Raw genomic sequence first — 144,179 nt, 5'->3', positions numbered from 1 at the left:
AGACTGACAACTGAAAACTAACTCTCTTGGCAAATAGAATAACTTATATTTATTTGTTGCTTAAGACTCTGGGAGCTTTTCAATGTGTCTCTACTGTACTTTTGATCAATCTAGCTCAATATTTCTTTCTATTAATAAGAGTACGTTTACTAACAGTGCTGCAGCACTGATTTCACTTGAATACATTTAGAATAAATGCAAAACAGAAAACTAAAGTTCAACATTACCTAATTGGTCTGAATCGGAATGAGTAGTACAGTTGTAAGAGTGTAGCATAGTCAAGTACCTACTAAGTACATAAAAAATATCGGGTTTTGTTTTTGTTTTTACACTTTGGTGTTTGCTCGCAAGCATTCAGGTGACAATAAGAAATTGACCAGGGACTTTAGATTGACATCAGAATGTCATTTGGACTAGCTAAAACGATGGCCCCCAAGGACAACCTGCTTAGTGAATGCTTCGGGCAACAGAGGCGCAGTAAGGAGAAGGAGCCAGATGGACTGTCATGTACCACTATCAAATTGAAGAAGAGGCTGACATTGAAAAAACATACTAGTGGCTGGAAAAGGCTAGACTGGAAGACAATAATCAATCCCATCACAAGAACAGGCTCTCAACACGAAATCAATAGAGGCTGGGGTCTACCACATTAGGCAGGACCCCAGGTGTAGGATGGGCACAGAAGCCCCAGAATCATATCACAGCAGGGTAAAAGGGAGAAAGGGAATTACCATCATTAGAGGAGCATAGTAATGTCAAATCATTTTGATGATAAAGATAATCAATGAGAAAATTGCACAATGTTCAATGTTCCTATAAGAATCTAATTGCATGGCTTTTTCCGCATTTGCTGTTCACACTGGTGTGTTTGTGCATGGTTCTGTCAGCTTTACCCCACAAAGAGACAGCACCTCCTTCTTTTTCCTATGCTTTTTCTTTTCTAAGAGAGGAGAGAGAGGGGCTGGAGCCAAGAGTCTGGAACAAGCATGACAGAATTTGAATTATAGAAGTAGCACAGCAAAGAGGAAAAGAGGGAAGGCGCAGGGGGAGGGGCGTGTCTTTCTGTGCGTGTGTGTTTGTGAGCGTGTGTGCGTGTGCGTGCGTGTACTATGCGTGCGTGTATGTGTGCGTGTGTCGGAGAAACAGAGGGAAGGAATTGAATTATCCAACAGAGGAGGCTGTTGTTTTGTAGGCGTCGTTGAAAGTGTTGCATATCTTATTTTTAATTGAAACGGGTGTTCTGACGAGTAATATGGAAGAATTATTGTCTTTTGTGGCACGAAGGTTCAATAATGAAGACAAGATCCAACCAATCAAAATTACTATCAAACCATATTGAGCACCATTTTCATTCAGTTTCAATCCAAATCTTATGACAAGTGATCCCTCCAAATGTTCCAAGCACTGCTGCCCCCATGACCTGATTCGATGTAAATGGTAGAAAATGGAGGGATAAATGAATAGTTGCAAAAATCGTTTAAAAGGTTTAACAGTTTGATCATTAAATAATTTTATGTTTTCAAGCTTTAATAAAATTCTTAAAGCAATATATGACTTTTCTATAACTCAATATGGTTCTTGGTTTTCCACTAAGACTTCCAATTTCATCACTTTAAAATTAATTTTGAACTTGAGGTGAAATTACAAGTGAGATAAGTGTGGTGGTGTTTGATTGTGTGTATTAAAAATTATGCGTACCAGTATTTATTTGGAATTTGCAAGTTTAATTTTGTAGTTTGATGGAGTCAGATAAACAAATTAATGGGCCAAATAAAAATAAAAATGGAAGAGCAGCCTGACATCAGAACTGTTTTAAACAAAGTCGAGAGCATGTATTAGAGTTATAAATAAATAAATAAATAAATAAATAAATAAATAAATAAATAAATAAATAAATAAATAAATAAAATGGGGAATCCTTGAACATTTTACTGTATGTCTGTGCTGAAATTATAGCATGTTAGGTTGATACTGAACAGCAACAGTTCAAAATCCTGTTCAGAAAAAGGTAAAACTAAATGTCGCCTGACTAATAACATAAATGTTGTGTTGACCATACATATGAAAATCGTACCTTATGTTCTGATGAGAAGAGCACACATATAACGTTTAGGTGGTCTTTTCAATGAACATTTTCAGCCCAATCCTTTCGTGTTCTTCTTCATCCACGGGTAGGCCCTGGGAACTGTACTGATTCTCACAACATCTTTTCCTTTTCCGAGGTGCATCTTCAAAACATCTTGCAGTCACAGACTGACTGTCTTCTGGTTTTAAATACAACCACCAACGGGTCCCAAGCTGTGCAAGACGTTTTTAAATGCTACAGGGGCTTGTGATTGTTTCGAAAAGGGAACGAAATACGGTAATAAATAAATAAATAAATAAATAAATAAATAATTTTGCAAAACGAAATATAAATCCTACAAATGTCTCACTGCTACTTCTGGTGTCTTACAGGAAGTCACACGTTTAATTGTGTACGTCACAGCCTTCAGAAATAAGGTGTCACATGCCCATTCCACTAGCTACCCAAATTTCCCTCACCTGCTCCCTCTTGTTAACTTTTGTATTTAAACCCTGCCCGCGCGTTTCTCCTTGTCGATGTCTACTGCTGGATTTTGTCCACAATTTAGGGAGCGCATTATCTGCGCCTCACGGCAAAAGCCATTGCCAATCACCTGTTATCCAATTTACTCACTGCGTGCTCGTTTGATTTCTTCAGATTTAGGAAAATGCTAAGACACTGAAGCACAAATTAGACTTACACTGGTTGGTTGAGTTCAATCACAATTCTTGTTCAGACAGCTCTGTTTTCAGGAAAGTACAATACAGCGCTGGGCCCTTCAAGAGCGAAAAGTCTCCATTCAGAAAAGGCAATGTTCAAGGTTTTTTGATCAGCTTATATTAAGTTGCGCATTGTGGGCCGAGATTGATGGGTGACGAGTCTTTGGGGTGGGGCAAGTTCGCCATGGGAGTGGGTGCTGGTTATGGGCGATTCGGTGTGTGTGGGGGCTGTTGTCTTCCATCCCGTCTTTCGGTCTTGGCGATCATCTTTGGCCGAGTCCTTGGCTGGCTCCCTCTGGCACCTGCTGGTTTTATCTCCACGTGACCTTCCTGTGAACATTCTTCTCCAATCTTGGACATACACTGTCGTACCTCATTCTTTCAATTTTGTCATTTTGTACGAAATTATGTTAGCTTTTGGCTGTGACATCATTAATCTATTGCAGTTCTTTTGATACTTCATGTCTTTGCTTATTCTTAGTTTAATCATGTTTCCAACCGTATCTTTTCTTTGTTAGGCAAAAAATTTCCCTCTGTGCAGAGAGCGTTCAGTAGTAATCAAAAACTGGCGTCTAGCATTAGTCAAAACATAAGATACAATCAAGTACTGAACGGTCAAGACGACTCTGGCCGTGTCCATGATTTAGAGAAAAAACATCAGGCATGCATTACACAGTTCCTTAAGGGTCATTAAGCTTTTTAGGCAATATATCAAAAGTCATTTGTTATTTCAAAGTGCTCAGAAATATATATCAGATCATAAAGTTATAAAAACCTTTCTCATCACCACTTATCAAAAATGTCTAGTTATGTCTTCTTTATTGATTTGGTGTGTAGGTATAATTATATGCTTAAAATCCATCCATCCATCCATTTTCTGAACCGCTTAGTCCCCACGGGGGTCGCGGGCGTGCTGGAGCCTATCCCAGCCGTCATCGGGCAGTAGGCGGGGGACACCCTGAACCGGTTGCCAGCCAATCGCAAGGCACACAGAGACAAACAACCATTCACACTCGCACTCACACCTAGGGACAATTTGGAGTGATCAATCGGCCTACCAAGCATGTTTTTGGGATGTGGGAGGAAACCGGAGTGCCCGGAGAAAACCCACGCGGGCTCGGGGAGAACATACAAACTCCGCACAGGGAGGGCCGGAGGTGGAATCGAACCCGCACCCTCCTAACTGTGAGGCGGACGTGCTACCCACTGCTCCACCGAGCCGCCTATGCTTAAAATGTTTCTTTTATTTATTTAATATGTGAATATACTTGTCTGCTTATGTACTTTATTCAATGAGGTTTGAGCATATCTGTTTTTGTAGCTAGGCAGGACTTTTTGTATTTCGACCTCATTCCTTCACTACTGTTAATGTCTTTTTCTGCTCCTGCTGTTCCTGTCCCATCATGCATTCCCCCCGCCGGTCTTGTATGTAGGTTCACGGTCAGTGCCCGCTTTCTGTATGTGTTCCTTGTCCAGTTGGACTTCTAACCCTAACCCTAACCCTGCCCGCCGTCCGTTAGCCTCTGCCTTGTCTGTGTTGCTGTTCTCCCCAACCCCTTTTCCTTCAACAAACTGGTCCAAGCTGCACTTGGTCACCCTGCTCAATTCCACAATGAAAAAGTTAATATTTAATTCAGTAGATTCACATACTGAAATTTACATTTCATTTGTTGATGAAACATTTGAAGAATACATTCTAGTTCAACTAAAGTGTTTTTGGGAACTATAAAGCAATCATCAATCTAATACAACACAATTTTCACACACCTAATTGACCCTTTATGACGAAGAAAAACCAAAAGTTGAGTTGACGAACAGCATACCGCACATATCACGGTATACAGTATCCGCTGACAAACCTGAGTTAGGTGTTTGTTGTAGTACCAAGGTTGACCTGTCGATGGGGTTGCAAAGCCATGCTAGGGTTACACGAATGATCAGGGGTGATCTCCGAGGGCCTAATATACAGCGCAGATGCACGCTCCGCCATTAGGACTCTTGTGCACGACTAGCGGGAATGAGAGAAGTCGCTTTGATTGGCTATAATATAGTAGTCAGCTGTGGCCACTCCCTTTGTGCTAATCGGTGAAACCAGGTCGAGCCTCACCTCCACATAGACTTATTCCATTCAGGATTTGCACCAATCACATCTTCAAGGAGTTGATCTAAATTGCTCTAAAGCTCTAGTTTTATCTTATCTGTTCAAAAGACACCCTCTCTGGAGCTTTGTGGCATGTCAATACGCATTTTAGCAAATTTCAGTGTCATCAGTCAGTTTCAAATGACTTCAGTCACCCTTGTAGGGTTTTATCTTTCATCCTTTTTTGTTGGAATGTTTAAGTTTTTTGAGTATTTCTGTTCTATATTTACTTTGCATCTCCAATGGTACTGAATGAAGAATAAAAGTCTAATTCTTCTTACTTTGAGAGAATCAGCCCAAAATATTTCCAAGTCTTTTCCACTCACATTAGTGATTTGCTTTAAGTTTGTAGATGGATATCATCCATCCATCCGTCCATCCATCCATCCATCCATCCATCCATCCATCCATCCATCCATCCATCCATCCATCCATCCATCCATCCATCCATCCATCCATCCATCCATCCATCCATCCATCCATCCATCCATTATTTGTACCGCTTGTCCCCACGTGGGTCATGAGCATGCTGGAGCCTATCCCAGCTATCATCAGGCAGTAGGCGGGGGACACCCTGAACCGGTGTCCAGATAATCGCAGGGCACACAGAGATGAACAACCATTCGCACTCGCATTCACACCTATGGGCAATTCAGAGTGCACAATCGGCCTACCAACCAAGTTTTTGGGATGTGGGATGAAACTGGAGGACCCGGAAAAAACCCATGCAAGCCCATGCAAACTCAACAAAGAGAGGGCCGAAGGTGGAATTGAACCCGAATCCTCCGAACTGTGAGGCAGACGTGCTAATCAATTCCGCTGATAGATATCAATTGTTTTATTTGTTTATGGACACATTTAAGCAGTCCTAATAGCCTGGCAGGTCAATGTACGTTGTTTGGTAGTCCTGCCCCATCACTCACACACATATGCACAGTCACATACTGTATGAACCCACCAACCTGCTGAAGCTCCCCCATCCCAAGCATATTGCCTGTCAGAGGACTTTTACACAGGCAAGCCAATGTAAGGGTGTGTGTGTGTGTGTGTGTGTGTGTGTGTGTGTGTGTGTGTGTGTGTGTGTGTGTGTGTGTGTGTGTGTGTGTGTGTGTGTGTGTGTGTGTGTGTGTGTGTGTTTTAAAGCGGAGGGGGACATTCCAAAGAGGGCAGACAAAAAGAGAAACAGAGAGGAACAGACATCATTGTAATGGCATGCAACTCGATACTCTTGCATACTGAATATTCCCCCAGGAGGCTTTTTTCCATCAACCCAGAACGGTGAAGTTATTTGGCTGATCCAGCCCAGTTTTCCCTCTCTTTCTGCTTTCGCTCCCTCCCTCTTTTTTTGCCTTTTTTCCACACACACACACATTGTGCAAATGTAACCTTTTGCAAGCCCCCGCCCACTCCCCATCCCTAGGAAGTTGGCTAGCCACTTTACTGCCAAGAAATATGAAAAACTGGCAGGCTGCCCGTTTCATCTGCAAACACACAGCAAAGGGGAGGGAGGATGGAAGCAGTATGAGATGGAGGGAGGCGGGGGAGGGTGGAGGTGACATAGAGGAGAAGGAAACGCTGCTGCTGTGCTTTGCCACGAGGAAGAAAAATAATCAAAGGAGCACAGTGAAGCAAATAGAAAATGAGCTCCAGCAAGATAAGGATGGAATTTATTCCCATGGAAAGAAGCTACATTACTGACTCAAGATAACCCATATGTGAACATTCTCCTAATAGCAGCACACCAACACACGCAACCAAGTAAAACGCTTGTTTACACATCAGAATGAAACAACAAGGTACACTTCAAGTAGACAAACACACCTGCTCCATAGTTCAGGAGGAAACAAACATAACAGAAAGATCATTTGATTTATTTTATTGTTCTTAACTGCACACAAAAATGTTGACTGACTGACTCAATTTTTCCTTGGTGTTTGTCTTTAGAATATATTTTAATGATGAAATATTGTTTCAAAGCAACACAATACAAATCAACTTCATTTATATCGTGCATTATACAACAACTTGTAGCTGTAACAAAGGACTTCATTGTATTGAAAAACAAATTAATATACAGTCGTAGAACCGTAACAGTTGAAAGTCAGTCGAAAGCCGAAAAACAAACAAGGGGCATCGAACAAACATGGACAAAAAGGGGACTTGCTTAACATTTAAGGGGAGGTCATTCCAAAGGGAAGGACAAGCAATAAAAAAGACTCGCTCCCCTTTGAGGCTTCGCTTAGTCTTTGACACTTTGAGTAGCGCCCAGTCAGCAGATCTGAGGCACTGAGCAGGTGCGTACGGGTGGAGTAGCTCAAAGTGGCAAGCTAATGTTTAATGGTTTGAAAACAAATAGAAGTATCTTAAAGCTTACATACCACGTTTATAAATTCTTCCGTTTTACGTTTTACTCATTCAGTTGTGGTCTATATAAAGTGGAACAGCGATGCTTTTGTCTGAATTCATCATTTTGGTAGCATCACAGGTCCCTCTTTTTACTTGTTCTGAGGTGCGGCTCAGAGCAAGCCGTTTTGGTGTGGTCTCTTTAAATGCAAATGAGATACTTCACACCCCACGCCCTCCAGGCCGCAAGTTGTGCACCTCCCTTTCTGGTCAGACATACTTGTCGTTTTTTAGCCAAGGTAGAGTTTACTTGTGCCGCAAACTTTTTGATTGATTAAAATACACTGCTCAAAAAAATTAAAGGAACACTTTGAAAACACATCAGATTTCAATGGTGAAAACAAAAATGTTGGATATCTATACTGATATGGACAGTTTAATGTCTCAGGAACAAAAGGATGCCACATCGTTTCATGGAAATAAAAGTTTTCAGCCTACAGAGGGCTCAGTATATAGACACCCCAAAAATCAAAGTGAAAAAATGATGTGGCAGGCTCGTTCATTTTGCCTAAATTCAATTTCTGCAACTCAAAATTCTTTTCAATATCTTGTGTGGCCCCCATGAGCTTGTATGCATGCTTGACGTCACGGCATGCTCCTAATGAGACGACGGATGGTGTCTTATGGGATGTCCTCCCAGATCTAAGGGCATCAGCAAGCTCCTGTAAAGTCTGAAGAGCAACCTGGCGGCGTCTGATGGACCGAAACATTATGTCCCAGAGGTGTTCTATCGGGTTTAGATCAGGTGATCGTGAGGGCCATTCAATTGTGTCAATTCCTTCATCCTCCAGATACTGTCTGCGTACTCTTGCCACATGAGGCCGGGCATTGTTGTGGATCAGGAGGAACCCAGGACCTACTGCACCAGCATATGGTCTGACCATGGGTGAAAGGATTTCATCTCGATACCTAATGGCAGTCAGACTGCCGTTCTCTAGCCTGTAGAGGTCTGTTCGTCCCTCCTTGGAAATGCCTCCCCAGACCATCACTGACCCACCACCGAACCGGTCATGCTGAATGATGTTGCAGGCAGCATAGCGCTCTCCTTGACTTCTCCAGACCCTTTCACGTCTATCACAGGTGCTCAGGGTAAACCTGCTCTCATCTGTGAAAAGCACAGGGCGCCAGTGGCGGACTTGCCAATTGTGCTGTTCTAGGGCAAATGCCAATCGAGCTCCACGGTGCTGAGCAATGAGCACAGGGGACACTACAGGACGTCGTGCCCTGAGGCCACCCTTGTCTGTTTCTGACTGTTTGGGCAGAGAGCTTCACACCAGTAGCCTGCTGGAGGTCATTCTGTAGGGATCGGGCAGTGCTCAACCTGTTCCTCCTTGCACAAAGTAGCAGATATTGGTCCTGCTGATGGAATGAGGACCATCTACGGCCCTGTCCAGTCTCAAACTCCAGTCCTCGAGTTTCCCTCGTTAAACACACCTGATTCAAATGATCAGTTCATCCTCACGTTCTGCAGGAGGCTGATAATTGAATCAGGTGTGTTTTAACGAGGGAAACTTGGAAAACATGTAGGAATGCGGCCCTCGAGAACTGGAGTTTGAGACCCCTGTCCTAGAGTAACTGCCTGTCTCCTGGAATCTCCTCCATGCTCTGGAGATTGTACTGGGAGACACATCAAATCTTCTTGCAACAGCACGCATGGATGTGCCATCCTGGAGGAGTTGGACAATCTGCGCAACTTCAGGAGCGTTAAAAAATCGCCTCATGCTCCCAGTCATGATAATGACTCTAGCTAAAGTGGAAAACCAGTTAAAAAAGGCCAAGAGGGAGGAACTTGAAATGGCCTCCATCTGCAAAACCAGTCCTGTTTTGGGGACCATCTCGTTGTTACCCCTCTCGTGCACCTGTTGTTAATTCCATCAACACCAATGCAGCTGAAACTGCCACGTACCTGACCAAAACCTTATCAGAAAAGTCTAATTGAATTCATGCTATACCCTGATAAAAAAACTGTTCCTTTAATTTTTTTGAGCAGTGTATGTCAACGGCAGAAGACTTGTCCATACAACCATACACAACACGTAACAAAATAAATCCCCTCACAATATTTATGAACACGTTTTGTAAACAAGCACTGCAGTCAAGTTAACCAGTCAGCTAATGCTAGCATTAGCGAGAAGCTAAAGAATGCATTTAACACATTATTGTGTTACCCAAGAATACTACAGCACATTCCATGCAATTCATCTGATACAACTACTCAAAATACACCCACAAGAAAACATAGCGCGCACAGCTCTAAAATCAGCAGAAAGACTGATGCTAATGCTCTGAAAACGAGGGCATAATGTGAAAGTGAAATACAGTTTATTATTTTTGTGTCATCTCAAGCTTACTGCTTTACTGTGTCCGTCGTTTCCACAGATTGAAGGAACTGAACCATCAATGAAACTAAGTCTTTCGCCGAATCCTTCTCTATACTCACAAAAAATTCTGAAACACTCGTCCTTGAACAAGCAGGACTTTGACCACAGATGTGGGCACACTGCTTGAAAAATGAAATTTGACCAGGCACTTCTTTCAGGTTCTGATGCTGGGGGACGGTGCAATGAGTTTTGTGGATTGATGCATCCAACAGCGCAACATTTTGATCCCTCCATTTCGGCATCCTTGAGTTGTTTGGACTACAAAAGTTTCTGCGAGTAATAAAGATGGCGGATTTGCGAAACCGTTTTGGCCGCATCCATTACCTTGTTTGGTAGTCCCACCCCAAATGATGTGATGTAATAGATAAACATACGTAAGAGAAAATGGAGAAAACTGAACCTAGTAAAAAATAGCCCCCAAATAGATCATAAAATTACATCTGCAACACCAGGAGGGATAGATTACACGTTTCTACAGTCTTGGGGACTCCAGGTGCACAATAAAATGAATATAAAAGCAAAAAAGTGGATTTTCCATGATATGTCTCCTAAAATGTATTGGGAGCCAGTGAGTCCAACCCCTCTCAAGAGGACTGGTACCAGAGCCCAAGCTGTCTATTCAGAACTTCTCTGCCTCACACACCGAGTCAGGCTCCTTCTCTCCCAGAGAGGTGACATTCCATTTCCCTTGAGCTAGCCTCTATAGATTCAAAATTCATGATTCAAAGCGTTTATTGTCATGTGTACAAAAGGAAAGCACTTTTTCTTTGTACAATGAAATTCTTTCGCTGTCCGTTAAAAGTGCCAGACAAGGTAAGGAAGCTTAAAAGAAGATTAAAAAAGTAAAAACCACAAAATATAAAAAACACAATATATACACAGTATATACAGCTACTATGGTGAGGGATGTGCAATATAGGCAAGTGCAAAAATGGCATTGCGCAACTATAGCCGCCAAGGTCCTCGCCTTTGCCCGCCACCCATCACGTGCTACTCACCAATCCCTATTTCCAGGTCTGGCTTCAGAGGAGGCTCCGGGGCAAGAGAAAACCTGACCCATTTATTTTACTCTTCATAGGGGTCTTTTGAGCCGTGTTTTGTCTGGTCCATCACCTAGGACCTGTTTACCATGAGAGAGGTGTAAAGCCCCAGACAACTCATGGAGGAGCATCTTTGCAATCTGAAAGTAAACCCTTGCGTAGAAGCAAACTGGGGCAGCGTTTACTTTCTGGATGGGTGTTTGACAACTCTGCCAGATAGCAGGATTTGCATTTTGGCCTTTGATAAGGTAAGCCAAAGAGTTGCTGATACGACCAGCACACACACAGGCATTAAGGGGCTGTGTAAGAAGATCATCACCCATCAACTGAGGTCACCTGTAGAGGGGCCGTTTGTTTAATTTAGCTTTAAACTCAGTTTTAAATAACTAGAAACACACAGTCATTAAAACCTCAGCAGCCCTCGACAGTGGAAAAATGTATTTCAAAAGGTCATCACGTCACGTCTGCTCTTCGCTGATTGGTTCATTTGTTTGCTCAGGTTTGCCCTGCCTCAGAAATGCGCATGAATGCGACACAGCATGTCGGCGCTTCCAATTTTGATATCTCCGTGGAAAAATTAGCCTTGGACAGCATGTGTGTCAATTCCTTCCTACAGGTTAACTTTACAGTAATTCAGAGCTCAGGAGAGAGCCACCACCATGGCTACAAAAGGTACTGGCATCCCTCCACTAAATAGGACTGACAGCAAATCCCAAGAAATTTAAGACTTGGGTCTTGTAAAACACATTCATTAATTTCTAACTTTACAATTGTAGCTGCTTCTGTCAGAGAATTGAAGACGAAGAGAAACCTTGGATATTGAAATGAAAGCTAATGGATGGCTGGAGTTCAATTTGGAAAACTGAAGAGCGCCCTGTGTTCCACACTTGGTCTGACTGCCCCAAACTTAAGGAAGGAACAAGTAGTCCAAGCAGTTTGCTCTTTGCCTCTGGGTAATGTATTGGCCCAGGTCAATGGAGGTGAGTAACATCCTTTTTTTTTATTTGAGTTGGTAATTCCTTCCCAGGGAGAAAACTTTGCCATTTTAGAAAAGATATGACCAGCTATAAAATGGGACTTGGAAACTCTGAAATTCTACCTAACGCTAGACTAATATTACTTTGACTCCTTTGTAGACGGGGCTTAAGCCTCTATCCTGTTCACTTTTCATAAGTTCACAAATCAGAAAGTGGACTACGATTCTAGTACGAGTATGTAGAACTGACAAAGTTTCAGCGGTGTTGATGTTTATGCGATGTTAGACGCTGTAGTTGTCTCATATCTGAAATGAAATGACAATTGAGCAAGAAAAAAAACGCATTCACTGCTCATTGTGATACGGCCATGAATGCTCTCAGCAGTCTGTATAAAGGCATTTTCATTCCGCTAGCATGCTAAAGCTCCAATATGTTACTGTTACGGAAGAAAATAAGGCTACATTAGGCATTAATGAAATTCCACGGAATGGAACATCTTTTGTTCAGAACATCATACTTTTCACTTTCATCCATTGTTGGCATTTTTTCTATGCTAAATTTTGCTGTTGACTTCACTTTCACCCACAAAATAGAACTTTTCAAGCGTTTGGTAACTAATAATTGAAAACAACACAGTGCATTTCTTTCTAAATGACAATATCACTTCTTACCTTCTTACTTCTTAGTAGAAGGCTATTTGTCCGTACATCACTTCTCTCCACTGCTAAAATGTGATGTTTACCAAGTGCTTGCCTGGCGTCGAGCACAAGCAAGTATCAATCTTCTTTTGTTCGTCACTTGTCATGGTTTCCCTTTTTTTAGCCTTCTTTGAAGAAACTGTGTGTGTGTCTGGGATATATAGATAGCAGTCTCTTCTGAGAAGCGATATGGCAAAATATTGGCTTCTGGTCACTATGACAACAAGCTTACGCGACAACGCGCTTGATGTCACAGAAAGAGCGCCGGAAGTTCGTACCCTTTCCAGTTTTACTTTCCAGAGTGTTAACCTGATATGTATTAGATGTGTGAATCATAAATGTTTAAATGAAAAGGCTATTATAAAGATATTTTGGGGCAAAACCCATTGGAATGCCCCTTTAATATAATTAAGAATGGCATTTTTGAGCTTAGGCGGCTCGGTGGAGCACTGGGTAGCACGTCCGCCTCACAGTTAGGAGGGTGCGGGTTCGATTCCACCTCCAGCCCTCCCTGTGTGGAGTTTGCATGTTCTCCCCGGGCCCGCGTGGGTTTTCTCCGGACACTCCGGTTTCCTCCCACATCCCAAAAACATGCTTGGTAGGCCAATTGATCACTCCAAATTCTCCCTAGGTGTGAGTGCGAGTGCGAATGGTTGTTTGTCTCTGTGTGCCCTGCGATTGGCTGGCAACCGGTTCAGGGTGTCCCCCCCCTACTGCCCGATGACGGCTGGGATAGGCTCCAGCACCCCCGCGACCCCCGTGGGGACTAAGCGGTACGGAAAATGGATGGATTTTTGATCTTTGATTATTATGATGTAATACAATACGCACAAAACAATAATATTCAACAATATAATATACCGTATTTTCCGAACTCTAAGTCACTCCGGAGTATAAGTCGCACCAGCCATAAAATACACGATAAAGAAGAAAAACAAACATATATAAGTCGCACCGGAGTATAAGTCGCATTTGTGGGGGAAATTTATTTGACAAAATCCAACACCAAGAACAGACTTGAATAGGCAACAACAGGCTGAACAGTACGGTATGCTCACATTCCATAAACACATAAACGAAGAACTGAGAACATGCCTGACGTAATATTTTAAGAGTTATTCAAATAACTACAACATAAATAACAAGTTTATCGAACCATCCGTGTCACTCCAAATCAGTAAATCCAACGAAATCTTCGTCATCTGTGTCATTTATAAACAACTCTGCTGACTCTGGAAGTACGTGCTGGGCTTCCTCTTCTTCGTGGCTTATGTCAGACTCATCGTCAGTTGTAGTTTCAATTATTCCACAGGCCTAGAGCACCCTCATGCTGCTTAGTGTGAAAATATGTGAAGTGTTATAATAATGTGTTAATAATTTCACATATAAGTCATTCCTGAGTATAAGTTGCACTCCCGGCCAAACTATGAAGAAAACTGCGATTATAGTCCAGAAAATACGGTACGTAACAAATGTAATAATACAATAGTATATATATATATATACAATATAGTATATATCATATATATTATATACATAATACAATATAATAATCATTATCCTCATCATCATAATCATTACCTACCCCACTACATTTGACCAGATGGTAGATTTGTCACTGCACTCTCTGTCACGCTGTTCAAATTCTGAGGGGGTGAAAAGGTTTAGAAAATTGGAAAGCACAACAAATACATCATTATACAATACAATCATTGTAATAATAAATCACTATAGCAAATTGCAAAGCACAAACACAACAGAAAAACTGTAATCATTGAATAGTCGCTACAAGTTTTGTGGAACCAATAAAACATTTCGATGCAGTTAATAGATAATGAGGGGATGAAAAAGAAATGGTTTCTGCATCTTCAGAAGGACCTAGAAGCTTTGATGGAACATCTGGGAGATGAGTCTTTTTGCAAGCCCTTCCTGTGGTTTTCTTGCCTGCTAGAGATGCCCTTCCTGACTGTTGCCTGGCAACAGAGAAGGAGAAATAGATGAGGTGATGAGTGAAGGTGAGCACAGGGAGATCGGAGGAGAGAAAAAAGAAATGAGGGGGTGATCAGCCTAGTTGGTGTTTTCGTTTTGTCAAGCTGGCACACAATGTTCAATATCTAAGCAAAGACCTCGTTAATCAAAAATTTTGAGCTACAGTATATTGAGGCTGATATGAGCTTCATGTAACAACAGTTAACACAACAAAAGGTAACTTTTTTCTTTTCAGATTTTGTAACCTATGTATCTCTATAATTGACATCCATCCATCCATCCATCCATCCATCCATCTTCTTCCGCTTATCCGGGGTCGGGTCGCGGGGGCAGCAGCTTTAGGAGGGACTCCCAGACTTCCCTCTCCCCAGCCACTTCATCCAGCTCATCCCGGGGGATCCCAAGGCGTTCCCAGGCCAGCTGAGAGACATAGTCTCTCCAGCGCGTCCTGGGTCGTCCCCGGGGTCTCCTACCGGTGGGACATGCCTGGAACACCTCCCCAGGGAGGCGTCCAGGAGGCATCCTGATAAGATGCCCGAGCCACCTCATCTGGCTCCTCTCAACGTGGAGGAGTAGCGACTCTACTCCGAGTCTCTCCCGGATGACCGAGCTTCTCACCCTATCTCTAAGGGAGAGCCCGGACATCCTGCGGAGAAAACTCATTTCGGCCGCTTGTATCCGAGATCTCGTTCTTTCGGTCACGACCCATAGCTCGTGACCATAGGTGAGGGTAGGAGCGTAAATCGACCGGTAAATTGAGAGCTTTGCCTTTTGGCTCAGCTCTCTCTTCACCACAACGGACCGGTACAGGGTCCGCATTACTGCCGACGCTGCACCGATCCGCCTGTCGATCTCACGCTCCATCCTCCCCTCACTCGTGAACAAGACTCCAAGATACTTGAACTCCTCCACTTGGGGCAGGATCTCATCCCCGATCCGGAGAGGGCATTCCACCCTTTTCCGATCGAGGACCATGGACTCGGATTTGGAGGTGCTGACCCTCATCCCGACCGCTTCACACTCGGCTGCGAACCGTTCCAGCGAGAGCTGGAGATCACGGCCTGAAGAAGCCAACAGCACCACGTCATCTGCAAAAAGCAGAGACGCGATGCTGAGGTCCCCAAACCGGACCCCCTCAATGCCTCGGCTGCGCCTAGAAATTCTGTCCATAAAAATTATGAACAGAATCGGTGACAAAGGGCAGCCTTGGCGGAGTCCAACCCTCACTGGGAACGAATCCGACTTACTGCCGGAAATGCGGACCAGACTCTGGCATCGGTGATACAGGGACCGAACCGCCCTTATCAGTTGGCTCGGCACCCCGTACTCCCGAAGCACCCTCCACAGAACCTCCCGAGGGACACGGTCGAACGCCTTCTCCAAGTCCACAAAACACATGTGGACTGGTTGGGCGAACTCCCATGCACCCTCGAGGATCCTGCCGAGGGTGTAGAGCTGGTCCACTGTTCCACGGCCAGGACGAAAGCCACACTGCTCCTCCTGAATCCGAGGTTCGACCTCCCGACGGACCCTCCTCTCCAGCACCCCTGAATAGACCTTACCAGGGAGGCTGAGGAGTGTGATTCCCCTGTAATTGGAACACACCCTCCGGTCCCCCTTCTTAAAGAGGGGAACCACCACCCCAGTCTGCCAATCCAGAGGCACTGTCCCCGATGTCCACGCAACGTTGTAGAGGCGTGTCAGCCATGACAGCCCCACAACATCCAGAGCCTTTAAGAACTCTGGGCGGATCTCATCCACCCCCGGGGCCTTGCCACCGAGGAGTTTTTTAACTACCTCAGTGACTTCGACCCCAGAGATTGGAGAATCCGCCTCAGAGTCTCCAGGCCCTGCTTCCTCAATGGAAGGCGTGTAGGTGGAATTGAGGAGGTCTTCGAAGTATTCTCCCCACGGACTCACGACGTCCCGAGTCGAGGTCAGCAGCACGCCATCCCCACTGTAAACACTGTTGACGTTGCACTGCTTCCCCCTCCTGAGACGCCGGATGGTGGACCAGAATTTCCTCGAAGCCGTCCGAAAGTCATTCTCCATGGCCTCACCGAACTCCTCCCACGCCCGGGTTTTTGCCTCAGCAACCGCCGAAGCCGCGTTCCGCTTGGCCATCCGGTACCTGTCAGCTGCCTCCGGAGTCCCGCAGGGCAAAACGGCCCGATAGGACTCCTTCTTCAGCTTGACGGCATCCCTTACCGCCGGTGTCCACCAGCGGGTTCGGGGGTTGCCGCCACGACAGGCACCAACGACCTTACGGCCACAGCTCCGGTCGGCCGCCTCAACAATGGAGGCACGGAACATGGTCCACTCAGACTCAATGTCCCCCGCCTCCCCTGGGACGTGGGAAAAGCTCTGCCGGAGGTGGGAGTTGAAGCTCTTCCTGACAGGAGATAATTGACATATGAAAGTTTAATATTGTCACTATGAATTTAACTAGATTGTTGATACAGTGTTGGATCTAAAATCTAACAACACTCAAAACTCACCTTTTAAATTCTGCATTATAGTAATCAAATAAAAATGTGACAAAGTAATGTTTCTTTTGATAACTTAAAAACAGGTATTAAACTTGTGTTCCTAACATTTTGGACATACTCTAGATGGGTTGCTGTACTGAAGACTTTTAAGGAAGCAGAATCATAAGCATGATAGTTTAACGGTCAATAACGTTCAGTAGTCTTCACTTTATCGAATGAGTCAGCATTAGTTTGTATGATTATTGTATTGTTTCGTAATATTTGACCAAATTTAATGTTTAATGAGTCACTTCACAATTTGCAATCGTAGTATCCTAAAGAATATTCTTTAATGATCAACCTGATGAAAGCATTTGTAAGTTCTTAGGTTTGGTCCCTGCTTTAATATTACCTGATCATCGGGTAATATTAACCGTTCAATTATTGTAACCGTTACAGCACACTGGATTATATGTACAAATCGGTTTTAGTTAATTTATGGGCTTAACGATCGAAACAACGAAAAGGAAGCTGTTGCTCTGAAAATTTTAATTTAAATTTGCCGCGCAGACGAGCTTGACTGCACCGAGCCGCCAGCCGGAAGTGACGTCTCATGACGTCCAAAGTTGTACGCGTTTAGCTTCAGTGAATGTAAACAAAAAGAGAAGAGGGGCCAGCGCGGAGACGTTGGGCCGGGCTTGCGCCCAACCCAGCTCGCCCAGCCGTGCCTTCCATTCTCCTGGCGTACGTTCGTTCGCGGGACGACAAGATGGGTTGCGTTCGCCTGATAGGATCCACGAACCGGACAGTGCGTGCCTGCTGTGTGCTCGTGTTCACAGTGGCCTGGTTGACTGTCATCTTTCCGGACTCTGCTGTGCATCGGGAGCGGCTAGCGTGCTATCACTCTTATTGTTCATCTTCTTGTTTTATTTATTTGTTTTGTTTTATTTTTCCTGTGTATATTCAAGATGGCGGCGCGTGCACACGCAGCGGCCACTCTCTGTCCCGTCAGTACGGTGATTTGTTCGTCTAATGAGTGTTCGTCCGACAGTCTTGTGTGTTCGTCTTGTCCGTGCTACAAGTTCCGTTCTCCCCCCCACCATTGACCCTTTCCAGTTTGCGTACCGTGCCAAGCGGTCCTCTGAGGATGCCATCTGCTCTGCCCTCCACTCGGCCCTCACCCACCTGGAGAGAAAGGACTCATATGTGAGGTTGCTGTTTGTGGACTTCAGCTCTGCCTTCAACACCATTGTGCCGCAGCGACTCATCTGCAAACTCGACGAGCTGGGCCTCAGTACCTCCCTCTGCAACTGGATACTGGACTTCCTCTGTCAGAGGCCTCAGGTGGTGCGTGTTGGCGACAAAATCTCCGCCAGCATCACGCTGAGCACGGGTCCCCCCAGGGCTGCGTGCTCAGTCCATTGCTCTTCACCCTGCTGACGCATGACTGCACTGCGACCTACAGCGACAACCGCATAGTGAAGTTTGCTGACGACACGACTCTGGTGGGTCTCATCACGAAGGGCGACGAGACTCGGTACAGGTCGGAAGTTGACCTTCTGACCACGTGGTGCAGGGACAACAACCTCCTGCTGAACGTCAATAAGACCAAGGAAATCATTGTTGACTTCCGGAAGGGTCACACAACACACCTGCCGCTGATCATCGACGGTGCTGTGGTGGAAAGGGTGAGCTGCACCAAGTTCCTGGGGGTGCACATCAGTGAGGACCTCTCCTGGTCCGCAAACACCTCGTCATTGGCAAAGAAAGCTCAGCGCCGCCTGTACTTCCTGCGGAAGCTCAGGCGTGCATGTGCTCCTCAGGCAGTCCTGTCTACATTCTACCATGGCACCATTGAGAGCGTCCTCACCAGTTGCATCGCTGTCTGGGGTGGTAACTGCACTGAACAGAACTTGAAGGCCCTGCAGCGCATAGTGAATACGGCTGGTAAGATTATTGGTGCTTCGCTCCCCTCCCTGAAGGACATTTACACCTCCCACCTCGCCCGCAAGGCAACCTCGATTGCCAGAGATGTGAGTCACCCGGCTCACTCTTTGTTTGACCTTCTGCCCTCTGGGAAGAGGTACAGGAGCCTGCGCTCCCGCACCACCAGACTCGCCAACAGCTTCTTTCTCCAGGCTGTTAGGGCCCTGAACTCGCTACCCGCTTCTGCGTAGCGTGCGGCACTGTTGCGCTATTTTCGGGAATGTCTGCTGTACGCGCACTTGCTCCTTTTTTTTTTCTGCTCCTCTTATTTATTTATTTATTGTTCTGTTATTTATTCATTATTTATTCAGCACGCTTTTGTTATACTTGTTTACTTGTTTGTCTGTTGTGAGCCATGTCTTGTCACCGTGGGATAGGGGGGAACGAAATTTCGGTTTCTTTGTGTGTCTTTGGCATGTGGAGAAATTGACAATAAAGCTGACTTTGACTTTGACTTTGACTTTGACTTTGTTTACTTGTATGTGCGTTGTGAACTCTGTCTTATCTTTCCGGACTCTGCTGTGCATCGGGAGCGGCTAGCGTGCTATCACTCTTATTGTTCATCTTCTTGTTTTATTTTTCCTGTGTTGTTTACTTGTATGTGCGTTGTGAACGCTGTCTTGTCACCCTGGGATAGTGAGAAACGTAATTTCGATCTCTTTGTGTGTCTTGACATGCGGAGGAATTGACAATAAAGGAGACTTTGAGACTTTGACTTTGAAAAGTATGTCGAAGCGTGACGGGAGAGACACAATTCAGAAAACGTCCTCAGCTCGTCGAGAAAATGCGATTTAAGCAATAAAATTAAAAATGCTTATAAAACCTAAACCAAACGTTGCAGGTGGTCATTTCTTCATGTGCCGAGATCAACTCGGCACTCTAAAGCCCCCAAGAGCACTTTTTACTATGCCAACCTAACTGTCATGCTGTCATGTGTCGTCCGGATCATTTCCTGTTTTATTGTGTGATTTTCCTCTCGTTCCAGTCAGTGTGTCCTTCCCCTGTGCGTCCGGTCACGTGATCCCCTGATTCCAAGTGTGTGCACCTGCGTCAATGACCAACTGTCTTCACCTGTGTTCCCCTCCTGTGTCCATATAACCCGCGTCTTTCCTAGTATCCAGTGCCAGTGCGTCTTGCCTTGCTGAGAACACTAGCGATCACGAAACCCTTGAGTCCACGTAGAAGCCTTGTTTGAACGTCTTTGATCACCGATGTTAACTTGGTTACATCGCTACCTTGTTTTTGTATTTCCCTCGGTTCGAGGCGCTTTGATTTCTCCTTTTTCTCCCTCGGTTCGAGGCGCCTTAGTTTCCCCTTTTTTCCCTCCTCGTGAGGCGTTTTTTGTTCGACCATCAGTGGAGACAATAAACACTTTGTTGAACTTTGGAATCTCTGCATTCGAGTCCTCTCCCTGCTCTGCGCCTGACATTACGCACTGGCCAGACATGGACTCGGCAGAGACAGCGCAGCTGGTCGCCCAAGTACGCTCCCAGGCGTCGCAGCTGGGCCAACAGCAGAAGCAGGTCGACGCTCTGAGTGTTGGAGTTCAGGAACTGGTGAAGAACCAGGAAGGCTTCCGAGAGGCGGTGGCCGCCCAGGTGGATGCGTTGAGTCGTCAAATGCAAGACGTCCTCACTCTGCTGACCACGGGGCGAGCTGCGACACCCTGTTTCACAGCGGCGCCCCCTGTGGACCACCCGGCACCCGCGCCTATTGCGAGGGGGATCAGACTGGCTTCCCCGGAACGATATGCAGGTGAACCCGGGCTGAGTCGAGCCTTTATAACGACTTGTGAGATGCAGTTCGAGCGAGCTCCCGGCGACTTCCCAACGGAACGCTCCCGGGTGGCGTACACGATATCCTATTTGACGGGAAGAGCCCGGGCGTGGGCGACCGCAGAATGGGCCAGGAACTCCGCTACCTGTCACTCGTTTTTCGGATTCATCGAGGCCCTGCGCATGGTGTTCGATCCAGTTCCCACGGACCGAGAGAAGGCACGAGAGCTGTCCCATATCACCCAGGGTCGAGAGACGGTCAGCGACTACGCGATCCGCTTCCGCACTCTGGCCGCGGAAAGCGGATGGAACTCGACGGCTCTGTACGATGCTTTTCTCCGGGGTCTTTCCGGGACCATCCAGGACCAACTCATTCCCCTTGATCTTCCTGTGGAACTCGACGCTCTCATCGCGTTGGCCGTCCGAACTGACAACCGACTACAGGAGTGGAGGAAGCAGCGCGCAAGCCGGGGTGCGATCGTTACTCCTTCCGCATCATTGGGCGGGCGGTCATCCCACGAGACGCACCAAAAAGATCGATCCCGGCAGGGCCACTCGCGGGGACGGAACCCATGCAGCTCGGCAGGGCCAAATTGAGCGAAGAGGAAAGACAGCGTGGACGCCAGGAGGGCAGATGCTACTACTGCGGGGCGCTTGGTCATCTCCTCCTCTCCTGCCCGGAGCGGAGTGCGCTGAGGGTAAGCACCTTCTCCGTGGTCCGGCAGAAGAATAGGGTTCTACCCGTCGGGACGCTAACCTGCCAAGGCAAGGAAATCGAGCTCGGGGTGTTGATTGACTCAGGGGCCGACGAGAATCTGATTGACTGGGCTTTTGCTCGCAGCATAGGTGTAAAGACCGAACCCTTGAACACGACCATAAAGGCTAAGGCACTTAACGGACAAGCCCTTTTTAACGTATCCTATATAACCGAACCCCTCTCACTGTCGTTTGGTACTCATCATGAACTAGTAAGACTGCATGTAGTCACCTCCCCCCTGAATCCGCTTATCCTCGGTTATCCGTGGCTAAAACACCACAACCCTGCAATAAACTGGGAGTCAGGGGAGATAAAGGGGTGGGCATCCCAGTGCCAAGTATCGTGTGTCAAACCGAACCCTTCGATCGAGTCCACATGCACTTCTCCCTCGGACCTTGCGTCTCCTGAACCAGAGTTCAGAGCTCCGGATCTAAACCAAGTACCCAAATGCTACCATCAACTTGCGGAGGTATTTAGCAAAGCCAAGGCGAGCTCCTTACCACCCCACCGTCCCTACGACTGCGCCATAGACCTATTGCCCGGTGCTTCGATCCCCAAGGGGAGACTTTATTCCCTTTCGGGCCTCGAAAAGAAGGCCTTAAATGACTATATTGACGCGTCACTTAAAGCGGGTCTGATCAGGCCGTCATCATCGCCTGCAGGGGCCGGGTTTTTCTTTGTGGGGAAGAAGGACGGAACCCTGCGCCCCTGCATAGATTACAGTCCCCTCAACCAGATCACTATAAAGAATCGGTACCCCCTCCCACTCATGTCGGCCGTGTTTGATCAGTTGCAGCAGGCTCGGGTATTCACCAAGCTAGATTTGCGTAACGCGTATCACCTCGTGCGCATTCGGGAAGGTGATGAGTGGAAGACGGGCTTCAACACCCCCAGGGGACACTTTGAATACCGGGTAATGCCGTTCGGCCTCACCAATGCCCCCGCGGTCTTCCAGGCCATGATCAATGACGTTTTGAGTGATTTCTTAGACCACTTTGTTTTCGTTTACTTGGATGACATCTTAATTTATTCACCAGATTTGAGGACCCATGAGAGTCATGTTAAGTCGGTCCTCGACTTTATGTAAAGGCCGAAAAGAGCGAGTTCCATGCAGAAACAATATCGTTCCTTGGCTTCATCATAGCCCCAGGGAAGGTCCAGATGGACCCAGCCAAAGTGAGCGCGGTGACCGAATGGCCGGTACCGGATAGCCGCAAAAGAGTACAGCAATTTCTGGGATTTGCTAACTTTTATAGACCATTCATACGAGGCTTCAGCGCCACCGCGGCTCCCCTGCACGCTCTCACCTCCCCGACGGTTCCGTTTCGCTGGACGGCGGAGGCTGAAGCCGCCTTTCAGGAGCTGAAGAGGCGGTTCACCACCGCCCCAATCCTTACCTTGCCTGACCCATCTCGTCAGTTCGTGGTGGAGGTTGATGCCTCCAGTCAGGGAATCGGCGCCGTCCTGTCTCAGAGATCCCAGGCCGACAACAAGCTCCATCCATGCGCCTTTTTGTCCCGACGGCTGACCCCCGCGGAGCAGAACTACGACGTCGGAGATTGGGAATTGTTGGCGGTCAAAAAAGCCCTTGAAGAATGGAGACACTGGCTGGAGGGAGCCCGACACCCCTTTCTGGTTTGGACCGATCACAAGAACCTGCAATATATCAAGGATGCCAAGCGATTGAACTCCCGCCAGGCTCGTTGGTCCCTCTTCTTTAACCGTTTCCATTTCACGTTGTCTTACAGACCGGGGGCCAAGAACACCAAACCTGATGCGCTGTCACGCGTCTACAGCCCAGACCCGGTGTACACAGAGCCAGAGCCCATTCTCCCCCCTCACTGCGTGGTGGGAGCCGTAACCTGGCCCATAGAGGACTTGGTGAAGCAGGCAAACCACGATGATCCACCCCCTAGAGGAAGTCCCGAGAATAGACTGTTCGTTCCGCCCCAACTACGATCCCAAGTGATCCACTGGGCGCACACCTCCCGGCTTACGTGTCACCCGGGCGTGCGAAGAACCCTGCACGTCATCCAACAAAGATTCTGGTGGCCCTCCATGGGGGCTGACGTCCGGGAGTATGTTGCAGCCTGTTCCATCTGTGCGCGAAGTAAGAACACTCCGGGCAGCCGTGTGGGGTTGGTGCAACCTCTCTCCATCCCCTCTCGACCATGGGCCAACATCTCGGTGGATTTTGTCACGGGACTGCCGGTGTCTAGCGGTAAGACGACGATACTCACCGTCGTGGATAGGTTCTCCAAGATGGCCCACTTCATTGCCCTGCCCAAATTACCTTCGGCAAAACGTACGGCAGTGGTTCTCATGGACCACGTCTTCAGAATTCATGGATTTCCTCGGGACGTCGTGTCAGATAGGGGCCCCCAGTTCGTGTCCCGCTTTTGGAAAGCCTTCTGCAAGCTTATAGGGGCCACCGTGAGCCTCACTTCGGGCTACCACCCGGAAGCGAACGGCCAAGCAGAACGCATTAACCAGCAGCTGGAAACGGGCCTCCGCTGTTTGGTAACCCAGAACCCCTCGTCGTGGAGTCAAAACTTGACCTGGGTAGAGTACGCCCATAACTACCTTCCCACCACGGCTACCGGGATGTCCCCCTTCAAATGCGTTTTCGGATACCAGCCCCCACTCTTCCCCGACAGCGAGTCGGAGGTGTCAGTTACCTTGGCGCGCGCCGTGGTGAGACGCTGTCGGCGCATCTGGGCGGCGGCAAGGGCCATACTGGTCCGCCAGGGCTACCGGGTGAAGAGGATGGCCGACCGGAGACGTCGTCTGGCGCCCGTCTACCGGCCCGGCCAGCGGGTCTGGCTGTCCGCCCGGGACCTTCCCCTCCAGGTGGGCTCCAGGAAGCTGGCCCCCCGTTTTGTGGGGCCGTTCCCAATTTCCAAGGTCGTCGGTCCAGCGGCTGTGCGACTCCGTCTGCCTCGGTCCCTTGCGGTGCATCCCACCTTCCACATCGGGAAGGTCAAGCCGGTTAGGGAGAGTGGGATGGTGCCGGCTCCCGCGGCAGCTCCGCCTCCGCGGACGGTGGGGGGTGGGCCTGCCTACACAGTTAAGAAGTTGCTGGACGTGCGCCGGAAGGGCCGAGGCTGGCAGTTCCTGGTGGACTGGGAGGGTTACGGGCCAGAGGAGCGGCAATGGGTGCCGCGTAGCTATATCCTGGATCCCGGGCTACTAGATGACTTTTACGCAGCTCACCCCGATGCTCCGGGTCCGTCTGGGATCCGGCCCTAGAGGGGGGGGTTATGTCATGCTGTCATGTGTCGTCCGGATCATTTCCTGTTTTATTGTGTGATTTTCCTCTCGTTCCAGTCAGTGTGTCCTTCCCCTGTGCGTCCGGTCACGTGATCCCCTGATTCCAAGTGTGTGCACCTGCGTCAATGACCAACTGTCTTCACCTGTGTTCCCCTCCTGTGTCCATATAACCCGCGTCTTTCCTAGTATCCAGTGCCAGTGCGTCTTGCCTTGCTGAGAACACTAGCGATCACGAAACCCTTGAGTCCACGTAGAAGCCTTGTTTGAACGTCTTTGATCACCGATGTTAACTTGGTTACACCGCTACCTTGTTTTTGTATTTCCCTCGGTTCGAGGCGCTTTGATTTCTCCTTTTTCTCCCTCGGTTCGAGGCGCCTTAGTTTCCCCTTTTTTCCCTCCTCGTGAGGCGTTTTTTGTTCGACCATCAGTGGAGACAATAAACACTTTGTTGAACTTTGGAATCTCTGCATTCGAGTCCTCTCCCTGCTCTGCGCCTGACACTAACCAGAGTGACGAGAGGGGCACAATTCAGAAAATGTGCTCAGCTCAGCCCAAGTGAACTGCTAGATTCATCATATTCTGCGTCAAAAGAGGTTTCTGAATCGGATAAAATTATGCTAATATTGCCGCAAGAAACGGAGCTGTCGCTATCATCTGCCATATTGTTTGGGTTTGTTGACATCCAGATGTACAACTTGTGACGTCACAGTAATGGCGCCGCCAGTGTGGCTTCGTGCGGGACCCGATCGATAAACTGGCATTTCATTTTAGCTTTATTCTTAGTAATCGGTGTCCATTTTTAATTTCCAATGCGGCAAATGTGTTCACTTTATATATTCTATCAAATTCCGCTCTAATTGAAAAAAAAAAAAAGGGATGTCTCTGGGCCTTTAAAGGGCTAGAGACACCGGTATATGTATAAATCGGTTTTAGTTAGCTTATGGGCTTATAAATATAAATTGACGCTCGAAACAACGAAAAGGAAGCTGTTGCTCTGAAAAATATCATTTAAATTTGCCGCACAGACGAGTTTGACTGCACCGAGCCGCCAGCCGGAAGTGACGTCTCATGACGTCTGAAGTTGTACGCGTTTAGCTTGAGTGAATGTAAACAAAAAGAGAAGAGGGGCCAGCGCGGATACGTCGGGCCAGGTTTGCGGCCAACCCAGCTCGCCTAGCCGTGCCTTCCATTATCCTGGCGTATGTTCGTTCGCGGGACGACAAGATGGGTTGAGTTCGCCTGATAGGATCCACGAACCGGACAGTGCGTGCCTGCTGTGTGCTCGTGTTCACAGTGGCCTGGTTGACTGTCATCTTTCCGGACTCTGCTGTGCATCGGGAGCGGCTAGCGTGCTATCACTCTTATTGTTCATCTTCTTGTTTTAATTTTCCTGTGTTGTTTACTTGTATGTGCGTTGTGAACTCTGTCTTGTCACCCTGGGATAGTGAGAAACATAATTTCGATCTCTTTGTGTGTCTTGACATGCGGAGGAATTGACAATAAAGGAGACATTGAGACTTTGACTTTGAAAAGTATGTCGAAGCGTGACGGGAGGGGCACAATTCAGAAAACGTGCTCAGCTCGTCGAAAAAATGCGATTTAAGAAATAAAATTAAAAATGCGCCTAAAACCTAAACCAAACGCTGCAAATGTTCATTTCTCCATGCGCAGTGGTCAACTCGGCACTCTATTCTTTTTACTATGCCAACCTAACCACAGTGACGGGAGAGGCACAATTCAGAAAATGTGCTCAGCTCGTCGAGAAAATGCGATTTAAGCAATAAAATTAAAAATGCTTATAAAACCTAAACCAAACGTTGCAGGTGGTCATTTCTTCATGTGCCGAGATCAACTCGGCACTCTAAAGCCCCCAAGAGCACTTTTTACTATGCCAACCTAACCAGAGTGACGGGAGGGGCACAATTCAGAAAATGTGCTCAGCTCAGCCCAAGTGAACTGCTAGATTCATCATATTCTGCGTCAAAAGAGGTTTCTGAATCGGATAAAATTATGCTAATATTGCCGCAAGAAACGGAGCTGTCGCTATCATCTGCCATATTGTTTGGGTTTGTTGACATCCAGATGTATAACTTGTGACGTCACAGTAATGGCGCCGCCAGTGTGGCTTCGTGCGGGACCCGATCGATAAACTGGCATTTCATTTCAGCTTTATTCTTAGTAATCGGTGTCCATTTTTAATTTCCAATGCGGCAAATGTGTTCACTTTATACATTCTACCAAATTCCGTTCTAATTGAAAAAAAAAAAAAAAGGGATGTCCTTAGCCCTTTAAGACATCCTGAGATACAAGCAGGTGATGGTGTCATGCTGTCATGTGTCGTCCGGTGCATTTCCTGTTTTATTTTGTGATTTCCTCTCGTTCCAGTCAGTGTGTCCTTCCCCTGTGCGTCCGGTCACGTGATCCCCTGATTCCAAGTGTGTGCACCTGCGTCAATGACCAACTGTCTTCACCTGTGTTCCCCTCCTGTGTCCATATAACCCGCGTCTTTTCCCGTATCCAGTGCCAGTGCGTCTTGCCTTGTCAGAACACTAGCGATCACGAAACCCTCGAGTTCCACGTAGAAGCCTTGTTAGAGCCACCTTGATCACCGATGTTAACTTGGTTACATCGCTACCTTGTTTTTGTATTTCCCTCGGTTCGAGGCGCTTTGATTTCCCCTTTTTCTCCCTCGGTTCGAGGCGCCTTTGTTTTCCCTTTTTTCCCTCCTAGTGAGGCGTTTTTTGTTCGACTGTCAGTGGCGACAATAAAAGCCTTTTTGGACATTGAACTCTCTGCATTCGAGTCCTCTCCCTGCTCTGCGCCTGACAGATGGTTGCCAATTCGATTTATCTCTACACAGTAAACTAAATTAAGAATTCAGTAATCACCAAATGTTCACCTTATAATGGAATCTTAAGATTTTTTGACTTGACTTGACCAGGTAAGGCTCATATCCAATAAGGCTTTCTTAAACATTGTGTGATTACAGAGGATAAACATAGAGGATAAAATAACTTGTTTAGGGGCCAGTCTGCATCGACTGGAATATTTTACACACATTTGCCTTTCAGTTGAGAGATTTTCAGGCCCTCTTCTATGCAGTACGGACTCTTCTGCACATTCTTGTGAATGTTTTTTTTATCGGGTTTTGGAATGTGGGGTGAAGCAACCAGAGTACTCGTTTCCTTCCACATCCCAAAAACATGGTCAATTTCTTATATGAGTGTGAAACAATCTTGTCCAAAGTAAACTGAGATAAGCTTCAGAAAACCTGAACAGAAAAAGAGGTACACATTGAATGAATGTCACATAAAGACATAATGCAAACAGTCTAACCATCACTACAACAGACACGTGTAAAGGTCAAAGAGCACAAGAATAATCATAGAGTTCAACCAAAGCTGCCCCCCACGCACAGATTACCATCATCAAGCATTTTATCAATTTTCACTTCATCTTCTTTCTTTGTATAATCAGTAAACAGGTCAATAAAAGACATGTACAGAATTGGTCCACTAAAGAGAAGCTGCAAATTCAGTCTTCTTACAAAAGACCACTCAATAATCAGTAGCATTAGTGCATGATTGTGAAAATTCTTGAAGGACACCTAAACTTTTTAAACCTGTACAACCTTGTACTCTTTACTCTTGAACACAAAAGCTAGTTCCACACAGGCAGTATAGAAGACTCATAGAACTCAATTAAGATCACTATAGTGTATAATTTAGAATACTTATTGACTGAGATCACAGAAAAGTTGCCAACAAAAGTACAAGGAAAAATTGTGGATGTTTACAGGCAACAATCAGACGGAGAATATTCAAGCACACTTGGAATGGATCAAATGAGCTATTTGTATTATGCAGCAGTTTGGTGAGATTTTTTTGTTTTGTCTACTTACGTTGTTAGGTAAGTAGAAAGAAAAGTTGCTGTACTAAGTTTAAACCAAGCTGTATTCCAAATTACCTGAGTTGTCAAGTAACAAGTGAGTCCGCACCACCAGACTCACCAACAGCTTCATACTCCAGGCTGTTAGGATCCTGAACTCTCTCCCCCTTCTCCCCCCTCCACCCTCGGCTACATGACGTCCTGGCCTTTTGGGCCACGATGGCTGCCTTGCACTACTCCACTTGCACTCCTCCTCCTGTACTTTTGCACTATTATACTGACTGTCTGCTGTATGCACAATTGCACCATTTCCACCAAGTTGCTCTTATTTATTCATTGCTCTTATTTATTCATTGTATGTGCCTTCTTGAATGTGTGATAGTAGAAAACGCAATTTCGATCTCTTTGTATGTCTTGACATGGGAAGAAATTGACAATAAAGCAGACTTTGACTTTGAACCCATGTGACCGCATCACAAGAAACTACTGCATTTAGCAAAACAGGTGAAATCATTTCCTTGGCACGGGTAAATGTAGTGGGGGACTGTGACAAATTTGGGTCCCAGGTTCACAACAGTTGCGATTCTGTTCATCTAGGGGCATTCCATCCTGGTACTCGGGTACAGATGTTTTATGTCTCCCTGCTGCAACCAGCTTGATTCAAATGATCAGATAGCAAGCCTGATCGGTTCAATCAAGTGTTGCAACAGGGAGAAGTAGCAAACATGTAGGAATCCAGGCCCCTAAGAGCAAGATTGAAAACCTCTGATTGAAAACCCACTTATCTTGTTTACGGTTGTCACATAAACTGTCCTAGCTGTCTTTGGGCCAAAGGTCAAATCAAGGAAATTGTGAATGGGACACTGGGAATCCAGTCCTATAATTTTCGTTGTATGCACTGCTATACTAACAATATTGGTCTGAATGTGTCAAGACTTTAAATAATCTCTGACTGAATTTTTCAGATACAAATCAAGATTTCCCTAGAGTGACAAGAAGGACTAAATGAAATAGAGGGAATCTCCACAGAAGGGGTGATGGGGATGTAGTCTCCAAACTAGCCAGTGTGGGTGGAGAACGAGATAGAAGGATCAATATCTAATTTCAGTGCTGGACTCACTGCGGACGTTTTTCCAATAAGACTCAGACAGAACAGCAAAGTTTGAATAGCAGTGTATAGCTTTTTCCGTCCCTTTGTCTTCTCCTTTTCTCACTATCTTCCTTTCTGGAGCCATCTGCATTCGCACATGTCCATCGTCTGAATTCTGGGTGAACGGGATGCAAGAAATGCCAACATTAGGAACATGATCATACTTCATTTGAATCTTTCTTTTAAAAAAGTCTTTACACTGCTTCTTAATTCAGGGAAGGAATTCAGAGAGGGCTCCCAGGACTGAATCTTGCCGATAGTTCCGCAAGAGAGAAGCCTGATAGCTGAAGTCTCTGTTTCTGAGCCACTCTGGGAACTTTGTGTAATGTTACTGTGTGGTGATAAGGCATTGTCAGAGACAGTGGTGCTTGGCTATTTAGAGCCAGTAACAGATGAGTGATGTCAAAAGTCAGGAAGAGATAAGTCTGGTGACATCCCTGCCATTATCAGAAGATTTCTCCAAAATTTATATTTTTGCTATTTCATTCATACTTTCTGGTATGACCACTCAAATTGGGGGTTAGTTTTTAGCTCAGAATTTATTTTACAAAAAACGATCATAATAACGGTAGAGCTTGGACTGACACGCATTTACTCCATTTACGAATCAATGGGTGCATTTGTAAATATGCTCAGCTTTCGGAAACTCAAAGATTTGGTTTTTCAGAGTGCCCCAAAAGAGAAGTGCCGTAACCCAGATGCGTCAGGTGCGTCGGGAGAAAATGTTCAGCTGTATAACATAGGTTGCATTTTGAAATTAGTGGCACACTCTGCCTCTCCGAAGACGCACACATTAAGAGTGGTGTTAGTGAATCTCCAAAAGCACTCAGTGTTGACGGCAACGGACAACAGCGTTCCACTTTGACATAACTTCCCCTCCAGCTACATATTTTTATTTGGTTTAAAATGGTTTATCGCAATTAAAATCCTATGTCACATTGTGATCAAAGTTCGAATCCTGTTCTGTTATTGCTGTACATCCTTGTTCTCGTGCATGCTAAACTAGCAACATGTCACAAACTGTGTCCGAACGTCCGCCCTTGTTCTCTAATATAGTGATCACAAGTTTGGTCCTCGAGAGCCTCTATCCAGCCTGTTTTAGCGGTATCCCCTGCCCAAAACATCAGATTCAAATCATCTAGGTTGTTTTTGCAAAGCTTGCTGAACAGCTGATCATCTACTTTCTTTAGGTGGATGGCAAATATCTTTGGTGCATTAGTACCATCTTCTGGCCACTGGTAGTAATGCACAGACAAAGAACTTGAACATGATAGGGAGTGGCGATTTTGCGTATAGAAATCTCACTTAAGTATAAGTCTCACGACCAGTCAAAGTATGAAAAAAGTGTCTTCTAATCTGGAAATTTAAAATTAAAAAATGTCATGGCCAAGATTCCGCTTTTCATTTTGAGTTTTAATAATTTCATTTATTATTTAGTTTCCTGGCTTTTGATAGGCGATGATAAATTAAGTTTGTTAGTTTGGAGAATAATAATAAAAGTTAAAAAAGTAAATTTACACTCAGAGATCGGGACACTGTTACGCTGTTTATACAATATTTTTTGTCTTTCTGTCATGTTAAATGTATTTGAATGGGTTTGTATTATTTTAAAATGTGTTTAAAATAAAAAAAATAATGCTATAAAAATATGCCAAGGTTTTATATATTTGGGATATTGATATATTGCAAATTTCACCCATGGAAATGGTCTGGATTGTAATTTCCATGGTGAAGTGGGGGGCTGAGGGTTAGTTTATTAAATTCTGGAATTAGCAGCTCGGAAACATTGAATTATCATGCTGAGCTGAGTATACTGCAAACACTGCTCTGGAGCTCCCCTCACTGGTGAGAGATAGCTGACATTAAGCTTATAACTCAACTGTATGCAGTATGCCATTGCGCTCTACCGAAAACCACACTCCATGCATTTAAATATAGGTCTGCTTTTTTATGCCAATTGCCAGTCAATAAATAATGACTTAGCTCATGTGATACACAACTACAAGACAGTCCGCTACTACCCGAATAACAAGCCTTGGGTAACACGGGAGGTCAAAGCCGTCCTGAACAGGAAGAAAGCCGCCTTCAGGAGCAGAGACAGGGAGGCCATGAAGGCAGCACAGCAGGAGGTAAAACACTGTGTGAGGGTAGCCAAAGACGCCTACAGGACAAAGGTGGAGCAGAAGCTGAAGGAAAACAACATGAGGGCCGTCTGGGAAGGTGTGAGGACTATCACGGGCCACAACATCAAGACCAGGGTCGTTGAAGGGACAACGGAGAGGGCGAACGAGCTGAACAACTTCTTCAATAGGTTTGATCGGCCCTCGACCCCCCCACCTCTACTGCAGACATCTCTCCTTCCTTCCACAACACACCACCCCCGAAACGACACAGCACCCCCACCCTCCTCCTCCTGCCCCCCCACCCCAGATACCACAGCACCACCACTCTCCACCTCCAGCCCCCCCACGCCAACACAAGCTCTGCCTTACTTCACAGCAGACCAGGTCAGAGGACAACTGAGGAAGCTTCGACCCAGGAAAGCACCAGGCCCGGACAAGGTGTGTCCCAGACTACTGAAAACCTGCGCTGCTGAACTGGGGGAACCACTTCAACGGATCTTCAACCTCAGCCTGCAGCTGGGGACAGTGCCTACACTATGGAAGACATCCTGCATCACGCCGGTTCCTAAAAAGACCCGGCCCAGTGAACTGAATGACTTTCGGCCGGTGGCACTCACTTCACACCTGATGAAGACATTGGAGCGGCTCTTCCTCGGTCTCCTCAGACCTCAAGTGCGACATGCTCAGGACTGCCTGCAGTTTGCATACCAGTCAGGTGTTGGAGTGGAGGACGCCATCCTCCACCTACTGCACCGAGTTCACTCCCACATGGATAAGGGAAGCGCCACAGCGAGGATTCTGTTCCTAGACTTCTCCAGTGCGTTCAACACCATCCAGCCCGCCCTGCTCAGAGACAAACTGGACAGGATGGGAGTGGACCCATACATGGTGACCTGGATCTCCAGCTACCTCACAGACAGGCCACAGTACGTCAGACTAAAAGACGCCATCTCTGACACTGTGGTCAGTAGCACTGGAGCCCCACAGGGCACAGTGCTGGCCCCTGTACTCTTCACCTTGTACACCTCAGACTTCTGTTACAACTCTGAGCTGTGTCACATACAGAAGTACGCGGATGACACAGCCATTGTCGGGTGTATCAGGGACAATAGAGAGGAGGAGTATAGGAGCCTGGTGGGGGATTTCGCCACCTGGTGCCGTGCCAACCAACTGGAGCTCAACATCTCCAAGACCAAGGAGTTGGTCATAGACTTTGGGAGGAACAGGCCTAAGCCTAGGCCCGTACTGTTGGAGGGGGCTGAGGTGGAGGCTGTGGACTCCTACAAGTACCTTGGGGTGTGGCTGGATAAAAAACTGGACTGGTCAACTCACACCAACCACCTTCACAGGAAGACACAGAGCAGGATGTACTTCCTGAGGAGACTACGTTCTTTTAACATCTGCAACAAACTCTTGGAGATGTTCTACCAGTCCGTGGTTGCCAGTGTCCTGTTTTACACCGTGGTGTGCTGGGGCAGCAGCACATCCAAGAAGGACACCTCCAGACTGGACAAACTGGTCAGGCGAGCCGGCTCTCTGATCGGCAAGAAGCTGGACTCTTTGGAGACGGTGGCAGAGGCAAGGACACTGAAAAAACTGTTGGACATTATAGGCAATGTCAGTCACCCTCTGCACCCTGTCATCACTAATCGGAGGAGCCGGATCAGTGGGAGACTGCTCCTCCCCAATTGTAGGACAAGCAGACTGAAGAACTCCTTTGTCCCCCAAGCCATCAAGCTATTCAACTCCTCACTGGGGAGGAGGTGACATGGACATGAACAGGGACATAACTGTACACATTCTCTTTTACATTTCATTGCTATCTCTTGCACTGTGTGTATTTCGGCATCTTCTGTATATCTTGATCTCTTGTGTTTTTCTTGTGTATCTTGTATTTTACTGCTACTGGACACAGAATTTCCCTGAAGGAGTAATCCCAAGGGATTAATAAAGTTGAGTCTAAGTCTAAGTCTAAGTCTAAGTCTAACTTACATCAGCACAATTCATTACTGTTTGATATGTTTTCATCTAACATTGTGCTTGTAGTTCGTCTGTCATCAAATGACAGATTCTGTAAGTTCATTACATCAGTGGACTGATTAGTACTCAAAGCAAGAGGGTTCAGGGTTTGAATTTCTGCCTAGGATATTGTGGATGGAGTTCACATGATCTACCTGTGCTTCCACCTATAACACGTAGGTTCATTGAAGTCATTCAAAGGTGAACATGTAAGCGTGAATGGTTGCCGGGCTCTATGTGTCAGTCTCGGTGGCAGTGTTCCCTCCAATTTCTCAAGTGTCTGGGCAAACACACAAGCTCCCTGTGCACAATGTGTGCGACACCAGATAGATGGATGGATGGATGGATGGATGGATGGATGGATGGATGGATGGATGGATGGATGGATGGATGGATGGATGGATGGATGGATGGATGGATGGATGGATGGATGGATGGATGGATGGATGGATGGATGGATGGATGGATGGATGGATGGATGGATGGATGGATGGATGGATGGATGGATGGACGGACGAAATTCTAGCAATTTAAAAATTCATAAAAGTGTTAAATTTGAGCTTAATAAAATTTTGCTCGAGTATTTACTCAAGAAAATAGTTTTACGTTCAGAAACGTGTCAAAATCTTTGTAGCGGTGTTTCGTTGCAATGATTATATAGTAGGTGTGTGAATACCCACTAAAAATATTATTATCAGAAAGAGAGCCAAAAAATTTAAATTTGTTCAGAGCACCCACGAAGGCATTGGATGCTCTGCTGAAAATTAAAAAAAAGTTACACTACCCAAATTATAATTACAAGGAATGAAATATGACATTATAATAAATGTCCTATTAAACATACAATAAATATTGCAAGACGCTGTCATTCAAGCGTGACGTTGTTCGAAATGCATCATTCTAAAGCTCACAAATAACGGGGAAAGGACAGTGAAGGTGAGTAGAGACTATATACGACCAGCAGGAGGCGCCCGTGATGCCCCTTTCGAGTAGGACCCAAATAAGGAAATGACGTCGAGCATCAAGAGCGATGGTCGCAAATAGAAAACTCAAGACCTGACACCGGTATCGGTGGATGTGGTTTCGAGAGGGAGTAATTGGGACGTGGAGCTGACAAAGCAGGAGGTGAATCCAGATACCGTTAATGTGTTTTATCTGTTTCAGAATTTGTATTTCACCTCGGAAACAATTTGTTATCGGCTAACGAGCTAGATGCTAAAATCAATTCAGTGTATTCATATATATGTAATAAAAATAAAAATGCATTGCAACTTACGAGTACTACTCCAGTCACTAGTTAATGTGCTTTGAGACACTGTATTTAACTCAACAAAACGTAAGATTGTTTAAAGTTAATGTGGGACTGACCATAGGTAGTTGTGTCGTTATTACCACGTGTGTGGGAAATGGAAATACTAGAAACATTCCGTCCCCACTTGAATGTCCCTCGATTTTGCTTTTAATTTAGTTGTGTGCATTGGGTGTCATCCATGCTGAGTCTACAACTTGTAAAATTTAGTATTTGTTTGAAGTATCGGTGAGTTTTGTTGGTCTGGTAACTGATTCCAAAATTGGAGATGACACTCCTGGTGGAGTGTGCCCGTATTTGCATTGTCTTTCTCATGATTTCATGGTTCATTTGCCTTATTTTACCATGAGACCAATTTATTTAATTTATTGCTTGTGTTTAAGAAAGAATGTGAAACATATTAAATAACAATTACAATATAGAAAAAAAAAAACACACGCAATTAGATTATTTTTCAACTAATGTCTTGAATGCATTGCGCTTCCAGCAGAATGGGTGACAAATCAGGAGAGACAAACTTCTATTCCAATGCTGAATGCTACTGGAAAGAGGTTCCGCCCACAGTGGACGGCATGCTGGGAGGCTATGGGAGGATCTCCACCATCGATATAAATGGATCCAAGGCTTTTCTTCGCAAATTCCTTGGCGTAAATTCTTTTGAAGCAATTCTTGTTGCACTGAACACACATGACATCCTGGGTTTGTGTGACCGGTTATTTTTTAAGGAGAAAATATACAGTTTTGTAAAATAATCTATGCATAACATTATACGATATATTAGGATTAATTCAAAAACACTTTTAACAACTATGAACACAATATTATAACTTGTGACAATATATTCACCAAAAGTACCAAAAGAAAACTATTTTCTCCCGGGAGAAAGAAAAGTTTGTTTCTAATTTTTACCCTTCTTTAGTAATCAGTAGTGAAGCATGATTTGGTTTCTTCAAAAACACTGCTCTCGCACCAAAGTTGTTATAGTTAACAAAAACTAGCAAAATCTATAATCGGGAAAAAAAAAACATTTTTTCGTTAACAAAATAAAAACAACAGTGATAACTGAAACTACATTTTATGTTCATAAAATTAACTATACATCAAATTAAGTGTAATTAATTTTAATCTTTTTTTACATCTCAATTCATTTCGATTTCATATGTATTTCTTTTTTATTACTGCGTGGCTGGGAAGAAGGAAGGTTTAACAGAATTGTAGTTTACCTCATTATGCAATACTCACTTTTTTTAATGTGGAACTCCACTGAAACTGTATATTCAAATATAAAACAAAAGAAATCCATCTAAAATATTTACAAAAATAAATAAAAACAGACACACTTTAAAATATGTATTAAATAAATGATTTTTTTTTTTTAAAGTCCAAATCAATTAAATACTAACTACAATGAAAAATCCTAAATCATCGTGACCCCTGTTTCCTACAAAATAACGAGTGGTAAAAATAAGCTTGTGTCAGAACTGTGATTTTGACAATTGTTTTTGTGTTAATAGAAATAAAAACTGAGAAAGGACTGCTGGTAGTAAAAGTATTTTTTTACAGCTTTACAACCAAGAAATGCGCTGTGAGCCCCACTGATTCATCGCATGTCAGCGACTGTTTTTCACATGCCAGTCTAATAATAGCCACACGCTGGATAGATATTGAATCTTGCAACATACCCTCATTGCATTGTTGACACCTGTGGGTGTTTGTCGTTGGCGCAGGAAGCGGAGGGCAAGACAAGCGCCGGCTGCGCTCTGGATTGCGGCGCAGGTATTGGGAGGATCTCCAAGCGTCTGCTGCTGCCTCTCTTCAAGACGGTTGACCTCGTCGATGTGACGCAGGAGTTCTTGGACAAAGCTAAGATGTACCTGGGAGAGGATGGCAAAAAAGTAGGCAACTACTTCTGTAGCGGACTGCAGGACTTTGTTCCAGAGAGTGGACGCTATGATGTCATCTGGATCCAGTGGGTCATTGGTGAGTCTGGTCATCGTGTTCTGATAGACACTAACAAGACACTTCAATAGGTACTGCATAATCAAGTAGCTAGAGGTAGTAAAGTACAATGGTAATTGATATTTTGGAGTCACACTGAAATGGAACGCCCAACTCCAGGCCACCTGACTGACAACCACCTGGTGGAATTCCTGCGGCGCTGCCACAAAGCCTTGCGGCCCAACGGCCTCATCGTCATCAAGGACAATGTTTCATACGAAGGGGTGGTGCCGGATGAGGTGGACAGCAGCGTGTGTCGAGACCTGAAAATAGTCCACAGTCTGGTGAGCAGAGCAGGCCTTCGTGTCATCCACGAGGAGCAACAAGTAAACTTCCCAAAGGAGATCTTCCAAGTCCACAGTTTGGCTCTCCGATAAGAAGTGCTTAATAACAAGTGCAATTATATTTAATAAGATGTTGCTAGTCCACAGTCCTGAAATGATGTGATGGTGTTCACTGTACAGTATGTTTTCATCATTGAGGTCTGCTTCATCTCATCTGACTGTACCTTTGCTGCAGGTCCTATTTATTTTTCAACATATTTGTTCGTTCCAGGCTAAATAATAGTCAGATTATTTTAACTCAGAGCTGATGGAGGTACATTGTGATCCTTTTCCAGTGGGGCTGCGAGTCAGAAACTTACCGATAATTTCTGCATCTTATATGTAAAAGATAAGAACATTTGCTGTAAGTGCAGGCCTTCCTTTTAACAGTCTTTAATTCTATAATGCATTTCAGACGACTGAATGTTTTACACAAGCCATCAGCTAAATTAGAAAGCAGGCTGTTTCTCAGTACACTTTGATTCTATGTTGCAGCTGACTTTGCAACTAAACTACACAACTTTTACACAACTTAAAAATGGCGTCAATGAACTCACATTCTTGTTGACATTGCATCTGAAACACTACAACCGATAGTTGGAAGGAGCCAATAGAACATGACAGGAAATTTGCAACATTGCACTCACCACAACACTGGCATCAAAACAGGAGAACATTCTGTTTTGAGGTTTTTTTTAACAGTAAAAATGTATCAATTGACTGTTAACTTTTCCTATAGGCAATTAAGGACAGTTGAGCTGAATTTACACATAATGGTTCAAGTGCCATGCATCATGGCGGTGTAGAGGTAAAAATTGCATGGAATCATATCTTCAGATAATTTGTTTTCAGAACACTTCAAATACCATTAAATATGGTAAATTAGAAGAGTTGGAAAAGAAAATAATTCTAGATGGTGCAGGGTGGAGGCTACCTTATTTTACAATTTGGGTTGGAAGCATGGGTGCAATTGTTTAATATTTATTTTTGTTGCTCATGTTTGACACTTGTTTTACATAGAATTCAGAGGTCTCTGTATGTGGGGTGTCAAATGTGTTCAGTGAAGTGATTTTGTAAATGTTTGCACATCCGCCTCATAGTTCAGAGGATACAGGTTCGATTCCACCCATGCTGCACTGAAGTGAGGCGGACGTGCTAAGTTGTACAGGTTAAATTCCACCTCCGACCCTCCCTGTGTGGAGTTTGTATGTTCTCCCCATGGCTGCATGGGTTTTCTCCAGGGACTCCGGTTTCCTCCCACATCCCAAAACATGCTTGGTAGGCTGATTGAGCACTCCAAATTGCCCATAGGTATGAGTACGCGTGTGAATGGTTGTTCGTTTCTGTGTGCTCTGTGATTGGCTGGCAACCAGTTCATGGTGTCCCCCGCCTAGTGCCTGATGACTGCTGGGATAGTCTCCAGCACGCCCATGTTACCCGTGGGGACAAGCAGTATGTATGTATAACTATGTGTATAGCCTCAAGCACCTTGATGCTGCGACTCAAAGACTATAGAAAAAAGTAGTTGGATGAATAACAATAACAACAGGTTTTGGTACTTATTTATTGTTGCAGTGACAGATGCCAAATGATATTGCATCCTTTTAAACCTTGTATTTTTTAATTCAATGCATAGACATGGCCTATGCTCCTCACAAGGATGTTGCATGGCTTCCGTACTGGCACAATACAGCACATGCAGCGATGGCTGCTGCAGTGGAATGTGAATGTCGAAGGTCTGACAGCATCTGATCAGGACCAGGTCTCACTCTGGAATTTGCCAGACTTCTCCATGGCCGCCAACATCATCTCGGCATCCTCAGCGGAGAGTCCTCCCTCTTGTTGGAACACCGCTTTCAATGCTTCGCACACACCATTTGGCATATCTTTAGCATTTCTGCACAATTAGGAACACACTGTTAGGAAGCATTCATGTACATCACAAGTGTGACCAACTTAAGTTCTAAGACCTCACCCAGCGATGTAGAAGTAGGCCCCTTTATTTGCTATTAGGTCCCAAATGAGCTCCGGATTTTCTCGTAAACAGTGCTGCACATAAACCTTTTCCTCCTGGAATGACAAACAAATATGCTTTACATGAATCGTAGGCAGGCAAAGTAAAAAGGACGGTAGAGATGGTGTGACCTGATCACGAGAGAAGGCGGTGAAGAGGGTTAACTGTCCAGCTTGGATCATTTCCTTCCACTCTGACCTGAAGTAGAAGTCTTTGGACTCGGATCGACAGCCGAAGAACAGGACATTGGCTGTAAAGTGAAAACTTTATTACCAAGTCAAAGTCACCTGTCAAGGTAAGAAGTTCGCAGAGGTGAAGTCGTCACCATTTTTGCCCTCAGCATTCCTCTCCTGTAAAGCTGACCTGAAGGGTGCCACTCCTGTACCTGGTCCAACCATTATCACTGGGGTGTTTTTGTCCATGGGAAACCTAAGAGTTCCCTTTTTTACCCAGAGAGGCACGTAAACGTCTCCTGTGAGAGAACAGTGGGGGGAAAACGAGGTCTGTGTGAACGGTGGTTGGGGCTTAGCTGTCACAGCAATACTTGTATTTTTTTTTAACAACAAAAAAAGAGCTATTGTGTTGAATTATGATTTAACTGAAGAATTCTGCGAAAGCAACCCAAGAGGTTATTGAAACAAATAGGTAAAATGTTACACGATGTCAATCACCGAATCTGATTGAGTATGCATTTTACTGCAGGGAAATTGGCCCAAGAATAAGTAAGACCTAAGACAGTTAAACAAGAGGCCTGGTCGAACATCACCACAAATGAAATGCAGAGTCTGATAATGTCTACATTCATGCTATAATTGAATACAAAGGATTTTCAAGCAAGTATTAAAAATAAAGGTTTGATTTATGATTGGTTATTCATTCCATTGATTTTGCTCCCTTGAGAAATGGGAAGCATATATATACATGCCAATCTATTGTCGTGGTGTTTGAGAATTGTGTCCATATTCCATTACACATAAAATGTTTAGTATAGCAATGAGATACAAAACACTTTAAGACCTTATATTCACTATTACTGAGGTGCGCAAAAAGGTTTTTTAAAAAAAAAAAAAAGCAAATGACCTTTTGTGGGATCAAGTGAGGCCAGCCAGGTGGAGCAGTGACCTCTTCGTGGTTTATACATCTTGGTTTTGTATTTGACAACGGCAACCAGGATTTGAAGCCTGTGTGGGTGAACCTGTGTGTTTGACGCAATATCGCAATCACTTAACAGAATTAGTTATTTGAGATTTTGTACTGAATTCGGGAAAATACTCCTTGATGGTTGAATAGGAGAGAAAATGCTTGGTATTGTGTGTACCCGGAGAGAGGATGCGATGGAAAATGAACGAGGCTGAATCTCAGGGAAAAGATCCAGCAGGTAGTCAACTTTAAGTTGTGCTGTTGTATGGGGGAAGTCTGCCAAAACCTGAAGCGCAAGAGTAAACTCAGTTAGTGGATATGGAAGCAAAGCACTACATCCTTTATGGATCATAATCAGTATAAGACACTAAAAAGACGAGACAGTAGGCATACAACATCTTATTTATTGACCCCTTGGCATCACCTCCAGTCCGGTGCGTCGTGGTCGGTTGCAGTAAGCGTGCAGTTCTTCCTGGCCTTCAGCTGAGCTGAACTCAGCCAACTTTTCACGTTCCAACTCGTCATTGGAGAAGGTGGTGAGTAGTTCAAAGAAGGAGCGACGAGGCACTGCTGCAATGTCCAGGTAGCTCTCCACCAGGTAATGCAATGTGCACGGCTGACGAAGCCTCGCAGGAACTAAGCACACAGTGGGCATTGGTTAATTATTATCATTAATCACAGTGATTACTTAATTGTGAAACAAAAGGGCTCATGCCATCAAATTATTATTATTATTTTTAAGCGATTTGACCATCACCCAAGAATCAACATTGTATGGTGGATTAGTCTAATAAATGGAATGATGGATGTTCAAGAACTTGTAAATATGCCATATTTTAGTAAGAAAACTGAAAAAATTAGTGAAAAATTAAATGTTTGAGTGAACTGTCATTGGTAAAAAAAAAAAGAAATCTATAAAAATGTCTGTTTGGGAAAAAAACTGTCCAAAAAGCTCATTTTTATTACTAACTATTACTGATTTGGCACATTATTTGTTCTACAAATTGTCATACTTAATTGCTGTAGCTAGTTTATAATCATCAATCAAGCACAGATTTCATTGGCTTAGTATACACTTTCATGTACTGTACAGTGGCTATAAAAAGTCTACACAACACCGTTCAAAGCTAGGTATTATAAGTTTCAAACTTTTTTTTCCAACCTTTGATATGACCTATATCCTACTAGTGTAAACCAACCTGAAATCTTTGAAGGGGACATTTTTTATGCATACTTGAACAAATACTGGCACTTCGTTGCAGCATCTTAAATAGTTGAGATCATTTGTTTACTGGCAGAACTACTGTTCAAATTCAGGTCCTGTCTTCAAATGTACCCTATGATGAAGTTGAAAACAGTAAAGGCCACTCTAGACAAATGTAATGAGTGTCTGAAACTATAATTTATGCATGCTTACATTCCAAGATACTATTAATTTATATTAATAACTTAGTTGTCTGTTGCATATTGAGTAAAATGCACAAATACAATGAGTACACATACCTACCTGCTTTGCCATCTGTTGCTGTAAGAGAGAATCGGGTCTTTGGATCTAATCTCAATAGTTGACAAAATTCCTGAACATCTTCAGCTGCATTGCAAGAACGCATCACAACAACATCACCTGCAGTAAAACTAAACAGAGCATCCACCAACAAAGGGTGAGTGATCTGAATTAATATGTAAACCAAATTCAAACAAGGTCAGACTTACTCTATGTTGGACCCCATGATGTCAAACTCAATGAGCCTCACATCTTGAAAATGATTCGGGTCAGTTACTCTCTCATTGGACAGCAGTTTAGCAGGAAAGGGATACGATTGGGATAGGCCAGTTTGTTGCGTGGGAATTATCTGACAATCATCTGTCTTCTCGTAGATATCATCCAGGAAATTAAAAGTGTACGCTGGAGGAAGCCTGGTGAGAAATCAGACCAAATTCATATATTTGGGGGGGTGGGGTGGCTGTGGTCTTTGAGGTTTGACCAATAAATCTCACGTAAAAATAAATTCATTCAATTAGTAGTATATTGAAATAAGAGAGTACTCACGGCTCATCGTCCGTCAGTGGGGTCATATTTGCAATACTTGGGTACCGTGCAAACGCTATTTCCCAAAATGATTTTAGCCACACATCAATCACTGCATCAGGCCTGTTTGATAAAGACATTAGACATTTTGATATGACTGGAACATACAATATATGCACATACAGATTTGAACAAATATGTTCTACCACCACTTAATGTAAGCATTAAACCACAGAAGTTTAAATATTGAGCGGTCACCCAAATTTAAAGAGTTCCCTACCCTAGTTCATTTTGGTCATCAGCTAGTCCAACTGGCAGCAGCAGAATGGCACCCAACTGCGCAAGACGCTTGTAGAGCTTCTTGGCCACGAAATTGAACCTAAAAATAAAAGGAGGAGATCCTTTCTAAAGAGGAATTCCAAATGAGCCCACTAAAGAGAACAGTCAGAAAAAATTACTTCGGGTAAGAAGAGTCTCCCAGACCAAGTACGGCACAGTCCAGCTGACACAAACAACCAACTGGTAAAGATTTTTTGAAGAGAAACCTCCAGAAGCTCTTTGGAAAGAAATATAAATGAGCAAACTGGGCTTTACTGTATAAGTCCATTTGTCCTAATTAGAGATCCAAACGGTAAAGATTTTCTGAAGAGAAACCCCCAGAAGCTCTTTGGAAAGAAACATAAATTAGCTTTATCGTGTAAGTCCATTTGTTCTGATTAGCAGCCCTAAAATTTGTACATCAGTCAGTTAAACAAGGACGTCTAAATTATGTAATCATCATTTGCAAACTGATGCAATTACCTTCATGTTGTCAGGAGGGTCTCCTTGGCCAGTGGTTGAGCAGACAAAAACAACCAGTGACTCAGAGATTAAGTTAGTCTGTTATATGAGAAGAAACACAATAGAGTACAACCTTTAGCATTAATCAATTACTGAAAATTATTTATCAATGTGTTGCTTCTGTTCTTCAAAAATGTATATTATACTTGACATAATTCATACAGTACTTGAAAAATGATTTTTTGTAGTGTAGGAGATTAGAAGTCTGAAAGTATGCCTTTAAATTCAAGATCCTAAGTGGACGTTCAACACACTAATGGAACTTCACGTTCATTTTTAAATCTCAGGTGATACAGAGATCCTGAAAAAAAAAGTAAACTGTATCATTGGTCCAATTTCTAAACCAAATATCAACAAAACTTACAACGTTGTAGTCATCAAGTGACGACAAATGCACTCGCAGGCGCTTTCTGATGGCCTGCCTGGCAATCCTCTGGGCTGTGTCCTGGGCCGTCCCAGTCTGACTCCCATAGAGGATGAGCAAAGCAGGGACTGACATTGTGACTGAGAGAGTAGTAAGGTGAATAACACTTGAATTGAGATAGTTAAGGTAAAACACAAGCGTCAGTGCATAGCACAATGTCCCAAATTCAACATGTCACTCCAAACTAAATTAGAAAAATAAGACTGTCTCATACAAAATAGTGTAAATCAATAAAGCCATAGTGCATTGGATATTAATGCACATTAATAATAATTCATTTTACGATTATGCCAATGTTGTCATTATGGAGTATTATGATCGTACTTGTAATTGATTGCATAGCACCACGATCAAGTCTTTTAAGTAAACTCATCACCGGTGTTTTTCTTTTAACCAGCACAAAGATGGATAGCACTAAGTAACTACATTTACTCTCATTACACTAACATGAGTACCTTACTTATCACTTTTACATAAGTACTTTTACTTCTTTATCATGAGCTGCAATGTGTATCCAGTGTACTGTCTATATATATATATATATATATATATATATATATATATATATATATATATATATATATATATATATATATATATATATATATATATATATATATATATATATACACACACACACACACACACACACACACACACACACACACACACACACACACACACACACACACACACACACACACACACACACAGGACTGTCTCAGAAAAGTCCAATAAAGCAAAGCAATAAATATTGTGATAAAGTTCTTTATTTTTTGTAATGCAATTAAAAAAACAAAAATGTCATACATTCATTACAAATCAACTGAAATATTACAAGCCTTTTATTATTTTAATATTGCTGATTATGGCATACAGCTTAAGAAAACTCAAATATCCTATCTCAAAATATTAGAATATCATGAAAAAGTATACTAGTAGGGTATTCAACTAATCACTTGAATCGTCTAATTAACTCGAAACACCTGCAAGGGTTTCCTGAGCCTTGAAAAACACTCAGCTTGGTTCGGTAAACTAAATCACAAGCATAGAAGACTGCTGATCTGACTGCTGTCCAGAGGACCATCATTGACACCCTCCATGAGGAGTGTAAGACACAAAAAGACATTTCTCAAAGAGCAAGCTGTTCACAGAGTGCAGTTTCAAAGCACATCCACAAAAAGTCTGTTGAAAGGGGGAAATGTGGAAGGAAACGCTTCTCAACCAAGAGAGATGACCGCACCCTTAACAACATTGTTGAACTCAAGACAACGGAAGAAGCGTCTGACTTAGGCTATGGAAAAGAAGCACTGGACAGTTCCAGAGTGGTCCAAAGTCCTCTTTTCAGGACGAAAGTAAGTTTTGTATTTCATTTGGAAGTCAAGGCACCAGTGTCTGGAGAAAGGCTGGAGAGGAGCAAAATCCAAGTTGCTTGAAATCCAGTGTGAAGTTCCCACAGTATGCGATGGTTTGGGGAGCTACGTCAGCTGCTGGTGTTGGTCCACTGTGTTTCATCAAATCCAGAGTAAATGCAGATTTTAGAGCACTACATGCTTCCGTCTGCTGAAGAGCTCTATGGAGATGATGATTTTCATTTTCCAGCATGATCTGGCATCTGCCCACAGTGCCAAAACCACCAGTAAATGGTGTACTGATCATGGCATTACTGTCCTCGATTGGCCTGCCAATTCTCCCGACCTGAACCCCATAGAGAATTTGTGGGGTATTGTGAAGAAGAAGCTGAAAGACACCAGACCCAACGATGCAAATGAGCTAAAGGCCGCTATTAAAGCATCCTGGGCATCCATAACACCTTAGCAATGCCACAGGCTGATTGCCTTCATGCCGCGCCATAATGATGCAGTAATCCGTGCAAAAGGATTCCCAACCAAGTACTGAGTGCATTAATGGAAATTTTCAAATGTTTGATTTTGTTTTGCTGATATAAATCTTTTTTTTTCTACTTGGTCTGAGGAAATATTCTAATATTTTGATAGGATTTTTTAGTTTTCTTAAGCTGTAAGCCATAATCAGCAATATTAAAATAATAAAAGGTTTGCAATATTTCAGTTGACGTAATGAATCCAGAATGTATGACATTTTTGTTTTTTTAATTGCATTACAGAAAATAAAGAACTTTATCACAATATTCTGATTTTCTGAGACAGTCCTGTAAGTGCACACTATGTTTAAATACTATATAGCTGTATATACAGACAATATTTGAATTTGCTTGTTGCTATTTTATAATTGTGACTATTTGAAGTTTTTTTTTTACGGAATACTTACTCAAGTAATTATTAGTAGGTCTCCCTTTTATGGTTACTTGAGTGATGATCTTATCAGTTAACAGTACAGTCCTAAGCTCCAAAACATACATCAAGTCCTGCATGACCTCGATCGTTTTCAAAACTGAACTAAAGATATTCACCTTCAAATTATTTGCGCAATGATTACAATACCCTATTGGGGCCTATTACGTGACAAATTGTACGTAGCAATCTTACACGACATAGCTTCATACTAAATATTGCTAGCAAATAGCAGGATAAGATGATATATAATCCACTTGTATATCTGTTTTTCTTCTCAGTTAATGTATCTATACCAAAGTATCCAAAAATACCAGGCACTTACAGTTCTTGGTACCATCAATGATGATGAGAATCGCTTAAAAAAGCGTCCTACTACGTCCCCATTTGAAGTTCAGTGTTTGTCATTCCGGACAAGAACGTCACACTTTACGGTAAAAAAGCCACACTGTGGTTGGACAATGAATGACGGTGTGTTCAATGGTCAGAAAAAGGATCGGAATTTTGGATTTTCACAGCGTTTTGCCAGATTCTCGCTGCATTTTTACAATAAAATAAATGATTAATTAATAATTGTTTTCAAGGTGGTATAGGATATAAAAATTGCTGGTTATTTGTACACCCAAATAGACCGGGTTTATAAGAAAACAAGAAGCCAAAAACCCATTAGCATTTTATTGATGATGCTCATCAATTAATTTCCAATATTATAACAGAAACATAGATATATATATATTCATCGATTACACGTGAAGTAAAAGAAAGTGGTTTATATTTTTATAACATATTTTGACATGTTACATGAACAGTACAGTATGTAAGAGCACTTCAGAGATTATAACAGTTAGTGATGGCTGCAAACAAGATTTGTTAGTCCAAATATATCGCTGGCGTTGGCCCAAAACCTCATAAGTCACATTTTGGTGAATTTCATATTCTTTCAAAAATTTATACTTTTTGGGCAATTCTGATTCCTGACACGGACATGTTACCTTTACAAATTATTGACCATTCTAAAGTGTTTTCAATATACAATGCTAATAGTTCAACTAACCCGTGAATTTTGGGGTCTCCTGAAAAGTGATTATTTTGGATATACGAAGATTCCGCCTGACGCCAGCAATGTGCATCACATAAAATATAGAAAATAAAAGTGTCAATTGTCCAAAACATGAATAAGGCTGGAGGGCCTTACTGGCAGAACTACTGCAAGTCCTTCCCAATACAGGGGACTGCAGGGTGCACAATATCAGTGTTAATTCCTGGTTGGTTGGTTTACAGTTAACAGAATGTTTGTGTGTTTTACAAGAATGAATACACTAATCACTAAAGCACTACATACCAGCAAGCATATCTTTTTTAAGGTGCTTTTTCTCTGCTCCAAATTTGTTGAAAATAGAAGAAATGCTAGGAATAACCAGCTGTAACCTCTGACAGTCATGGTCAGTATAAATAGAAGTAGTATCAGTATAAGTACAGGACAACGATCTCAATAAAATCGTCCAGGTGGAAAAAGAATGACGAACAAATATTAAAATAACTATTACTGTATAATTTATGAATCAAGTGATATCTAATGTCTGTTTTGCACACTTTATCATGTGTAAAAAAGTAAACATAAAAAAATACCTCCCAAAGTTTGTATATTCAATCAATTTATGAGAGTAATCCATTATCCCGTATTCTGGAAATTCACAGTGACAACACAACAATGACTGAAGGGCTTAAATTCTTCCTTACAGGGGAACTGGCGGTTAAACCATCAAGGTCAAAAACTGCTACATGGCCAATTTAACCCCTCAAAATTTCCCCCCCCAAAAAAGGACAATAGTTAAAATAATCCTGTTTAATATTTAGCAATCCATATAGTCTTGCATACGGTATAAAACTGGGGCAAGTGGATGTCATAATCTACAGCATTTAGTAAATTACCCATAGGAGCACAACATTATGACTACTAGCACAATATGCTATTCAAAACAAAAGATCTACCAAATATTGTGCAACTACAGTTACAATATATAATGCTTAGGATGGACACTGTCAAAGACATTCAATTAAGTGAGTTTATTATTCTGGTTATAGTTTGCAGTTGTGTAAAAATGTTTTTTTATCAAAATGAGAGCTCTGTCTGATATTTTGGTTAACCCAAACAGTAATGTGTCATGAATATTAGGTACAGTACAGCTCTCAGTACATTTTTACGCAACAGCAAACAATGACAACAATAATGATCTCTGTTAAACTAGAATATTAGACAAATTTCTTGTATTGTACTATTACATTGCACAAGCGCTCATAATGTTATGGTTCGTCAGTGTTAGTTGGATCTACATAGGTGGGTATGTTATTTTGGTTTACGGAAATAAAAGGTACCATAAAGAAGCAAATTATCTATTTTCAGAAAAAGGCACAATGTGTACAGAAGTAAAAACAAATCAATTTAAACAACTATTAAAGGAATTAGGCATGAAATAATAATAAAAAACTCTTTCGCCCAGTAATGCAGCAAAAACCTTTTGGTTAATACAACAAAGTGGCTCAGCATTTCGAAAACCTCCTCAAAGCGCGTCTACACATGAACTCGCAGCAGCATTGTCATCATGCATATTTAAGGGGAAAAAAGTCACTAAGCCACATTTGCTTCTAACTATGATAAAGGCGTATGCGCTGTGATATTGTGCCTCGACACAGTGGGCAGTTTAGGAGGGCATCACTACAGACCTGACAACAGCAAGCATGGCCGCATGGCAGAAATATGACTTGAGCCTGGAGAGAAGAACAGAAAACAATCATTCATTAGATAACATGTGCAAAAGGTCATCCAGGTTTGCATTCATTTATCTATTCATCCATTCATTCATTTTACCCCTGTCTCCATGCAGACCACACATTCGGAGCCTCCTGGTCCCTCCACTGGGCTCGGGGCTGATGGTGTGACGGGGGTACCCGGAGTGAGTGGCGGGCTTGGGATCATGGTGCTGGAGGTGTTGGGAACTGATGGAAAGAAGGAAGAAGACAACTCTGGGGCGGGAACTTCTTCGCTCTGCTCCAACACCTTACATGCACCTAAGAATGGAGGTGATGTGCAAATATCAGTAAAACATAAAACAAAACATAGTAGATCTACTGACAGTGTGTCGCCTTAGAAGTTGGATATTAAACGTTGAACCACAACGGTAGTCAAACTTACACCTCACAAGCATCATCCGTGACTCGCTCATCGTGGGGCTAAAAACGAATTGTTCGATTCGGTTTTGCACATCAAATATGAATTGCTCTCAAATGTACCACCAAAATGAGATGAAGTTTGACAAAGTCAGGAACTATAGAGACAAAGTGCATCTGTGAAGTCTCTGATATTTCTGTTGTGACCCTGAAAACACCTGGAATAATCTGTTCACATCCAACTGTTTGAAATGTATATTATATATATTAGGCATGTATAGATTCAAAAATGAATTTAATAATAATAATAAATAATGTATCCGATTTATATATCACTTTTATATTAGTATATGATGAAATTCTTAAGTATGGGCATGTTTTAAACACAGTAGGAACATGGAAAAAAATTGAACATATTAATTCCCCTAGTATTCCTTTATTATCACTATAATCGGTGTATAACATATGTGTGCATGCATGTTTTACCTTCAGGCTTGTGTTCTTGAGCCCAGTTCAGAAGAGCTTTTTGGATGCCACCTTCAGTAATGCCGAGCTACAAAAAACAAGGTGGAGGATTATGAGCCAAGAAATCATAACAGTTTTTAATTGTCAAATGTAATATACGTTTATGAATATATTTTCCCCTTGAAAAAATTGATAGAAAAAAGGAATGATGTTTGTTGCAAGCTTTCAGTATACAGAGTCAACAAGACTAGAATGGTGTACAGTATACAGAGCTTGACAAATTTATCACCACCAAATTGTATTGTTAATACCATAGGGACAGCCAACTTAAATGCTGGAGGAGGCAAGATTTTTCTTCAGTTTTACAGAGGGGCCACTCAGGACCACACACCATAACGAAATGTATGACAAATATATAATTTCGAATATCGACAAGAGGGCTGTGGTTGAGGGCCGGGCGAATGCAGTTGCCCATCCCTGCCCTAAATTAACAGCACTCAAAATTACTCAACCCTAAATATATCAAATGCACACATGCGCTGACAAACACAAGTAATGTGTCCATGCTAAAATTAAAAATTCAATTATTGTTATCTTTGCAACTATCCAGCATTAGCACATATAAAGTCAGTATTTTAGGACCACATATCAAGGAGAAATCCATTTCTAAATAGTAGTACAGACCTTCTTGAGGTCAGATGGGTTCATGTGGCGAAGGGCCTCGGTAGTCACACGATGGTGAGCCATGATGGGCAAGTAATGCTGTGCCGACAGTTTACACAGTAGATTTACTAACTCTTTTTCCACACCAGCTTCCTGTCATAAAACACATCAGAAAAAAAATGTTTCTCGATGCTCCAGCATATCAGATATGTTCTGTGTGGCACAGTACCTGCATTTGCAGTGATAATGGCTTGGCATCTAGCAATCTCTGGTACTGAATCATCCAGTAGTTTTGCTGGGTGGACTCTGCCTTCAGCTCCATTTCCGCCTAGAAAACCAAAACTAATTAGTGCTGTCATTAGAAGGAAATGCTACTGATGCACATCAGATGATATCACAATTCTTCTACAATGAAATGAAATGAAGTCACACAATTTTTCCTCGTACTAACATTTGAATATTTGTAGCTTTAGACAAGCGCTACAATTATCTATAAGAATGTAATATTGTGATAAATTCAATTGTGAAATGCAAAAGCAAAACTCATATTAAACTAATTGAAATATTTCATGATTTTTACTTTATCATAATTTTGATGATTATAGCCTATAGCCAACAAAAGTTCCCGAATCACCATTTCAAGAAATAGGAATATTACATAAATCAATTAACGGTGGATGCCCCAAGGACCATAAGTAGCCTGTGAGTCAGTTCTACAAATAGCTGAGTTAATCATAATAGGATATTGTGATTTCATTGTGATGTTGCAGAAGTGATCACTTAAAAATGTAAATGCTTTCAGGATCTAAAAAATAGTGTTTTTAAAAATGGATATTCAGCTCATCCTACCTTGTTAAATAATTGTCATATTTTTGGGGTGAAATAATAACATGTCATAACAACATATAATTAAAGGTAATTTGAACAAATTAGTTGTTTCAATAGTACTGGTGGTAGCCCTTCGCATGAAGCAGTGGCCAGGTGTCAAACCACTGATAGCGTCTAGAAAACAATGCACCTCACAGTTCGGTTTACTCACCAGAACTTGCAGGAGTTCTTGCTCTCTCTGGTGCTTCTGTTTCAGCAGTTGTTGCAACAAATCACCAAGACTTGTCCGCTGGTCCACAAGCACTTCCTGCATAAACAGACACATGCACAACAAGATTGACAAGGTAATTGACAAATTGATTGACAGTAATTTTGATTCAGCCATAATTAATTCAAACATTTTATTAACTAAAGAGTGGGTTTTAGACTGGTTTTGTCCAAGGGACCACCATTACAACCAAAAAACAACTCTGGGACCACAGCTTTGGCGGAATATTATTTTATTTTGCACCGAAGGAGGATAGACCTGCACAGGATATTTGTCTGTATGTCTATTTTGGGAATCTCAGCTACATTTGACATAATTTGGATAGTAAATGATTTACAAAATCAGCTGGAAAATAAATCAAGTCTAAATAATAAATCAATTTTATTTTTAAAAATGTTACCATTATTTTCCATTTCCAATTTCATGGACGACCTGCAATACCGCCATGGATCACTAAAGGGCCGCAAACCACCGGTTGACAGTCATGATACAAAAGCCTTAAAAATCAAAACAAAGGACGTCTTCCGCAATTATAGAGGGTCTGAATTAAAAATTGTGAGCACTTTAAATGGTTGCCCAGTCCAAGGTGTTATATTCACTGGGATTTTGTTTGGTTCATACTATACATATGTCATGTATTTCAAGTTTGAGTTTGAAATATAAGGGATGAAGTAGTTGCCCTTAAGATAAAGTCATCCTTGTCCGAGGAATAAAATAAGCTACCTCAGTACCACCTTAAACAGTATGTCACTTAGTTGTACTAAGTTAATTTTGTCTTCACTTATAAATTAGTTCACTGGTTCTTTTATCACAGACAAATGATTTAGGTTGTTTTATTTACCTGACATGTTTCGACATGTACTTTTGCCTTCATCAGAGACACTCTGTCTGTGACAAAAGAACCAGTCAACTAAAGCATGTCACTTAACTACCCACGGTGGCCGATAAGGATTATTTGGTAATATTTAATATTTGTGGACACACTCGTATAAGTCGCACATACAGTAAGGTAATGTTACTTTTCAGAATTGTGTGCACTGTTTGGACAAACTGTACAGCAAAAGTAATGCTGTCCATTTAATCATTTGGAAGACAATGTAGTGCTAATAATATTATCTCACTTAATTCGGGATATGTAGTATTGTAACCAAGGTAGCAAATCATGCAATAAAACAGCCCCATTCAGTAGTCGAAAATAAAGTAAATGAGTGCGAGCAAATTAAAATGAGGGGTGACACCTACCTGCAGAGTCTCAGCATCCAGATTGCGTCTTTTAACTTCAAGTTTTGTCAGCTGCAATAATTCACCCTCAATAAGCTTGATCTGGAACAGTGAAAAGGCAACATGAACTGAGCAGGGAGAAGCAGCATGCTGTGGACAGCAAAGGTTAGGATGAACAACCATGATGATTTAATGGAATGTGTTTTTAGCTACAGGGGTTAATATATTAAATTGGCCTCCTTAGTAGGTTTGACAAAGTACGAACTCTGCAATTCATCCAAAGTTGATGCTTCAAAACAAACTAGCCAATTAATTTCGAACAGTCCTTGAGAATTCATGCTTTTTGTTATCGACATCATCATCATCCCAATAAATTTGACTTTGATGTTTTTAAATAATGCCACCGAATAAGATTTTTTTTTGGGGGGGGTGGCTATTTGGGACCCCAAAATTACTAACATCTTCTCAAGAATCCACATGCTTGCAAGAATTGAGTTTTTAGGTATGTCGAGGCCCCCGACAAAGGTGATTAATTTATCAGACAAACAACAATTTAAAAAAATAATAATACATCTAATTAAAGCAGTGTTTAAAAAGCCATGTTGGGATGTAAGCAAGTGATGACATTTAACTGACCAAGCAGCACAAAAGAAAGTCTGCAGGATGAAATGGACCAAGGACTGGACAGTTCTGTAATAAGCGCTAATAAAGACTCAACCCAGATTCTTGGGAAGGGGCTATACTCATTTTTAAAATTGAAATATTTAAAAGGAAAGAGAGCCTTAAGCATTTGAGATACACCTGTCCGCAAACTATGTATCAAAACAGATAAGAACCGAGGGCAAGTTTGACCCCGACTCCACCCATCTGCATCTCTCCATACATTACAGACCTGGTTGCGGATATAACCATGGACAGAATCTTTCTGCAGTTGAAGTGCTTGAAACGCTGCTTTCTGCATCTCCTCCTGCAAAGTCATGAGTGTTCACTGCATTTAAAAGATTTATGTTCTGTTTAATTATTTAATTAAATGATGGATTACATCAGTCATTTAGAATATAAACAACTGTTATATGGTCACTGAAGACTTATACCTCCTGTAGGATCTGGGCAATGGCTTTAGATTTATCCAGAACTTGGATGGATAGCATCTTATCAAACTTCTTCTCCAGGTTCTCCATACTAATAGGAAAGACATTTGGTCAATTACAACACATTGCAATATTTGTGCGTCTGTGTGCATTTTAAACCTCCTGTAGGCCTCAGACATCAAACTCTTTCGACGATAGTCGCTGGCTTCTTGAAGGAGGCTCACAGCACAGCTGTCTGTCAGCATTTTCTGCATGGCCGCTAAAAAGTGATATAGAGGAAAGGAAAGAAAGAAGAATGACTTTTAAAACAAAATGTTAGAGCCATAAGTAGGAAATGTTTAAGTTAATTGTATTGTGGTTTGTTTTTTATTTTGTAAAATTGAGTTAAGACGATTGACATTTGTTTAGGCATTTTTATTGTGAAATTTTGTTTTATTTTGAAAGGTTTACTTCCTGTCAGGTTGTATTGCATTATAAGAAACCTTTTAGGGATCGTTTAGACAGTTGGATTACGTAGACACGGAGAAAAACAGTTTTTGACCGTGTAGATCGTGTACATAGTATATACTGTGTATTTTTTGGAAAGAAAGAAAAAGGAATTGTAAAACTGATTTATCATAATTTTTGTATTTGTATTTTTTATAGATAAAGACCTTTTTGTTAAATTCACGGTTCGCACGCGTCCTTTACTACAAGTGTCTAGGGAATGACACATATATTGGATCTGTTGCCATAATATTAGTCAAAAACTGTCTCCAGGAGGATAAAAGGACATTCAAGAAAGAAGGAGACGAATGAGAGGAAGCTTTTGGAAGACGAGAGGATGAGAGCCATAGTATCACCGTGAGTAGCTGACCTGCTAACATGCTAACGGCAAAGCTAACTATGCTAACGGAGGGAGCGCCTATTCACACTTAATGAGTCGTTTTGCAAGTTAAGAAGACATTAAAGTAGAAGAATACTGTTACGTTCATGGACTATAAAAGCCCTTTTTGATCGTTTGTTGAAAAAACTTGTTGGATATTGCTGAGATTAAAACATGGAGGAGAAACGATTGTTTGTTGCCGCATCGGACGCAATGCAGGCGAGTGACCACAAGAGGGAGCCAAAGTACACACAAAAGGCACTCGAGGAGAAACTCCAAAGGCTTATCGGACAAAGAAGGGCAAAAATGGCTCATATTACGGCTAAAATGAAGGAAATGGACAACATGAAGAATAATGAAGAGCATGTTGATAAAATGGAGTCAGAAACACTTCAAAGTTTTTACAAGCTGCATGAAGAGTTCATATTGCTAAACAACAATATTGTACAGATGTTACCTGAAGATGAAGCTGACACAGATCAGCGTGACTGGTACGAGTCAAAGGCAGCTACTATTAAGCAGTTTTTGCATGAGACTGAAGGTTGGATTCAAGAACGTAAAAGAAGTGTTCACAATGAAGAGGAGGTTGCGCCATATGACAGTATTTCTGTAATAGCGGATTTTCGTTGTCAAAGAAGTAAGAGCAGATCGAGTTCCAGGACTGAAAGTTCTTCAGTTGTGTCAAACACGAGTTCAGTGGCTCGCATGAAAGAGGAGGCTAAAAGAGCAGCTCTTCTAGCACGAGCTGAATCGCTAAAAAAGAAAAAGGCAATTCAACTGCAGGAAGCAAAGTTGAAGGCTGAGTTGGAGGAGCTAGAGATTGAAACTGCAATAGCAGCCTCTACTGCTAAGCTCAAAGTTTTCCAGAACCACGAGGATCCCCAAGATGCAATGAATGAATATGTGAAATACAGGCTGGAACAACCTTTGGCAAGTCTTCCAAGATCCCAACCTGTACTTGAAGTCCAGGCTCAGATGACAGCAGATGCTGAAGAGAAGGAAGATCATCCGATGTATGATGTGTCTGCTAGTATCACAAAACATTCATCTCATGCATATTTGTGTCATCCGGATCACTCAGATGGAGCCCCACCTATACGTCCTCAGGAGCCCACATCTACAGGTGACAGGATTTATGAGGTGATGCATCATCAAAACCTAATCACTGAAATGTTGGTCAAGCAGCAAAGCCTATCACTGCTGCCCAAGAGAGACATTCCTGTGTTCTCAGGTGATCCACTCAAGTACCGTATTTGCCGGTGTATTAGTCGACCTTTTTCGATCCAAAATCGACCGAAAAAAATCGACCTCGACTTATACACCGAGTCATAAAATTTAACTTCGTATTCATCGCTTCAAATGTGATGGTAACCAAGGCCGTTTCTCATGCATCTCATTGTGCGTGGGTGTGCGTCCGTCAGGCTCATCAAACAGCGAGAAACTGAATCATTATAAAGCGTTCGTCGCATTAACACGCATCCTCAGCAACAATTTCAAATATTCTCACCTCAATAACGGACATCGAAAGCCAGGCAGCGACGATGACTGCTAGGGGGAAGTACTGGGTATTGAGCGAATGTGCGAGTCATCGCGCGTCAAGCAACGACAATAACTACCGGTAAGTAAACATTCAATCGCCATGTCTAAATGAATGTCGTTGGCATTTAGAAAATATTCGCCAAACTTGGCCAGACTTCCAGGGGAAGAGGCCGAATTTTCACTTGTTCTGGCCGACTGGAGGAACCAGCCGAGGCGGACACTTTACGGCGGTTGAGTCGCTGGCACTTAGAAAATATTCGCCAAACTTGGCCGGACTTCCAGGGGAAGAGGCCGAATTTTCACTTGTGGTGGCCGACACGGGGAACCAGCCGAGGCGGACACTTTACGGCGGTTGAGTCGTTGGCACTTAGAAAATATTCGCCAAACTTGGCCGGACTTCCAGGGGAAGAGGCCGAATTTTCACTTGTGGTGGCCGACACGGGGAACCAGCCGAGGCGGACACTTTACGGCGGTTGAGTCGTTGGCACTTAGAAAATATTCGCCAAACTTGGCCGGACTTCCAGGGGAAGAGGCCGAATTTTCACTTGTGGTGGCCGACACGGGGAACCAGCCGAGGCGGACACTTTACGGCGGTTGAGTCGTTGGCACTTAGAAAATATTCGCCAAACTTGGCCGGACTTCCAGGGGAAGAGGCCGAATTTTCACTTGTGGTGGCCGACACGGGGAACCAGCCGAGGCGGACACTTTACGGCGGTTGAGTCGTTGGCACTTAGAAAATATTCGTCAAACTTGGCCAGACTTCCAGGGGAAGAGGCCAAATTTTCACTTGTTCTGGCCGACATGGGGAACCAGCCGGGGCGGACTCTTTATGGCGCAAGAGCCGTTGGCACTTAGAAAATATTCGCCAAACGCTCTCAGGATAGAGAAGACCAAGAAGATGCCCTTTATGATGACAAACTAAACGAAAACGAATGGAACGAGCTTTTCGGAAGTAGCGACGATGAAGACGAATTTTGAACTCTATGTACCGGCAATCACTTTATAATTATAATTGGTAGTTTCTTAACTAAAAATAAACCAGTTTCTAAGAGTGTTCATTGTTGTTAGTCTCTCGGCGCGTAATATCACAGGGTCATGAAGTAAATAATATTTAAAATGGCGTATAGATCGCTCGCTACAAACTCGCGAATTTGAACACATTTCGTCAATAAATTTCGCATATTTCTGATTGAATTTTGAAGTTTAATATAATGCAACAATTGAGCTCGACTTATACAAAGGATATATCATAAAATCGTAAATTTCCGTCGAATTTTAGGGGGTCGACTTATACACCGAGTCGACTTATACACCGGCAAATACGGTATAAATCTTTTCTCAGAGCATTTGACAATGCTATTGACAATAAGACACAAAATGAGAAAGATAAACTCTTCTTTCTGGAGCAATATACACGTGGAGAGCCACAAGATCTGGTGAGAAGCTGTGAACACATGACCGGAGAGAAAGGTTATAGAGAAGCCAGACAACTGCTTCATAAGCAATACGGCGATAATTTAAAAATGGGCATGGCTTACATCGAGAAGGCTTTAAAATGGCCACAAATAAAGACAGATGAGGTTAAGAGCTTAAACGCTTATTCTCTCTTCCTGATTGGTTGCCAAAACACGATGCAAGATGATGACTACATGGAAGAAATGGACAACCCAACAAACATGAGAGTCATTCTGTCCAAATTGCCATACAAGATGAGGGAGCGAAGGCGTAATGTGGCATTTGAAATGCAGGAGAATAAAGGAAGAAGAGCAAGGTTCACAGATCTGGTAGATTACATTGACAGACAAACAAAGATCGTCTCAGATCCATTGTTTGGTGATCTACAGGAAGTCAGTCTATCTACAAAACAAAAAGAAAAGAGCAGTTTTGTGAAGAGAGCAAAGGAAAGTACACCAAGAAGTAGCAGTTTTGCTACAAGTGTTGACACAGAAAAGCAGGAATTTTCACAGTCAAACCAAGTCACAAAGACTGATAACGGCAAACTAGCTCAGAATAACTGTTTGTACTGTGACAAAAATCACGGACTTGGGAACTGTGAAAAGTTCCAGAAGCTAGCACACAAGGACAAGATTGAATATTTGAAATTCAAAGGTTTGTGTTTTGGATGCCTGGTTCAAGGTCATTTGAGTAAAGATTGTTCAAGAAGACTGACATGTCAGTTATATTCACGGAAACATCCAAGCATCCTACATGTACAACGAGAAGAAAAGACATCACCGAAAAATGAAAGAAACGCCACTTCTGAACCTCAGACCACTAGTGCTGTAAGCCAGGAGATGTGTGGATATACTGGGGCCGGGAGCAACGAAGAAGTTTTGGCCATTGTTCCAGTAAAGCTCAAGTCCAAGAAAGGCACACAGATAATTGAGACATACGCCTTCATAGATCCTGGCAGTTCGGCGACGTTTTGCACGGAGAAGATCATGAGAACACTGAACTTAAGAGGCAGAAAAATGGACATTTTGCTCCGAACTATGGGACAGGAGAAGCTTGTCCGTAGTCACATCCTGTCAGAACTGGAAGTCAGTGGATTTGAAGAGGAAAAATACATTGATCTACCTTCAGTGTTCACTCAACATGAAATTCCTGTCAAAAAGGAGAACATTCCTGATCAGAAAGACCTCCGGAAGTGGACATATTTGGATGAGGTGAACCTTCCAAGTATCAAGGCAGAAATTGGCCTGTTAGTTGGTTCTAATGCTCACAAAGCAATAGAACCATGGAAAGTCATCAATAGCCAAGGAGATGGTCCATACGCAGTGAAAACGTCGATTGGATGGATTGTCAATGGTCCTGTAAAGGGAGAAGAGGACGTTCAACAGTGTGAGAATGAGTTACCGAGGTTAACTGCGAACAGGATATCAGTGGCAATCCTTGAGGAATTGCTGATACAGCAATATAATTTGGATTTCACAGAGCGTAGCTGTGAAGACAAAACAGAGATGTCACAAGATGATCAACAGTTCATGAAGGATGTGGAACAGTCTTGTCAGTTCTTCGACGGACATTACTGTATAAGTCTCCCATTTAAGAACAAGCCTCAGAAGATGCCCAATAATCGCAGTCTAGTTGAGCAGAGAGCCGTCAATCTCAAGAAGAAACTTGTAAAAAACCCTGATTTTCATGCTGACTATAAAGTCTTCATGCATGACATCATAGCAAAGGGTTATGCTGAAAAGGTGCCTGCAAACAGTCAGTGCAACGATGGAGAAGTGTGGTACATCCTACATCACGGGGTGTATCACCCAAGGAAGAAGAAAATAAGAGTTGTTTTTGACTGCAATGCAACATATCAGGGAGTTTCACTGAATAACCAGTTACTCCAAGGCCCAGACCTCACAAATACCTTGATTGGAGTTTTGACAAGGTTTAGAGAGGAGAAGGTTGCATTGATGGCTGACATAGAGGCAATGTTTTACCAAGTCAGGGTACCCTCAAAGGACTCTGATTTTCTGCGTTTTCTATGGTGGCCTGATGGAGATTTGAACGGAAAACTGGAGGAGTATAGAATGACAGTACATATTTTTGGAGCCACTTCGTCTCCAAGTTGTGCTAGTTTTGCCCTAAGAAAGACAGCCGAATACAAAGAAGATGAGACAACAGCTGAAGCCTCTAAAGCAATCAAGAGGAAGTTTTACATGGACGACTGTTTGGCAAAGGTGGCTTCAGAGGACCAAGCTATAGCACTATAACAATCTCTGAAAGCTCTATGCTTGCAGGGTGGATTCAACTTGACAAAATGGGTCAGTAACAGCAGAAAGGTTCTGTCATGTATTCCTGAAAATGAAAGAGCTGCAAAGATGAAGGATTTAGACTTGAACAAAGACACTCTGCCTACCGAAAGAGCTCTGGGAATACACTGGTGTACAGAGTCGGACACTTTCACATTTAAGGTGAACGTACCAAGAAAACCTGCCACAAGGAGAGGAATTCTTTCAGTTGTTAACTCAGTTTATGATCCTCTGGGTTTAATTTCCCCATGTATTCTTCCTGCCAAGATGATTTTGAGGGAACTCTGTCAAAGAAAATTGAGCTGGGACGAGGATGTTGGAGAAGGAGATTTGTAAAGATGGATGCAGTGGGTTTCAGAACTCGAGGAACTTTCCAGCTTCCACATAAAGAGATGTATGAAACCAGATGATTTCTGTCCCACATCTAAAGCAGAGCTGCACCATTTCTCGGATGCAAGTGATATTGGTTATGGTACTGCTACATACCTATTGCTGATCAATGAAGATGGACGGAGGAGCTGCGGATTGCTCATGGCTAAATCCAGAGTTGCCCCACTGAAGAAAATAACAGTCCCTAGGATGGAACTGACTGCTGCAGTCATAGCAGTGAAAGTCGACAGATTGTTAAAACAGGAGCTGGAGACCCCCCTTGGAGCGTCTGTTTTTTGGACAGACAGCCTGACTGTACTTAGGTACATACAGATTGATGCTTCACGTTTCAAGACTTTTGTGGCCAACCGGGTTGCATTCATAAGGGAAGCTACTTCACCATCTCAATGGAGATACGTGAATAGTTCACTTAATCCAGCAGATACGGCTTCACGTGGTACAAAATTTACCACTCTTATCCAGAACCACAACTGGATTTGTGGTCCACATTTTCTTTATCAAGAGGAGTTTGAGTGGCCTACCAGACCTGACATACCAAGCACCATGAATGAGGACAGTGAGATCAAGAAGACAGCGCTGGTCAGTCTCTTGACCATGACTGAAATTACATCCATGAAGAGACTGGTGGAATACTACTCTGACTGGCACAAGCTGAAAAAGGCTGTTGCATGGATGCTACGCATGAAGGATCTGCTTCACTACCTTGTTGAGAAGAGAAGAGAATGTAAAGAGGTTATTTCCCTGAAAGAGACAGAATCATTGAAGCAATACCAGAAAGTGCATGAAGAAATGATGAGACTGAGAAAGTCATTGAAAGGAAAACCTTTGTCTGTTCAGGACTTGGAAGATGCAAATGTTGTGCTAATACGTCACAGTCAAAAAGAGATGTTTTCAGAAGAGTTGTCTGCACTCTTAAGTAATGATTTACATATAAAGAGGTCACATCCGCTTTCCAAATTGGATCCTTTTCTGCACAATGGCATCATCAAAGTTGGAGGTCGATTGAACAAATCAGCCATGCCAGAAGAAGCAAGATGCCCAACTGTGTTGCACAAAGAACATCACATTGCTAAGCTGATTCTGCAACAGGTTCATCGACATAATGGTCACTGCGGAAGGAACCAGCTGGTTGCAAAGGTCAGACAGCAATACTGGATACCAGGACTGAACAGAGCTGCCCGCACAACAATATCCAAATGCATCACATGCAGGAAAATACATGCAAAGCCTGCAGTCCAAAAGATGGCAGACTTATTGGAGGAACGTGTACTCCCAGATAAACCTCCGTTCACGCATGTGGGAGTGGACTATTTTGGACCTTTTGGTGTAAAGAGAGGACGCAGCATAGTGAAGCGCTATGGCATTCTGTTTACATGCTTTGCACTTAGAGCAGTACACATAGAGGTTGCTCACTCATTGGATACCTCATCATGCATAAATGCCATCAGAAGGTTTATGTGTAGAAGAGGTCAAGTTTCTACCCTGCACTCAGATAATGGCACTAATTTCATTGGTGCCGAAAAAGAACTTATAGAAGCCATGGCTGAGCTTGATCATTCTAAAATAAGAGAGGATCTGATGTTAAAAGGTATTGCATGGACCTTTAACACACCAACCGCCTCCCATCAAGGTGGAATATGGGAAAGACAGATTCGTACCGTCAGGAAGGTGTTGAACTCTGTGTTGAGGCAACAAACATTAGATGATGATGGCCTTCACACACTATTATGTGAAGTGGAAGCAGTCAAAAATGATCGTCCTTTGACTGCTGCATCAGATGATCCAAATGACTTGGAGGTTTTGACCCCAAACCATCTTCTGTTGTTAAAGAAGCAGCCGATCCTTCCTCCAGGCTTATTTAACAGTGATGATACATACTCGCGTCGAAGATGGAGACAGACACAATACATGGCCGATCTGTTTTGGTCAAGATGGACAAAGGAATATCTTCCATTGCTACAAGAGAGACAGAGATGGCGGACTCAAAGAAGAAATTTTGTCGCTGGAGATCTTGTTCTCATTGTTGACAATTCAGCCCCAAGGAATACTTGGTTGACTGGAAGAATCCAAAAGACCTTCCCGGACTCCAGAGGAATTGTGCGACGAGTTCAAGTTCAAACCAAGTCTAGTTTGTTGGATAGACCTATAAGTAAACTCTGTTTGTTACAGGAGGCAGAATGAGTCAGGAAAAGACTGTTAGTTGACTCACAGGCAAAACCTTGATATATTTTGTTAGGTTAATAACTATATGGCTCTTTTTGAGGTGTAATTGTTATGCATCCTGCCTATACAATTAGGGGCCGGAATGTTAGAGCCATAAGTAGGAAATGTTTAAGTTAATTGTATTGTGGTTTGTTTTTTATTTTGTAAAATTGAGTTAAGACGATTGACATTTGTTTAGGCATTTTTATTGTGAAATTTTGTTTTATTTTGAAAGGTTTACTTCCTGTCAGGTTGTATTGCATTATAACAAACCTTTTAGGGATCGTTTAGACCAGGTATGGGCAAACTACGGCCCGCGGGCCGGACTGTTTAATCCGGCCCGCCAACCCTAAATAAATTGTATTATTAAACTTTTTTTTTTCGGTCATTTTGCCAGCAATGACTGCGTTTCCCCAGTAGATGGGGAACCACTCGCCTGCGCATTTACTACCGGAAGCCGTGTCAGAAAGCTCGGTGCACACTCACAGGTGCGTGTACGTACTCAGTAGTACGGAAATGGCGCACTCGCGCTCTATTTGTAGCAGTGCCGAATTTAGAGTGTGGGCTGTGACGACAGCATTCTTGTAATTTGCGCGCCGAGTTTTCGGATACAGTTTTACGCTAAAGCCACCCACAAACCTTCCCCTGGAATCCTTCCATTAAAATGAGTCGCCCACGGAAAAGCAAGGTGGACACTGAGTGCCGAGTGTTTAAAAAGAGTAGCCAATTTGGCTCGACGTACGCGACGTGACGTTCAGCCACATGAACATCAACATCAAGTGAACACTGAAAATGAAGGGGAGGCTTTCAAGTTTGTTGTAAAAAAATGCATTTTGAATATGATCTGTACAAATAGCAGGGATTGAAACTAGCGACCATTCTCATTTTCAAACAATGCAGGATGCTCAAGGACATTGATGCACCACCTGTTTGTGACTAATCTTAACCTTTAAAGTTCTTAAGGCTTACTTTAAGGAAGTGTTTTCCGTTTCCTCACTTCTGTTACCAGGTGTTTGTGAGTTAAAACTCTGCTCTGATTTTCAGATACCCCTCACCGTGTTGCCGTTTTGATTACTTTATTTGGATGTATGCTTTCACCGATTCTTCAAGATGATATATTTGGTCAGAATGTTTGCCGTTTGATGTGATCTCATAAGATAAACATACATCTTTCATTAATCTGACCTGCAGGCACTGAAGTGATGGAGACTGTTATTCATAATAACAGTGTCATATTTTCTGAGAATCACTGATAGCAGTTTTTTAGGGATGTTATTTTTTTTTTTTAATGCTGTTAATAAATGCATTTGTTTTCAAAAAACTTTTTTTGAATATCCATGCTTTACTACCTACTAAAGGCCAAAAACTTTTATGCAATGACCTTTACAGGTCGTTTATATTACTTCACACAAACACTACATCCATCTGCTCCTGGTTCGGCCCCCCGGTCAAACTTTAGAACCCAATTCGGCCCGCAAGTCAAAAAGTTTGCCCACCCCTGGTTTAGACAGTTGGATTACGTAGACACGGAGAAAAACAGTTTTTGACCGTGTAGATCGTGTACATAGTATATACTGTGTATTTTTTGGAAAGAAAGAAAAAGGAATTGTAAAACTGATTTATCGTAATTTTTGTATTTGTATTTTTTGTAGATAAAGACCTTTTTGTTAAATTTACGGTTCGCACGCGTCCTTTACTACAAGTGTCTAGGGAATGACACAGATATTGGATCTGTTGCCATAATACAAAATAAAATGGGATGTGTTTGGGAAGCGCAAGACATACAACAACAAATTGGAAGACCTAAACAGAAAACCTTATTGGCTTGAACTCCGTCAAGTTTTCACTGATTTTGTTCATAACCTTTATGAACAGAATTTCTAGGTGTAGCTGAGACATTGAGGGTGTCCGGTTTAGTGTTCTCAGTATTACATCTCTGCCTTCTGCAGATTACGTGGTATTGTTGGCTTCATAAAGAGTGATCGGGTGAGGAGCTTGTAGCGGTTTAAGGCTATTTGCGTAAAAAAGAAGAGAATAATAATTTGCCTTGCATTTTTGGGCAAACTACTGTAAGTGGAGAGTAAAAGGTAACATACTGGCCACTTCTCTCTTTCTCAGAGAGTTGGCTTCTTCCTGTGTGATGGCAGTCAGATGTTCCATACGGATCCTGTCAGACAAACAATCAGTAAAATGTACCCACTGCTTTGATTTAAACAACCAAATAAAAGGTTGTAAAATATTCATTAAACATACAATACAGTATACTTTATTAATCCTAGGAGGAAAGTTAATCCATTAACATTGCTTGAATTTCACTACAGTCCTTACTAAATTCTTGAATTACAAGTTTTGCAGCGATAGAACTGAATGATTGTCTTCCACTCACCGATCTTCTTCCATGGCTTGGAGAAACTCAGCACTCTTTTTCTGCCTGCAGAGGTCAAAATATGAAGTTGTCAAGTGGCTACAAGTAGCTTTCATGTGACACACATCTACACGCTGCTTTCATGTACTACCTGTTGTCATCCAACAGCATGTTACTAATGCGACTGCTGATGTCATTTTCGGCGTGTTTCACTTTTTCTAACAACAGTAACCTCTCAGAATCCTGGGCTCGCTGCTGCTGGGAGAACCCCTGCTCCAAACGCTCCTGCTCCTAAACATTAGTGCAAAAGTGAGCAGGTAAATTTCATTTCTTTTTGGTTTCTGATAGATATTCATGATTTGACTACTCGGATATTCCAAAGATGAGCAAGAGTCAAAAACAAATGTTGACCTGTCATAGAATATTCCAAATGTACGGGAAGAGAAAAGAATGGGAATAACTGCATTTACTGCGTGTGGGAACAACGTACCTGTCGGACTGAGTTGAGAATATTTACTTTACGAGTGGTGTTCATGAGTAGAAGCTGGGTGTGTTCATTTTGTTTCTCCTCTCTGTGTCGCTCTATGGCCAGTTTTTCCTCTTGCTTTTGAATCTGAGAGAATGAATAATTTTCTTAACGATGCAAAAAACATTTTGCAACACAATTTAAAAAAAAAATCTTAATGTTGCAGCTTTATTTCTTTTTGTTTTCCAATTACATTGAATTACAGTGTAAATGGTACTATAAAATGATCTAGTATGTATATATACCACTACTTGATTATAGCTACAGCTTTGTTTCAGTTTAACTTCAATCAGCAAGAAACCTTGAATGAAACCTTTAAGTTGAAAACATACCTTTCTCTTCTCATAGTCACTGAATTTATTCTGTAACAAAAAGTGAAGAAACATTTAATGTGGCAAGTGAACGCGATATGCTCCGACACCATTATTATACAGTGTAATGGAATTTACTACCTGCCAGGCCTCATCCAAAGCATCCACACAGTCAGAGTTTTGTTTACCACCGTCACTTTCCAGAACAGGGAGAAGATACTGGGATGGAGGGCAGTACTCCTCGCCTAGCTCTGAGTAAAACGATAGATTTGGAATGAAACCTCAGGAAATTCTATCAAGATTGACATAAACACAATTTGGAATTTGACCCAAATTTTCACACACATATAAATTGAGGCACAATTCTTTTGTCTTAAGTTAACAAAAGTGAGAGAACGAGTTGACTCCATGTGGTTAATTTCTTTTTACGATTGTGCGACAATTAAGAATGTTACAAAGTTACATGTGTGACCGACACCTGCAAGATGACATGCTTGTACATTATAGTCACATTTATGTTGGTATACTAGTAGTGGTTAACCAAGTATTATACTTGAATATTACATGTCTGTAATACCAATAAATTGTATTAAAATGGGAACTGTGTGATGCAAATCTCTTGCAAAAGAAACACGATTTAGAGGTTGATCCCAAAAACATGCTTGGTAGGCCGATTGAAGACTCCAAATTGTCCCTAGGTGTGAGTGCGGTTGCAAATGGCGTGTGTATGTGTGTGTGTGTGTGTGTGTGTGTGTGTGTGTGTGTGTGTGTGTGTGTGTGTGTGTGTGTGTGTGTGTGTGTGCGTGCGTGCGTGTATATATATATATATATATATGTACTATGTTCATATGTCGTATGTACATATGTATGTACATACGTACGTATTTATTTATTTATTGTTTAAGATTTGGATGCGAGGTACACAGAGGAAAATAAAACAGAATGTGTAGTAATTCTATACTATTTGGTAGTTACTAAACACATACTCACCAGAGCACAGGAAGTGCTGGATGTTCGCTGTACCTTCCCCACACACAGATGCAGGAGGAAAGGTCATTGTAGCTGCATCCAGTATGAGATTCTGTCACAGCACATGTACACACACACACACACACACACACACACACACACACACACACACACACGCACGCACACACACACACACACACACGCACACACGCACACACGCACACACACACAACACACACAACACACACAACACACACAACACACACACTTGCTGTGTTTTGTTGCTTCTTTACGCAATCGTGTGAACTGAATTTCCAAGATGGACACGTACCTCCAGGGTGCGGATGTAAGCAAAGGTTTTGGGAATCTGGATGATGAGGTTGTCACTCACGTCTAGAGTGCGTAAACTGCACAGAGAGCTAATTGTCGTTGGTAGTTCACTGAGGCAGTTGCCTAAAGCGACAGGATAAATACAACAGTAAATTAAAAGTGACATTAAACTGAAAGCTAACACTTGGGCACAAACAAGGAACAAGAACTCCACCTTTCAAATTGAGCGTCTGCAGGTGCTTTAGATCCCCAATGGATTCTGGAAGGACCTTTAATCGATTCTTGTCCACATTCAAAATCTAAGAATACACAATTGGCAAAATACGAGAGTGACTACCATTCATTAACTGAGTAACGTTTATTTTCAAGAGTTCAGAGTAACTCTACCTGCAGAGACGTCAGCTTCCCGATGTCTTCTGGGAGCGAGTTTATCTTATTATTATGCAAATCCAAAACCTGAAATGGAAGAGGGATGGGGTGAAATATTTGGCTTGGTCAGGAAACTTTAAAAAGTTAAACATCATTGTAACATTTTATGATATTTACTTCATTTAAAAACAATGCGTGGTTCTATTTTGATTGAAAAAAAAAAAAAGCCTGTTTCTAAACATTTGCACTTTTACATGAACTAGTGTTCAGAGCAATGAACACAACATTGTGGGAGCATTCGGATTAAATTCTACACCGCGGTTTAAACCAAGCATTGTAATATTTGTGTGAGAAGGTGATTTTACCTTGAGAGTGACAAGAGAGATGATATCATTTCCTTTGGGAAGCAGTGACTTGAGCTCATTGCTGTGTAAGAGGAGGACCTGTGGAAGGCCAAAATGAGAAAGGTCTGGTCAAGTGATATTAAATAGTTAAGTGTGTATGAGACAAACAAAACAGACTTTATGTGCAGTTCTTTTTAGCTCTTTATTATGCTTTTGTTCTTACTTTCTTTTGAAGAACTTTGCAAATCGAATAGGCGCTCGAAGGAACCTGTGAAATAGCAGAAAAACATATTCAACGCAACAACTTAAATGGTATTGCAAAAATATTATGTGTTTTTATATACTGTCGGTGGAATTTGTTTTTTTCTTTCATATCAGGAAACATGAACAACTGAATTGGAAAATTTTGTCGGACACTGAGTCCGTACAGTGAACCCCCCGAATCTTATAATTTCTGAGTGAACAAACGACAATCAGCAATCATGTTTTCTGGCACATATAACATAGGAGCACTTTTAATTAGAATTTCAAAACAAAGCTGTCTGTTTTCTAAGAGTGAAAAAAAATGTTGCAAATGTCAAAAGTTGTTTGATAAAAATGCTTTGTCATTTGAACAAATTTTGACATCAACACTGCCCATTGTTTTTTACTGCAAACCAATATTGACTCCAAATATCAGCCTCCTTGACAATTAATAATCAGTAAGCTAACACACAAACTACAAACTTAAAGATTAAAATGTAAAACAATCCAATACTGCACAAGTTTTATCGCATTAAATCCATGTGGAAATCTAGAAGTTTAGATGGTGGCTTTTTTAGTTTACTTTAGCCGTATTTCATAATTATGTAATAGTCCCATTCTGAACAATGTTCCAATCAATGATCTCCTCATTTAAATCTGTGTTGTCAATTCAAACATGATGTATCCAGCGAATGTGTCATGCGGTCGCGTTTATTTTTCCGGGTTTCTGTCTCGTCTGTCGTAATTTTACTTCCGGTTTTATTTTGTCGTCCCTTCCGTGTCAGTTTGTGTTTCCTTCCTCGGTGTTGGTTGTCTTGTCTTCCCTGATTCCGATTGTGTGCACCTGTGTAATTGACAATAATGGTCAGCACCTGTGTCCACGCCCTTTTGTGTGTATTTAGTCCGTGTCTTCCCCTTTTCCTGTGCCAGTGTGTCTTGCCTCGTCCCGACCACCAGCGATTCCTTGATGTCCAAATTCTCAGTAAGACCCCTCCTCTCTGTCTCGCCACCGAGCGACGCTTTTGTTTGTACTTTTTGCCGCGTGTTATCCCTCGTAAGAGGCGTTTTGATTTGTACTTTTAGCCTTTTTTCTCGCCTCAGTGCGACGCCTTCTGTTTGTACTTTTTGCCACGCGTTTTCCCTCGCAAGAGGCGTTTTACTTTGTACTTTTGATCAGTGTGCTTGCTGGAATAAATCCAAGAAAGAAACGACTCTGCATCCGAGTCCTTCGCCTTGTCCCCTGCCTGACAGAATGTATACTAAATTCAGTATATTTTTTAGCATTCACTTTAAGAGGCTCATATGTGATTATGGTAACTGTTCCCAATATTGACTCATAGTTTATGCTGTGCCTGGAAGCAGCATGACCCCCAAATGCCAGGACAACAATGTCTAGAGCAATGCTGAGCAGCCTGTGTTAAGAGTTTCTTCGTTGTCACTTTTTGGGTCGCCATCACCAGTGCAAAGAAGTCATAAGACTTCAGGCACAATTTCTTTCATGTGATGCTAAGATATTCTTCCAATTACACCTTGGGCAAGAGGTTGTTTTGGAAAATTGAGGGACCAAATTGAAGCACCAGTAAAACTGTAAAGATCCTCACCTCTGACAGCTCGCAAGATGAGATGTCCAGGATGTCATCAGCACCTGCTTCTTTTGACTGAAAAATAGCAGATAATAGGTTTTGCATGCATTTTAACTTTTTTTTTTTTAAACACATTATATAAACACATATCACACTTTGACAGTAAGAGACCCAAACAAGGAAATTTCCATATACACTGCAGTTCAGAAGTATTTGGTCAATGAGAAGATTTTAGCTTCATATGCTACCACAACTTAGGTCAAAAGCATTTCCTGGGATCAAACTCAGAATTTAGTGGTGCCAGTCTCTTTTGGTCATCTGCTTATTTTAGGCTTTGACTGCAAGGGATTTTTATGCAACTACAGTATTAAAATGTTTTATTCAACAGAATCCAAATATGTATACGCCCCTTGAAAATAAGGTATCCAGCATGGCCGTGTAGCATACCATATTTTGGTGAAACGTCTTCAAAAACCTCCATCACATAGTTCTATTTCAAACAAAATGGCTGCATATTGTTGTGTCTAAATAAAAAATCATATATTTCATGTATCGTAATCTCTGGACTAATTACCGCACCTGACTATAAACCGCACCAGCTAAAATTAGGGGAAAATCTTGGTTTGTTCACGTATAAACTGCACCAGACTATAAGCCGTAGGTGTTTTAATGTTTAATTACCATTTGTAAGAGAATATACACAAAGAGGATTGTAAGGAAAGGGATGGTTCTATGGGGACGCAGACCTTTTATTAACATAACGTTTATTGACAGAGATGAAGGAACTTTGAAACATACTAACATGCATAAATCTCAGCAATGACCATAATAAACTTAATGTGAAAACTAATAATAACTAAAATGTGACCACTTACAGGTGTAAAGTTGGCAATGCTATACAAGCAACACGTAAAGGTTGGGAGAAGACGTGACCCGGGAAAAAAATACTGAAAATGGTGACACAACAAGATGTCATCAACAATAGCCCACTCCACCCTGGTGGCCTGAGGAAACCTCTACAGTAGATGCAGCAGCTCTATTTCTTTGGTTGAGCTATATTGACTGCCTTTAACTTAAAAGCAGCATCACATGTATTCAGTGACGTGCGGTGAGGGTTGGGGTTGGTGAGGCACTGACTCAGAATCAGATTTACAAACGTACTGCTCCATCATAAAAGCTTAACTAGAGAAGTAATATTTTCATACATTCTCAACACCGTTTATTCTGTTCAGGGTCACGGGGAGTGCTGGAGCCTATCCCATCTGACATTGGGCGAATGGGAGCTTATGTCCTGAACTGGTCACCAGCCAGTCACAGGGAGCATATAGAGACAAACTACCAATCACACTCACATGCACACTGCCACTGAGCAGGAATCGTTTTCAGTATGAGCTTGACAACAATTATAGGATGATAGGTCTGTATAAAGCGACTAAAATAGATAAAGCTACTCACCCTGAAGATTGATGAAAGACGGGGAATGGAGAAAGAGAACAAGAAGGTGTTGCAGAGCATTACTGTCATCTAGTGGAATCGTGTGACTTTAAATCAGATGTTTGCATACAGTGTATAAAAAAATTGATTCTGGGCATAAATCTTGGGCCATGTTGGCCTGGACTGTTGTCCTGATTTTTCCAACTGCTACTCTGCGCCTGGTTGAATGGAAAATTGACCAGTGAGAGGGTTGGGGTTGGTGAGGCACTGACTCAGAATCAGATTTACAAACGTACTGGATGACGCTAAGGCACTGACTCACAAGTCAGATTTACAAGCATGCATGGTTGTTATCCCATTCTTGATTAAATGTAATAACATTTTAAACACACCACTGTACATTTAAACACACCACTGCAGTATTCTTACCTTTACTTGTAAATGAAGTCTTTTTTAGAGTACCACTCCTTTTGAAACAAATGTGTTGTAGTCCATCCCGGGAGGAACGTAGTTTGAATTAATCCTCGCAAATCTGGCGTTGGTGTTCCCTTACTTATGATTTCTTGCTTTGACTGCCAGTCAAGTTTTGAAACATTTATTTTCGAGATTATATTCTCCATTTTCAGGGAAAATAAAGCCAAATAGCAACACGTTAGCACCGAATGTTGTTGGTTGTTTTTCTTTTCTTTTTTTTTTCTTCTTAATTTACTCTTGCATTTACTCGTGTCATGGCTCACTATCGCCCCATTTATGAGGCAAAAGTATTGGCTGCCTCAAGGCCTTTTCCCGCTGACTGCAAGCACGCGCCGTTTGCATGCGCTCACTACAGTGTGTGTGTGAGTGGTGCACACGCTCACACGCACGCCCTGAGAGGCACTACCTGTCACTGCCTCAGCCTCCATGATTCTTGTCTCCCGTTGTTATTTGAACAAGAAATACAGGACTATGAAAATGATCCAAATGTATAGGAAACACACCAACATTGCATTAAAAGCATAGACCACAGGACAGATATTATCTTTTATTATATTATTCATTTTTTAACAACTTATGGTGACAGTTTAGGAAACCATGTTGAGCCCTTTACCGCCCCTGGTGGCCTCCTATGAGTGCATGTGCCTGCATGTATTTTGTCCCCTATAATAAGGGTTGCGTATAAAAGCTTTGCGTATAAAAGCTTCCTTTCTCCAGTCATGTTCTGTCGCTCTGTCTCTTGTTTGTCTCAGTTATGCGGCACTATTTGCCTGGCGGACGGACATGCGATAAACACACCACTTTTCTACCCAGTGACCATATGTCTGTTCACATATCCCTCCGCCCAGCAAAGTGGTGCCACACAACAGCGGTCTACAACCTTTTCACCAACGAGTGTATAGTAAGTGTATCACAAAAATCACGAAAAATCCATAGATAGGCCGCACTGGACTACAAGCTGCAGGGTTCAAAGCCTGTGCAAAATGTGGCGGCTTATAGTCCGGAAAATATGGTATGTCGTTGTCTATTCTAGGCCTGTATTGTAAATGAAAGTGCTTATTGCTGACAAACACTGTAAGTAAAACACATTAATTAGCAGTTATCGTACCCGGCACAGCTGATATTCAATTCTCTTCTGGGCGTCATCGCTGGGTTTCTTCTTTCTGAAGAACAGAGGCATCTTGTATCCGGCCTGTACTGCTGTCAGCTGAGTTTATGCGGGATACTTCAGTGCACGACAATAACAGCCACTCACTTGAAAGGCTGATGGACCAGTTGGAACCACTCAAGACACTTATTTACTCTAAAAATAGACCGTAAAAAAAAAATAGTTGACCTCAGTCATAGAGGCAAAAGGAAAAACAAGTGTGTGTGCGTGCGTGCGTGCGTGCGTGCGTGCGTGCGTGCGTGCGTGCGTGCGTGCGTGCGTGCGTGCGTGCGTGCGTGCGTGCGTGCGTGCGTGCGTGCGTGCGTGCGGATATATGGTTGTTCATGTACACTGCTCAAAAAAAAATTAAAGGAACACTTTGAAAATACATCAGATTTCAATGGTGACAACAAAAATGTTGGATATCTATACTGATATGGACAGTTTAATGTCTCAGGAACAAAAAGATGCCACATCTTTGGATTGGAAATAAAAGTTTTCAGCCTACAGAGGGCTCAGTATATAGACACCCCAAAAATCAAAGTGAAAAAATGATGTGGCAGGCTCGTCCATTTTGCCTAAATTCAATTTCTGCAACTCAAAATTATTTTCAATATCCCACGTGCTTGCATGCATGCTTGACAACGTCGCGGCATGCCCCTAATGAGACGACGGATGGTGTCTTGAGGGATGTCCTCCCAGATCTGTCTAAGGGCATCAGTGAGCTCCTGTAAAGTCTGAGGAGCAACCTGGCGGCGTCTGATGGACTGAAACATTATGTCCCAGAGGTGTTCTATTGGGTTTAGATCAGGTGATCATGAGGGCCATTCAATTGTGTCAATTCCTTCATCCTCCAGATACTGTCTGCATACTCCTGCCACATGAGGCTGGGCATTGTCGTGGATCAGGAGGAACCCAGGACCTACTGCACCAGCGTGGGGTCTGATCATGAGTGCAAGGATTTCATCCCGATACCTAATGGCAGTCAGACTGCCGTTCTCTAGCCTGTAGAGGTCTGTTCGTCCCTCCATGGAAATGCCTCTCCAGACCATCACTGACCCACCACCGAACCGGTCATGCTGAATGATGTTGCAGGCAGTATAGCACTCTCCTTGGCTTCTCCAGACCCTTTCACGTCTATCACAGGTGCTCAGGGTAAACCCACTCTCATCTGTGAAAAGCGCAGGTCACCAGTGGCGGACTTGCCAATTCTGGTGTTTTATGGCAAATGCCAATCGAGCTCCACGGTGTTGAGCAGTGAGCACAGGGTACACTACAGGACGTCGTGCCCTGAGGCCACCCTTGTGAAGTCTGTTTCTGACTGTTTGGACAGAGACATTCACACTGGTAGCCTCCTGGAGGTCATTCTGTAGGGCTCGGGCAGTGCTCAACCTGTTTCTCCTTGCACAAAGCAGCAGATATCGGTCCTGCTGATGGAATGAGGACCGTCTACGGCCCTGTCCAGCTCTCCTAGAGTAACTACCTGCCTCCTGGAATCTCCTCCATGCTCTGGAGATTGTACTGGGAGACACATCAAATCTTCTTGCAACAGCACGCCGCATGGATGTGCCATCCTGGAGGAGTTGGACAACCTGCTCAACTTCAGGCGGGTTAAGAAATCACCTCATGCTCCCAGTCATGATAATGACTCTAGCTAAAGCCAACACTTGCGGAAAACCAGTTAAAAAAGATCAAGAGGAAGGAACTTGAAATGGCCTCCACCTGCAAAACCAGTCCTGTTTTGGGGACCATCTCGTTGTTGCCCGTCTAGTGCACCTGTTTTTAATTCCATCGACACCAATGCAGCTGAAACTGATTAACAACCCCCTCTGCCGCGTACCTGACCAAAACCTTATCAGAAACGTGTAATTGAATTCATGCCATGCCCTGATAAAAAACTGTTCCTTTAATTTTTTGGAGCAGTGTATATTAATATACATACACACACGTTTGTCAATATGTTAATTGCCATCCTTGCATTGTGTTTCAATTCATTCTAATAAGATAGATTTTTTTTTTTCCTTACAAAATGTTCTTATTGCACTAATTTGATAATGGATGGGTGTGTCTATACCGGAGATGAGCGCACATGCAGTTATAGCCTAAGAATCAGCATCAGTCTGTGACTGCTATATCGAATACTTATGTTAAATAACATTAACTAAAGTAGACATATGAGACTATGGACTGCGTTAAATGTACTTGAAGGTCAGACCTCCATCTGCGACGTGAAGTGGGCGGATCATTTACGAGGCTAGCAACGCAAATTCCCGTAAGGTCTCGAAATAAATAAATAACGAACGACTGCAGGCAACTATCTCACTCCAAATACACAAAAATTAGTATACACTTGATTAATTACTAACATCAGGGGTAAGGTTTTACTAGGAACAACTACGTGTTTTATTAATATATTGTTCATTAGCAAACACGGCTAACCCCACACCATATCGAACAGCAAAAATGGAAATGACATTTTATACTCACACTTAGCGTAAATCCCTACTTTTGCCGGTAGTTGTTTCTTGAGTGAAATAGTTTTTTGTCTTTGCTAACACTTTGCATCAACCAGCATTTGAAAGACGCAAAGAACAAAAACCGATCGGCGGTCCCTAACAATATCTTCAGCATTCGTCATCGGCAGCACCAAATCCGATATATACGTTCTCGGCATGAATTCCGCTTAAGTCGTTTGATAAAAGTCTACCGTAAAATATTTTGCTGTCAAAACACACAACAGACCGCTCACTTCCTCGTTTAAACTTTTGGTAGACCATACTTCAGAACGGCACGTTGCTACCGACTGCTGGCAGTATTTATGTTCGCTGTTTTCCCATTTAATACCCAAACTATTCATTCTCAGTTGCAAGAGTAAAAATGTCCCCTTTGCGAACGTCTCCGATAAATTTGATCATTTTTTAAACATAGTTGCAATAGTTTATTTATTTATTTATTTATTTATTTATTTATTTATTTATTTATTTATTTATTTATTTATTTATTTATTGGCCTTTCCTCACCGAAGTGTTACTAGACTGGATGGGAAAATTCAAATGTTATATTTCTATCGTCTTAAATGTAACTATAACGTGGCACTCAAGAATATAAATCCAATAGCGCATACTATGGAGATAAAACTGCATGAGTTCAGACTTGCCAATTGTGCACTGTAGGAATTAAGGTTAGTCTTACAGAAGTGTCAGTTGTTCGATCTATTTTCATTGTAATACTTTTTCAACTAAAAATTCCTAAAACATTACATTTTATGAGCAACCAACCCACAGTCTCACGAATTTGTTTACATTTGTGAGCGTTATCCACTTTCTGTGATTAGGATCTGTATAAATTAGCGACTGTCGCTTTAACACGCTGCAGTTTGTCCACTAGAGGTCTCTCTCTGCTTTCAGTGAAACACTGTTCATTGAATCCACTGTTTTTGTGCGCCACGACAACTGAATGTGTACCGAAGGTAGAAAAGCGCTATTCTGCGCAAGTGAAAGCCCATTTAAAAATTGGAAATAAATAACAACTGCATTATAAAGAAAAAAACTCTGGAAAAAGTAAATTCACAATGTGTACATATGTAACAATTCAAAAATACTTTTTTTTTTTTTTTGACTCCAAAATGCAGCTACTGATGTATAAACGTAACTTTCAATTACTGTGCATTTTTATAGCTTAGCAAAACAAACAAAAAACCTCAATAAAAAAGTCTGCATCCCTCTCAAAAAAGTTTTCCCCAAACTTTGCTGACATTAAACTGGGTGACAAAAATGACAAATAACCTGTAATGATAATTTCGTGTTAAAGCCAGCGCATTAATGGAGATCAACAAAAAGATCAACAATTTGTGTCGGATTTTTTTTTTTTTTTTTAAATGAGGGAGATTGAAGTAATTATGCTATTTCGTTTTATTTCGTGCATTGAATATAAACATTGTATTCAATGAATACAATGTTTGTATTCAATGCTGTGAACAACGGATGACTCGATTTAAAAGACACGCCCCTCGTACGTGCGTGGCTGGGCGAGTAGCGATGACGTATTTATAAAGGCAAGCACGCGCCATACCGCAGCTTGCTTCGCCGCCAAACTGTGGTTGTAAACGGACCAAAAGAAAGTGAAAGTGGAAGACTTGTCCCCAGAGCTTTTTGTTGCCTATCACAAGGGAGCTTTTGCTCTTTTCTTGAATGGCTCTCGTCGCGAGTGGACTGCAAACCTTCGGCATTTCGCGGATTTCAAGTTAGACGTCAGAAAGCTGTGACCATTTGCTCATTTTCTCCAAGGGCCAGTGGTGTAAGTTGATTAAGTTATATTTACTGTTTTCTTTTTTTTTTTTTAATTAGTAAACAAGGCGTTGCTGCTGTTAAATTTAAATGTAATTTTTGCCAAGAATGCGTTTTCCTTTATAAAGAGTTATTAAGATCCCAGCTGAACAAAAATACCTTTTAAAAATACCAATGGAGTCATCTTGTTTTGTACACATTTTGCCAACTGGCGACTGGTTGGTTGCTAGTCACCAGCAAGGAAAGCTATGGAAAGCTAAACAACAAAATCGAGACTCTTCAGCGTCTCTGGTGACGATTCTAATAATGGTTCTTAATTAATTATCACATACTTTATTATAGTATGCAAGTACTTGCTTTAGAAAAACGCCTGCTTGCTATTCATTATTGAAAAACACCTTCACTTCGTCATAATTTCCACACAAAGCGTTCTAGGATGAGGCAAATTGGTAAGCTTTTTTGTCATACTCATTTTTCTTCATTATTGTATAGACTCAACTTGGGGTATAATGAAGATTTTTTTTAAATCAAATTCTATGTGACTTTTTATTGAATACGCTACACATGGCTACAAATGTATTGATTTACAATATGGATTTAGTGGAGCGATGTCAGTGAGAGGATTGGTTGTCCACTGCCTTGCTCTAGGGCAGTGGTTCTTAACCGGGGGTGCGAGAATGCTTCCTAGAGGGTGCGAGGATACCCTGGGGGAAATTTACAATTTTTCGGGGATAATGGTCGGGTAACCGAAAAAAGTGAAAAATTCTAGAAATCAAGGAGTCATTGTGTTAATTGGCATTAGGCATAATGCTAATTAAGCCTTATAGCTGTAAAGTCAACCAATTATTATTATAATAATTATTTAGGGTTAGGGGTGCGAGAACTGGTTGGTGAATTGAATGGGATGCGAACAAGGAAAAAGGTTAAGAACCACTGCTCTAGGGCGCCTTCCCACTTCAACAGCATGAACCAATTGCGATGCTTAAACTAGTACCCTCAATTCCTCAAGCTACATTTTACAATAGTCACATCTATTGACAGGTTTATTCCAATGTACTATAAAAGGCGCCTGTCAGTCTAGTTTACATTATAATCATTCTGTTAACAGCACTGTGACCCGCTGCAGTCCTGTGTGTCCCGAGAGAGAACATTATTTGAATAACAATTTTAGCTTATGTCCTTAAATTTGTGCTCATAGATGCTATGAACATATGGCGAGAGTTATCTAAAGCTAAAGGTAATTATTATCGTCTGTTTCCCCCCACTTTGTTTCTTGTCCAAAAGTGCATACAGTCCAAAATGGTGGAACAGTTTGAGGCAATCAAAATAAGATCCCTATAGTTTAGGTGTAGACTGTGATCTCAGTTTAGCTAAATTAGTTCTAAACCCTAACCGCACCACTCATTAGTTTAGACATGTAACAATGTCAAGTAGTATTTAACCAACTGAAGTAACTGACCACATAATATGTCACAGTCTGCTATAGAGAAGCATCTTCCTTGGTGACCTTCATGACTGTAAAGTCTGGATTCAAAGCGTGCGCAAACTTCATGATTGCACTTACTGCTCATAAAAAGCTCTATCTGGATTAAGCAATTAGGTGTTAATTAGCGTTATGTAGTGCCACTTCATAACCGCCGCAAAATTTAAATAAGCATGTTCTTAAAAACTAATATTATTAATGGCTATTACAGCGCTTGCATCATGCAAGTCCACTAACGCACAAGTCCAATATCAAGTCAAGTCAAGTTTATTTGTATAGCCCCAAATCACAAACAGTCTCAAAGGGCTTCACATAGACAAAAATTGACAATTATTCTCAAAGCATCCCCTGATCTTAAGCTCCCAAAAGGGCAAGGAAAAACTCAAAAAAACCATACCAGGGGAAAATGAGAAACCTTGAGAAGGGACCACAGATGGAAGGATCCCCCTTTCAGGATCACCAGGTTGTAATGGATGCAGAGATGGCACAAGTAATACATAATATGAAAATCAATGAAAAAATGGATGTTGGAGGGCCCTCGATTGTCCTGGCAGTGTCTTCAAGGAGGTTGAGCTGCAGTTCCCCCATCTTGAATTGGTCCCCAAGAATCCAGCTAGCCGCTATCAGCTTTTGTGCCACCTAACCCCCTCCCCAGCCAAGGAGGGGGGTGGGGAGAGAGAACAAAAACAAACTCCGGCCGAATCGGCCACTACAAGTTAGTTAAAGGCCATCTCATAGAAATGTGTCTTTAAACGTGTCTTAAATGTTTCTACTGAGGTAGCAGTTCTGATATCCATTGGGAGGGCATTCCAAACCTCTGGAGCCCGAATAGAGAATGCTCTAGAACCTGCAGACATTTTCTTGGCCCTTGGTGTAACTAAAAGACTAGCGTTTTCCGAACGAAGGTTACGAGACGGAACATAAGGAACGACTAGGTTGACGAGATATGAAGGCGCTAAGCCATGCAGTGATTTATAGGTTAGTAGAAGAACCTTGAAGTCACATATTAAATGGACCGGGAGCCAATGTAAGTTGGCTAATATTGGGGTAATGTGATCAAATTTTCTTGTCCGTGAGAGCAGCCTCGCAGCAGCATTTTGTACTAACTGTAGACTTTTGATGAGGGACTTAGGAAGACCAGAGAATAATACATTACAGTAGTCCAAGCGCGACGTGACGAACGCATGTATAATAGTTTCCGCATCCCCGGTCGAGAGGATCGGACGAATCTTAGCAATATTACGAAGGTGAAAAAACACAATTCTGGTTATATTCTTAATGTGTTTTTGAAAGGAGAGCGTTTGGTCAAATATTACCCCGAGATTAGTTACAGTATCACTCTGAGTACGGTTATCTATATAGCAACCAAGTTGTTAGAATACAGTACTGTGGCGTATGAGGTGTGTCAATTATAAATAAACCTGACTGACAATTGAAACTAATTATTTCAGAAGGACTCGTGTTGACTTTGCCGCTTTAATGGAAACAACATTTGGGAATCAATTATTGTTCATTAAGTTGTTAAGTCAAAGAGGTGTGTTTTTTTTTAATCATTTTTGTCACAAATGAAATATGTGCAATTGCTAGTAATTAATGGTTAACTACAACTGCTTTTAGTTGTCAGCCTTGAGTGATTTGTTATTGTGTTTGTGAAGGCACAGTTGCTGATAATGTTGTCGTATTAGAGCCTATTGTATTGTGCAAGTGTACCTAATGATTGTGGTCAGAGAGTAGATTTCGTCCTGTTTGATAGCTGGTGGTCCAATATCAACTGTTACATAAATTATGAATGTAAAAAACAACAAAATGCCGATGTTTTTGTGACTTTAATTTGATTGTATTTTGGTTTCGAGGTCATGTTGTCATTGTTTATTAATTTGCACAGTTACGCAAAATGTGTAATCTTTTATTATTTATAATTGACTAATCCAATGTTTCTCAACCACTGTGTGCGGCACACTGGTGTGCCATGAGAGATGTTCAGCTGTGCCGTGCAAAATTGTCCAATATTAATTACGGTGAGAGTGAGAGCAAGGTCTGGTCAGTCACTTGCTAATCGCATGTGCGTTGCTAATTGAAGAATCTTGAGATTTCATGCTGTGTGTGTGAAAAGGACTTATATAGCACTTTCACAACATTTTTCGTCAAATAACAAATTTTAATATAAAACCTGGTGTGAACACAACAAATTTTTGGTGGTAGTGTGCCTCGAGATTTTTTCCAATGAATAGGTGTGCTGTGGATGAAAACAGGTTGGGAAAAACTGGACTAATCTTTTCAAACCTGGACTGTGGAGGCATGGGCCAATATAATTTCACTAAATTCTGAAAACAGATAAAGCATTTTTAATATTTCTTTAATATCAAGACTTGGTATATGGACTTACATAAATAAATCTATAGATACATAAAAATAAACAACCAGTCGCGCCTATCATAAATGATCCCAAATGAACATGTTTTTGGAATGTGGAAGAAAGCCCAAGGGAGAAAATGTAGACTTCATATAGGCAGACCTGAGCACAAATTTGAACCTTTAAGCTCAGAACTGCAAGCTGGACGTGCTAAGCATTTATGCATTATTCATTTTCATACATCATCATGAATTTGAACCAAAGCCTTTACTTTTTCTTTTCTCTTTATGTTATGCGGATTGTCATTCATTTTAGACTTTCTCGTTCTACACTGCACAATCCTCTTGTCCCTCTCCAGTTATGATGGTGAACAGCAGGGTGGAGGGGCCCACAGTGGCCGTAGTGGGAGGGACAGCAGGTCGGTCGTGCGCAGGATGTGGAGGTCGAATAGTAGACCGCTTCCTCCTCTTCTCAATGGAGCAGTACTGGCACACACGCTGTCTCAAGTGCTCCTGCTGCCACGCTCAGCTGGGCGAGTACAGCAGCACCTGCTACAGCAAAGGAGGGATGATCCTCTGCAAGAACGACTACATCAGGTGAGTGTGGCTCACGCTCTGTGGAACACGCTTTGCATGAGCGCACATTTCATTCTTTCTAGCATTTTGTACAGTGTTTTAAACCGAGCGTGACACAAATTGATACATTCAATAAAAATAGAGGACAGAAAACGAGTATAACTCTTTAAAACATTTGCTCATTGGATCAATTTAATTAATAAGTTGCAAGCTTCTGTAATATACCGTATTGGCCCGAATATAAGACGACCCTGATTATAAGACGACTCCCTCTTTTTCAAGACAAGTTTGAAAAATACTTTTTGAACACCATATTAAATTTCTATACAGAAAATTATTACCGTATTTGCCGGGGTATTGGTCGACCTTTTTCGATCCAAAATCGACCGAAAAAAATCGACCTCGACTTATACACCGAGTCATAAAATTTAACTTCGTATTCATCGCTTCAAATGTGATGGTAACCAAGGCCGTTTCTCATGCATCTCATTGTGCGTTGCACTTAGAAAATTTGAACCGGGCGGCGTGCGCGAGTGCGCGGCCCGCTGGAAGTCGAATGAGGCGCCGCGATCTCCTCCGCGGTGCTTATAAAGTGCCGATCCGCTCGGCTTGGAGCTATTTCCGGCCTCCCGTTGGTGCCGGGCGGCGTGCGCGAGCTCGCCGGCCGCTGGAAGTCGAATGAGGCGCCGCGATCTCCTCCGCGGTGCTTATAAACAGCCGATCCGCTCGGCGGGGGCTATTTTCGGCCACTTGTCGCGTGCGCACGGCCTCCCGGATGTGCCGGGCGGGTGCGCGAGCTCGCCGGCCGCTGGAAGTCGAATGAGGCGCCGCGATCTCCTCCGCGGTGCTTACAAACAGCCGATCCGCTCGGCGGGGGCTATTTTCGGCCACTTGGCGCGTGCGCACGGCCTCCCGGATGTGCCGGGCGGGTGCGCGAGCTCGCCGGCCGCTGGAAGTCGAATGAGGCGCCGCGATCTCCTCCGCGGTGCTTATAAACAGCCGATCCGCTCGGCGGGGGCTATTTTCGGCCACTTGGCGCGTGCGCACGGCCTCCCGGATGTGCCGGGCGGGTGCGTGAGCTCGCCGGCCGCTGGAAGTCGAATGAGGCGCCGCGATCTCCTCCGCGGTGCTTATAAAGTGCCGATCCGCTCGGCTTGGAGCTATTTCCGGCCTCCCGTTGGTGCCGGGCGGCGTGCGCGAGCTCGCCGGCCGCGATCTCCTCCGCGGTGCTTATAAACAGCCGCATGCGCGCGGCCTCCCGGAATTTGAACACATTTCGTCAATAAAGTCAAAGTCCCAATGATCATCGTCACACACACATCTGGGTGTGGTGAAATTTGTCCTCTGCATTTAACCCATCCCCATGTGATTTTAATCCATCCCCTGGGGGAGAGGGGAGCAGTGAGCAGCAGCGGTGCCGCGCTCGGGAATCATTTGGTGATCTAACCCCCCAATTCCAACCCTTAATGCTGAGTGCCAAGCAGGGAGGCAATGGGTCCCATTTTTATAGTCTTTGGTATGACCCGGCCGGGGTTTGAACCCACAACCTTCCAGTCTCAGGGCGGACACTCTACTACTAGGCCACTGAGCTATATTGAATTTTGAAGTTTAATATAATGCAACAATTGAGCTCGACTTATACAAAGGATATATCATAAAATCGTAAATTTCCGTCGAATTTTAGGGGGTCGACTTATACACCGAGTCGACCTGTACACCGGCAAATACGGTACATCTGAAACAAATGATTATAACAATATATTCGAGAGAAAAAGCATGTTATTTTGCTTCATTCAAATCATGCAAAAACTGTCTATCACATCTTAATATCTGAACATTTAAATATGTAAACTAAAGTGCAATCACGTTTGTAAATGAATGGCTTCTAGTTTTTGAAATGTAAATAAACCAATCTACTGGGATAAAACAACAACATTGCAATAACTGCATTAACCATCAAAGTGAAGTCTAACTGTAACTGTAGTCTTGAAACAAATCTGAATAGGGAAAAACATTGCAATAAAATAATGCAAACTGCTACTGCTATTGTTGGGGAACCTGAGGACTGTATAGGGGTTGGCTCGGAAGGTTATGCCCTTTTCGCCCCCGGGTGTCGGTCAGAACACTGGAGGGAACACGTGGTTCAGTTTTGATTGCTTTACTGAATTATTGACAAAAAAGTAACAGACACTGGGGCTCATAGGGGCATACAGGCAAACTGGCAAAGGGTATAGGCACATGTGTGTATGTGTGTGTGTGTGCGTGTGTGTGTGCGTGTGTGCGCATGTTTGTGTGCGTATGTGTGTGCGGTGTGTGTGTGTGTGTGGTTCTGCAACAGACAGAAATACAGCACGTAAGTCAACGCTCAACTTCTGACGTCACACAACACTGTTAGACGGCATACATTACATAACTAACTGCGCGTAGCGGTTCCGCTATACTAAATAACCACAAATGAAATACTCTCGACAACACAGCAAACATAAGTCATCGAGACAACAAAATACATTTGCTGGCGACAGTCGCCGTGCCGCTGCGTAACGGCTGTAGTCATGCGTGTAAGCTGCTCGTACAATGCGAGGCAAACTTAAAGGGTACGTTTAGTCATTAGCAATATTAACATTTTTCTATTCAACGAATATGGCTTAATCAAGTCCCTGAAGTTTATTTAAAAAAAGCAACTTGTGTAGGAAATAAATGGCTTTTAGTAAGTGAGACATGGAAATACTGGGAGCATCCATGTTGCTTAGTTTGTGGCCCGGATCAGGCAGCTGCGTGACGTCAGCAAGTTGATAGCATCTTGGCTGGCCCCAATCTCGTCCCCAGCGTTGGTGCAGGCCAGAGAGGTGTGACGCAATGAACTCCGGGAGAATCTGGGCTGGGTCACGGCGCACGGATTCAGTGAGTGTCAGTAGTATTGAGGATAACGCAACATGGCGCAGTGTAAAGCATTCGGATGTTATAATAACAAACAGAAAAACAAAGACAAACACTTCTTCCGTGTGCCAATGCCAAGCAATTATGATCATACAAGGATCTGTAAAGAATGGTTGCACAATCTAGGAACAGGTCACACGATGAAAACTTTCCCTTTTGGTATTAATTTCGTGGTTTGTGAGGAACATTTTGAAGAGAATTGCTTCGCAGCCGACGTGATTAACAGGACCCTTGGTTTGAAAGAGAAAAAATGTCTGCATCCCTGGGCAGTGCCAACAATTTTTGCCCACAAACAAAGGAAAACTGATGTGAAAAGGCAGCAGCATCATGAAAAGAGATCCCAGAGACAAAACATTGCCGTTCTGAGACAGGTATGTATCTGTGATAAGCAGTTTTTGTCTCAGATTTTGATAAATTACTGGGCAATTATTGTGGTTTGTGTACATTGGTTTCCCGTCATGGCAGGCAAGCGCATTTTGCCAGGGAAGTCAGTTTCCTGTTAAGTGATTTTAGTAACGGCTATGATCAATTGGTCGGAATCAACTTGGTGACGGCCTATCCGGGGTGCCATTTCTTCCCCAGGCAGCAAAAGTGACGGTCAAACGGCAATGTTTCAGGCTATATATCTCTTGTCCCTAAGAGGTGTTGTGTTATTTCTTTTTTGATATTGTACATTTACTTTATACTAAATCAGTGCCTGCGTTATACAGGTTGACCAAAGGTACCCTTTAAAGGAGAGCGCCGGAGCTGTCAATCAAACGGCGCGGCGCGCACACGAAGCAAACCGCGATCGGACAAACAGCACAACAGTAGACAGTAGTAACAATGAAATGTATATACTCACTTTGTGACGCACACGATCAGAGCAACATACTCAGTCAATACCAGCAACCTTTAACTTACCGTCTTATTTTAATGCAAAAAAAACGCTGTCTTATATTCGGGCCATTACGGTACTGTGTAGTGTATTTTTTGAACCGCAAAATTGTCAGGGAAAAGAATGAATTCGCCCAAGGAGAGGAAACAGGAGACAAAGTAGAGTGTGTGGATATTTTATATGCTATTGGCAATGATTAATTGTCCCATTCACCCTTGCATTTTCCAACAGAAAGGCTACATTTTTTGCTTCAAAGCCAAAGAAACCACACTCCACCCAACTGTTAATCAAACACAACTGCATGTAGCATCTTTATTATGCCTACTCTTCTCTGTATGTTTGAGCTGCAACTTAAAGGGCTAGAGACATCCCTTTTTTTTCAATTAGAACGGAATTTGATAGAATGTATAAAGTGAACACATTTGCCGCATTGGAAATTAAAAATGGACACCGATTACTAAGAATAAAGCTGAAATGAAATGCCAGTTTATCGATCGGGTCCCGCACGAAGCCAAACTGGCGGCGCCATTACTGTGACGTCACAAGTTGTACATCTGGATGTCAACAAACCCAAACAACATGGCAGATGATAGCGACAGCTCCGTTTCTAGGGGCAATATTAGCATCGACACAGAATATGATGAATCTAGCAGTTCACTTGGGCTGAGCTGAGCACATTTTCTGAATTGTGCCCCTCCCGTCACTCTGGTTAGGTTGGCATAGTAAAAAGTGCTCTTGGGGGCTTTAGAGTGCCGAGTTGATCTCGGCACACGAAGACATGACCACCTGCAACGTTTGGTTTAGGTTTTATAAGCATTTTTAATTTTATTGCTTAAATCGCATTTTCTCGACGAGCTGAGCACGTTTTCTGAATTGTGCCTCTCCCGTCACTGTGGTTAGGTTGGCATAGTAAAAAGAGTAGAGTGCCGAGTTGACCACTGCGAATGAAGAAATGAACATCTGCAGCGTTTGGTTTAGGTTTTAGGCGCATTTTTAATTTTATTTCTTAAATCGCATTTTTTCGACGAGCTTAGCACGTTTTCTGAATTGTGCCCCTCCCGTCACGCTTCGACATACTTTTCAAAGTCAAAGTCTCAAAGTCTCCTTTATTGTCAATTCCTCCGCATGTCAAGACACACAAAGAGATCGAAATTACGTTTCTCACTATCCCAGGGTGACAAGACAGAGTTCACACGCACATACAAGTAAATAACACAGGAAAATTAAAACAAGAAGATGAACAATAAGAGTGACAGCACGCTAGCCGCTCCCGATGCACAGCAGAGTCCGGAAAGATAAGACAGCGTTCACAACGCACATACAAGTAAACAACACAGGAAAAATAAAACAAGAAGATGAACAATAAGAGTGACAGCACGCTAGCCGCTCCCGATGCACAGCAGAGTCCGGAAAGATAAGACAGAGTTCACAACGCACATACAAGTAAACAACACAGGAAAAATAAAACAAGAAGATGAACAATAAGAGTGATAGCACGCTAGCCGCTCCCGATGCACAGCAGAGTCCGGAAAGATGACTGTCAACCAGGCCACTGTGAACACGAGCACACAGCAGGCACGCACTGTCCGGTTCGTGGATCCTATCAGGCGAACGCAACCCATCTTGTCGTCCCGCGAACGAACGTACGCCAGGATAATGGAAGGCACGGCTAGGCGAGCTGGGTTGGCCGCAAACCTGGCCCGACGTGTCCGCGTTGGCCCCTCTTCTCTATTTGTTTACATTCACTGAAGCTAAACGCATACAACTTGAGACGTCATGGGACGTCACTTCCGGCTGGCGGCTCGGTGCAGTCAAACTCGTCTGTGCGGCAAATTTAAATTAAATTTTTCAGAGCAACAGCTTCCTTTTCGTTGTTTCGAGCGTCAATTTATATTTATAAGCCCATAAGCTAACTAAAACCGATTTATACATATACCGGTGTCTCTAGCCCTTCAAAGGCTCCGGTGACACAAACCATGTCGTAATGGGGCTCTGCATGTCATGATGTGAAAGTGCTAGCGCAAGGTGCCAGCCACCAGCTAGTTTATAAGCTGAATGAAGTTGATGTCACATTGCCTTATGGCTCCGCTTGTCAACATCACATGATTAAACTCAGAAAAGAGGTGCGCCATGATGTCACTGATGTAATTGTCCCTCGACAGCAGGTGTCAGTTCAGGGCAAAATGCCTGCAAAATGGATAAAAACGGGTGGTTTTGTTTTGCAATTAATATCCCACCAATGCAATATCAATCAGAATACTGTTCAGCATAGTGGAGGCAGATAGAACATATTATTGTAAGTGATTTTTTTTTTTTTTTTACTCGACTTCCCCGTTAAGAACCTAACATAGTGCGGGTGTGAGCTCGAGGCAGACACTGCAGAACTTTTTGTTTCTTTTAATTCACTTTAAAAGGTATACCGGCTAATTGAGTCTCACTTAGCCAGGAACCTTTTTTCTTTTTTTTTTTACATCTGCGCCATTGCAAATTTGTTCACCATTCAGGAATCTCCTAAAATTACCCATAGCCACCTTGACCCTGTCTTGTGGTTTTAGGGTATGTACACATTAATCTAAATGTCTTATGTTTGTACTATTTGATTTCACTTTGGCTGGTATTTGAATAACGACCACAACTGCCAGTTAAAACAAGAAATCAGACAGAAATCAGACAGAACTGAATACAAATGTAGTGGGTATTTCTGTAAGTAGCTTTACGTGCATTAATTTTAAAATGTTTTAAAATTGATGTTAATGTATGATGTTGGTTGGGTTGCATGGAGCCTCATAAATCAGAATCAGCTTTATTGGCCAAGTTTGTGCATGCCAAAAGAGGAATTATTTAAGTTATTATTTTAATTGATCGTGACAGTGTCATGAAGAGATCGAAGCTGGGCGACCAAATGCAGCTTGGACCAGGGTTTATTGAACAAACTCAAAAGACAAACGATAGATGCTCGACTAGGGACGTGAATAACTGAACAGAAACACAAAACAAGACAAGAACAGACAAGCAACTATAAAAAAACATAAGACGCAAACAATCCGACAGGGAGTGACACGCAGACAGGACTTAAATACAAGACAGTTAACGAGAGTCAGGTGATGCAATTACACTGATCAGAGCACAGGAGGGGAGGGGTGAGCACACAGACACGGTAACCGAAACTCATAAATGACATTAAAACAAGGAAACGAACTGTGACAGATCTTGACAGACAGTCTACTATTAATACCTTAATTGAAAATGTTGTCTCATTGGAGTGGATTAACTTGAGCCTGCTGTTCCTGTCACTGACTGTTATAAGATGTTGATTGAGATCTTAAACTTGCTCATCGACTGTAACCAACATCATAAAATTAGAAAGCCCCACTTTAAAGCGAGCTTGTGGTAGTCTCAAATAATATATTCATTAGTTGTGCAATCTTCTTTTATAATGACTACAAACTGGCTATGAGGCGAGAGAACACTAGTTATGCAACAACAGCATTGCTCCCTAAGCATAAAAATCTCCCAAATGTGCATCTGATACCACTCAGGCACTTTGCTAGAGCAGTTCATTAAAATGCAGTTGATCAGCCAACAGCAAATTCCAACTTATGTCTTTTCTAACATTGAGTGCAGGAAGTTCAGCTGCTTGAATAGTTACTACAACAAAAGGGTGGATGCTTTTAGGGAAATTCTACAGAAAACTTAAACGGTGATACGGTGGAAACTTCAAGTTTAACACAATTGTTTAGGTTGACCTACAAAGTGGAGTAAATCATGCAATCATAACTGTCATACGGTACATCAAGTGTAAAAGAAAGAAACAAACAAAATCAGACTGAACGTTACACTAAAATCAAAAGAAAGAAAGAAATCTCCTCTTCTCCCATTTGTCTTCAGCGTGATAGAGAAGTAGCATTTAAGGATAGGTACATAAAGGGAGGCTTCAGAGGTGAGTCGACCTTTAAACATTCTTATTTATCAGACAAATGTAAAAAGGGGAAATACCTTTGTACTACAGTATAATTAGCATCGATGCTAACGCCGCCACAAAATGAGAGCCACTACTCTCTTCTTTTTTTACTCGTCACACAAATTGAATACATGCTTTTGATGGTGGTAAAATAGTTTTGCTTGTGTGTTTCCGCAGACTTTTTGGACACAGCGGCCCTTGCAGTGCATGTGGACAGGCTATCCCTGCTAGCGAAATGGTGATGCGGGCACAAGGAAACGTTTACCACCTGAAGGTGAGGTTGATTGTGTCTCATCACCTCAGTACCGTGTTTTTCACACCAAAAGGCGCACTGGATTATAAGGCGCACCCTCATTGAATTTTTTATTTTAGAAATTATTTCATATATAGGGCGCACCGGATTAAAAGGCCCATAAAATAGAAGCTATACTGCAACAAACTGAGGTTGACTAGGGTTGCGGTATGCATCTACTAGCCAATAACCAATGAGCCCTCTGTAATCGCGTTTCTCAAATTATCTCCTATAAAATCATCGGAACTGACTAAAGTTCGATCTAACACATTGGTACTGCTTACTTACGTTTCCGTTCCATATCGATCCATAAATTCACTCGAAACATTGACGGAGCAGCCTACCGTATTTGCCGGTGTAGAGGTCGACTCGGTGTATAAGTCGACCCCCTAAAATTCGACGGAAATTTACGATTTTATGATATATCCTTTGTATAAGTCGAGCTCAATTGTTGCATTATATTAAACTTCAAAATTCAATATGCGAAATTTATTGGCGAAATGTGTTCAAATTCCGGGAGGCCGTGCGCATGCGGCTGTTTATAAGCACCGCGGAGGAGATCGCGGCCGGCGAGCTCGCGCACGCCGCCCGGCACCAACGGGAGGCCGGAAATAGCTCCAAGCCGAGCGGATCGGCACTTTATAAGCACCGCGGAGGAGATCGCGGCGCCTCATTCGACTTCCAGCGGCCGGCGAGCTCGCGCACCCGCCCGGCACATCCGGGAGGCCGTGCGCACGCGCCAAGTGGCCGAAAATAGCCCCCGCCGAGCGGATCGGCTGTTTATAAGCACCGCGGAGGAGATCGCGGCGCCTCATTCGACTTCCAGCGGCCGGCGAGCTCACGCACCCGCCCGGCACATCCGGGAGGCCGTGCGCACGCGCCAAGTGGCCGAAAATAGCCCCCGCTGAGCGGATCGGCTGTTTATAAGCACCGCGGAGGAGATCGCGGCGCCTCATTCGACTTCCAGCAGCCGGCGAGCTCGCGCACCCGCCCGGCACATCCGGGAGGCCGTGCGCAAGCGCCAAATGGCCGAAAATAGCCCCCGCCGAGCGGATCGGCTGTTTATAAGCACCGCGGAGGAGATCGCGGCGCTTCATTCGACTTCCAGCGGCCGGCGAGCTCGCGCACCCGCCCGGCACATCCGGGAGGCCGTGCGCACGCGCCAAGTGGCCGAAAATAGCCCCCGCCGAGCGGATCGGCTGTTTATAAGCACCGCGGAGGAGATCGCGGCGCTTCATTCGACCTCCAGCGGCCGGCGAGCTCGCGCACCCGCCCGGCACATCCGGGAGGCCGTGCGCACGCGCCCGGCACATCCGGGAGGCCGTGCGCACGCGCCCGGCACATCCGGGAGGCCGTGCGCACGCGCCAAGTGGCCGAAAATAGCCCCCGCCGAGCGGATCGGCTGTTTATAAGCACCGCGGAGGAGATCGCGGCGCCTCATTCGACATCCAGCGGGCCGCGCACTCGCGCACGCCGCCCGGTTCAAATTTTCTAAGTGCAACGCACAATGAGATGCATGAGAAACGGCCTTGGTTACCATCACATTTGAAGCGATGAATACGAAGTTAAATTTTATGACTCGGTGTATAAGTCGAGGTCGATTTTTTTCGGTCGATTTTGGATCGAAAAAGGTCGACCAATACACCGGCAAATACGGTATTTTGAGATGAAATAGCCTTGTGCGTATAGCAGCTATCATTATAGCATTAGCCACTTGCAAACTCCCATGAGCCTTAGCTCGCAGACTCCCATAAGCCTCAGCAAAATGTTGTGGCAGCCCCCTGTAAACAATCACGTTTCTCAAACACTCTCCCATAAAAGTGATCGGACCCGACTAAAGACTGATTTAACACATTGGTACTGCTTATTTATGATTCCGTTGGATATTGATCTGTAAACGTACTCGAAAACATTAACGGAACAGCCCATTTTGAAATGAAATAGCCTCGCGGGTACAACAGCTATTCAGTGACGCCCCCTGACCATGGTTGTCGTAATGCTGGGACGCGATGCGACCTTGTAATTTAGTAGTCGTACTAAAACGTACTGAAACATTTTGGCAGAGCGCTATGTACAACCAGTATGGAGCAACAAATTTATTAATTGATCCATATATTGTCACGGAACAGAGACAGGGCGACCAAGTGCAGCACGATCCTTTATTGAAAAATGGGGAAAGGGGAAGTGGAACGCTGGACTTGCGGTCTGGCTGGCGTGGCTGAGCAGCAGAGCAGAGCACGTAGTCGTAGGCAGGCAGGTGGTCGAGGCAGGTGGTCGAGGCAGGCGGCGAACAGAAGCGTGGTCAAAGGACGAGCAAGTAGTCGGGGCAGGCGGCGATCAAAGCGTGGTCGGTCAGTTTACGGAAGCAGTTGGCAACAGAGATCGTTCAGCGGACAAAAAGGCAGCGGTGTCACGGGCAGGGTAAGTAGACGAACTGACAACCACTGGCAGAATACACAGAGGTTAAGTAGGGGACCTAACGAGCTGTAGCAGGTGCTGGCAATTCCTTGATTGGGGCTTGGCTGGAAGTCAGGTGACGCAGGAACGTAACATGTATAAGGCGCTCTGCATTATAAGGCGCACTGTGGTTTTTTGAGTAAATTTTAAGTTTTTAAGTGCGCCTAATAGTGCGGAAAATACAGTATATACATAGCATTGTATCATCAAACTGCAATTGTTGTACTTGTTCTTGGTCCTGGTCAGTGGTGCATGATTGTAGATGAAATCATTAACAAATCTTTCATGTGTCTTTATGTGTCAGTGTTTCATTTGTGCAACCTGTCGGAACCGCCTTGTCCCTGGTGATCGCTTTCACTACATCAACGGAACGATCTTCTGTGAACATGATCGGCCGGGAGGTGGACTACTCAGTGGACACCCAACTCAAATGCATGCCAATGGCATGATGTCCGACCAGAAGGTGAGAAGCGTTTTGCTCTGTGTGTTCATTTGCATTTTAGAAATCACGCTACACGATTTACTAATAACTCATAAGACCTGAACTTAAGCTGTCTGCCTTGTACAATAACAGCCTTTGTATTATGGTCTTCATTATGGAACTGTATGACAAGTTGATATTTATCAACGGATAAATATAAATAATATACTGATATTTGGTACAAGTTCATACTAATGCTCTATTTCCATTATTTACAGGTATGCTGAAAAACTTGAGTGGCTTCTACCTTCAACTCTTCTATCGGCTTCTTTTTTCACCTTCCTCCTCTTGTAAACCAGCTTGTCCCTCTTTTCATGATGAGAGAAGGCTGAATTGTTGCTTCATTTGAGGGAGTATGGTTGAACCACTCAACTACTGTCTCTAATGAACTGTAGCAACAATAGTGTTGTGAGGATTAGCCATGGCTGAAAGGAAGGGAAAAGACGTTGACATTTCATAGCAGTGACTTCAGCAAAAACCACGATGCTCTTTGACCACCTGTCCAAAAAGTGGATATTGAATCTGGAGGTAACACTGAACTCAACTCATACAGAATGCACAACATTCGTGAGTTTTATGGCATTTTTTGTGTTTGTCTGTTAAACAGTAAAAATCCACAACTCTGTTTTCTGTGTTGGTCCAGTATTCATCTTAATTAAAGGGGAAATGGTGGCTTTTTTTTTAATCGTGTTCATACTACACACAGAATTAGCTTCAAAGCTTTTTGTATCTTATTTTTGTATATTATATTTTGTATGTACTGTATGTATACTCAATTTAGCTTTTTATCTGAAACAAAATGTTGCCTTTTGAAGAATTGGTATTGACATTGTGTTTTTGTGATCTGATGTTATACTTGTAACTGGTAATAACCTCTGTGAATGGCTGGAAACCAGTCGAGTGTGTACCTCAACTTTAGCCCAAAGTCAGCTGTCAGTCAACTTTTGGATGAGTTATCAAAGAATTTGATTATGAATTGTAAAGCTTGGTGTATGCTTGGCGCATGTATGTTCCCCGTGGAAATGAGTTCGTCCAGCTCCACTTTGGCAGCCTATCATACTCTGCACGGCTTGTCACGGCGTGTAGTCGATATTTTCCCATACAATAGGAGGCAGTGAAGATCGTCTACATCACATGAAAAATACTTCATCACAGTAAAAGTAAAAAACTGTTAATTTTTTATTCAATAAACTGTCATTAACAGCAGTTAGGGATGAACAGTCTCCATATTTTAACGTAAATAAATGAAACTAAAGAATTGGGCAGTAGAACATTGGTGTTTAAAACAGCACTTTGTTGTTCGCCATCCTTTCAGCGCAGGAGCTTCCGCCGGGTTTAGAAATCTCGGCAGGAAGCATCAAGCATATACCAAGCCATTTAATTGTGCAGCAGCTGATGAATCCAATACGCAACATGATCCACCTGGAAAGCTAATAGCACCACAACACATTGTCCATTTGTATAATAAAATAACTTTTTTTTCCTTTCATTCATTGCTCACTTACTCAATAAAACTACATGCACGAGAGGGAGAACATTATACTGAGATGAACTATCTGTCTGAAGTAGTACTGCATTCTTAAGCATATATTTGAAAATAGTAAGTAGACCATAATTGTATTGCAATACATACACTAAAAGAGACACTGAAAGTTACATAAGTGCTTGATGTAAGATATTGGAGTTATACTAACCACGTGTGTGTGCAGTATAAGTGTAGCGTGCGATAACAATCAGCTCTGAAATGATCCATTATTATAAGCAATTAACAAATGCATTTGAAGCGTTGAGGTGGTGTGGAAGATATTTCATCCAATCAGCATACTTTGAATAATTAAGCTGATCAACTTAATTAGCTTAATTAAGTTGATTTGACTACGGATCACTGCCATATGGTGCAGGGAAACAAAAAGAGAGGGGAACTAATTAAAAGTAAAATAATGAGGATTTTAATTAACTGGTTCCCCAGACATCAGCAAGTGGGTGATGCGGAGTTGTAATTAAAAAGTCCTGTTGTGTTGGCAACATTCTACCCCTCCCTGTTTTAATATTGGCAAGGGCTCCATCCATCTAATTAAATCTGTAAATGAATTAGTAACATTGAAGGTCCTTGCCTTAGTTTGGCATTCAACCTTTTGGGGGGGGGGGGGGGGGGGCAATGACATACCAGCTCTGCCGAACCCCTGAAGCCGACTCACCGAACCCCTGGGGTTCGATCGAACCCAGGTTAAGAACCACTGATTTAACTATAAATAAGTAAAAAATACTTGCAACATTGTTTTTTTGTTTTTACATAAAGTTCCAATATATGTAGTATGAGCATATTTTTAATTGATAACAAAGCTCCAGATTTTCTTTTATAATCCATGTTGTAAAACATTGTATTTCTGAAAAAGCTAAACAAAAAAATATTTGACCACTAAATATTTTTGACTAAGATTTCTAACACTGTCTTTTGTCACTTTCTTGCGACATTTCGATCAGCAAAAAACGAATACAATAATAACAATAAATACGTACACACAATTTCACATGAACTGCAAATTTGGCCAGGACAGTTTGTTTGGTCCACTATGTTAAAACAATATTTATGACCGCAAACGGTGTGTGTGTGTAAATGAATATCTACTAAACTCAAACTGCACTTTGAAGCTTAATCTGTAGCATAATTAAAGCAGAACTGCCAGATGCCTTTTGGGATTTGAAAGAGGAACTATGTAATGTCAACATGAGGATTGCGGTGTAGAGCAGCTGTCCTTCTATGATCCCTCAACTGCCACCCATCACTTTCCCTGTCTTCATTAGTGTGTATTTCATTTTGTTTTGGACTTGTGTGTGACATCACCTTCAACATGAGGCAGAGAAGTGTCCCCAGGACTCACGAGGAGTACAGGCTTTCATTAGCACTCTGTAATTAGGAACAGATGCAATTCGCAGCGCAGCACCCATCGTAGACAGAGGCTCACACACAAGAAACTACACACGAATATGTCACGTGTCGTGCCCCCTGTGATCAGCCGGTAACTCTGTCACTCGGTCACCATGAATACCATTCACAGCCACGCCCCTTCTATTGAGTTAATCGCCCACACTTGTTGCTGCCCTCCACCTGTCCACGATTAAACGCCACACAGTTTACACTTGTCAGTTCGTCCCAGTATGCTACCTGTCCGTGCCCTTGCTCTGTGCCTTGTTGTTCTTGTTGCCTCCCAGTTGTCGACCTGTTTCCGTGTTCCAAACCCGAACGCCACCAGCCCTGACCAAGCATTCGTCCAACGATCAAGCCAGAACGCCGCCAGCCTTGACTGAATGGCCAATCATTGACCACGACTCCATCTTGCTCATTGAGCTCTACGCCCAATCTCCTCCTTTCCCAGATAAACGGTGTGTCATATTTGGTCGCCCTGCCCATCTGTTCCCGTAACAGAATACACAAACAGTACTGCAGTTACTGACATACACTCATCCCCTGTGTAACCCCAAGCAAACAAAGTGTGTTGAGACCTGCCTTTTTCTGAAAATGTGTCTGTGAGTCAGTCACCAGTTCTGAATTTTGGTTTACCATGAAATACTATACAGTGAACCCCTGCTATTCTTTTTAGAATTGTCAGACAATATTGAGATCTGGACTGAAGTTCCACAGGAACGTATATAGTCACCCTCTCTGTTTCTCATCCTAATTGACTGGATAATGAAAACCACGACAACAGGGAGAGAAAACGGTATACCCTCTGGCCACAACTACCGAATTTTTCGGACTAAAAGTCGCTCCGGAATATACATCGCATTAGCCATAAAATGCACAATAAAGTGAAAACAAAAACGTATATAAGTCGCTCCGGAGTATAAGTCGCATTTTGGGGGAAATGTATTTGACAAAATTCAACACCAAGAACAGACATGAACGAGCAACAACAGGCTAAACAAGAGGTATGCTAACGTGACAAACACAAACAAAGAGCTGAGAACGGGCCTGACGTAACATTCAGGGTTATTCAAATAACTATTACATAAATAACCCGTTTATCAAACTCTGTGTTACTCCAATTAATTAAATCCATCGATCGTCCTTTATGAAAACGATGCCGCGTATGCGCCGCTGACGTCTAAATATTCTAAATATTCCGCAGACCCATACAACGATTTATAAAGTATATATCAAATAACTATCATATAAACAACAATATTATCAAACCATCTGTGTCACTCCAAATCATTAAATCCATCAATCAAATTCCTCATCCTTCGTCAACAACGCCGCGCGTGCGCCGCTGATGTCAGCCTTGTCGTTATTCCACAGATCTAGTATATAACAATATTGTAGCGTTAAAGTACCAGGAAAGACGTGGGTTTGGTAAACGGCTCTTTATTTGACAAAACAAGAGTTCAACGAGCCAACAACTACTGAACGATAAAAACATACACAAGTTGCTACACGAAATAAAATATATCAAATAACTATAACATGAATAGTTCACAGCCACACGGCCCCAAGAACCGGCATCGACTTCCAGGGGTGTGGTGGCGCGGACTTCCATCCCCGGAGGTGGCACTTCTAGCCACGGAGGTGGAAGAGCGCACCATAGAATAGGACCGGGCGTGCGTAAAAGCCATGTCAGAGCCCCATCCACCGCCACCCGGCCGAGCGCCGGCCCCCGACTTCCATCCACGAAGGTGAAAGCGAGTTCCATAGCGTAGGACCAGGCGTGCGTAAAAGCCATAATAGTTTTTCAAACCTTCTGTGTCACTCCAAATCATTAAATCCTTCAAACTCTTCGTCCTCTGTGTCACTTAAAAACAAAGCCGCTAATGATGAGAGCAGTACGTGGGGCCCTTCGTCATCTTCGTCATCCCGTGATCGAATCCTTTGTCCTTTATGTAAACAACCGCCGCGCCGCTGACGTCACTTGCTACATCACGGTTCGTTTATCGCGGTTTCACTTTATTTTTTGGGGGAATTTTGAAAATTTGTGAAAAGATTCACATATAAGTCGCTCCTCAGTATAAGTCGCCCCCCCCCCCCAAACTATGAAAAAAAATGCGATTTATAGTCCGAAAAATACGGTAGATTACCTTGATTTTTGCTGACAATCTGATCCTCCTGTCCCTCAACCATAATCACAACATTCCTTTTAGTAGGCCTCAGGGAAGACAAATCTGATGAAGATTAACATCATGACTACCATAGATTACAGATTCAAAGAATGACCACGCAGCGTTTGTGACTTGAATCCATCTAGCCTTTGCAGTGTGATGTATTATCTGGGTTAGAATTGTTGATCTTTGCAGTATCTTGACAAAAGCATGTCACAGATTTTGTTTTAAGACAGCAAACTTGGAGTGATACAACTGTGAATTCAAAATGTTATAAGGCTCAACACACTTATGTTGAGTACCCAAAATTTGCATCTTTAGGCAGTTTATCTTAGTTTAGTTTTAGTTTAGTTTATTGTTTAGCACATATTATTATAGCAATAACAGTGCAAAGGAGGGAGACGAAGCCTAGGGCTTGTAAGAAGCTCCACTCCTGTTATATATACAAACAAAGTGCAGAACAAACAAAGTGCTGTGCAGTCAAATGTCATTCAAGTGTTTAAGAAAAGAAAATATGTATATATATATATATATAAAGTAAAAAAACAAAAGCATAACAAGCTAAATATTAATTTGTCATATTTATATATGCATATATAAGAGTGTGTATGTATACATACATAAACAGATACACGATACAAAAATAAGAAACAAGCAAAACAAAATAGACACTTATCGATGTTGAAGCAATCAAAGAGACGCCAGATAGGAACAGCTAAAAGGGAACAGAAGAACTGTAAACAGAAAATAACAAAACAAAACAAGGAAGAATCTGAGTCAAAATTGTGGTTTAAGTTGATGATCATAGTATGGATCAGCTGAGTGCGGTGGAGTAATTATGGACTGGTAGGATCATGAGTGGAGAAGGTGGTGTTTCAGGTGCTTTGTAAAAGAAGCCTGTGCAGATATGGATCGGATATGGATTGGTAGCTTATTCCAGAGTGTGGGCCCTCTAAAGTGGATATTATATTGATGGCGTGATGTTCGACAGAAAGGTGGGTGAAGATTGTCCCTCTGACTTGTTGGATAAGAATGAAAGTCTGATGCAAATGTGAAGAAATTATGAAAAGTGACTGGAAGACAGTGTTTCCTATATATGTATTTATGGATGAGTAGACAGGTTTGATGAATGTTTACTTTATCAATTGGCAGTAATGAATAATTTCTAAACGGTGGTGCCGATGGTTCATATCTATTTGAAAAAGAGATTATTCTTAGGAAATTCTTTTGTAAAATGAGTAATTTGTTGAGGTATGTTGGATATGTGGCTGCCCAGATTATGTTGCAGTAATTGAGTAAAGAAAACAGGAAACTATAATACAGAGTGAGATGAGCAGAAGGATGAACACAGGGACAAACTTTTCGTAAAATACCTAGCATTTTCATAGATCTTTTGCAAACCAAATCAATGTGTTCGGACCAATTTAAGTGTTCGTCTACTATAACTCGTAGGAATTTGGTGCTAGTAACTTGATGGATTTCGTTATTGTTTATGTAAATTTTGGTCTGATCTTTGGGGTAAGATTTGTTTACATTGCAGAAGATCATGAAGTTACATTTTTTTATATTTAGTTGTCAACTTATTTATTTTGAACCATTTTGTAATAGCGTACAACTCAGCATTCACACTTGCAATGAGGGAATTAAAATCATCGTGGGTGGCAATGAGGTTGGTATCGTCCGCAAATAACAAAGGGAGAAAATTTGAACAAGACATGGGAAAATTATTTATGTACACCAAAAATAATAGAGGACCCAATATTGAGCCCTGCGGGACCCCAAATAGTATTTTAGATCTGTTGGAAGAACAACCATTTAAATATACATATTGTTCTCTGTTGGCAAGATAGTTTGTGAACCATTTCAGGGCAGAATCGTTCACTCCATATCTCTCTAGCTTAGCGATAAGGATCTTATGGTCAACAGTATCAAATGCTTTAGTTTGATCTAGAAAGACACCAAGAGCGAATTTCTTATTGTCAAGCGCTGTTGAGATATGGTTGACAAGCTGAAGCAGTGCATGATCAGTGGAAAACTTTTTGCAGAAACCATATTGATGCTTGTAGAGAATATTATTTGTTTCTAGGTGCTTTGCCAATCTTGAATAAACCAATTTTTCTAGAATCTTGGAGAAGCATGGAAGAATGGATATAGGCCGAAAATTACCATATTCATTTGTCTCGCCAGCTTTGAAAATAGGAATGACTTTAGCAATTTTTAGTTCTTGGGGTACAATGCCAAATTTTAAAGATAAGGAGAAAATATGTGTTAGTGGGATTATTATTGAATGGATGATTTTCTTAATAAGTAAGCTTCTGATCTCGTCATGGCCAGGGGCCGAGTTTTTCAAGCTCATGACAATGCTGTAAACTTCCTCAACACTAGGAGGGTCAAGAATGGAGAGTGAAGGAAACTGCCCTTTAATTAGGCAACAGGGGCTTGTATCAGAGGTTGAGAAGCTAGATGCCAAGGTAGCGCCAACATTTACGAAGAAATCATTGAAACCATTAGAAATATCTACTGGGTTTGAATGGGCTCCATTTTTCCCCAGCATCTCATTTGGGGTAGATGTTTTAGATTTTTTGCGATGTAATAAATGGTTGATAAGATTCCATGTTGTTTTGATGTCACCAGAGGCTTGAGTAAATTTATCAGCATAGTAAGTTTGTTTGGTTTTCCTTAGTAATACTGTAAATTTATTTTTATATTTCTTGTATGTTTCTATATTTGTAGGGGTGGGATTTGCAATAGATTTTCTATAAAGTTTATTTTTTTTACGTGAAGATTTTTTTAGTTCATCCGTTATCCATTGTTTCCCTTTGGAGTTATTTTTACGATTAGAAATTAAAGGAAATGAGGACTCTAATGCATTTGTGAGTATTGTTAGAAAGGAGTGATAGGCTTTGTTGACATCTTGCAACAGGATAACCTCATCCCATGACACAGAGCTGATGATAGATATAAAGGATACCATGTTTTTCTCAGTAAATTTGCGGAATTTCATTTGATCACCAGTATGACCTTTGATTTTTGGATCACTATCATTGTGGATGAAATTGAAGACAGGAAGATGATCAGATACATCACAGATCAACAGGCCAGATGTTATTTTGTAGTCTAGAGAATTAAATGAAATGTTGTCAATGAGAGTGGCCGTTGAGCTTGTGATCCTGGAGGGTTTGTTAATAAGAGGGAAAAAGTTACTGGAGTATAATGTATTAAGGAAGTCTGCTGTATGTGACTGCTTAGTTTCAAGCAAATTAATATTATAGTCACCAAGTAGGACACACAATTTGTTTTGTTTGTTTAGGATTTCTAGAGTGGAGTCGAGGGCTTCATTGAAAGTGATTTTATCAGAGTCTGGTATACATCCAATTATCACATTTTTGTTGTTTATAAGTGAGCAAGATGAAAGTTCTATAAACACAGATTCGGCTACAGTCATATCAAAGTTAACACTTAGATCCTTTCTGGAAGAGAAATTGAAATTATCAATCACATACAGTGAGACTCTTCCACCTTGCTTGTTTGGTCTACATGAGTGTATAGGAGTGTAGTGAGAGAGAGGGTAGCTAGATGTATTATCAACCATCCAGGTTTCAGTAACTATTCAGTTACTATTACTGAAAAGGAATGTGTTAAGGTTGATAAATAGGTTTGCAGACCATCATGATTTTTAGAGATACTCCGTACATTAAAGTGGACAGTGGAGAATACATTTGTTTGGCAGTGGCCAGGAGGAGTATTACACAGTTGTTAAACATATCTTCAGAAAAATATTCGCATGACAATTCAACAGATTTTAGGGAAGTGTAATTAGTATCTGGGTTCAAGAAGGACTCATAAATACCAGCAGTAACATTCTCTAGGTCAAATGAATTAAATAATAAATAGTCTAGATTCGGTGGGACAGAAATTCCTGCATTATTGAGAGTGTCACTGGATGGCATGAAGGGTGTAAGGGGACGGTCTACCTGAGTTGGATGTCCTCCCCGCCAGTTTCTGTTTGCCATGTTGTGCTCCGCTGTAATCCACCATTCTCGTCAGGAGGGTCCAATAGGTACCAGTTTATGGTCATCAGTTCAGCCATTGTAGATGTTAGGTTGCACCAGGCCATAGATCTTCAGTTCCTCCAGTTCACTCACAACGAGGGTTTTGACATCTTCTGGTGTTGCTCCGTTTGTTTTAATCCATACTTTGCAGTTTCTGACCCACGTTGCGAGAATCTTGTTTTCCTTCTTCAGTTTGCATGCGTTCCAGGCTATCTCAGCATTCTTCGTAGTGAGGTGTTCATTTAGGTAAACACCCGTTCCTTTTAGTTTCCTCCCTTGCTTCAAAAGATCCACTTTATGTTTCCTATTGACGAACTGAATGATCATTTTCGGAGCATCTTTTGGTCGTTTTCGATTTCTTGGGAGTGTGTGACAAGCGACAATGTTTCCTTTCTGGAGTTCCATATGCTTACTCTCGAAAAACTGTACTACCTGATTTTCAAGCGTTGACAGTTCGTCCGATGGAGAGTCATTTGTCGGGGGATCCGGACGACCCGCCGCCCTGGCATAGGAGCGGTGTGTTGTTTTAAGACCAGTGATTATGAGGTCTTCTTGTCGGGAGTACTGCTCCAGTGCATCTACTCTCCGTACAAGCGACATCTTTCTCCTTGGATAATTTCTTAAGCTCCGTTAGTTCAGACGTTAGCTGGAGCAGGGTGGCTTGCTGCTCTAAGAGTGTGGTAAGGTCTTGCCATATCAAGTCTATGGATGATTTGAGTTCATCGTAGCCCTCATTTTTTTTGGGGCGGCATGACGTAAAGTTTGGAAATTACTCATTTGGTGTTCTTATGAATGTAATTACACCACAAAATATAATTACTATTGTTTAACCTTAAGGTACTAACTAGATCCAAGGACGCTGGATCAATTTATGAATAAAATGAGCAAACGTGAAAGATCCAGAGAGACACAATTCACATTTACAAAGGATAAAGCAACCATCTGTTGAGTAATTAAGCCTCTTCAATGGATGTGGGATAATGCAGTTTAATTTAACTTAACGTGATTGTCATCTGTGGAAAATTGCTTGTGAGCATTAAAAGCTATTGAAGCATTTTAAGAGCAAACAGAAGGTTGACCAGATGAGTCTGCAGCGTGGGAAGAGCATTCAATTTTGATCATGGTGCTCTTGTCTTTGCTACTAATCAGGGTGTGAAATTTTAGTCGCATTCTGTTTACATCCCCACAGCCCTCTTGTCATTCTCTGCAACTATATCTGGCTCCACACCTCCACGACTACAGTCATTTCAACCATTTTTTCATTTTCAGAAGTTTGGACACTATTTATGTATGCGATGCAGCCTATTTCACACAATCATTCTTACTCCCAGTCATTTACAGCCATGAGTATTTAAGAATCTTAACTGAGTATACATGTTGTGGGAGCAAACCACAAAGGTACTTGCCTTTAAAATCTGTAGAGAGGTCTCAACAGGACCAGTAAAGTGAATTCCACAACCTGCTTGCTATGAAGCCACAGCCCATAGAGGTGGACCACTTTATTTCCAGGAACAATTAGTATGAATTATTAGATCCAAGTGTTATTTAAGTACTTGAAGACATCAACACTGCAAAGACGAGAATACCTTGAATTGCTCAATCATAGTGGCGACATGTAGACAATACACATTTACATTCACATCTATGAATAATATACTGTCTTCAATAAATTGAAGGGGAGCTTTTGTCTGTGGTAAACATTAAAAAGTTATCATCATCATCGTCTTCCACTTATCTGAAGTCATATCAAGGTGGCAGTGGCTTAAACAGCAAAACCCAGAGTTCCCTCTCCCAAGACACTTTGTCCAGCTTGTCCTTAGGAGTGCCGCGGAGTTCCAAAGCCAGCCCAGACACACAGTCTCTCCAGCATGTCCTGGGTTAACCTCAGGGCCTTTTCCTAGTCAGACATACCCAGAACTCCTCACCAGAAAGACGTCCAGGCAGCATTCTAATAAGATACCAAACCAACTCATGTGGCTCTTCATACTGCGGTGGATCAGCGGCTCCACTCTGAGTCCATACCAAATAACCGTCTTATCTGTAAAGGGAGTGCCCGGAGACCCTGCGAAAGAAGCTCATTTCGACTGCTTGCATCCGCATTCTCGTTCTTTCGATCAACACCCACAGGTCATGACCGTAGGTGAATGTGCGTAGATTAAATGGTAAATTGCGTGCTTTATCTTCCAACTCAGCTCCCTCATTACCTTGACAGACCGGTACAGAGTCCACATCACAGGACTCCAAAAATGATGGGTAGTTTGAGCTGGTTTTTGGTGCATAGGAAGAAACAACAGTCAGCTCACTACGCTCCCTTTGGCTCCTCCCACAGGTGATGAACCCATGGGAAGGGAGACAGCAAGCCCCACTTCCACCTGGCTGAGGGAAAACGAGGCCCATTTATTGTACTTATCATAGGGGTCTTTGAAGCTGTGCTTTGTCTGGTACCTCGCTTTGGACTTGCTGTGGGTGACTCTGCCAGGATCATAAAGCCTAAGTCAGACTGGATAGGGGCTCTTGACTCCATACAGTATAGTCTCCAAAACAAACCGATGAATGACTAGTTTTGGAATCGGAGATTAGTAAAAACTGTTAAATTTTTTAAAAGAATGAATGATAATAAAGCTTGATAGCATTCTGTTTGTCAAGACAATTTATAAGTTTAGTATTGACGAATGAAGTTGAATTTGTTTTGGCGGGCCAAATATAATTAGACTCTGGGCCAAATTTGGCCCACGTGCCAAGGTTCGACACCATCACTTAGATCTTATGTTCACTGGTACATGGTAAGGTGACAGCTCACGGAGGGTACTATTTAATAATTCAATAAAAATAGCTGGAAAGCTGGAGTGCCTGCCAAGCCGTGTGCGGTTTAATTTTATCACGTAAATTAATATTTAGCTATCTGCCCATTTCTGAGAAAATGTGTTTTCCAAGTGAGTCTTTCTGCATTTCTGTACTATATAATAAATACATCCACAGATGAAAGTCACTTTCAAGCCAACCATACATGTTGAGGCCACAAAATGGAACCCTTCAGATTAACATAGTAAAAAAAATGTTAGCTAACTGTGTTGCCAGTGTTAACTTCATCCCAGAACAAACTGAATGTTCAGTTAAGTTGTCACGATGACAAATTAGTGACTGTGACTGTAACTTGCGACTTCTAGAGACCATGTGACTCGCCTCCCAGCAACAGTCATGTTTGCTCTTCTGCATTCAGACTGCATGTGAATCACAAAGTTGCCACTGTCAAATAGTAAAGACATCGATTAGATGCTCCAAGCCGCCAAATTACCCTTTTCAATTAGTATTTGGATCTATGCCTGTCGCACATGCAGCAAGCACCCAATGTTTATTAAGTCCTCCACACTCACTAGATTGTGATACTGTCTTTCCTGCCCTCTGGAAGATGTTGATGTCACTAACAGTTGTTTTGGGAACCTGCTTTACAGCTTTCACAATGTATCTGCATTCAATTACTACTGTTTGCCTCAATCTATACGTCTCTTACTTGGTACCATTAGATTCTTTCCTCTAAATGACACTCCAAACAGTTGTATTGAATGTAGTCAATGTATTGCAATTGTTATGGCTGTGATTGATTTTCCATCTTTAAATCTGTTTCACAATTGTTTTCACCCAGAGATGGCGCAATGATTTTCATGTTGAATACACCTCTAGCTAGTATAAATGTATCTAAAACATGCAGGAGAGCGGTTCTCCAGGACCAGGTTTGAGCATCACCGTCACATGACAATTATGGATACCATCAACACAACACAAAAACACTATACAACAGCATGTAACTCGAGCACTGTCATGAATCAACTGTACAATTCAGAAACAAACATTACATGACAAACGTTAAAAAAAAAATAATACATCATACTCACCACAATTGATACAGAATGCTGCAAATAAATTCACACACGGGTTGTTTTAACACACAAATGTGAGGACAGACTGGTTTATTTTATATTAACAGATACTGCATATATATATATATATATAATAACTGTTTTATTCTAATCAATCTGAGGACCTGAACAATACTATTTTACTTGAGTTAGATGGAGGGTGTTTCATTTTTTTTGGGTGGGGGGGCAGCATGAGTATTGTTAAAATGAATGTCTAGATTCTGGCTAAAAATGCAGAAAACAAAAGGGCAGTCATCCCATTCGCAACCTCGTTGGCCACAAAGAGGGCACTTTTTACTGGCTTGGCTGATAGAAATCTGCACTGACATTTTCCTCTCCTTTCTATCTGAAAGAGCTTTGGACTGACATTACAGTAAGCATTTCAAAGGCCCAGTGAAATTGCTCTTTTTTAAATTAACTGGGGGCCAGCTCTCCTGGGACTTGTGACTAGGGTTATCACATAAAGTAACACAAGAAAAGGTGTTTAAAACCAACATTTTCCAACAAAGCTGGGAAAATACAGTAATACAGGAGCATAATAACGGAAACAGTCTCTGAATGCAAACCATACATCCAGTGAAAATTCACAAATACAAATGAAATCAACATGATACTGATTTCTACTGTCTGCCTAAAACTATCAGTAAAAATCAGTGGTGTGCTAGACCATTTTGCAGTTTCAAATCCAACCAGCCCAATCGCAGGCGCACAGGGATAATAGAGTACTGCCATATCACTTAACTCTACTATTTATGGTCTGACTGTGGGTGTCTATCACAGAAAGTGAAAAGTTACCGTATTTTTCGGACTAAAAGTCACTCCGGAATATACGTCACATTAGCCATAAAATGCACAATAAAGTGAAATATATATATATGTCGCTCTGGAGTATAAGTCGCATTTTGGAGGAAATGTATTCGACAAAATCCAACACCAAGAACAGACATGAACGAGCAACAACAGGCTAAACGATAGGTATGCTAACGTGACATAAACACAAACGAAGAGCTGAGAAGGTGCCTGACGTAACATTCAGAGTTATTCAAATAACTATTACATAAATAACATGTTTATAAACCATCCATGTCACTCCAATTCATTGAATCCATCGATCGTCCTTTATGGAAACGATGCCGTGTATGCGCCGCGCCGCTGACGTCTAGTCAAGTCAAGTCAAGTCAAGTCAAGTTTATTTGTATAGCCCTAAATCACAAACAGTCTCAAAGGGCTTCACATAGCCAAAATTGACAATTATTCTCAAAGCATCCCCTGATCATAAGCTCCCAAAAGGGCAAGGAAAAACTCAAAAAACCCCTACCAGGGGAAGATGAGAAACCTTGAGAAGGGACCACAGATGGAAGGATCCCCCTTTCAGGATCACCAGGTTATAATGGATGCAGAGAGTACACAAGTAATACATAATATGAAAATCAATGAAAAAAAATGGATGTCGGAGGTGTCCTCGATTGTCCTGGCAGTGTCCTCAAGGGGGCCGAGCCGCAGCTCCCCCATCCCGAACTGGTCCCCGAGAATCCAGCCAGCCACTATCCGCTTTTGAGCCACCTAACCCCCTCCCCAGCCGGGGAGGAGGTGGGCAGAGAGAACAGAACAAACTCCGGCCAAATCGGCCATCACAAGTTAGTTAAATATCTATATAGTCTAAATATTCTAAATATTCCACAGACCCATACAACATATAAACAACAATATTATCAAACCATCTGTGTCACTCCAAATCATTAAATCCATCGATCAAATTCCTCGTCCTTCATCAACAACGCCGCGCGTGCGCCGCTGATGTCAGCCTTGTCGTTATTCCACAGATCTAGTATATAACTATATTGTAGCGTTAAAGTACCAGGAAAGACGTGGGTTTGGTAAACGGCTCTTTTTTAACAAAACAAGAGTTCAACGAGCCAACAACGACTGAACTGTAACGATAAAAACATATACAAGTTGCTACACGAAATAAAATATATGAAATAACTATCATATAAACAATATTATCAAACCATCTGTGTCACTCCAAATCATTAAATCCATCAATCAAATTCCTCTTCCTTTGTCAACAATGCCGCGCGTGCGCCGCTGACGTCAGCCTCGTCGTTATTCCACAGATCTAGTATATAACAATATTGTAGCGTTAACAAAGTACCAGGAAAGACGTGGGTTTGGTAAACGGCTCTTTATTTAACAAAACAAGAGTTCAACGAGCCAACAACTACTGAACTGTAACGATAAAAACATACACAAGTTGCTACACGAAATAAAATATATCAAATAACTATAACATAAATAGTTCACCACCACACGGCCCCAAGCACCGGCGTGGAGTTCTAGGCTTGTGGTGGCGTGGACTTCCATCCCCAGAGGTGGCACTTCCAGCCACGGAGGTGGCTGGGACCTCCGTAGAGTAGGACCAGGCGTGCGTAGGAGCAGTGTCCGACCCCCATCCACCGTCCCCAGACAGCCAGCTGCCGAGAGCCGGCCCCTGACTTCCATCCACGGTGGTGTAAGAGAGGTTCGTAGAATAGGACCGGGCGTGTGTAAAAGCCATGCGCGAGCCCCATCCACCGTCCCCAGACAGCCACCCGGCCGAGCGCCGGCCCCCGACTTCCATCCACTCAGGTGAAAGAGAGCTCCGTAGAGTAGGACCGGGCGTGCGTAAAAGCAATAATCGTTTTTCAAACCTTCTGTGTCACTCCAAATCATTAAATCCTTTAAACTCTTCGTCCTCCGTGTCGCTTACAAACAAAGCCGCTAATGATGCCGGTAGTACGTGGGGCCCTTTGTCATCTTCGTCATCCCGTGATCGAATCTTTGTCCTTTATGTAAACAACCGCCGCGCCGCTGACGTCAATTACAGTTTAAATTACAGTAATCCCTTGCTACATTGCGGTTCGTTCATCGCGGTTTCACTTTTTCTATTTTTGAATTTTGAAAATTTGTGAAAAATTTCACATCAGTCGCTCCTCAGTATAAGTCGCCCCCCCCCCCAAACTATGAAAATAAAAATGCAACTTATAGTCCGAAAAATACGGTCGTTAAAATAAGAAAGGTTTCTCACACTCACCACAACATTAAAGTCATTAAAGAAGCGAAACGACACTACAATCCGTTTTGATTTGACCGAAGTGCTGTCAACAGGCTTGTAGCTCACGATAAATTCATGCTCATAGCTCCAGCATTTGATGAAATGTACACAAGATGAACACAACCATAAACGCTGTAGTAGTTTAAGTCAAACGAGTCCATAAGTGTACACTGAAATACCATTAATACTTATCAGACTAACAGTAGTAAGATGGTGGCGTGGTGGGGCACTGATTAGCACATCCGCCTCACAAGTTGGGGGGTGTGGGTTCGAATGCACCTCCAGCCCTCCCTGTGTGGAGTTTGTATGTTTTCCCCGTGCCTGCGTGGATTTTCTCCGGGCACTCCGGTTTCCTCCCACATCCCGAAAACATGCTTGGTAGGCTGATTGAGCACGCCAAATTGCCTATAGGTGTGAGTGTGAGCGAATGGTTATTCGTCTCTGTGTACCGTTGGATTGGCTGGCAACCAGTTAAGGGTCTCCCCCGCCTACTGCTCGATGACTGCTGGGATAGGCTTCAGCATGCCCACGGCCCCCTTGGGGACAAGCGGTACAGAAAATGGAAGTAAGGTGACAGTAACACAACAGAGACGAGGGTCGCTGATGATGTAGTGGTACACTTTGTTGGATTTTGTCCACAATTTAGGGAGCGCGTTATCTGCGCCTCACGGCAAAAGCCTTTGTCAATCACCTGTTATCCAATTTACTCACTGCGTGCTCGTTTGATTTCTTCAGATTTAGGAAAATGCAAAGACACTGAAGCAGAAATTAGACTTAGACAGATTGGTTGAATTCAATCACAATTATTGTTCAAAAAGCTCTGTTTTCAGGAAAGTACAATACAGCGCTGGGCCCTTCAAGAGCGGAAAGTCTCCATTCAGAAAAGGCAAAGTCCAAGGTTGTTAGATCAGTTTTATATTCAGTAGCACATTGTGGGCTGGGATTGATGGGCGATGAGTCTTCGGGGTGGGGCAAGTTCGAAGGAGAGTCTGCTTCCATGGGAGTGGTGCTGGTTATGGGCGATTCGGTGTGTTGGTGGGGGGCTGTTGGTGTGTGTGTGTGTGTGTGTGTTTGGAGGGGGCTGTTGTCTTCCATCCCGTCTCTCGGCCTTGGCGATCATCTTTGGCCGAGTTCTCGGGTGGCTCCTTCTGGCACCCACTGGTTTTATCTCCACGTGACCTTCCTGTGAACATTCTTCTCCAATCTTGGACATACACTGTCGTACCGCATTCAACCGTATCTTTTCTTTGTTAGACAAACTATTTCCCTCTGTGCAGAGCGTTCAGTAGTAATCAAAAACTGGCGTCTAGCATTAGTCAAAACATAAGATACAATCAAGTACTGAACGGTCAAGACGACTCTGGCCGTGTCCATGATTCAGAGAAAAAACATCAGGCATGCATTCCACAGTTCCTTAAGGGTCATTAAGCTATTTAGGCAATATATCAAAAGTCATTTGTTATTTCAAAGTCCTCAGAAATATATATATCAGATCATAAAGTTATAAAAACCTTTCTCATCACCACTTATCAAAAATGTCTAGTTATGTCTTCTTTATTGATTTGGTGTGTACGTATAATTATATGCTTCAAATGTTTCTTTTATTTATTTAATATGTGAATATACTTGTCTGCTTATGTACTTTATTCAATGAGGTTTGAGCATATCTGTTTTTGTAACGAGGCAGGACTTTTTGTATTTCGACCTCATTCCTTCACTCCCTCTGTTGACCTCAGTTTTACTGAGGTCACCAAAATCGTTGATGCCACCAGGGTCCCTCTGTTGGCACACCACGTCCCTCTGTGGAGCCGCCAATGAGTGAGAAAAATAAATATAGATAAAATTCATACCCAGACATTTGTAAAAGATGGAGAGTGGAAAGGCAATTGGCCTAGACGACATTCCAGTGACAGCATGGAACTATCAAGGAGAGATGGCAGGGGAGATTTTTAAAAAGCGAGAAGTTCCCCGGAAAGGTGTTCACTTCTATTCCTTATTTCAGACCACGGCGATGCGCAGAACTGTAGTAGCTACAGAGGTGTTGTTATGTTGATTAAGCAAAGCATGAAGTTATCGGAAAGAATGTTAGAAGCGAGGCTTGGAAATCTACTGGCCAAAATAATGGAGAGTGTGGCAGAGACAAAGATAGGACATGCAGATGGTTGGTGGTACAGAAAGATATGGAAACGATCGCTCTGCAGTCGCGGCCCCTAACAGGAGCAGCCGAAAGAAGTGGAAGATGAGAAAGAAAATGTGCAAGAGAAATACATAAACAAATAACGAAATACATACATACATACATATATAGTACATACATATAGACAGACAGACATCAAACGATTGCCCATTCGGTCACTCAGCCCTTCAGTCAGTCACTCAATGAATCACTCAATCAATCAATAAACCAACCAATCAATCAACCACTCACACACACACAGGTGTTAACTAATTTGTAATTGTATTGCAAGCAATTTAAACTCTAATGGAATATGATGATGTCCATATCTGTTTTATCAAATTCTAATCCTACTTTACCTTTGTATAAGGCACAGGTGTCAAACTCAAGGCCTGGGGGCCAGATGCAGCCCGACACATGATTTTATGCGGCCCGCGCAGACAAATTGTGCTTTTTATTCACGTGTCATTACTCGAATTGCAAATTGTCTTCACTTTTAATAATATTTGATTTTTAAATATTAGACCAGTTTTTATTTGTCTGATTTGAAAGCAAGTTACTTGCCAGTTTGTTTTGTAGCTTTTACTCTATATAATGTGAGGTGCTCACACATTTATTTGGGTAGGACAGTCATACCGGTCCTCCGAAAGAAGCTATGACTACACTGCGGCCCGTGAACAAATGAGTTTGATCCCCCTGGTACAAGGGATAGCCTTCTCATTGATCAATCATAAAATCAATCTTAAATCATGCTTTTCCTCCTTTGAAGCGACTATGTACTTCAAACCCAAACGGCACCATTTTATAGGGAAAAAACTTGTCGAATCTATTTGTTTCCGACATAATACTTCCGCAATCATCTTAAATTTGTTCAGTTTATCAATCCCTTCCATTGTTTATCCTGCAAATGAATCACGTAAATGATGTGTTATTCAAACTTTAACGTTCATAATCCACCTGTTCCCAATTTGTTTGGAGTCTGTATGTTATTGTTGTAATTTTTTACATTTAATACTCTCCCACCTATTTGATCCTATCTTGTGAAGGTCTACAGTTTATTATAAGCTATTTTGAAACTCTTCACACTTGTTACCAGGCTTTGGCTCCATCTCATGATGTTGTCTCCCATTCACTTCATTTCTGCCGAGCTGCTTCTTCTCCTCTGTCCAGCATGTTGAAGACTTAAAAACCATCAAATCTGAAAACACTTAAAATCTCACAATTCCCCCCTTTGTTTTATTTATTATTTATTTTTTTCTACCTCCCCCTTTTGACACATTCTAAAAAACGTGTCACAATGGTTATAAAGTAAAAATAACAATGTCCATGGTGACATACCCATCGCCAGCTGGACTTCGGTGTACCTCCAGATGCCATCCTAGCCTGGAATCACCAATTCTCAGTCCCTGAAACTCGACTGGCAGCATCTCACATGGCTGTATGAACAAAAGCCACCACCCACCTGTAGCTGTGCATGCAGCTCTCCGTACAATAAACATCCATAATACCAAAAAAATAAAATTCACAATGATAAAAATAATAATCCACACACGGGCGCATGTCAAACGCATGAAATAGAAAATTGGAGCCTGCCGAGCCTGTCATGAAACCGATCACATTTACAGACTCATTATGAAAAGTAAGGGGTTAGTTGTTAATGCATGTTCACAGACATGACACAAAATTCTCCAAGACTGCAGTTGACAACCTGCAAAGTAAACGCAAGTTTAACAAATAAAGCACAATCTGCTCCCTGGGTTGCTGTTAGAGGCTGCAATACAATTAGGTAAAACATCAAAACAAAGCAAGTCATCACAAATTCCGTCACATACATTTCGTCACACTGTCAGGTAAGTCCAGAGTTGTTGTCATACACTGTCTTGGCTCAGAGTCTTGATACCAATGCTGGTATAGTCACGTCTGGTCATAATCTTGAAATGGGCCTTCTCCATTGAAGTCTTTTGTTGTCAATGGTGCCCCAGAGTAATCCTAAACCCATATTTAGTCCAAAATTAGCCCTGATCAATCTTGCTTTTTCAAATCTGTAGTATATTTTCAGGTGAGAGGAATGTTATCCTCTGCTGTGATCACATCACCCCAACCTTGAATCATGTTAACCATTCACAATACACAAACCCAATCCCAAGTACAGACTTGACATTCATACAGCATTACAGACAAACTGTCATCCCACAACACACACATAAAACATACAACATTAAATTGTAAAAAGAACCCTCCCTACGCAAAATTTTCTCCTCAATTAAAATGTCCCTTTTTTATTTTAAATCCAAAATTAATATCCAATTGTCTGGTCTCCTGTCCTCACATCGTTTGCCAATATGCATAATACTGGAACATGATTTAACTCCCCATTTAGTTTGCTCACATCTCACACTTAGACTATTTGACACTTTGTGTTGAGCTGTAACTTCAATATTTCCATCTTCCCATATTTCTTCCACTAAACAGTTCCATTTTGCTTTCAGTTTAAATTCATCCCTCCAAATAACTACCTCTGGCAAAGAACCAAACATTTTTAGAGCACTCCCTTTTACTGTTACCTTGTTCCTTCATTCATCTTCTCACAAGCATTACTGACCCTCCTAAGAAATAATGATACTGAAAATAATGTTTAAAAATATACACAGCTTCCTCCTGCCACTTACACTATAACCTTGGATTATCGTTCTCATTTTTTGTTGATGCCAATTCTTAGAATTAAAAAGAAATACTTACTCTTGATAATTGAGTCACGCTATATCACAAATTTTGAAAACCTTCTTCCATGTTCCCCCTTTGTACCTATCAAAACCAATTAGAAATATTTTTGCTGTCATGATCATCATTGTGGCCCTCACACTTATTGTTCTTGTATTTTAAATTGGCAATTTTTGTACATTTGGAGCCCTTTGAGACTTGCTTGTGGGCTATATAAATAAATTTGAATTGCCTTGACTTTATTATTATTCAACTTCTTCCGCATTCTTCTTCCTTTTATTTTATTTTTATCTTAACTACTTCCACATAATTCATCTGATTTATTCCATTACACTTTTAACCTCCTAGATTCAAATTCAAATTTCACATCCTCACTTCCAACATTGCGGTAAAATTTTGCAAAATTTCATTTTTTTCCCTTCGAATTTCTTCTAGTTTTCCTTTTTTCTTTTTTTTTTTTTTTTTTTTTTTTTCCACTGACTCAACCCATTTCAATTTTTCAACGGTTCATCCTATTCCAAAACTTCTCACTTGTGGAAAATTTCAAATTTTCAACTTTAAAATTCACGCCCAATTTTACAAAATTCTTTCTATATTTTAATCAATTTTCTAGCCAATTCAACACGTTCCAAATTTAAACATAATCTTGTAGCTTTCCCCGAATTTGTATTCAGCCTCTTCGCTTTCACACGCAATTTCTACAGAAATGAATAATTGTAGTTATTATTGTTAATCACCTGTGGCCCTCGTAAGGACAAGCCGCACCAGTAATGGAAGGATGGATGGATTGTTAATCCTAACCCCAAGTGCCTATCATAAATTGCCATTTAAATCAATTGTCACAAGGGTCATGTCATTGTATTGGTTATTTAAAGCCCTACTGTATTACTATTTTGCTGACTATCCAGAATTCCAACTTTCTTATGGCCCCTCACCCCTTCAAGCTGAAATATGCATCCTATAAATCAGTCGCAGTGGATGTGTAATTAAATTCTGTTGTTTTGATAAAGGTCAATTAAGTTTAGCACTTCAGCCTTCTGTTGCCCGAATCCAAATTTTCACTGGTCCAATTATAAAATTTCATTATTTCAGTTAGATTAATTATGTCTTCGAAATGCTAAGTTACATATAAAAATTTATGATTCAAATGATTTAATTTCTATTGATCAATGTCCACTTTACAAAGTTTCTGATCACGCTGTCGTATAATTTGTCAGTGCATCTTCACTTTCCATATCTATGTATTTTGTTTTTTATCCCCGTTTCAGTGTCAATAAGCAGCCTTATTATTCCCTCTTTTATCAAAACTCCTCAGTTATGTCTGCCCCAGCACCCAAACACACTTCCATCCCTTTTGTCCCACACTCCACCAACTTTGTAATGCTTCAGCAGTCTTTAGCAATGTGTCCAGTTTGACTTCATGTGACTCGTGCAAGTCTTTAGCAGCCTCTCCTCTTAGATTCTCATGATGATGATTCAGGGCTGGACCGTCCGCCATTCTCAAATGCGTCCATCTTGTCTTTGTTCTTTCAGTCCATTTTCTTTTTGATCTGCAACTGTGTGTATTCCACCAACTATATGGTTCTTGTCCTGTGAAGAGCTGTGCTTGCCCCCTTCAAGCATGATAATAGTTCCTGGTGTTCTCCCAAAGGTCAAAGGTGTCTCATGACCAGGGACAGTCCTCTGTTGATTTTGAGGCAGCCAGTAGAGTACAAGGATTCAGTTCAGGACTTGTGCCATGCGCTAGGGCAGAACACACTGGGACACAAATTTCACAAAACTATCTTCGTGTTATCAGTCTTCATGTGTAGTATTTGTTCCTTACACCCCAAATCTTCCTATTAACATTTTGTATCCTATCAGTTGCGCACACTCATCATCTTACTATCAAGCCGCCCTTATCAAATGCTTTTTTTTTTTTTTTTTTTTGAGTAATCCATCCACCCTACCCATGAACACGGCTAAAATCCTTGTTCCAGTGTTTATCATCAAATAAAGTTCCGAAATCCTTTGTAATAAACTGTAATGTAATTTAACAATCTACCAACATGGTTGTATATGCGGTGAATGTTATTGTTCAATCTATAGGTCATACAGCGCCGGTGTTCCAAATATGACACTCCTCCTTGATTTAACATCTCATAAGTTATTATTGTCAGCAGCGCTAAAGGATAGCGCTTGGAAGTGAATGTCTTATCACCCAATTTAAAACACATGCCACATTTGAGCTAGTATTCATTCCTTTATTTATTTCCCATCCTCATGTTAGCTGGCATGTGTCAGAATTAAAATGGAATTTTGCTTTTAATTTTAAGTCTTTCAAAATTGCGATATCCTTACTGCACCGAGATAAACTTTTAAATATATCTTTAAAAACAAACAAAAACAATCTATGCTCCTGCACAGACTCTTAAAAGTGGCACCCAAATGCCAGATTACAAATCAAACCTCCTCCTTCATTCTCACATTTTTGATAAAACAGTCTACTTATCTAGACACTGTCATCACATACGAAATAATGGCCTGCAAATTAAATATAATGCTGTGGTCCCTCAAAACATGTGACTAGGATTTGGACAATTATTAACCCCCATCAATTGATCAATTATCTCCTCACTAAATTCCTAGCCTGTTAACCTATCTGCATAAAGAAGACATTTACAATGCAGGGGATAAGAGAATAACAAGGAACACCTTAACAATAAACACAAGGAAAACCTAACAATAAACAAAATAAACCCAAACCACAATCAAAACCAAATAAACTAGGCCCATGACCTATGTAGACCAACACAGTACTCCAAATATTTCCCCATTAAAATTTAAGCCTTTTTGTGTGGAGCACCATTGATTTCTAATCATTGACCTAATTTTATCCTTAATTTAATCCCAATCACGAATGCCCACTTGATACTTTACTTGGTGTTCTTTTGATAAAAAGTGCCCCCCCTTGCAATGTCGTTTTTATTTGTTGTTTTTAACTCCAAGTGATTCAAATCTTTGACTTATCCTTACATGTGTCCTTGTATAGTCTTATGTCATAACCAATCAATAATTCCTCCTAAATTTAAAATCTGCAATCATAATTTAATTTTATCCAATTCTACAATGTATGTTCTCTCTTACTCTCACATTTTTATGAGGGCTGGGCACTCTCCTCGTTGGACGAGTTTCTGACCACAACCCTCAGATTATTCTATCATTTCTAATTTTTACATTTAACAATGCAAATCTGATAAACCATTTAACGCAATTCCATCCTTTATAACGAACTGATACACAAAGACAAACATGCACATAAACAAACACACGGGCCCACAACATAGACATGACAATCTTCCCAGCTGATAACAAGGGTGGGGGGGGGGAGGCAACTGAAGTGCGGAGAGCCTCGCCACCAATGTAACCCCCCACCTCTGTCCAAAATATGCATTTGTGCCCACCTGACCGTTTGGCCCAAATTTTAGAGCCGCACCCTTTTGAAAACAAAAATGGTTACAGTTTAACCCCACCACACAATGGGATATAACCTTCATGCTAATTAAATATACATTCTTTATCAAATTCTTGTTAAACCATTTTTCTGACTCCAACTCTCATGCAAAATCAAAATAAAATCAACAATTTTATACAAATCAACTTATTGTTCTTCATGAACCACAAATCATCACTTCCATCCCATGAACAGCACCACAACTAATCACTCACTTCTTCAGCTGCGCCGCTGTCCCATCTGACAGCCAAGCCTGCTTTCCACACAATATCATCATAGACACACTTCAACAATTATGTAGCGACCTGGTTAACCCAGTTACCCTTCGCCCTAGACAACAATATAAGTCTCTAAGGTCGCACTATTGAGGTCGCCAGGCATCCGTCCTGCTATATCAGCGATGCCTTCACCATTTTTTTTTTTTTTTTTTTTCACGAGTCCCCGACTCGTATTGGTGGCCTGGCCGATCCAATCGACCCCGACCTTAGGCAACAGTATAAGTTCCTAAGTGTCTACTATTGAGGCCACTCAGGTGCCCATATGCTAGTCACTGGCATCCCACAAGTTCCAGCGGTGTGAGCGCCCTTTGCTGATCAGACAAAGTCCTCACCACCTTTCTCTTAATTCACCACGACTCGGACATCCCAGATGTCCCTCGCCTTAGACAGCCCTATAATGTTCTAAGGTCACACTATTGGAGTCGCTCGGCATCCGTACTGCTATATCAGCGACGCCTTCACCTGTTTTTGTATTTTTAATTTTTTCCACAAATCACTTTTACCAAGTTCCACACAAACACACACTTCTATACAACCACCATTCCTGAACACAGAGCTGAAATTATTAATTTTTGTATTCCGCTTTCACTCCACAATATTGCTGAACTGGGAGAGAGAAAAAAAAGTTTCCCCCTTACCTTTTGTGCCGATCGGACTGCAATACTGTTGAGCAAGAGCGGAGAACGAAGAATCCTTTGTGGAGCATGCACTTTCCCTTCTGAAGAAATCACGTCGGATGGTCACCATTTGTTGGATTTTGTCCACAATTTAGGGAGCGCGTTATCTGCGCCTCACGGCAAAAGCCTTTGTCAATCACCTGTTATCCAATTTACTCACTGCGTGCTCGTTTGATTTCTTCAGATTTAGGAAAATGCAAAGACACTGAAGCAGAAATTAGACTTAGACAGATTGGTTGAATTCAATCACAATTATTGTTCGAAAAGCTCTGTTTTCAGGAAAGTACAATACAGCGCTGGGCCCTTCAAGAGCGGAAAGTCTCCATTCAGAAAAGGCAAAGTCCAAGGTTGTTAGATCAGTTTTATATTCAGTAGCACATTGTGGGCTGGGATTGATGGGCGATGAGTCTTCGGGGTGGGGCAAGTTCGAAGGAGAGTCTGCTTCCATGGGAGTGGTGCTGGTTATGGGCGATTCGGTGTGTTGGTGGGGGGCTGTTGGTGTGTGTGTGTGTGTGTGTGTTTGGAGGGGGCTGTTGTCTTCCATCCCGTCTCTCGGCCTTGGCGATCATCTTTGGCCGAGTTCTCGGGTGGCTCCTTCTGGCACCCACTGGTTTTATCTCCACGTGACCTTCCTGTGAACATTCTTCTCCAATCTTGGACATACACTGTCGTACCGCATTCAACCGTATCTTTTCTTTGTTAGACAAACTATTTCCCTCTGTGCAGAGCGTTCAGTAGTAATCAAAAACTGGCGTCTAGCATTAGTCAAAACATAAGATACAATCAAGTACTGAACGGTCAAGACGACTCTGGCCGTGTCCATGATTCAGAGAAAAAACATCAGGCATGCATTCCACAGTTCCTTAAGGGTCATTAAGCTATTTAGGCAATATATCAAAAGTCATTTGTTATTTCAAAGTCCTCAGAAATATATATATCAGATCATAAAGTTATAAAAACCTTTCTCATCACCACTTATCAAAAATGTCTAGTTATGTCTTCTTTATTGATTTGGTGTGTACGTATAATTATATGCTTCAAATGTTTCTTTTATTTATTTAATATGTGAATATACTTGTCTGCTTATGTACTTTATTCAATGAGGTTTGAGCATATCTGTTTTTGTAACGAGGCAGGACTTTTTGTATTTCGACCTCATTCCTTCAGTACACTTGCCGGTCTTGCGTGCACGCACCATGAGTCTGATTCCTGCATATGATGGTGTGCGTTTGTGTGTGTATGACCCAAAAAAAAAACACTGTGTAACTGTCCGCAATCTTTGGGCCCCCTGAATGACAACAGTGACATCTGGCAGTGATTGTGACAAGCATTTTGACTCCTACACCATCTATAAACATTTGAGGTAAAAAAGACATGTTGATGCTGGAAAAATCATACTAAGGGCAAGAGGGTTATAAATAACGTTTGAATTAAAATAAGAAAATAAACAAATATATTTTACCTTTGTTGGAAAAAATATTACAAACCTTGCAAATTATATATACAGAAGAAAACCAAAAGTTGCTTTAAATAATACACCGAATGAACCAAGCAATCAGACATAGCAGACCTAAGTGCAGTTGAACAAACATTGAACGACATTTGTCATCTTTAACTTTTGATTGATCTCATTTTTTAGTGAACCTATTGTTTTGGACGGTGAGTCTAGGCTACGTCATCGTTGTTCACAAGCATTACCAGTGGGCGGCTTCTGATCGAGTGTGTGCTGTTACTTCTCTCTTGTGGCATGATGATGTACTGCAGGTTAGGCTTCCCTCTTATGTATGGGCTAGTCCCGTTTTAACGGTTTAAAAACATTGCAGCATAAATACAATGGAATTAAGTGAGAAAAATCAAGCAGCTCTAATTAACTTAAAGTTTTTGGAAACATGTCTTTTGGGCATGAAACCTGATTGGATTCAATATATTATGAGATCTAACACAAATGCTAACGCCAATTCTCCTGGCTAATAAGCCACAACTTAAAAAGTAAAATAATTAATAATTAAAATAATCTCCATTAACGATTTACATACCATTAGAAAAGTTACAATTTCAAATCGCACTACAACATTATGTCATGGAATTTAAAACATAAATGTTGTAACTGTGTAAAACAGTGTAACTGTTTTAATACATTTTCAAAATTACTGTTACACAAAGGCGAGTGACTTGCTGTTGCAACACCGAACTGGACAAAGATGGAGCACCAAAGATTGTTTTTTTCTTCCCTGTACTCTAGTTTTTGTTAATGATCCGGTTCAGCTTAAAACGAAACGCAAAAGTCAGCTCGAGCAGGGCATCAGGCAGTCAAGCACTCCAACTTCCCGGCCCTAACTGGCACTTGCCCTAAGATGTCACCCCTAGCACTGGAACGTTTATACCTTCACTTCCCTATCTTCGCTGCCGGCAGCCCTAAACTGCTACGAACGACATCCATCCCCTAAGTGCATGACCATCGCTTTGCTGTCCTCCCAACTTGACTTATCCATACAGGTCAGGGGTCGGGAACCTTTTTGGCAGAGAGCCATAAATGCCCATTTTCAAAAAATAATTTCCCGTGAGAGACATACCATTTAAAACAACGATAGGCCAAATACAATTAGATGCATGTATTTTAATTAAGACCAACGATTTATTGAGTATTAATGTGTTCTTTTTAAATAACGTTTTTATATTGAAGCCTAGAAAAAGAAACCTCACCATTAATGAGACTTCCGGGGCTGCATCGTTTTGCTGATGGCTTTGTAGTCCGGTTGATATGCGGTAGGTAAGGTTGAGCTTTCATGCAGGCGTTGAGGCGCTCATCAGTCATAATGGCCCGATCGTGAACGGTTCTTGCTGACAAAGGCATGTCTTGTATCCGTTTGAGTGTCTTTTCTTTATCCGTGAAGTCGTCAAAAAGTTGATTAGCCACATCAAGCATAAATGTTGAAATACTCGCCATCAGTGAATGGCTTTCCGTTACTCACAATTACTAATGCGCCTGCAAAACTAGCTGAATTAATGTCACCTTGTCTGGTTCATACACGGAGTTGCTGTTGACTAGCTTGGACCTTCCTATGGAGCTCTTCACATGCTTTCTTTCTGCTGTCCCCAGCTGGGTATTTGGTTGCAAATGTAGCATGTTGTGTCTCAAAGTGGCGCTTGATATTGAAGCGTTTCATTGATGCAATTTTGTCATTGCATATGAGGCACGTAGCAGAGCCTCCTCTCTCCACAAATGCGGATTCTTCTGTCCACTCACTCTAAAATGTTCGGTAATCGTCATCTTTTTTTCTCTTCGCCATCTTTCTTGCTTGCCTGCCACACGCTAGCTAGCTAGCTAGCTGGAATTTTACATAAAGCGGATGGAATTTGACCTCTCACGACCCCGTAGGCACCGTATTGTCCAATAAAAATCGCGCTTTTTTGTCCGACCTGGCGTCACCCTTCTGTACACCGAAGGGCAGCTGGGATTGGCTGATATGACGCAACCGTGGATTTCAGCGGTAGAAAACAGATGGGATGGATTGGAAACGTGATCATATTTTTATATATTTTGAAAGCTAATTTAACATTTTGATTTCAGTAGGTCTATTTTTTACTTTGATAATATTACAAAATTATATATGTCTTCAATTGTGTAAACAAACGCCAGATTTGTCCGTGAGCCAGACGCAGTCACCAAAAGAGCCATATCTGGATTGCGAGCCACAGGTTCCCGACCCCTGATACAGGTAATTCCTCAGCACTGCTCTCCTCCAATTTGAGACGGAGGCGTGGATGCATGCCACCTCTGGCTCCTCATCGTCTCATTCGTCTCTGATGTCCCCGCAAGTGTAAAGTGTCTTGAGGCTGCCAGATGAGTCCTCTTTTTCTCCCATCCCACCGGGGCAGGAAGTGCACACCGTCGTTAGACCCAGTTTGACCCAAAGGAGACCTCGAGTGGAACTTGTTGGATGGCGCCATCCCCTCTGGAACAACAGAGGCCTCAGAAAAATAACAAAGACAGGCTTTGAGTCTGGTGAAAGCACAACTAGTTCTGGCCTTCCCTCAGCTGGAGCAACACGATATAACCCCCCACCCCCACACACACACACACAAAAAGAAACGTTCTGGTTGAAGGTATTTTGACCATTCTTCTTTACAAAACATCTCCAGTTACGGGTATTTTAGGTATTGAAGTTGTTCTCCTCTTTGCATCTTCTCTGAAGAGTGGCAACATGGGAGCCTCAAAACAACTGACAAATGACCTGAAAACAAAGCTTGTTCAACGTCATAGTTTAGGGCAGGGGTGTCAAACAATTTTTTTTCGCGGGCCGCATTGTAGTCATAGCTTCTTTCGGAGGGCCATTATGACTTCTTAAGCTGTATGCCATAATCAGCAATATTAAACTAATAAAAGGCTTGCAATATTTCAGTTGATTTGTAATGGATCCAGAATGCATGACATTTTTGTTTTTTTAATTGCATTTCAGAAAATAAAGAATTTTATCACAATTTCTGAGACAGTTCTTTGTATATATATATATATATATATATATATATATATATATATATATATATATATATATATATATATATATATATTTATATTAATATGGCATGCCGTTCAGGAAATTAATATTTGAATATATTGAATGAACCTTGAATATATTGAATGAACCTTGAATATATTGAATGAACTTCGGAATATATTGAATGAACTTCGGAATATATTGAATGAACTTCGGAATATATTGAATGAATTTCGGAATATATTGAATGAACCTTGAATATATTGAATGAACTTCGGAATATATTGAATGAACTTCGGAATATATTGAATGAACTTCGGAATATATTGAATGAACCTTGAATATATTGAATGAACCTTGAATATATTGAATGAACTTCGGAATATATTGAATGAACTTGGGAATATATTGAATGAACTTCGGAATATATTGAATGAATTTCGGAATATATTGAATGAATTTCGGAATATATTGAATGAACCTTGAATATATTGAATGAATTTCGGAATATATTGAATGAACTTCGGAATATATTGAATAAACTTCGGAATATATTGAATGAACTTCGGAATATATTGAATGAACTTCGGAATATATTGAATGAAACTTGACTGACGTCATCATTGCCGCCATCTTGTACATGCATTTTGTTGCTGCCGCAATTATGAACCAGTCAGCTCGCAATATCGTGTCAGCTATTGTTAGCAATGATGAAATTGTCAATGCACTGGCGAGTGCTTGTACCACCCAAAAGAGACACATGCCCAGCAATATCATGCTTTGGACGAAGAAGTCCAGGCTGCTTTTAATCGGGGCAGACCTGGGCGCACAACAGACCAGGCTTCTGTTAATCATCGCAACCTCAGTTTGCCATCGACCTCACAGCAGTGCCCCACAACAGCCCCCCTGTACAATCTACGCCCATTCACTAGAAAGGGCCCAAGACAGAAGAGGTAAGAATAGGTAGGGTTAATTTAAACCGCACGTCTGGTCCGTGAAAATATTGTCTGACATTAAACCGGTCCGTGGTGCAAAAAAGGTTGTGGACCGCTGCGTTATGGCACTGCGCTCCGGCGTGGCACTTGTAGAGGTTAGAGAATGGAAAGCTGCAGCGGTTGCATGGGTTGCATGAACTAAAAGAGAAGCTGTTCATATAGATATCATTAGAATCACCCACAACCATGCAGGCTGAATATTTAATTTAGTATTGAACGCAGGCTATTTGATGGACGGCGACACATTGTCACGTTGCTCACACAGCGGACTGCGGACATACAGACAAATGTATGTGAGATTATGCCTGGCGGAGATTATTGCTATGGAACTAATTTTTGTTTACAGTATTCCATGGTTAATTATTTTCATAATGCATACAGTGCAGTTTTTACCTTTCCTTTACCAGTACTGTAAATATGGAAGAGTATTAGGGCCACTGAATATTTTTTTTAATGGGGAACTTTTTTTTTTTAATTCATTCTACAAAAAAGTCAGAACTCTGACTGTATACTGTAAAAGTTAAAGTCAGCCCAAAGAAAATTACTTTTAGAAAAAAAAACTCTCTTTCAAGATGCCTGTATTTTATGTGTGAGGCCTTCTGATGGATGGTTTTGTGTTCCTACTTTGTGTGGACTGGTTCATTGTCAATTTAGTATCACTGGGAAATGTACATACCCGACTTGTCATGTCGTGGGCAGTAACTAGTACATGTACCCAATTGTTCTTAAATAAAGATTTCAGGTCTTTGCCAGGCCTGAGCATTTGCATTGCATGATACTTTATAATTCTACTTCACTACATCTCAGTTTGTGTCAGTTTAGGGGTCCGGAAGTGGAAAAGTTTGAGAACCCTATGCTTTTAAGAGTACAACTGAAAGAGTCAAACTCTTACTGTATATACTTTTACTTGAAAAGAACTGAATACTTCATCCACAATTGAATATAAAATGCATGGCACTTACAGTATCTATATGGTGATACATCATATGAAACTTACAGTATCAAAGTCAAAGTCAAAGTCAGCTTTATTGTCAATTTCTCCACATGCCAAAGACACACAAAGAAACCGAAATTTCATTCCCCCCTATCCCACGGTGACAAGACATGGCTCACAACAGACAAACAAGTAAACAAGTATAACAAAAACGTGCTGAATAAATAATGAATAAATAACACAACAAATAAATAAATAGATAAATAAGAGGAGCAAAAAAAAAAAAAAAAAGGAGCAAGTGCGCATACAGCAGACATTCCTGAAAATAGCGCAACAGTGCCGCACGCTACGCAGAAGGGGGTAGCGAGTTCAGGGCCCTAACAGCCTGGAGAAAGAATATCTATATGGTGATACATCATATGAAAGAATAGTATGTTATGAGAAAATCTTAGGTCCTATGACCTGTACACTCCTTTTGTCCATTATCCCTGAAACGATTAAAACTCAAATTACTTATTTATATCCAGGTCTGTGACAATATATTATATCACAGTAGTGGAACAACTGAATTACTAATGCTAGGAGACTATCTCTCAAGTAGGTCACATGCTCTGACAAAAAGTTCAATTCCATGATTTCCATCATCAGTGAAGGGGTTGATGGGCCTTAACTCCACATCCCACTGGTGATCATAAGGGGGTTGCACAGGCACACGATTGAGTGGCCTTTGATCCTGAGGAAGTTGGAGCATTCCCATTGTCCACAGCTGCAGTGGGGACCGACTCGCCATTTTCCTCAAGCTGTGGTTGTTCCACTGGATCACAAACTCATCCACAGATCTGTTTATTCTAGGAAGATAAACATGTTGAAGAGCTGTAATGTGAAGAGGGTCAGTGCTGTCTAAAACTCTGACATATTCCATGAAGAGGAAAAGGTCTTTATAGTATGCTGACACAACCCTGTTTACTTCTGCCCAGAGTCTTTCGATCCTTTGATTATGCACACTACGTCCAACTATGAAACTTCCTCTGTTTGTTCCTCGATTTGCAATCATGAACCGTGCAACATCAATGTTCTCGCTACCAGCATCACCCCTGACATGGTGTGGCAGTCCAAATACATTCACAGCACCCTGGAAAAGATGCAAGGCAGTCGATGCTCGGTTGTCTGTGCAACATCTCAGAAAGGTAATGCAGCGACTGTAGCTATCAACTGCTCCATGATAGTCAAATCCCCATGGATTTAATTTGTGGTTTGTGTCAATATGCCTGAAATAAGAAGTAATGTATTATTATTTCTGTTTTTGATATTGTTATTAATATTATTATCATTATTATTGTTGTTGTTATTATTATGATTATTATTGTAATAGACAACACTGGATGTACATAAAAATGTAACTTCATTGATTTTGCTGTAAGACTATTTGTACTTGGTAATAAGAATGTTCTAATCTCGGATGTAATGCGCCTCATGTACTAAGGCTACAAGTCCTCTGCTGCAGATGCAGTTCAACTCCTGCCTGCGACCCTTTGCTGCGCATTATTGACCAGCTAGGATTAAATAACTAATGTTAATCAAATTTATAAAACACATACCACACTTCATTTGGGGAAGAGACATTGTAGACCCGTTGAATTGCCCTTCGTCCTCTCAAGGCTCGCCCCACTGGATCCACTGCCCTTAAACGCTCCCGTACCCGCCAACGCTGAACCCTCTCAAACTACCAGTGACATAGGTCTCTCCAGAACCGGGGGTTTGTCTGATAATATCAGCAATAAGACGATCGAGATCGTCATTTGTAATGTCAGTGAAACTCCCATAATCCATCAGACCGAGTTGTGTCCTGTAGTTGTACAGTGTTCGGATATTTACAGACAGCATCTGAGATATGGTGATCAAGCTAAACCCTAAATCTCGCATGTGAATCAGCTGAGCAGCTGGTATGTTGTACCTTCAAAGAGAAAAAATAAAGTAAAAACAAATGTGTTAATGTGTTTATTCACATGTGAATGAATTGTCTTATTCCTATAGCAAGTACCTTGCAGCCTATAATATTTTTTTATGTGATGATAAATAATAATAAGTTTGTAAGTAGATATTATTCTTGGGCTGCATTAGCCTAGATCCCCATACACTTGTTTAAATATTACTTACCTCAGCCTTCCTCTCTGAGATGCAGAATGTGTGCCCATGTCATGCGGTCGTCCATCAACTTCCAGCTGGACTGTTATTTCCGCCAACATCTCGTTTAGAGACTCGTAGAGTCGTTCAAGAAGGACGCATAATGTTCTTTCAGCAATGTTTTGTTGAATATTATTACTCATAAGCACTATGAATGACGCAATAATGGAGATATGATCCTCAATGTGACGAGATACAGTCTCCAAACTGTTAGTGTCATTTGGAGTACAACCTATAGCAAAAATGTTATCCAGTTCAGTAAAGTACTGGAATATTTCAGCTGATGCCATTTTATTAAGCCAGCAAATTCTGAAGGCTACCACCTGACTTGACTTGGTTTTAGTACAACTTCATTCAATATATTCCAAAGTTCATTCAATATATTCCGAAGTTCATTCAATATATTCCGAAGTTCATTCAATATATTCCGAAATTCATTCAATATATTCAAGGTTCATTCAATATATTCTGAAATTCATTCAATATATTCAAGGTTCATTCAATATAATCCGAAGTTCATTCAATATATTCAAGGTTCATTCAATATATTCAAGGTTCATTCAATATATTCCGAAGTTCATTCAATATATTCAAGGTTCATTCAATATATTCCAATGTTCATTCAATATATTCAAGGTTCATTCAATATAATCCGAAGTTCATTCAATATATTCAAGGTTCATTCAATATATTCAAGGTTCATTCAATATATTCCGAAATTCATTCAATATATTCAAGGTTCATTCAATATATTGCGAAGTTCATTCAATATATTCAAGGTTCATTCAATATATTCAAATATTAATTTCCTGAACGGCATGCTATATATATGGATATATATGTACATATATACACGTATGTGTGCGTGTGTGTATAGGGATGCATAGAACATTCTAAACTGTACAGTTTATCCTTCATAACGCCTTTCTTTCTTTCTTTCTTTTTGAGCAATGCAATGTAAAACAGAGAACTCAGAGTGCACCCCAGGATTTTGACAGCCCCTGGGTGTGTGCCCTTTGATTGATGAACCCTATTGCAAATGTTTTTTCATCCAAGTCAGTGGGAGTTAAAGCGCCTTGCGCATGTTAATACCAAACAAAACATTAGCTGGAGTGGTCCCACTGCTAAGTCCCTCTCGGATGATTTCATCAGTCATCTCTCTGACGCTCGGCATGACTCCAGGAGACAGACAAGGTGGGGGATAAAATGTGAATTTTACACTCATGCTGTTTTGGGATTTCCGTAACTCTTATGGCAACTGTCATCATAGTCAATCTGGATGAGATGAGTGAGATAAAAAAATGGATGAGTGAGATAAAAATACATTGATGAATCGCTGTCTTCATTGGATAATAGTAATATGCAGATACTGCAGTGACTGGTGAAGTTCATGGGTGTTGTGTGGCACAGAGACAATTTAATAGATTACAATGAGAAAAATGAATGTACAGTGTTACCTTAATTATTTATATATTATTATATTTATATATTATTAAAAGTGGAATCCACAAAGTAGTCTATCTATCTATCTATCTATCTATCTATCTATCTATCTATCTATCTATCTATCTATCTATCTATCTATCTATCTATCTATCTATCTATCTATCTATCTATCTATCTATCTATCTATCTATCTATCTATCTAGTATCTACCTACCGACCGACCGACCGACCGACCGACCGACCGACCGACCGACCGACCGACCGACCGACCGACCGACCGACCGACCGACCGACCGACCGACCGACCGACCGACCGACCGACCGACCGACCGACCTACCTACCTACCTACCTACCTACCTACCTACCTACCTACCTACCTACCTACCTACCTACCTACCTACCTACCTACCTACCTACCTACCTACCTACCTACCTACCTACCTACTGTTGGATTTTGTCCACAATTTAGGGAGCACGCTATCTGCGCCTCACAGCAAAAGCCATTGCCAATCACCTGTTATCCAATTTACTCACTGCGTGCTCGTTTGATTTCTTCAGATTTAGGAAAATGCTAAGACACTGAAGCAGAAATTGACTTTATAAACACATTACACTCTTCATCATTCTTTCCCATAATAAATACTTATACCAGAGTCACTCACTCAACTAAGTCAATTATTGATAATTTCATCACAAATCTTCAAAACGTCACGCTTACTTCTGGAACTCTACTCTCTGAGATTTCTGATCATTTCCCTATTGTATTATTCATTGACCTCCCTGCTAGGCCCCCACCTACTCGTCATATAATAAAATTAAAATTACTCAATGAAGAAATCATACGACATCTAGGTGAGGACCTGCAGACCAAGACATGGTATGGAATATATAATTGTAGTGATGTTGATGCTGCATTTGAAACTCTAACCAAAGAAATATCCGACTCTATTCAAAGGACCATTCCTGAGAAAGTAATCATATGTAATGCAACTACTCAAAATCCATGGATCACTAAGGGCATATTAAAGTCTATTAAGCATAAAAATAAATTATATAAAAGATACATAAATAGACCTAACCATAATAATAAAAATGCATATATTAATTATAGAAATAAACTTACACATATTATCAGAAAGTGGAGGAGTAATCATTTTGCCGATTTGATAAACGAATCACAGGGTGATTCCAAGAAATCTTGGAGAGTACTGAACAAGGTCTTAAACAGGAGCCAAAAAACTCCTGTATTCCCTGACCATGATAATAATACAGGCAACACCACCAGAAAAAACAGTCTTGCCGACGAATTCAATAACTACTTTGTCTCCATTGGTAGCAACATATCCAGTAAAATCAGTCAGCCTCAGGATGCCTCGTTTGAAGACTACCTATCAGGTATCAAGTGTGTGTGTGTTTATGACACAGGGCGTGTGATGCGTCAGTGCAGTAGTGTTGGAGTAGTTGGCCTGTAGTTTGTGCATGCTGCATGCTGCCTCTGCTTGCCACTTTTCTGCTTTCAGCTACCGCCACCGGCTAGCCCTCTGTTTCCAGGGGTGAAAAGAGGAGCCGAGTGCATAAGCCTCCTCAGCCGATACACAGCCTCTCCATTGCCAAGACTTGCACACGCCTCCTCGTGGCCACACACGGTAACTGGCACCTTGCGGTCCCGGGCTAAGTTGTGCAGGATCTCGGAGCAGCAGTGGGCCCCAGAGATGTGGCATGTAGGCCCACCGGTGTGTGGACATGCCCTACTGCCCATCAACCACTGTTTGTGGGTAAACAGCTCCAGCTATGGGTAAATAGTGAAGACCTCAATGGTGGACTAGGCGGAGGATGATGGCTGACCTAAGGGGTGGCGTCACAACGGCTGGGAAGGCGGATGAAGGCTGCAACAGAAAAGGGTCACCAGTTGTCTTGGTCTCCTTGCCACTGGACTCTGACCCTGATCTGTCAAGAACAGTGTGGTGACTGTCTGTGCACCAGTCTCCCCACTCCCCACGCACAGGCGTCTTTTTCAGGGAATCCACTTTACATCCCGGATTAAAGTCCTGTGGCGACCGGTAAATGGCAACGGGGGCAGGATTGTGAAGTCTGGAAGCCCCTAGTCACAAGTTGTCACATCAGGCGGTGGATGTTAGAGGATCGTTGGGCTCTTGGACCGAGGCAGAAGAGCTCTTCGGTAGCTGCATCCACGACTGAGCAGCCCTTTTTAGGATCCACTTTGATACCCCTGTGGGGGAAGGGGCTAGAAAAGGTGCCCTAAACATAGCCTGCCTCAAACCTCCCGACTGGATTACCGCGTTCAGAGGGATCACCAATATGCGGTCGAAAGCACAGAAACATGAATTTTGGAGCATGGAATGTGCGCACACTAATGGACAGTGTAACCAGTGATAGGCCGGAGAGGAGAACCACCATCATTGCCAGGGAACTGAGAAGATGCCGGATTGACATAGCTGCTCTTTCAGAAACCCGACGGGCAGAGGAAGGTCATCTGAAGGAGGAAAAGGGTGGATACACTTTCTTCTGGAAAGGAAAGGCCACAGATGAGCCTAGGATCCATGGGGTTGGTTTTGCCATCAAGAGCCAACTGATCAGTCAGCTCTCTGAACTCCCTGTGGGAATCAGTGAGCGCCTGATGACACTCCGTCTGGTGCTGGCCAACAACCAGACGGCAACAGTTCTTAGTGCTTATGCACCTACCCTCATTTCCGATGAGGACAAAAAAGAGGCCTTCTATGCCTGTCTGGATGAGGTATTGTCAAAAATCCCCAAGGAGGACAAGATTATTATATTGGGAGATTTCAATCCCAGAGTGGGCCGTGACCACCACCTCTGGAAGGGCACCATTGGAAAGGAAGGCATTGGAAACATCAACTCCAACGGGGTTTTGCTTCTTAGCAAATGTGCTCAATACGACCTTATCATCACCAATACCATCTTTCGCCAGAAGAACAAACTCAAGGGCTCATGGAGACACCCTCGCTCTAAACAATGGCATCTTTTTGATTATGTCATAGTCAGAGCCAGGGATCAGCGCGACGTGAGCATCACAAAAGCCATGATGGATTCAGAGGCCTGCTGGACAGATCACCGCCTGATACGATCCACGATGTCCATCAGACTCAAGAGGAAGAGGAGACTGCAAAAGAAGCTGAGCCGGCAAAGACTAAACCTTGAGACCCTGAATAAAACTGCCGCCCTGCAGCTGTTTCAGGCCTCTCTTGGAGAAAGCCTCAATCAGGAATACCCTGAGGACATTGAAGAACACTGGAGCCTGCTCAAGTCTTCCATCCTCGACACCTGCAGTGCCACTCTCGGGTACAAGGCCAGAAAGCATCAGGACTGGTTTGATGAGAACGACACAGAGATAGAACAGCTCATCTCCATGAAAAGGGAAACCTTTCGTGTCTAGCAAAATGACATCACCTGCACAGCAAAGAGACAGGCTCACTCCAGAGCCAAGGCTGACGTCCAGAGCCGGGTGAGACAGATTAAAAACTCCTGGTGGACAGAAAGGGCACTGGAAATCCAGAGTTTGGCAGACTCTGGTGACACCAGAGGCTTTTTCAGTGCTACCAAGGCTGTCTACGGCCCAAGCCATCCCGGCCAAAACCCCCTGCGCTCTAAAGACGGGCAGGAGCTGTTGAAGGACAATGAGTCCATAAACAACCGGTGGAGAGAGCACTTTCAGGAACTCCTCAACCGTGACAGCACAACTCAGTCAGATTTCCTCAGTCACATCCCTCAGAGTCCCATCAGGGAAGACATGGGTGAACCTCCCACTTTAGCAGAGGTCCAAGATGCCATCAGGAGCCTGAAGAACAACAAGGCCTCTGGGCCAGATGGGATCCCAGCTGAGGTCCTAAAGGAAGGTGGACTAGAGCTCCAGCGCCACTTCCATTCCCTCTTTCTGAAGGTCTGGGAAAAAAAGTACTCCCCTCGGAGCACAGGGATGCTCTGATAGTGACCATTTTCAAGAAAGGGGACAAAGCGGAATGTGGAAACTATAGAGGCATTTCGCTCCTTTCAACAGTTGGCAAAGTACTTGCTCGTGTTCTTGCCAACCGCCTACTGCCACTGTCTGAGGAAGTTCTCCCAGAATCGCAGTGCGGTTTTCGCCCAGCTAGAGGCACTGCAGACATGATTTTTACAGCACGCCAACTCCAGGAGAAATGCCGTGAGCATAAACAGCCTTTGTTCATGGCTTTCATAGACCTGACAAAGGCCTTTGACTCGGTGGATCGCCAGGCCCTATGGAGCATCCTTCTGAGGTATACGTCAGAATACTGCGTTTATTACATGACGGAATGACAGCCACAGTGCTCAACAACAGCTCCTTGACTGAGCCTTTCACTGTAGAGACAGGGGTCAAACAGGGATGCATCATTGCACCCACCCTGTTCTCTGTCTTCATTGCCGCCATACTCCACCTCATCAACGAACAACTACCACACGGAATCCCAATTTGGTACAGAACTGATGGCAGGCTCTTCAACCTTAACAGGTTCAAAGCCAAAACCAAGATCAGAACCACCACGGTTGTGGAGCTCCAGTATGCAGATAATGCCATTGCAGCACACTCTGCAGAAGACCTCCAGGGCATCCTGAACTCCTTCGCTAAGGCATACAGAGCCCTGGGTCTGACCGTGAACATCAAGAAGACCCAGGTGCTACATCAACCCCCACCCAACCAGCCATCTACTCCGCCCATCATAAATGTGGACAACACTGCACTTGAATATGTTCACCACTTCCCCTACCTCGGCTGCCTTCTCTCCTCCAAAGCGGACATTGACTCTGAGGTCAACCATCGCCTGAGCTGTGCCAGTGGAGCGTATGCCAGACTCCGGAAAAGAGTCTTTGAAGACAGAGACCTCCGGGCTGACACCAAGCTCCTGGTTTACAAAGTTGTGGTTCTCCCCACCTTACTTTATGGGGCAGAATCATGGACAACCTACAGCAGGCACCTAAGAGCTCTTGAACAACACCACCAGAGAACCTTGAGGAAAATACTCAGGATCAAAAGGGAGTACAGACGCACAAACATCAGCGTTCTGGAGGAAGCCAGGATACCGAGCATCATCACTTTAATAATGCAGCACCAACTCCGATGGACAGGACATCTCATCCGCATGGCTGACACCCGCCTCCCCAAACAGATGTTATACTCCCAGCTGGAGAGAGGTCCGCGAGCCCCGGGCAGGCAAAAGAAACGTTTTAAGGAGAACCTCAAGACCAATCTAAAAAAATTCCAAATAACATCTCAGGACTGGGAGCGCATCGCCTTGAACAGGAACTGCTGGAGGGCAGCGGTGCAAGAAGGTGCAGCACATCACGAAAAGGAACTCCGCCGTGTCGCAGAAACCAAACGACAACTCCATAAGGAAAGACAAAAACAGGCTCCAGCACGACCACAACCTACCACCACTTTCCCCTGCCCACACTGCACAAAAATATGTGGATCCCGGATCGGCCTCTACGCCCACCTGCGGACCCACAAGTAGACGACCCTGAGAAAAAGACAGTCATACTTGTCCCGAGTGACCGCCGATGATGATGATCAGGTAATTACCTGGGCTCTTTCTTCCTGAATCCAACTAACTGCGATGAAGTGCATAAAATAATCATGAATATTAAGAATTCAAACTCAGCTGGTACAGATGGTATCTCAAGTAAAATCCTGAAAAGTATCTCCAATGTAATAACTGCACCTCTTACATCAATTTGTCTCTACTCTCTGGAGTAGTGCCACAAATGGCAAAAATAGTGCGTATCATACCGGTCTTTAAATCGGGAGATAAAAACGATATTAGCAACTACAGACCAATATCAATCTTGCCTACTCTTTCCAAGGTTTTGGAAAGAGTCGTTTACAACAAACTTAACAGCTATCTAAACAAACATCATTGCCCCATCCCAGTATGGATTCAGAAAGGAAAACACTACATGTATGGCACTACTTGACTTGACTGATAAAATCTACGAGGCAATTGATAAAGGCGAATATGGTATTGGGATTTTTCTGGACTTGTCTAAAGCTTTTGATACCATTATGATTGACATTCTTGTAAATAAATTACACCACTATGGTATTAGAGGCCTGGCATTAGACTGGTTCCGCAGCTACCTACTTGGAAGATATCAATATGTTTCTATTAACAACCATAAATCTTCACACAAACCCATCAATTATGGAGTTGCCCTAGGGTCCATCTTAGGGCCGCTCTTCATCTTGTACATAAATGACATTGTTAATACTTCATCCATACTACATAAAGTGTTATTTGCTGATGATACAAACTTGTTTCTTTTCCACAAAAATCCAAATACACTTGAACAAATTGTAAATAGTGAGTTGGCAAAAATAAACACATGGTTTAAATGCAACAAACTCTCCCTAAATGTCAATAAAACAAGCCACATCATATTCCGCTCCCATAAAAAAAAGGGCATTGACCAAATTTCCATAAAAATCAACGGACAAAACATTGAAAGAATCAGCTCTACTAAATTCCTGGGTATCCATATTGACGAGTTCTTGAACTTTAAAAGACATATTGATCTCACAATCAAACTGTCTAAATATGCTGCTTTGTTCTTCAAATTGAGACATTATCTCCCACTTACTGCACTTCTTATTCTGTACAAATCCTTTTTTGAACCTCATTTAAAATATTGCAATATTATATGGTGTAACACATTTCCAACCCATTTTAAAAAGCTTGAGATACTTCAGAAAAAGGTCATACGTGCCATAACATGGTCTGAGTTTAACGCCCCCACTAAAACAATCTTCCACCGACACAATCTTCTGAGGCTTGTTGAACACAACTATTTCCAGAATGCTTGGGTCATGTATCAGACTATCCATAAACGAAACCATAAACTCTGTGTCACGTCTCGTCCCCAACTGCTCCACTATGTGTCTGTTGTCTTGGTTTCTGTCTGTGTGCTCGCCCCTCCCCTCCTGTGTGCCCATGCTCAGTGTGATTATTCCCACCTGCCTCTCGTTAACCTGTCATGTATATAAGTCCTGTCTGCCCCTCACTCCCGGTCGGATCATTGGTTGCTGTCGTTCGGTGTTGTCGTACTGTCTTGATGCCGTCATGTCCTGCTGTCTTCTTGTTTCACGTCCCGGTCAGTCAGTCAAGTTATTGTTTGTTAAGTCATGTCAGTTTGCCTTTTGAGTTGCTTCAATAAACCCTGGTCCAAGCTGCACTTGGTCGTCCTGCTCCATGCCCCACCCGACCGTGACAGAATGATCCGACCATCACAGCGACCAGCGCTTGGACCCCCCCCCTCCGTCAGATCCTGCTGCGATGCCCAATCCATGACCGCCAATCCGTGTATGTTCCAGCGCCATGGGCTTCGCGGCATCGTTGGGACTCTGCTGCCGGAACGCCGGACCCGTGGCCACCATTGGACTTTGTTCCGGCGACGCTGGACCCGCGGCCGCCATCGGAGTGCTTCTGGCGCCAGCGGCTTTGCGGCCGCGATCGGACTCTGGTGCCGCGACGCCAGACCCACGGCCGCCGTTGGAGTGCCTCCCAGCGTCATCAGACTCACGGCCGCCATCGGGCTCCACCCCAGCGTCGCAGGACCCGCGAACGTCAGCAGACATCCAAGCCAGCTGCGTCGGACCCGCGATCGTCCCTGGCTCCACTCCCACTGCTGCGGCGCGTGATGGCTCGCCGCCGCGCACAGCCCCGCCTTCCGAATGCCGCCGATCACGGTACGGACTTTGTGAGTGGCCGCCGATCGCGGTACAGACTTCCGGAGTCGCCGCCAATTGCCGTACGGACTTCCTGAGTTGCCGCCGATCGCGGCACAGGCTTCCAAAGTCGCCCCCCGAGTGCGGTGCGGTTCGGTTCCCCAAGTCGCCGCCCGAGTGCGGTTCTGTTCCCCAAGTCGCCGCCCGAGCGCGGTTCTGTTCCCCAAGTCGCCGCCAGAGTGCGGTTCTGTCCCCGCAGTCGCCGCCCGAGTGCGGTTCTGTCCCCGCAGTCGCCGCCCGAGTGCGGTTCTGTCCCCGAAGTCGCCGCCCGAGTGCGGTTCTGTCCCCGAAGTCGCCGCCCGAGTGCGGTTCTGTCCCTCAAGTCGCCGCCCGAGTGCGGTTTGGTTCCCCAAGTCGCCGCCCGAGTGCGATTCGGTTCCCCAAGTCGCCGCCCGAGTGCGGTTCGGTTCCCCAAGTCGCCGCCCGAGTGCGGTGCGGTGCGGTTCGGTTCCCAAGTCGTTGCCCGAGTGCGGTGCGGTTCGGTTCCCCAAGTCGCCCCCCGAGTGCGGTGCGGTTCGGTTCCCCAAGTCGCCGCCCGAGTGCGGTTCTGTTCCCCAAGTCGCCGCCCGAGCGCGGTTCTGTTCCCCAAGTCGCCGCCAGAGTGCGGTTCGGTTCCCCCAAGTCGCCGCCCGAGTGCGGTGCGGTTCGGTTCCCCCAAGTCGCCGCCCGAGTGCGGTGTGGTTTGGTTCCCCCAAGTCGCCGCCCGAGTGCGGTGCGGTTCGGTTCCCCAAGTCGCCGCCCGAGTGCGGTGCGGTTCGGTTCCCCAAGTCGCCGCCCGAGTGCGGTTCGGTTCCCCAAGTCGCCGCCCGAGTGCGGTGCGGTTCGGTTCCCCAAGTCGCCGCCCGAGTGCGGCTCGGTTCGGTTCCCCAAGTCGCCGCCCGAGTGCGGCGCGGTTCGGTTCCCCAAGTCGCCGCCCGAGTGCGGTGCGGTTCGGTTCCCCAAGTCGCCGCCCGAGTGCGGTGCGGTTCGGTTCCCCAAGTCGCCGCCCGAGTGCGGTTCGGTTCCCCAAGTCGCCGCCCGAGTGCGGTTCGGTTCCCCAAGTCGCCGCCCGCGTGCGGTTCGGTTCCCCAAGTCGCCGCCCGAGTGCGGTTTGGTTCCCCTAGTTTTTTTTTTTTTTTGGGACGTCGGGAGCCGTCCCTTGTGGGGGGGGGGGGTTCTGTCACGTCTCGTCCCCAACTGCTCCACTATGTGTCTGTCTTGGTTTCTGTCTGTGTGCTCGCCCCTCCCCTCCTCTGTGCCCATGATCAGTGTGATTATTCCCACCTGCCTCTCGTTAACCTGTCATGTATATAAGTCCTGTCTGCCCCTCACTCCCGGTCGGATCATTGGTTGCTGTCGTTCGGTGTTGTCGTACTGTCTTGATGCCGTCATGTCCTGCTGTCTTCTTGTTTCACGTCCCGGTCAGTCAAGTTATTGTTTGTTAAGTCATGTCAGTTTGCCTTTTGAGTTGCTTCAATAAACCCTGGTCCAAGCTGCACTTGGTCGTCCTGCTCCATGCCCCACCTGACCGTGACACTCTGCCAACCCAGCCCAACCTGTACTCCCAGCCACACCCACACCACCAGGAATAGCAATCTAATCATTGGGAAAAAACGTAAACTAAAATCTACAAGCTTTAGCATTGTGTGCAGAGGACCACAGATTTGGAATGAGCTTGACGAAATACTAAAAATGTTGCAATCCATATCCATCTTCAAGGCAAATCTGAAGAATCAACTCCTATCAATGTATGTTTAATGTGTTGATCATTAATCGCATGAACACCTGTGTCCTGTTGTTAATTTATTAATTGCTAATGTACTTTACATCAAATCCAGTGTAACCAGAATACTGAGACTATCTATTACTTGTCATATGTTTATTGCGTGTTGTACCTTATTGTGTGTTTATTGTTATTGTCTATTGTATATCTGTATGTTTGTCCATAATGTAAGGATATCTGGCCAATATCTGATACTTATGGCAAACCAGGCCCCCTATTAAAAGCTTTAAATAGCTTGCTTGGGGTGACCTTTCATGCATCTGACTGTGTAATACTGTTTGTTGTATCATGTTGTATGTCTTGGATATTGCGTGAATAAACTCAAACTCAAACTCAAATTAGACTTACAGAGGTTGAGTTCAATCACAATTCTTGTTCAGAAAGCTCTGTTTTCAGGAAAGTACAATACAGCGCTGGGCCTTTCAAGAGCGGAAACTCTCCATTCGGAAAAGGCAACGTTCAAGGTTCTTTGGTCAGCTTATATTCAGTTGCACATGCCAGTGTGGGCCGAGTTTGATGGGTGATGAGCCTTTGGGGTGGGGCAAGTTCGCAGGAGAGTCTGATTCCATGGGAGTGGGTGCTGGTTTGGTGAGAGCTGGTTCCGTGGGGTTGGGTGCTGATTATGGGCGATTCGATGTGTGGGGGCTGTTGTTTTCCTTTCCGTCTTTGACGAGCCTTGACGATCATCTTTGGCTGGGCTGTCTCCCTCTGGCACCTGCTGGTTTTATCTCCAAGTGACCTTCTATTCATCATTCTTTCAATTTTGTCATTTTGTACGGAATTATGTGAGCTTTTGGCTGTGACATCATCTATTTATTAATGTTGCCTGACTATGCAAAGTTTGTACTCACCACTTACCATGTTTTTGTTTGTTTGTTCTTTTGATTTCCATGTACTTGCTTACGTCACCATATTCTTAGTTTAATCATGCTTTCAACCATATCTTTTCTTTGTTAGGCAAAATATTTCCCTCTGTCCAGAACGTTCAGTAGTAATCGAAAACTGGCGTCTAGCATTAGTCAAAACATAAGATACAATCAAGTACTGAACATTTTTAGACGACTTTGGCAGTGTCCGTGATTTAGAAAATCATCAGGCATGCATTAAACAGTTCCTTAAGGGTCATTAAGCTATTCAGGCAATATATCCAAAAACATTTGTTATTTCAAAGTGCTCAGAAATATATATCAGATCATAAAGTTATAAAAACCTTTCTCATTACCACTTATCAAAAATGTCTACTTATGTCTTCTTTATTGATTTGGTGTGTAGGTATAATTATATGCTTAAAATGTTTCTTTTATTGATTTAATATATGAATATACTTGTCTGCTTATGTACTTTATTCAATGAGGTTTGAGCATATCTGTTTTTGTAGCTAGGCAGGACTTTTTGTATTTCGACCCCATTCCTTCACTGCCTGCCTGCCTGCCTGCCTGCCTGCCTGCCTGCCTGCCTGCCTGCCTGCCTGCCTGCCCGCCCACCCGCCCGCTCACCCGCCCGTCCGTTCATCAGTCCGTCCGCTCAACCCACCTGCCTGCTTGCCTGCCTTTTATTTGAGGCAGCTCCACAATTAGGTCCCGTTTAAAGGCTGTTAAAGAGTTGTGTATTAGGTGGTCGTGAACTTACCCAATAAGTGATTTGAAATAGTTGTATTGAATTATCTCTATGGTAGGATGGGTCCCTTACCCGATTTCTATGCAGACAATGTAGTCCCACTCAGATATGGTATGAAAAGTCTAGAGAGGAACCATATGCTTGTAACCTCCCCCCCACACACACACAAAAAAAACATGTTGTTGTCCTTTCACTTAATTGAGAGGCCACACAAAGTGTGAACACAGGCCACCAGTCGTCCATCAGCCCTGCATTAAGTGAACAAATAAATAGCACTGAATTTAATGAATTTTATTTATAAATAAACAACAACAAACATTCAATGTTAGCCGTTAAAAATGTTCCTATTCTTTTACCATAAGAGTTTCTGGACTTCCTGGTGACTACTTTTGTAACTGCAACCAAACACCTACTGTAAAATTCCAAGCACCTTGGGGTTGCATGATCCTACAAAAAAAGTATATTGTCTCTGGGATTCTAATCATTGTTTAGTCATTAAGGTTGAAAGTCTTCATAGTGTAACATTAAAGTCAGAATTTCATCCTCCGTGGAAAAGACCTTTAGTGTATTCGGATGATCAACCGAGAGCTGCCATTATCTCGCCACAGCTCTGTGAATCGCTGCAGTAAAGCGGCATCTAAAAAATGCCTCGGGAGTGAAGCAAAGGGCTCGATTTCTACTAATGACTTAATGTGCCCCCCTGACTGTGTTCATTTCAGAGCAACCCAACCTCATCTTCTTCCCACTGGGCATCTAATGCAATTACATCCTTGTATCTGCAGGGGGCTCCCTCTGTCTCTACTCGCTCGGCATCAGCCTACTGCTATGACTGTGTGTGTGAAGGAACAGGCAGAAACCGAGACTGGTAGGTCTCATGCCCACGATACGGTTAATCAATCTTAATGACACCCTGCTGCTTCCCTAATGTCTTTTGGCAGAGGCAGCCCGCTGTTGGCACAGAGCTCATGCAGGCACACATATGGTTGTCTCAAATTGACTGACAGGACCCCTTTCACGTGTGCTGCCCTGCACGCCGGATGCCATCAGCCACACATAAACGCCCTTGGCTGACTGAGAGGCTTGGCGAAAGAGGGAAACCAGGAAAGGGAAGGAGGGAAGAATGATGGAGTGATGCACCGAACAAAAAAAGGTATATTTCTCACCTGACTGGCTCGGCCTCCATGGCACCCCAAAAGTAACTTGTCAAAACAAAGTAGCCTGACTAGACAGTGTACTCTCGTTGAATAGTGACTCATTATTCACGCCCCCTCCATAATTTTTATCTTTTTTTTCACTGTGCTGTATTTTTGGGACTATAAGTCACTCCGGAGTACAAGTCGCACTAGCCATTAAATGCATAATAAAGAAGAAAAAGATATATATGTCGCACTATGTTGCATTTTGGGGGGGAAATTCATTTGATAAAATCCAATACCAAGAACAGACATGTCATTGAAAGGCAATTTAAAATAAAAATAGAATAGGCTACAACAGGGTGAATGATTGTACGGTATGCTAACGTTACATGACACAAACAATGAACTGAGAACGTGCCTGACGTAACATATTAAGAGTTATTCAGGTAACTATGGCATAAATAACATGCTAACAAGTTTACCAAACCATCCGTGTTACTCCAAATCATTGAATCCAACAAAATCTTCATCCTCTGTGTCACTTTTAAACAACTCCGCTAATTTCAGAGGTACAAGATGACGCGCTTCCTCTTCTACGTGGCTTACGTCAGACTCATTTGATTGACTGATTTTTGATTGATATATTTATTTCAAACATATTTAAACATAAAAAGATAAAAAATAAAACAAATAACACTCTAAAGTGTCATATGTAAGTCCGTACACCAAACAAACAATAAACCAACAAACTGAAAAAAAATCAATAACAAAGAATGCTCGAAAAGGAGTAGGAAGAAGCATAGCTCATCGTTAGTTGCAGTTCCAATTACCGTATTTTCCTGACTATAAGTTGCAGTTTTTTTCATAGTTTGGCCGGGGCTGCGACTTATAATCAGGAGCGACTTATATGTGAAATTATTATCACATTATTACATGATCATTAACACAATACTTACTAATATAGTTGATCAATTCACATGTTATTTTCACTTTAAACCACATGAGGCCGCACTAGGCCTGTGCAATAATTGGAACCGCAACTGACAGTGAGTCTGACCTCAGCGCCACATGTACTTCCGGAGTCAGCAGCAGTGTTGTTTATAAGTGACACGAAGGACAAAGATTTCGATGGATTTAATGATTTGGAATGACACGGACGGTTCAATACTTATTTTTGTTATAGTTATTTGATATATAGTTTATACATAGTAATATAGGTGATGGTCCAGTGGTTAGGATGCGGAGCTTTCACCGTCGCAGCCTGGGTTCGATTCCCTGTCAGGGAACCATATAGGGGGGCGCATTTCAGTGTCTCACCTGTGCCGGTTACAATCCCGGGTAAATGCAGAGGGTTGCGTCAGGAAGGGCATCCGCCGTAAAAACTGTGCTAAAAATGGCTCAAGCGAATCATCTGGACAAAAACAGGTGGTTCGCTGTGGCAATCCCTTCGGGGAAAAGCCGAAAGGAGCCACCTACAACATATGTACGTGGAATAATTGCAACTGCAACTGAAGATGGGTCCGACGTCAGCGCCGCATGTACTTCGGGAGTCAGCAGCGGCATTTTTTTTTAAGTGACACAGAGGACGAAGATTTCGATGGATTTAATGATTTGGAGTGACACAGATGGTTTGATAAAATTGTTATTTATGTTATTTGGTATATAGTTATATAGGCCTGTGGAATAACTGGTGTTAGTGTTAGGTTCAAAGTGCTAACTGAATATCTGAATAAGAGAAAAGGATCAGCAGACAAAAAACAAGTGAGGCAGAATATTGAGTCTTTTCTCGCGAGGAGTGCATTCAGACTTACAGCAATCCGACTACACTAAAAATCTGTTTTACACTCCTCGCTCTTTTTATTTGGAATGCCCTACCCACAGTGTGAGATGATTAGCCCTTAAGGGGGGGGGGGGGGAAGAGATTGTGGCTTCGTCTCGTAAGAAACAAAAAGTAACGCACAAAGTGTTGCGTGCAGATATGGCTATATCAGCAAAACAGTTTAAGCGATATTCTGAGAGATAAAAAGAGAAAGTGTCGTTCTTTAACAAAGATCAGAAGGTTCATGACGCATTGTTTGACGTGTTGTTTTCACGATCTGTTCTGGTGGACGCTGAGCTGTCAGCAGCATCTTGTTTGACACAACCGTCATCTCGCCCCTGACCCAGCCGTAATCCTTCTGTTCTGTTGTACAAGATAAGAATAAGCAAGGCAAAGCAGCAAGCATACTGAACAGTAATATTGTGAATAAGTACTCATTAGAGAACGCATGATAACATATATATACAATTTTTCTAACAATTCCCCCCTGTTTATCATAAGTTCTCGGGGACTAACTTATCACCCATATGGCCACTTCAAAAGATTTTCAGCCAAGGGATCACATTTCGCAAGAACTAACTTACACTTGGGAGGAAATTGAGTCTTAATCGTCAAAGCCAGAGTCACGAAACAAATCGGACAGGTTTACCACAATGGATTCGCTGACAGAGTCGTCACTAGAGAAAGAACTCCCGTCGATCGAAAGGTCATCCCTTTGGAGTAACGGAAAAGTCTCAGCTGGTGGAGAGATAGCAGTTGTAATTAGCTTAATAATTAAGGATCGGAGACAAGGAATGCAGCAACATCCACACAGGGTTAAAATGGCAGAGAAAACGGCAATGGAGACCAGGACCGAGGAAACCAGGGTGCGGTACTTTCCGAACACGTTCAACCAGTCGGTCCAAACCTCCGTGTTCACCCCACTGTGTTCCTTCATCCTCCCATTCAAGGTCCTCAGACCCTCAATGGCCCGGGACAGGCTTCCGTCGGCTGCAGTATTATTTGGAATAAATGTGCAACATTGCTCACCAAACATGGCGCAGACACCGCCCTCTTTTGAGAGTAGCATGTCAAGGGCCATTCGATTCTGGAAAGCCATGAGGGAAGTAGCGGCCAGTTGAGAGTGGACCGCCTTGAAACTCGCCTCGGTCTAGTTTCCAAGCCTCTGCACGTTGTAGTGGATGTAGTTAATCCTGTCAACATTTTTGTTAAGAGTACACCACCAACACAGGGCGGATTCAAAACCAGCTGCTATCTGATTCACCAGCTTATACTCATCCGGTACTCCTCTAGGAACACCAATGGCGTCTATGTAAGTTGGATTAACTGCGCCCTGCCATTCGGCGTTTCGCTTCGTTCTCGGCCAGTATTCGGGCACTACGGACTTAGCAAAAGATGTTAGATCATAAGACATTGGTATCAAATGAACAGGAAACAATAGGCCTAACAAAGCGCAAATTCCAGAGCTGTTTAAAGGCAACCTATCATAAAGTTTTTTACTATTACACCAAAACCAAATATCACTACGAGCAATGGGCAAAAAGGGGCAGTGACATTGGTCATGGACCCACACCATGGAGTAGGTAGGGCGCCGAGCTTCTCACCGGTACCAGGTAATCTAATGCATGTAAAATTACCCTTATCTACATCGGACGAAAAAAGGGGTTTATATTTTGTCATAGAGGCAACAGGGTAAACCTTATCCCATTTAAAACAATCATGAGTGGGTGAAATGGATGAGTTTAACATTAAAACAACAGCACACTTAGGAACTATATTTGCAAGTATTTTCAAAAGAGGTCTTGGACCCATACATGCAATGCAACTGGTGTTAGCCATTTTTGCGGCTTGCTCAGCCATAAGAAGCCAGTTGTTGGTTTGACCGCTTATTCCTGTGGAAGCTACAAAATAGCTGTCTATATCAGTGAGGAGCATACTTGTGATTTTTGCTCCTGCTGACAAGGTGTAATTATTTGTAACGGGACGGTCTGCGATCGACATTGTTTTATTAAGGCAAATAGCAATAG

At 42.5% G+C, this 144,179-nt stretch overlaps 4 protein-coding genes across 6 annotated transcripts; 2 read left to right on the top strand and 2 right to left on the bottom strand.

The window, feature by feature from the left end:
* The first annotated feature begins 34,817 nt into the window (after window positions 1–34,817).
* Window positions 34,818–38,017, top strand: ntmt1 (N-terminal Xaa-Pro-Lys N-methyltransferase 1). 2 transcript variants are annotated; one of them, XM_049738594.1, is made up of 4 exons: window positions 34,818–34,973; window positions 35,645–35,804; window positions 36,885–37,137; window positions 37,276–38,017. In XM_049738594.1, exons 2-4 carry the CDS (start codon window positions 35,649–35,651, stop codon window positions 37,530–37,532), a joined length of 666 nt encoding a protein of 221 aa, XP_049594551.1. In that variant the 5' UTR covers window positions 34,818–34,973; window positions 35,645–35,648; the 3' UTR covers window positions 37,533–38,017. The 2 variants fall into 2 exon arrangements, with proteins under 2 accessions (XP_049594551.1, XP_049594552.1); XM_049738595.1 differs by having other exon boundaries at window positions 34,820–34,973; window positions 35,648–35,804.
* Window positions 38,018–39,028: 1,011 nt separating this feature from the next.
* Window positions 39,029–46,701, bottom strand: ndor1 (NADPH dependent diflavin oxidoreductase 1). Of its 2 annotated transcripts, XM_049738480.2 has the most exons (15): window positions 46,563–46,700; window positions 43,866–44,005; window positions 43,463–43,540; window positions 43,120–43,217; window positions 42,942–43,040; window positions 42,683–42,784; window positions 42,346–42,549; window positions 42,140–42,267; window positions 41,057–41,268; window positions 40,811–40,918; window positions 40,573–40,687; window positions 39,818–39,964; window positions 39,624–39,742; window positions 39,454–39,548; window positions 39,029–39,375 (listed from the first exon to the last, which is right to left on the bottom strand). In XM_049738480.2, exons 2-15 carry the CDS (start codon window positions 43,998–44,000, stop codon window positions 39,231–39,233), a joined length of 1,785 nt encoding a protein of 594 aa, XP_049594437.1. In that variant the 5' UTR covers window positions 44,001–44,005; window positions 46,563–46,700; the 3' UTR covers window positions 39,029–39,230. The 2 variants fall into 2 exon arrangements, with proteins under 2 accessions (XP_049594437.1, XP_049594436.1); XM_049738479.2 differs by having other exon boundaries at window positions 39,454–39,742; window positions 46,563–46,701.
* Window positions 46,702–46,898: 197 nt separating this feature from the next.
* On the bottom strand, window positions 46,899–75,561 carry lrsam1 (leucine rich repeat and sterile alpha motif containing 1). The gene is made up of 25 exons (XM_049738456.2): window positions 75,269–75,561; window positions 72,743–72,937; window positions 69,745–69,801; window positions 68,124–68,168; window positions 67,922–67,999; window positions 67,575–67,643; window positions 67,402–67,486; window positions 67,189–67,310; window positions 66,879–66,969; window positions 66,030–66,139; window positions 65,910–65,939; window positions 65,542–65,664; window positions 65,203–65,342; window positions 65,073–65,117; window positions 64,783–64,853; window positions 54,101–54,200; window positions 53,945–54,032; window positions 53,743–53,817; window positions 52,872–52,952; window positions 51,573–51,668; window positions 50,763–50,861; window positions 50,555–50,686; window positions 49,892–49,958; window positions 49,107–49,306; window positions 46,899–49,006 (listed from the first exon to the last, which is right to left on the bottom strand). Exons 2-25 carry the CDS (start codon window positions 72,812–72,814, stop codon window positions 48,884–48,886), a joined length of 2,199 nt encoding a protein of 732 aa, XP_049594413.1. The 5' UTR covers window positions 72,815–72,937; window positions 75,269–75,561; the 3' UTR covers window positions 46,899–48,883.
* A 1,244-nt stretch (window positions 75,562–76,805) lies between these two features.
* On the top strand, window positions 76,806–93,972 carry lmo4a (LIM domain only 4a). The gene is made up of 5 exons (XM_049738600.2): window positions 76,806–77,077; window positions 81,262–81,499; window positions 89,431–89,527; window positions 92,307–92,465; window positions 92,702–93,972. Exons 2-5 carry the CDS (start codon window positions 81,264–81,266, stop codon window positions 92,708–92,710), a joined length of 501 nt encoding a protein of 166 aa, XP_049594557.1. The 5' UTR covers window positions 76,806–77,077; window positions 81,262–81,263; the 3' UTR covers window positions 92,711–93,972.
* The last annotated feature ends 50,207 nt before the right edge of the window (window positions 93,973–144,179 follow it).

This window comes from Syngnathus scovelli, chromosome 13 (genome assembly GCF_024217435.2).
Source record: "Syngnathus scovelli strain Florida chromosome 13, RoL_Ssco_1.2, whole genome shotgun sequence".
In the NCBI taxonomy this organism is placed as follows: domain Eukaryota; kingdom Metazoa; phylum Chordata; class Actinopteri; order Syngnathiformes; family Syngnathidae; genus Syngnathus; species Syngnathus scovelli.
This window is presented reverse-complemented; position numbering and strand designations above follow the sequence as displayed.

Coding starts and splice junctions, on each gene's coding strand:
- ntmt1 (XM_049738594.1), top strand. CDS start 35,649: ATGGGTGACAAATCAGGAGAGACAAACTTCTATTCCAATGCTGAATGC. Junction 35,805..36,884: donor TTCTTCGCAAATTCCTTGGC/GTAAATTCTTTT, acceptor TCGTTGGCGCAG/GAAGCGGAGGGCAAGACAAG. Junction 37,138..37,275: donor CTGGATCCAGTGGGTCATTG/GTGAGTCTGGTC, acceptor GCCCAACTCCAG/GCCACCTGACTGACAACCAC.
- lrsam1 (XM_049738456.2), bottom strand. CDS start 72,814: ATGCCTCTGTTCTTCAGAAAGAAGAAACCCAGCGATGACGCCCAGAAG. Junction 65,665..65,909: donor GTGACTATGAGAAGAGAAAG/GTATGTTTTCAA, acceptor TCATTCTCTCAG/ATTCAAAAGCAAGAGGAAAA. Junction 53,818..53,944: donor TTGCCCAGATCCTACAGGAG/GTATAAGTCTTC, acceptor ATGACTTTGCAG/GAGGAGATGCAGAAAGCAGC.
- lmo4a (XM_049738600.2), top strand. CDS start 81,264: ATGATGGTGAACAGCAGGGTGGAGGGGCCCACAGTGGCCGTAGTGGGA. Junction 81,500..89,430: donor TGCAAGAACGACTACATCAG/GTGAGTGTGGCT, acceptor GTGTTTCCGCAG/ACTTTTTGGACACAGCGGCC. Junction 89,528..92,306: donor GAAACGTTTACCACCTGAAG/GTGAGGTTGATT, acceptor TTTATGTGTCAG/TGTTTCATTTGTGCAACCTG.
- ndor1 (XM_049738479.2), bottom strand. CDS start 44,000: ATGTCAGTCCCTGCTTTGCTCATCCTCTATGGGAGTCAGACTGGGACG. Junction 40,919..41,056: donor CACGACGCACCGGACTGGAG/GTGATGCCAAGG, acceptor CTTGCGCTTCAG/GTTTTGGCAGACTTCCCCCA. Junction 40,688..40,810: donor CCATCGCATCCTCTCTCCGG/GTACACACAATA, acceptor TCAAACACACAG/GTTCACCCACACAGGCTTCA.